Source organism: Rhinolophus ferrumequinum (genome assembly GCF_004115265.2).
Source record: "Rhinolophus ferrumequinum isolate MPI-CBG mRhiFer1 chromosome 15 unlocalized genomic scaffold, mRhiFer1_v1.p scaffold_54_arrow_ctg1_1, whole genome shotgun sequence".
Lineage (NCBI taxonomy): Eukaryota > Metazoa > Chordata > Mammalia > Chiroptera > Rhinolophidae > Rhinolophus > Rhinolophus ferrumequinum.
Window position 1 is genome coordinate 4,931,535 of NW_022680357.1, and position 141,513 is coordinate 5,073,047.

At 46.9% G+C, this 141,513-nt stretch overlaps 4 protein-coding genes and 1 pseudogene across 9 annotated transcripts; 2 read left to right on the forward strand and 3 right to left on the reverse strand.

Annotated features, from left to right (window-relative positions):
* Positions 1–1,452: 1,452 nt before the first annotated feature.
* On the reverse strand, positions 1,453–32,856 carry NLRC3 (NLR family CARD domain containing 3). 3 transcript variants are annotated; one of them, XM_033101381.1, is made up of 20 exons: positions 32,604–32,856; positions 22,486–22,582; positions 21,624–21,685; positions 21,150–21,351; positions 19,273–21,049; positions 18,206–18,292; positions 15,365–15,448; positions 14,835–14,918; positions 13,317–13,400; positions 11,941–12,024; positions 11,269–11,352; positions 10,522–10,605; positions 10,050–10,133; positions 9,360–9,443; positions 8,786–8,869; positions 6,624–6,707; positions 6,127–6,210; positions 5,374–5,457; positions 4,856–4,939; positions 1,453–4,538 (listed from the first exon to the last, which is right to left on the reverse strand). In XM_033101381.1, the coding sequence occupies exons 4-20, from the start codon at positions 21,325–21,327 to the stop codon at positions 4,448–4,450; spliced, it is 3,225 nt and encodes a 1,074-aa protein (XP_032957272.1). In that variant the 5' UTR covers positions 21,328–21,351; positions 21,624–21,685; positions 22,486–22,582; positions 32,604–32,856; the 3' UTR covers positions 1,453–4,447. The 3 variants fall into 3 exon arrangements, with proteins under 3 accessions (XP_032957272.1, XP_032957271.1, XP_032957269.1); XM_033101380.1 differs by lacking the exon at positions 21,624–21,685 and having other exon boundaries at positions 19,273–21,022; XM_033101378.1 differs by lacking the exon at positions 21,624–21,685.
* Positions 32,857–36,052: 3,196 nt separating this feature from the next.
* On the reverse strand, positions 36,053–58,084 carry SLX4 (SLX4 structure-specific endonuclease subunit). Of its 3 annotated transcripts, none has more exons than XM_033101377.1 (15): positions 58,022–58,084; positions 55,020–55,748; positions 53,268–53,492; positions 51,162–51,351; positions 50,089–50,325; positions 47,794–47,996; positions 47,348–47,664; positions 46,539–46,764; positions 45,993–46,081; positions 44,901–45,047; positions 43,946–44,115; positions 40,709–42,981; positions 38,584–38,683; positions 37,601–38,017; positions 36,053–37,161 (listed from the first exon to the last, which is right to left on the reverse strand). In XM_033101377.1, the coding sequence occupies exons 2-15, from the start codon at positions 55,363–55,365 to the stop codon at positions 36,762–36,764; spliced, it is 5,340 nt and encodes a 1,779-aa protein (XP_032957268.1). In that variant the 5' UTR covers positions 55,366–55,748; positions 58,022–58,084; the 3' UTR covers positions 36,053–36,761. The 3 variants fall into 3 exon arrangements, with proteins under 3 accessions (XP_032957268.1, XP_032957266.1, XP_032957267.1); XM_033101375.1 differs by having other exon boundaries at positions 54,972–55,748; XM_033101376.1 differs by lacking the exon at positions 58,022–58,084 and adding an exon at positions 57,643–57,955 and having other exon boundaries at positions 54,972–55,748.
* A 6,284-nt stretch (positions 58,085–64,368) lies between these two features.
* Positions 64,369–66,107, forward strand: LOC117019541 (eukaryotic translation initiation factor 4E-like; annotated as a pseudogene).
* Positions 66,108–95,638: 29,531 nt separating this feature from the next.
* On the forward strand, positions 95,639–99,156 carry DNASE1 (deoxyribonuclease 1). Of its 2 annotated transcripts, none has more exons than XM_033101386.1 (9): positions 95,639–95,943; positions 96,389–96,536; positions 96,851–96,939; positions 97,094–97,177; positions 97,468–97,583; positions 97,800–97,912; positions 97,994–98,148; positions 98,501–98,594; positions 98,807–99,156. In XM_033101386.1, the coding sequence occupies exons 2-9, from the start codon at positions 96,390–96,392 to the stop codon at positions 98,858–98,860; spliced, it is 852 nt and encodes a 283-aa protein (XP_032957277.1). In that variant the 5' UTR covers positions 95,639–95,943; position 96,389; the 3' UTR covers positions 98,861–99,156. The 2 variants fall into 2 exon arrangements, with proteins under 2 accessions (XP_032957277.1, XP_032957276.1); XM_033101385.1 differs by having other exon boundaries at positions 95,643–95,943; positions 98,501–98,597.
* On the reverse strand, positions 99,102–140,222 carry TRAP1 (TNF receptor associated protein 1). The gene is made up of 18 exons (XM_033101382.1): positions 140,079–140,222; positions 119,338–119,502; positions 118,369–118,451; positions 117,092–117,232; positions 114,373–114,444; positions 112,487–112,647; positions 112,262–112,371; positions 111,515–111,588; positions 110,467–110,622; positions 109,005–109,125; positions 108,303–108,372; positions 104,664–104,811; positions 102,648–102,833; positions 102,108–102,246; positions 101,636–101,721; positions 100,054–100,199; positions 99,558–99,630; positions 99,102–99,363 (listed from the first exon to the last, which is right to left on the reverse strand). The coding sequence occupies exons 1-18, from the start codon at positions 140,152–140,154 to the stop codon at positions 99,262–99,264; spliced, it is 2,109 nt and encodes a 702-aa protein (XP_032957273.1). The 5' UTR covers positions 140,155–140,222; the 3' UTR covers positions 99,102–99,261.
* Between the last annotated feature and the right edge of the window lie 1,291 nt (positions 140,223–141,513).

Sequence of the window (141,513 nt, forward strand, 5' to 3'; positions counted from 1 at the left end):
AGTAGTGTATTTTTGTCACTGTAATGGCTCCAGGAGTCAAATACGTGCAAGTGTTGTATGATGTGGTGTCATTTGGTTTTCGCCAAACAGCAGAGCAGACGCCGGCCCCAAAGAAAATTGTGTGATTAAGTCAATGAAAAACAAACATTGCTGACAGTTTCTTTTTACTGTGTAATCAAAGACTATTAAAATGCTTTAAAATATCTGTATTGACAGAAAACATAAAAGAAGTTTTTAAGTCCTCAAGTGTTATTGGTGGTAGCCATCAAGAACAAAGTCTAAGGACTTCCAGTTAGCTATCTGAAGAACTGGTTTCCATTTTAGTTGGGGTAAGAAGAAAAAATAAATGCAAGATCTCTTTCCTTCGCATTTTAAACTATAGTATGCGTGTCAAACTGAAGGGAAAGTGTGTCTCTTTAGGTTAGCAACGTGCTATATAAATATCACAGCTGTTAGATTGGCCCAGGGGAATCTCAGGTGCTAGAATCCAGGACTGGTTGAGTTGGAAGGGAACTAAGGTTCTACCTCCTACTCAGAACAAAAGTCCTTTAAATAAGGATGTGACTGGAGCAGGAAGACAAAGGTTTCAAGAAGAAACGTCATTAGGGAAAAATGGAACTGATGAAATAACCAACGTGTCTATGAGAAATAGTGTTTAGATTTTACACTTCTGTTGGACAGTTTGGAAAGAATTAAGCAATAGTGACATAGAAAGTTAAGTGAATTTAAAAAATAATGCAACTGTTATTTGTAGACAACAATTATATAGGAAGAAAATGGCTTAGCAATTATCAGGACTAATAAAGTTGTAAGATAAACACTAAATAATGATTTAACCAAAAAATCATGCTATAACTATGTTGGAAGGATGGAGAAACAAAAAGTGGGGATATAAGGTGATGTATGTAACAAATGCTATTTCCCATAATAGAAAGTCAATATATACTCTCTAAAATGGTAAAGCAAGAAATAGTGTATGTAGGATATTTAGTTTTGAGAGTAGGGATATTCAAAAAGGGGAGGAATGGGATGGGAGACTGCTGTTTTCCCTTGTAAGCCTATACTCTGGCTTTTTAAATTATGTATATTACTATGTTTGTTGCTTTGATGAATATGAATTTTTAAAATGATAAATATACAGACAGGAAAGAGGTAGGGCTGGAGATTTAGGTTTGAGAACATTTGCATATCAGATTCCTCAGGGGAGAACATGTGGGATGAGAAGAGAGCTAAGGGTGGAAACCTGAGTAACACCTGTGTCTGAGGGGAAAAGTCCACACAGGGCTAGAAGAAAGAGGCTGGGAAAGTATTTTTTCAAGTGACTATATTTTGTTTTAATAATTAGGAAAAAATATTTTCAATTTTTCAAAAAGTGTTGAAGAAGAGTGGTAAGGAGAAGGTAGGAGAACTGGAAGGTTGTAATGTTATGGAAGCCAAGGCAGGGGAGAATATCCAAGGAAGAGAGAGGTGAGCAAGTGCTAGATCCTTGTTGTAAATGAGGTGGAGTCAAGGAGGCCATTGACATTCGCAATTAGGAAATCTGTGGTGACCTTAGCCAGAAGTCAGACAGCAAGTGATGGGTTGAAAAGAGGTTGGAATTTGAAATCAACACAGTGAGTATTGAAGACTCTTCAGAAAAGTGGATAGTCACAAGTGAAAAGAGAGGGCAAAGAACATTTTGGAGGGGCAGAGGGCTTGCATTTATTTATTTATTTATGCAAGGAAAACATGCTTTTTAATTGAAGGGAACTAGGTCATAGAATGGGAGTGGTTGAATGACAGAGAAACTGATGAAGTAAAGTCTACATTAGGAGTCATTCTGCTTAAATTCATACTTCATATTGAAAACATGCATATCAGTTGGGTAGATGCTACTATTTAGGGTAAGAAGGATTTCACAATCTTTTATACCTGGATTTTTACAGTGTCTATTGTAGACAGTTTTCTTGACTTGGGCATCAGGTAGAGAAACCCAGAATAATGGAGCATTTCTTCAGAAGTTGAGCCAAAGTAGTCCTACAATAAAGAATTGGCTAATCTGGCTAACAAAGCTTAAAAGCAAGTTTTGAAAGGATTCAAATGTTTCTAAGTAATTGAGTCCTAGAATAAAGCTCAAGAATATTTTAAGGAATATAAAAATAGCACCCAGAAAGGTAAAATTCCCAATGTCTGGTATCCAATAAAAAATTATCAGGCATAATGAGAATAATCAAGAAACAGGCCAAAAAATGACCCAGAAATGATAGATGATAGAACTAGTAGAAAAGGACATTCAAACAGTTATAATTATATTCCATATATTGTAGATTGTAGAGGAAAGCATGAGCATATTAAGGAGAGCTATGAAAGATATAAAGAACGCCTCAAACAAAACTTCTAGAGATTAAAAAAATGAGATGAAACTATACAAACTGGGATTAGGAGCAGATCAAACACTGCAGGAGAAAGCATTACTGACCCTGAAGACAGCAATAGAAACTGTCCAATATGTAAAACCAGATAAATCCCCCTGTGCTGGCTATCAGTTTATTGCCTCAGCTCCAAATTCACCTTTTTGCCTGCTTTGTGATAATGGAGCTATTTCTTGTAATATCTCTTCTTTGTCAGCCAGCAAGATGTTAAGCCTGGTCAGTAGAGGGTGCTCGAGAGACTTTGGAGGAGGTAGGGGTTCCCCTTCCAGTTCTAGTGTGGCTTGCTCTCAAAGTCCCTGGAGAGCGCACTTTTTCGCTACTGCTTTGGGCCCTGAGGTTTCTCCAGTGGTAGGTTCTTACGTGACACAGCTTTCTCCAGCATTTGGCTACTGCAGCTCTTGTTCTGTTGAGTTCTCAACTCAGCCAGAAACAGTACAAACCAGAAGACAGTATAGCAACATCTATAAAGTACTGAAAGAAAAAACTTTCAATCTAGACTTCTATATCTAGCAAAAATATCTTTTAAAAAAGCTAATCCAATAAATACTATACAAGACTCATGTTCAAATGTCCCCAATTTCCAAATAATGTTCTTTATAACTGATTTTTGTCCCCTCTAGCCTTAATGTAGGATCCAAAGATCTTACATTAAGTTGTTACGTCTCCTTCAATTTAAAACAGTCCCCAGCCTTTTTTATTTTTCATGACATTTACATATTTGAAGAAGTCAGGCTAGTTTGTTTGTTTGTTTGTTTCAGAATGCCCCTCAATTTGGATGTTGTTGGATTAGATTCAGGTAAATCTTTTTGGCAAGAATACTGCATCAGTGATGTGTCCTTCTCAGTGCATCACATTGGGGCCCCTGATGTCCATTTGTCCCATTATTGGTGATGTTAAGTGTAATCACGTTGTTAAGGCAGCGTTTGTACAATTTCTCTAACGTATCTGTTTCCCCTTATAAACACCCTTTCTGGGATGATACTTTGAGACTGTGGGTATCTTCTTCCTCCATGGGCTTTTATCCATGTTTTAGCATCTATTGGTGATTCTTGCCTGAATACTCATTTTAAAGAAACATTTGGAACACCATTGCTTCCTCTTCGAATTTAAAAATAATATTTTACAATCTTCATAAGCATTTTCCTTGGTTACTTAGTTGATGAGAACTGTGGTGTCCATTTGGGATCTTTTTCCTTTCAACACAGACGTCTGAGGGAATTTTTGCCACACGGAAGCTCAGCTTGCTTGTCCTCAGAGGGAAGCTGTAGCCACAAAAGTAGTTTTGGAAGCCCAATATAGAATAGCACTACTAAGGCATTGACATTTAATGTGCTATCGATAACCAGTGTGGCAGACTCCAAATAACATGCCAGACATAATCCATGCCTAAAAGAGATTCTGTAATGGATAAAAGGCAGCAAAAACCTTGGAGAAGGTATTTTTTTTTGTCTCTATCTCCAGAATTCTATAATTATAAAGCCTTCATTTCTCTTCAAAAAATTCCCATAATTTTCCCATATATCTCGAAGGATCATACTCCTAAAACCTTTTCTTTTTGAGAAAAGAAATAGAGGTCCCCTCTGTCACCAATGCCAAATTGATATTCTTAATGGGCTGGAAGATGGCAACTCATTTCAGGGGGAAGGGGATGATTTTCAACAAGTGAGTGTAAAAAGGCAATAATAAAAAGAAAGTTGGGGTCACATGAAGACCTCAAGGTATGAGTAAACTCAGACGAGCTTCTTACTTGCTGAGCTTTAAGGTCTAAGTTCCTGGGTCCCTTGGTGGATGGCCTCTGTGTACCAGAGCAGAGTATCCATCTCTCCTCTGCCTGCACTGACCCTGGACCAGGAGAGGTGCTCATGACCTCCTTTGGCAGTACCTTTCCTGCCTCCTTGCAGGAGATCAGCTCACATGCAGGTCAGTGTCATTCCCAGACCACAGGAAGGCACCCTAGAAAATGGTCTTTTTGTTTGAAAGCTTCCAGCTGCGTCTCTGCCCATCTTCCTGCCTGGTCCACCAGGAAGTGGTTTGGTTCACATTTCAACAGTACATGAGGGAGCATTTGTCTTGATAGCCTCTGAGATCATCCTGGCACCAGATTCCCCAATGTGATTTCCCTGGAGACTAGAAGAGAAGAAGTAGGACAAGTTGAGAAATTGACTGAAGGGCTAGAGAGGCCTGCAGGATCTCTTTAGTAAAGAGTAGGTGGTCACTACATAAAATGCAGAACTCTGGATGGAACCTTTGTGCTTCTAGGATCCCTCCTATGGACAAGGCTCTGAATGGCTTCCTCTTATACCAGCTTTCCCCCCAGCGCAATGGAGGGGCCTGGGTGTCAGCTGGCTCAGAGAATTGGGCAGAAGGTAGGACCTGATCTGGGAGCAGTTCTAAGGGTGAGCGAGAGTGGTGGGAAAGAGCAGATACTTCTGAGTCCTACTCACTTGATATGCTGGAGACCATGGTTTCCAGACAGTGCGGTGGCAACACATATTGCCCCATCCATCCCCAAGGAATTTTCTTGAAGACTAGGCAGAGAAAAGATGGAGACACCACAGTGAACCATTTAGGACAGAATTCCAAACCCCTGGAAGCAGCACTGCATTTCATCATCTTGGGCAGCTCTGGAGCTGATATGTCCACTGGTGCCATAGCAACAGCGAGGTGGCGTTTAACCCTGAGACCAGAGTCTGCAGGGAGCCAGGTGGTTCTGTCCAAGTGGCATGCAGGGTGTAAGACCAAAAATGCAGATGTTAATTAACTTACCTCTGACTTACGCAAGGAAGAATGAACAAACCCATCTGCAGCTATATTGGGACTATAGTAACCAGAACAGTCTGAACTACTTCTATTCAGAAGGAAGCAGCTACAGAGGAAACTAAACGCATCTTATCCCATGGGGGAGGTTCCAGCAGAGAAGTCACCTGCTCTGAGGCACAGGTAGGTCCCTACAATCACTCACTTGATTCTTCGGAGACTTGAATTGACTTTCAGAGCATTTGCCAGGGCTTTGGCTCCGGCCACACCAATGGCGTTTCCTCTTAAGCTGTCAGGAAAGAGGAAACATAAGGCACGGTGACAGTGATACGTCTTCAGATGCATGTGGGCTACTGGGTAGAGGCTGCATGAACTCAGCAACCACGGGGTTAGGTTGCTCCTGCCTCACTCCCGGGCACAGAATGGACATCGGCTCTGGGGAGCAAGCAGGACATTGAGGAGGGGGTGAGCCGACCCAACCTGGGTGGTTGGTTGGGGCCTTCACGCTCCTTTTGCATTCCAAAGAAAGGAGAACTGCGTAGAGGAGACGCTTCTTCCAGCGGTCCCTGTGTGCTCGGCATCATAGAACTGCAGGGGTAGGGAGGACCTGGACGTCCCTGAGAGCCCCACAGAGCTTGAGGCCCCAAACTCTTGGATCTCAAAGACTTAGATACGTGGTCACTGACCGCCCCAGGGGACCCTAAAAGGCCTCAGGATGTGCGCAGCCGGGGCAAGACCAGGAAGAGCAGGTACTCAAGGAGAGGAGGACCGACCACAGTGACTCCCAGGGAGAAGGGTGAAGTGGGAATGGGGAAGCTGGGGCATGCTTGATCTAAGTGAAGCGATTTAAATGATTGTTTCATGTAAGTTGACATTTTTTCTCTCTTCCATATCCATTTTGAATCAACAGCTTGATTTGTTTGGGCAAGAGACTGTAGCCAGAGACTGAAATACTTACTCGAGAATCTCCAAGGTTCTGTTCACAGACAGGGCCTCTCCCAAGGCTTGGGCCCCTGGGGCTCCAATGGAGGCCACCTGGAGACTGTAAGAGAAGATGCTGTCACCACAGACAGGTTGTGCCTCTTTAGCCCTCACACCTGCCCCAGGCCCAGCGTCTGTCCATACTCGTCCTTCATTTTCACCACCCCTTGACTTAGGGCTGAAAGTGGCGAAATAGCACTGAAAATCGTTGGTCCTTGCTCTGTCCAAAGAATGCTGCATCTCCTGCCTGTACTGCTGCCTCAGACAAATCTGGGACTGTGGGCACAGGAAGTAGAGGTAGTCTCCTGGACAGTTGGGGAGAACACTCCCTGTATCCCCAATTCTAACTTTCTAGATGTTTCCTAATAAGGAAAATCAAATACACCTTCCTTGACGGGGAAACAGAAATGGGGTTTTCTATGAAAGGATGGTGAAGGGCTGGCTTCCTGTGCGGCCATGCACATCAGGACTTACTAGAGAGCAGTGAGGGCCGTGTTTGCCTTCAGCGCGTTGGCCACCGCACAGGCACCTTCGTCCCCGATGGCGTTCTCCTGCAAACTGAACACAGACAGTGACCCCGGGGCACATGGGGCACAGGGCCAGCTTCTAGCATGATGTGCTTAGCTGAGCTTGGACCTTCTATTTAATACAGACCACACACACCATAGACTAGACTCCCAGGGTCATCCTGTGTGGCCACTGCAGCCCCATGGCCTCCTTATCAACATGGAGAGGGGTCTGGAGTCTGGACCCCAGAGGCAAACAAGAAAAAGGAAGTGGAAGTACGGTCATCAAGGGTTTGGGACACAATAGGGGATGCTTTCCAAAGCCAACCAGAAAGCTAAATTGAAGCCCTTGATCCCCGGGCTATTGCTAGTCAGCGTTTTACATCTTTTCTTTTCCACATTGGAAGAAACAGCTGGCCCTGGAGCAGTAAATGATTAAGTAAGAGTTTAGTGCAAGTGGACTTGGGCGTGTTTAAGGGAGCAGTTTGCAGTACTGATGTTAACAGCACTGACTGTGTATTGTGCACTAGCAAGCCCCGTTCTTCCTACTGGGAACTTAGGCGTGGACACGTGGTGGATGAACAGTCACCAAAGGCCGTGTGCAGGCTGCAGGGAGGTCTCCCAGCCCGGGGTGGTCACAGGCTGCCCAGAAGAAATAGGTCTAAACCAAGACCTGAAGAATAAGAGACGGGAGAGAGGACCTAGCTCATCTAAGGAACCCAGTGAAATTGAGTCGTCTGGAGTACGAGACGAGGCTGAGGGGTACAAAGGAAGCAGATGTTTGGGGGCCCTAGAAGCCATGCTAAAGGTCGGCTTCCCTCTGCAGGCACTGAGCAGGCACTGAAATGTCTCAGCAGGACGGGGACAGATGCGTGTTTTGGAAAGATCTTGGGCAGCAGTATGAGAGGATGAACTGGGTGTGGAGGCTGCTGCAGTAATACAGGTGAGTGACGCTGGTGGCCTGGACAGTGGCCGTGGGGGTGGGACATTGGGAGGAGAATCGACAGCACTAGGAAATGAATTGACGGGACTTGGAAAAGAGGGAAGGCGATGTTTCTACTTTGCATAGTTGGTTGGCTGGTTCTATTCGTGAGATGGGGAACCAAGAACTGGGCTTATGGAGGAGATAAGTCAGGCAATTTGAAGTACCGTGAGACACCTAAGGTGCAGAGTGGACAGTGGACACATGGGTTTGGAGCTCAGCACAGAGGGCTGGGATACAGATGTGGGGCCATTGGGACTTTGAAGGCAGGAGAGGAGGAGTGCTTCCAGAAAAGAGATGTCATTCACGGGAAGGTGGCCTAGGACGAAACCCTGAGGAACACAGGAACTTCAGAGTCACAGGAACACAGTATTTCAGAGTCAAACAGAAGAACTAGCCAGTGATGGGACATCCTGGAAACAGGGAGAAGTAGTCAGCATCAAAAGCAGATGAGACTCAGAAGGTTCAACACAGTTACCGTTTGACCCAGCAATTCCGTTCCCAGATACACGAGACAACTAAAAGCTTACGTCCACGCGGAAACTTGTACGTTAATGTTTATGGCAGCATTATTCATAATAACCAAAAAGTGGAAACAATCCAAGTGTTCATCAAAAGATGAATGGATAAACAAACTGTTCTAGCCATACAGTGGAGTGTTCCTCAGTCATAAAAGGGATGAAGTACTGACACATACAACAATGTGAATGAACCTTGAAAACATACTAAACGAGAGACCTCAGTCACAAAAGACTACACATTGTGTGATTTCATTTATATGAAAAGTCAAGAAGAGGTAAATCCATGGAGACAGTAAATTGCTGGTTGCCAGGGGCAGGGGAGAATGAGGAGTGACTGCTGATGGGTCCGGGTTTCCTTTCAGGGTGATGGAAATGTTCTAAAATTGACTGTGGTGATGGTTGCGCAACTGACTACTAGAAACCAGTAAACTGTACACATTAAATAGGTAGATTATATCTCAATAAAGTTGTTGGTTTTTAAAAACAGATGAGGATGGAAACATGCCTGTGGCCTTAGGGAGAGGAGACCATGTGCTGAGGGCATGATCCCTGCACCTGGTGGGCCCCAAGCTTTCAGATTCCCCTGCACCCTGCCCTCCCCGTGGGCCCTGTGGAGGCCCCACTTACTCGAGGCTGGTCAGGCTCCTGTTGAATTGTAGTGCTTGTCCCAGGGCCTTGGCAGCACCGGCTTGGATGAAGTTCCACTGCAGGCTGGGCAGACACAGACCACATGACCGTGTCGCCCAGGGCAGAGCCCAGGAGGTCTTCGGGCTCCAGAAAGCGGGGGCTTCTCTCAGGAGAGTCTGACACTAGGGGATCAAGTCCCTGCAGGAAGGGTTCTGGCCACTGATGGGCCAAACTGCAACCCTCCTCAGGCTTAGTCCCAAGGGGTCAGCATTCACCCTCTGGTTAGGGGTGGGTGCAGGGACAGGCTCAATAAAGACTCCAGATGGCCCCTGAATGAAGCCTGTGACACGGAGGCACAGCCATGGGCACCCATTGGCCTCTCCGTGGATCATCCTCAGGAAGCAGAGCAGGGGACATGGCCAGTGGCCTCTGTTGGCGGCTGCCTGCAGCCTGCTAGAGGCCCCAGAGAACGTGGGGGTGCCTAAAGCTGGACTTGGTCTCCTGCGTTGGTGGTTTGGGTGTAGCCCTGCAGCTCTGCACAGGGGACGGGGTGGGTGGGGCCCCGAGGACTCACTGAAGGGATGTGAGGGTGTGGTTTTCTCTCACTGCCACTGCGATGGCCTGGGCGCCCTGGTCGTGGAGGAGGTTGGCTGTCAGGCTGGGAAGAGGGGAACAGGGGCAAGTGAGTAGGAGCTGGCAGTGAAGTCCCTTGTCCTTGCTCCCCGGGGAATCTAGACTGCTCCCCTTCAACCCAGGACTGCATCAGATCTGCTAGGATGGCCTAGCTCATGCTTATGGAGCACTTGCATGTACCAGGAGTGTGCCCTGGACTATTGTAACAAATCCTGATAACCGCATGGGGGTGGGCCCAGCCTCAGCTCAGTGGGGTTCCAGGATAGGTCACCCACCAGGAGGTGGCAGAGGTGCCCAGGGACTCACTCCTGACCCCTGTACTGTGCTGCCCCTCACAACATGGCCCCTTCCAAATGCTCAGCCTTCACCGTGGGATGGAGGGAGGGGGTCAGGCAGAGTCGTTGCTAGATTCATCCTTATGTAATTTATGACATGAGAGTGGGGAAATTGTGTCAGGGTTGCCACCAGGGGCCAGGTCTCCTGGCCACCCTCTCCTAGCCAGGTCCTTCTCTAGCCTTGTACAATGGCAAGGGTTCCAAGGGTCTGGCCCATCAGACTCTGTGCTGTGGGTGGGCGAGGCCCTGGGCATAAAGGAGCCTTAGAGAACATGGCCTGCCCCCGACTCACGTACTCCAGGTTCTTCAGGGTGCTGTTGGTGCAGAGAGCTCGAGCCAGATGCTGGGCCCCCTCTGAGCTGATGGAGTTTTCTCGCAGGCTGAGGAAAGAGAAGACCTTGAGCTGCTGACCAGTAGAATGAGGCCTCAGGGGACACAAGCCTAGGCGTTCACGCTTTTAGAACCAGAGAAATCTCAGGTGGGCCCTGGCCTTCCAGAACTGTGTGAGGGGCAGGCAGACATGCTTGGGTGCCTAAAGGGAGCGGCAGGACCGACGGCCACAGCTGCCCCTGCCCTCCCGAGAGTAGGAAGCGTGCAGGATGTCAGCTCTATAACCAAGCTGCTCAACCACAGGCCTTCCCCATAACCAGCCCACAGGGGTAGCTGTGGGCTTCCCAGCACCAGCCTTTCCTTCCCAGTCCCACGGTCCCTTTAGATTCCCTGGCTAAAGGGACACCTGGTTAGAGAGGGAGGCTGGGACTGACTCACTTGAGGCTGAGGAGGGTTTGGTTGGCCCAGAGGGCCCCCATCAGCGCTGCCACTCCTGCATCACTGATGGAATTGCTCTGCAGGCTGTGGACAGAGGAGAGGGTGTCCTTGGTGTGGCTGTCTCAGAATCCGAAGGGTGCCACTAGTCCAGTTGAAGCAAACAGGGAGTGGGGGATCCAAGAGGCAAGAGCCACTCCACATTTCACTTCTCATCATGCCTCTTTCCTCTCCCATCCCCCACATTCTAGCCCCTGCTAGGTCAAGGCAGGTGGGTCTAGCAACACCAGCCCCAAAGTTTATACTCTGCCTTAGTTTGGATGGCTCCAAATGGCCTTTGAGGGCGGTGTGCTGTGTCTGCAGCCCAGAGAAAGTGGCATGGTTGGGTCTCCCCAGTGTCGATTCGACCTTAAGGCCACTGCAGTTGACCCCCCTTTAGCTAACTGTACCAGCTTCTAAAGGGCACTCAGCATTTGTCACTCTGAAAACTCTAGAACCAACACCAACCCCTACTGTCCAGGAAAATGGAGCTGGTGGGATGGGACAAGTGGGGTAGGCATAGAGGGAGAGACACTGAGATCACAGTATACCCAGGGTTGGTGGTTGGTTTGGTTCTGGCAGGGAAGTGGCCCTGAATGACCGCCCTCCTCCAGGACCCGCCCACCTACTGGATGGGGAACCCAGGTGGGGCAGGGGGCGGAGTCATCCTCTGCCCACTGCCACTCCTGGAGGGTGGTCAGGCAGACTCACTCCAGGCTCTCCAGGCCCTGGTTCACCTTCAGGGCCTCGGCCAGGGCTTTGGCACCTCCATCGCCAATGCTGTTACTGGAGAACCTGTAAGAGATGGGACACGGGTGAGCTGACCTGGAGCAGCCAGGCAGGGTGGGGCCTGGGGATCTGGGTCCAGGGGAGGGCTGCTTGTTGTCTTAAGGGTGCCCAGTGCACAGTTCTGCTTGAGACTGGTTGGCCAGTGGCCTCTGCAAGTGACCACCTGCTCCTTATAAGAGATCAAGGTAGCAAAGTCCTTGGCTCCCTGGCAGGAGGCAGGGGGCAGGGGGCGGGCCAACCGTTTAGTAAGAGGTATTTGTGACACTTTTTGTGCAGGTGGCCAGGAAATGCTGTTTTCTTCTGACAGCTGGGAAGGCAGGATGTGAACCTGAGACAGTTGTGGCTCACTTAATCCTGGGACCTGGGGCTTCAGCTTCCTGAGCCAGTGCTTTGGAGTCCAAAGCCAGCTGTTCTGTACTCACACATTCATCCATCCACTCATCCGTTCACTCATCCACTAGTCCCTCCCTCCTTCCTCCCCTCGCTCCCCGCTTCCCTCCCTCTCTCTCCCTTCCTGTGTTCACAAATATTATGGTGGGCTGGACATTGTGTTAGACACCGAGAATACCAAGTTGGCCCTTCTGCGTTTCTCACATGAGCTCCTTCAGACTCCTGTTCTGCTTCAGAGCATTTGCCATCCGCTGGGTTCCCACTGGCCCAATGGTGTTCTTCTGCAGGCTGTGAGAGAGGAGCAGAGCTGGTCACAGCCACTCCCAGGCCAAGGACACTGATACAAGGTGAGAGGTCTGAGAGCTGAGTACCATCTCCATGTCACAGCCTGGGAGGAGGGTCCCCAGGAAAGGTTTGCAGATGATGCCAAGAGATTGACGTTACGTGAAGAGGGAGAGGCAAGGTGGCCAGGCCCCCCATTGTCAGAAGCTGGAAAGCAGTGACTAGCAGACACACAATACCCAGAAATCTCCTGAGTGGGGACTTCCACGTCCGAGTCCCACTGGCCCCTTACCCATACAACCCTCTCAATTCTCAACAGCCTACCTCCATGTAGACCAGCCAGCAGCCTGCCTCCCAACCCTTCGGTCTTCCTAGGACAGACCCTCCACTAAGGTTCTTCTTTAAAAGCTACTACTTCTCATACTAAACCTGGAGGAGGGGGTGTTGCGGGAGAACCCCTGTGCTCATCCTAGGAGGACAGGCAGGGCAGGCTCTCTTTTTCAGGAGGCTAAATACACTCTAAACAAAAGGGAATTTCCCCTGGTTCCAGAAAGGAAAGAGACCTCCCTCTCCCTTTTCTTAGAGTATTTCCTTGTTGGGATTGTAAATCCTTTCCCTGTCCCTTTGAGAAGTATGCAAATCTTTTTAAAAGCTAAATAAAAGACTCTTGCCTAGGCTTAGAGCCTAGGACTGTCTTTTGTAAGGGCCTTGGAACCATCTCTTTGAAATGTACGCATCAAAGAAGATAGCACAGCTTCCAAGTTGTAAGTGCCTGCTTGTCATGAAGATAAAAGGTTTTAACTTTCCTTTGGCTAAAGGCAATTAACAAACACAGATGGCTACCCCAACTACCAGGCTAATTTAGGACAAACTATGGATAACAAATGGTGCTGTCCAGTCCTCCTTCTTGAGGACAAGTTGTTTTTTATCTTGGGTTGTGTCCACTTGGCTATGGAAAAGGGTGTGATTTCTTTCTGTCTTTGCAATCTCATTGGTGATTGCCTATGATGCACGTTGCAGTCTAGTTGAATGTTTATTAAAGTAATAAAACTGTTTTGTTGTTCCGACATTTGTGGAGAGGATTTTCTGGATTAGCAGGAGGCTTTATTTTTAAGTATTTGCCCAACACCTGTTCTCTGGAAAAGCAATGGGCACCTAGTTTTCCAGGGGCCATCCAGATGGGTCAGAAAGCCTCAGGACTATGGCCCATCCATCCCTACTTGCAGGAAACAGACAGAGAGGCCCTTGGAGAAGGAGACGACAGGGGAGGCTCTCTGCTGGCCATCATGTCCACTCACTGCAGCACAGAGAGGGTCCGGTTGGCAGCCAAGGCCTCAGCCAAGGATCTGGCACCATCATCCCTGATTCTGTTGCTCTGGAGGCTGTGGAGACAAGGAAGAGGTGTAATGCTAAAGGGGCATAAAAAGACACTCAGTGGTGGCCTGAACCCCGACCACAGTGTCACCAATGCCCAAGGGAGACAGCACCTGACCTCAGTGAGAAGGGGCTTTGACACTACTTGCCCTCACTGCCCACCACACGGGAACTGGGGAACAGTTGGCCCTTCCCTCTGCTGCTTTGGCCTTAGGTTTCCCTTGAGGTCTCTAGGCACTTGCCTGCTGATTGGGGACAAGGTGCCCATAGTATCTGGATAATGATAGCTAGGTTGTCCTAATTACAGCTGAAAGCCACAGCACTCAAGAGTTAGTGAGGATGTGGAGAAATTGGAACCTTCTTCCACTGCTGGTGGGACTGTAAAATGGTGCAGCTGCAGCAGAAAACAGTCTGGTGGTTCCACAAAAGGTTAACATAGAATTACTGTGTTTCATTCCACTAATTTAAGCAAATTCCACTCCGAGGTATCTACCCAAAATAACTTAAAACATGTACTCAAATACTGTACACGAATGTGTATAGCCGCATTGCCAAGAGGTGGAAACAACCCAAATGTCCATTAGCTGATGAGTGGATAAACAAGTATGGTCTCGCCACACAATGGAATGTTATTCAATCATAAAATCGCATGAAGTACTAATACAGGCCACGTTGTGGATGAACCTTGAAAACACGATGTTAAGTGAAAGACGGACACAAAAGGAATTATTTCATGATTCATGTGAAATATCCAGAATAAGCAAATCCATAGAGACGGAAAGCAGATTTGGTGGTTGCTGAAGGGAGGGGACAATGGGAAGTCACTGCTAATCAGTACAGGGTCTCCTTTGAGGAGGATGAAACTAGATTTTGGAACTAGATGTGATAGTGGCACAGTTGTGAGTGTATTCTATGTCACTGAACTGAACACTCTGGAATGATGAATTGTGTGTGACTTTCACCTCAATAAAAATAAATGAAAAAACAAAACAACGCAATGAAGGTACACATTCAACGAAGAATGGATACAAACACTGGCCCCTCAAAGGAGCACAGCAAACCGCACCGAACCACAGGAATCTTCTGGAGGATGGGCTTTCAATGTCTTGGAAAACACCTCAGGTGAATGTTCTGACAACATGGCCTTGGGTATTTCTCATTCAATGGAAGACAAAAAGTTTTCCTCATCGATTATTTTGCCTTTCCACCTTTACGTACGTCCAGACCCCTTCTTCTCTATTCCCTCCTCAGATCATGAATACAAGCACAATGACCAGAGAGGACCTGGAACTTGGAAATTTGCTTAGGATACAAGATCCTGTAGTGACCACTGAGTGAGAGCTGGTATTTCATGGTCGCCATTTTGAATCACCTCCCACTCCATGGGTGGTACCTGAGGAGGTTTTTTGTTCCCTTTCCAGGGGGTAGCAGGTGACATGTACCTCAGAGAGGCCAGAGTACGGTTAATCTTCAGAGCATCTGCCAGCGCCTTGGCTCCTTGGGGTCCAATGGAGTTACTGCGGAGGCTGACGGAAGGAAGCGAGAGACAGAACCATTCTCTTTCATCCAATTTCCAGAGGAACAGAAGTTACACTGACTTTTAAATCTATGCTCCTTGAAAAGAATGTATCAGGGCTTAGGATTTCATGTTTGGTGAAACTGGGGCAGAGACCCTTATGTAGGCAAACAAGGAAGGAATTTCCAAAGGTGGCCTCGTGTGACTGGGAGAAGAAAGCAGGATCTGATGGACGAGTAGGCTTGGGCCAAGTGTGGAGAGGAGAATGATAACACCAGGTTCAGGACCAAAATTCTGGTGCTTCCTGGGTGAGTCCCAATAGCTGAGCAGGAACCATGACTTTGCTTGCTCAGCTGACTTTCCAACCCACGCAGGGGAGAATGTGGTCTAGGGAACGTCACAAGATGTCTCACAGCGCTCCCTATCCCAATGGTGAAAGATTGGTATTGTACTTACTCTAGAGCAGTCAGACTTCTGTTGACAAGGAGGGATCTGGCCAGAGCTTTGGCCCCTTTGTTGCTGATCTGGTTCTCAGCCAAGCTGCCCAAGGAGAAGGAGACGAGTGGTTGGTTATTGCAAGTAGAAATCTCATCACCTCAACTCCAGGCTCGTGATCCAAGCCCCTCAGCTTCACCAGCATCAGGGCCTGGACACAGGTGGAGATCAGGTGAGTCCTGGAACAGATTGCCAGGCCCAGGAGAGCTTCTGAGCCGGGCAAGGTAGGGCCAGAATGGGCAGACAGATCTTCACACTGGCAAAGGGTCCCAAGGAAAAGTTTCGCCAGAATCTAGCAAAACAGCCTGTACACAACACAGCAAAGAGGATGGGTAGTGACAGAAGTCTACCACGTGGACCCCAGCCAGTGGTGAGCTAGAAAGCTGGCTCTCAGGAAAAACCAAAATACAAAAACCCTAACGTGTAGCATTGGCCAATTTCTATGGTGTAAACACTCCTACCATGGACAATTTGAAGCACTCACAGTTTTCACAAATTCCTGAAAATTTAACAATCAGCTCTCATGAACTCATAGTTCTAGCACACTTCTGGTTCCAGCCCTCTCTCTAATGCAAGAAAGGAAAATGGTAGCGTTGTTACAGATCTAACTGTAAAGTAAAAAAGTACATCTGTAGCTGTCTTGAAAGGGCTATTCCAGGAATATACTGGTGGATCAATCTAATGTTGCTTCATGTACCCAATTTCAGAAATTGTAGCTGATGAGGTTCAATGTTTCTTAGACATTTAAAACTGTGGGGCAGCCCCACGGGATACAATTAGATTCCTCAGTGCTTTTCAAGCTGTGTTTTAAGGGCACCTACGGTTCCACAGAAAAGCTTCAGGAGCCATCAGGAGTCTAAGAGGGAGCCAAGTGCTTGGGCTCTGGGCCCACCCCCTCTTCTTTCAATCCCAGTAGCTTCCCCCTTTGTCTCTCTGACTTACTGGGATTCTGCCTGATATGCCACTTTAAAAAGGATCCTGCTGCTTTAAGTTTGAAGACCATTCATCCAGACCACCTTCTATATAGACCTTGTAGAGAGCCTCTGTCGACCCCCATCACCTCCAGGATTTTTACCTTTTATTAGTATTTCATGAGCCACGTATGTTTTGTGACGGATCCCTGGGGCATTTCAAACAGGCATGTGGCACTCAGGACCAGAGAGGTAAAGAAGAGCATGTCGCCATAGAGGAAATGTTTGGCTTTGTTCAGAAAAATTCCTGAGCACGATCTGATCTGACTCCTTTAAGCCAAACACTGGAAGTTGACAACTTTGCTGAAGGCTCCCATGAAGGCAAAATATTAATAATGAGAAGTTGTTATATCATGTTTCTTTCAAATGGATTGCATTTATATCTCTGGCTAACAAGGCAAAGGAAGTCTGCTAATAATAACCACCCTTATACAGTGCTTTCTTTGTGCCTGTGTCCTGTCCTAAGTATTTTCCTTGAATTAACTCATTGGGCTTCAAAAGTATTCTAGGAGGCAGTGTGCAGTAAAGGACAAACCTTGTCCCCCAGCTCCTGAGAAATGACCTTCAAGCTCTTGGAATGTCTTGCCGGATAAGAATGTCTCTGCTTACCTGGAGGCCTTGGGTTTTGCTGAATAGTTTATCTCACAGTGTGATTTATGTTGGGGACCTTGGGCCATGCAGTGTCAGCTTAACCTCTGGAGGGGCTAGAGAATAAGGTCAATATGCAGGAGGTCAGGCATGTCTTTGTGGCCGACCCCCAATAAAAACTCTGGACACCAAGGCTAGAGTAAGCTTCCCTGGTTGAAATGCTTCATGTGTGTTGTCAATGTCATCACTGGAAGAAGGAAGCGCAGTCTGTACGACTCCACTGGGAAGGGACAGCTGGAAGTTGGTGCCACTGGGAGGGGACAGCTGGACTCTGCTCCATGCACCTTTTCCCTTTACAGATTTTAATCTGTATTCTTTCAATGTAATGAACTGTAACTGTGGATATGACAGCTTTTTTGAGTCCTGTGAGTTCTAGTGAATCGTTAAACCTGAGGGTGGTCATAGTGACCCCTGAACTCACAGGTAGGTACTATTTTAACCTCATTTTTACCTTCCTTAGACACAGAGGTATCTGCACAAGGTCACACGGAGACTACCACTCTAACCAATGTCCTCAGTGACTGTTTTACTGCTGACTCATTCTTATATTTTCAAATAAAGATTATTTCAGAACTCAGAGCCTGTGAGAGGATGAAAAATTACTCTCTGGGTCCTGTTCTCCAGAGTCACCTCCGCAGTTCTCTGAACGCCACCCTCCGTTCATGGCATCATTTCAACTACAAACCAGGGCATTACTCAGAGGTGGAAATTATTACAGGAGAGATTTCCTAAGCACATAGAGCTGTTCTGCAGTCAGCATATAAACTTCTCGTCTGATTACATTAAAGGTGCAATGTTTACATTTTTTTAATTAAGAAAATTTAAATTGTATTTAAAGATGCAATCCTGTGCCCAGAATCTGCTTGAGGGCAAACTTTGAGAGGAGCTGAGAGAAAATTGGTCCTGGTACCATGTCAGTACATACAGTATTTGGAGAAGTGCTTCTATGTCTACCATAGCCTCTGACCCCTACCATATCTTTTCTCTCTTCTTACAGATGAGGTACCAGAGCCTCTGGAACTTTCTGGAATGGGCAGCAATAATCAGTCCCCATCCTGAGACAGATGCTTCAAAGATACCACTCCTTGAAAGCCCCACTGGCCAGTTGAGCAGAGAGGAGGATGGGAAAGGAGCCCCCAGACTACAAGAGGCAGGCAGCCTGGGTCTCCTGGGTCAACGCTACCTGATCCTCTGAATACGACAGTCCTTCCCGCTCAGCACGCTGCCCAGCAGCTCCATCATGGGGTCCTGGAACTGGTTGGCATCCAGCCTGGTCGGGAGAAACAGCAACAGTGAGTGGTACCACTGCCCACGGGAGGGATGAGACCTGTCATCAGGGCAGCAGAGCGGGCCCAGACTGGGGTCGTCTCCCTTTCCCTCTTCTCCATCCCAGTGCAGGTCTCGCTGTGCAGCTGAGCCAACACACCCACCGTGCTCAGAGCTTTCCTACAGAGGTGAACTGGGAGGCTCAGTAGCATAAGTCCTGGGGTTCTTACCCAGAGGGGTACCTGCCCAGTAACCCCACACACTGTGTGCATGTGTGGGACATCAGTTGCTAACTCTCCTCCTTCTGAGGACGTGGAAGCTGCTCTCAGGTCCTACGACCTTCCCCTTAGCCCCTGCTAGAGTCTAGAGCAGTGGGCAGAAGATGAGCTGAGGATGGAGTGAGTGGGGGTGGCTTCTGTCAGCACTGGGATGGTTCACAGGGTGTTATGGGTTGAACTGTGTCCTCCCAAAAGATATGCTGGCATTCTAACCCCCCAGTGCCTCAGGAATGGGACCTGATTTGCAAATAGGGTCGTGGCAGATGTAATTAGTTAAGATGAGCTCATGCTGAAGTGGGGTGGGCCTGTCATCAGTGTGACCGGTGTCCTCATAAGCAAGGAGAGCGCTATGTGAAGACAGACGCAGAGAAGATGGCCATGTGACCATGGAGGCAGATTGGAGTAATGATGGAAGCAGAGATTGGAGTGATGCTTCGATAAGCCAAGGATTGCTGGCAACATCACAAGTTAGAGAGGCAGGAAGGATCCTACCCTGGTGTCAGAGGGAGCACGGCCCTGCCCGCACCTTGATCTTGGACTCTGGATGCCAGACTGTGCGAGAATAAGTTTCTATTGTTTTAAGCAACCCAGGTTGGGGTCCTTTTTACAGCAGCCCCAGGACACTGACGCAGAGGGGCATGGTGGAGGGTAGGCACCTTCCAGGTCCTCTGCCCACGTACCCTGCACACCCCACTCTGGCACCCACCTGAGGCTCCGGCAGTACAGCAGCTGGGGCAGCAGGCTCTGGAGGACGCCCTGGCTGAGGCAGAGGGACAGGTTGGCTTCCTGGGCGCAGGCATCCGACACCTGCAGGAAGTAGGCCAGTGCAGCACGGTGCTGGGGGCCAGTCAGCCCAGCCAGGCCCCCACTCTCCATGGCCTCCTCCACACTGCGGGCCAGCTCCGTGTGCTGCAGCTCGTGCAGGCAGTGCAAGATGTTGACAGCCCGGGCGCTGACCGCCACGTCGGGGCGCAGGCAGCACTGCAGGAGCTCGGCCACCTGGGCCCGGGAGCCCTGATGCTCGCCTGGGGCCAGCAAGGAGCCAGCCAGCAGGGCATTGACCCGTGGAGACAAGAGGCCCGAGAGGAAGCGCAGGAACACATCCAGCCGCCCGTCCTCGGCCTGCATGGCCCTCTGGGCTGCGCTCCTGAAATGAGTGAGGAAGCCCAGCCGGGGCCAGGACATGCCGCCCTCAGTGAAGAGGTCGAAGATGGCCCTCTTGGACGCACTGTAGTAGTATAGGGCCGCCACGAACTCCTGCAGGGACAGGTGGGCGAAGCAATAGGCCACCGAGGAAACCAGGGTCTCCTCCCGCTGGAGGAAGCAGCTGCACAGAGCGCTCTGCAGCACAGCAAGGTCCACACCGAACGCCTTCAGGTCTGGCTCATAGAACACATACTTCTTCTTGACCAGCCCGTGGAACGCCAGCCGGCCCAGTGTCCCCACCATCTTGCGGCCGCCATGGGCCAGCTGCTCAATGCGAGGGCTCGTCTTGCCCTTCTCCTGGCCCTCGCCACCGAGGGCCATCCTGAAGTGCCAGGAGTAGAGTTCACACAGGGTCCTTGGAGGCCACAGCCCTGCATCCTGGGGCCCCCGCCTGTGGCGGCACAAGTGGCCCAGCACTGACCCCGCAAGCTGGCAGAAGGCTGGGACGGTGCACATCAGGTACAGGGACCTGTTGGCTTGTACCTGACTCAGGACCCAGCCCAAGAGGACTTGGTCCTCGGGGTACATCTGCTCCAAACACTCTTTGATCTCCTCTTCGTTAAAGCCCCGGATCTCAGTCATCCGGTCCACCAGGCCCCCTGGGATCTGGCCAGCCGTGCTGGGGCGGGAGGTGACCCAGACAGAAAGTTCTGGGAAGAGGTTGCCCCGGATGATGTTGGTAATCAGGTGATCCACCTGGATCTCCTTCTTGGGGTCGGTGCAGGCCACGGTGTTGGAGAAGTCCAGAGGCGTCTTACACTCATCCAGGCCGTCCAGGATAAGGAGGACTTTGGCCAGGGCTGCTGCTTCCATGCCGGACTCCCCGGCGTGCGGAAAGACAGAGCGGACGAGTCTGTCTGCAGACAGCTTCTCGTGGGTGTTGAGATCCCGGAAGGTCAAAGGCAGCACCAGTGAGAAGTCCTTGCCGACCTGCCCCCCAGCCCAGAGGCGGACAAAGTCCCTCACCAGGGTGGTCTTGCCCACACCGGCCACCCCAATGGTGATGGAGATTCGGGGTGGGATGGATACCCGAGATAGAGGCAGGAAGAGCCTGTCCAGGGCAATGGTCCTGGTGGAGTGCCAGCCCCCACGTGTGGCTTCCACCTGGGTGAAGTCGTGTTCCCTCAGCTGTAGGTCCGTCAGGCCTTCCACCAGCAGGAGGTTGGTCAGCCTGGATGAGGGGCCGCCTGACTCCAGGCTGCCTCCCACTTTGCTCAGCAGGGCATCTCGGTGCCTCTGTATCCTTGAGTCTATAGGACAGAGACCAGAGGGGAGGGCTGGGGAGGGTGGGGGAAGGGAAGGGGCAAAAAGATAGGGTTGGGGATCAAAGGGAGGGGAGGGGAGAGAGGACCCGGGAATAGCCCTCCATCTGCCTACCATTGCCATGAGGCCCCGGCGGGGTGTCTGGTGTCCTGTCGGGCGTTTGTGGGGCCTGGGAGCCCTGACTTCCTTTCCCGGCCAGCAGGTCCATGAGGGCTTTCACTTGCTCGGCTGGGGAGCCAGCACCATGGCCCTGGCCAGCCTCCCCACCCATCCGCACCTCCTGCTTCCTCATGGAGTCCAGGATCGCCACCAGGAGCTGTGAAGACAGGGCCTGTACCTCCTGCCTGCTGTTTCCCTGCCCAGGGGCCTGAGACAGGTAAGGAGCCTCCAGGGATTGGTGGGGATTCACCATTTGGGGACCTACCCTTCCTGTTCCCTCAGCTGGTGGCCCACAGTCAGGCCTCCAGGAAAGAGGTTGGAAAGGCTATTTTTCCTGGATGGTGAGAGCAGTCCCTAATGCCAGGGGCATTGCTCAGATGTAGGGAGAAGAACTGGAGCCCAGGCTCGAACCGGAGCTCTGCCATTTACTGGCTGTGTGACACTGGGCAGGCTGCCTGAGTTCTCTGAGCCGTAGTGTCCTCATTTGTAACCTGGAAAGGGTGATGCAGTTATGAGCAGGTCCATTCACAAGACAGGGGGAATGAAAGAAGCTAATCGGGAAAGGTTACGTACTGTTTGATTCCAATTCTATCACTCTGGAAAAGGCAAAACTATGAAGACAGAAAATGATCCGTGGTTGCCAGGGCTTTGGGGTGAGGGGAGAAGGATGAATCAGTGAAGCAGAGGAATTTTAGGGCCGTGAAGCTACTCTGTGTGACACTACAATGGTGGGTTCATGTCATACATTTATCCAAATACGTCGAATGTACAACATCAAGAGCGAATCCTAATGTAAACTGTGTACTCTGGGTGATAATGACGTGTCAATGTAGGTTCATCAATTGTAACAAATGTGCCACTCTGGGGGGGCTGTGCATAGTGTGCGGGGGTGCATGTGTGGGGGGAGAGGGCGCATATGTAAATCTCTACTCGATGTTTCTCAAATTTTCACTCAATTTTTCTGCTCTAACAACTAAAGTCTAGTAATTAAAACAGAAACGAGAATGGAGGAGTTGAAAGGGAGGGGAAAGTTGCTTCTCAGAGCAGTTGCACAGCTACATTTCTTACCCTGTTTTCCTGGGGCTCCTGACCCACAAGCAGCACTGTTCTCTTTGCCTCTTAGTGAAGAGCAAAGCCGTATCTCAGTCCCACCTGCTCACTTTCCTTTCCTCCCTGGGGACATGAGTGGATCCCATTGGCAAGGCCGGCTGCCTTCCTGGGTCTCCCTTCCTCAGCTAAGGTGGACACTTGAGGACCCCCAAGCACACTCCCAACTCACCCCTCTTCTCACCTGCTGCAGGCAGGATGTCTGGCCCATGCCAGCCCCTCCAGTTCCTAGGGCCTTAGGAACTCAGGGAGCAGGGGTTGGCCATCCCTCGTCCAGAGGTCTAGAAGAGAAAAACAAGACTTAGGGCTGAGCAGAAGTCACGTCTACTGCTTTGGGTGCAGCAGCTCATTGAACCAAATCCGACAATGCCATCCAGCCCAGTGTTTTCTGGGTCTCGATGTTATTTACTTAAAAGGGGTTCACTGGGTACATCCGCAAGGACCCAACACACTCCCTGACTGTGGATCTGCATTGGGGTTCCTGAGCATTTTAACTCAAGATGAACCTTTTCACCTGGAAAAATGCTCAAAGTAGCTCAGCAATGAGTAAAATAGCGTTTTCCAGCCATTCAGTTCATAGTGGTATTGGAAAGTTGAGTGCAATGAATTTGGGGTAGATGAACTTATCTGGGAACATTAGAAATAGGCCAGGGCAAGGCCACTCGTACTTTTTCAGAATCCTTCTGGGTGTTCTCAGTCTCTTCTAAATGTCAAAACTAAGGGGGCAAAAACAGATGGGGTTTTGATTGAAGTCATGTTAGTGTGGGTATTATTAAGGTCTTCCTTTAAATCCTTTAGTAAAGCTGTGTGCTTCCTCATCTAAATTTTGACGATTTCTTATTTGTGTCTAGGTATTTTTAAATAGTTTGTGTTGTATGAATTTTGTTGGTATCAAAGATGACAGTTTTTGTGTATTTTATCTCAGGTCCCATCAACCTATTAAGCATTAACATTAGTTCTCATCATTTTTCAGTTCATTCTCTCTATGCTTTTGAATACAAACAATACAAACAATTTCATCTCTTTTCTAAAAGTATAACTCATATTTTGAGCAATTTTTCTACACTGGCCAGACCCACTGCTTCCCCCGAGTGCTGTTAAGTGACAGCACTTGTAGCAGGCATCCATGTCTTACTCCTGACTCTACCAGGAGTGGTTCCATCCAGCTCAAACATTAGGCCCGATATTTGTGACAGATTTCTAATTAGTTCTCTTCTCCTCTTGGAAAAGATTCCTCCAATTCCTCATTTCCTATTACCATTCAAATAACATTATATACTACTTATTGAAGGCTTACTGTGTTCCAGACATTCCGTTAAGCACTGTACTTATTTACTTCCTGTAAGAACTCTTATTACCATTGTCTCTCCCATTTTATAGGCGAGGATATTGAAGGTTAAATAACTTGCCCAAGGATCCACAACAGGGAAGCAGTTGAGTTGAGATAGAAACCAAAGCTTCACTGACACCAACACTGTGCTGTATAATCTACTGCATTTTATAGTATGTTTACACATTTAAAAAAATTAGACATGTCTGTTAAATTAGCAAATGACTTTTTAGCAATACTGATATCACATCATTTACTTCCATTCATTTATACAACCAGAAGATATTTACTGAGTGCCTGTTGTATGTTCCAGGCCCTGGGGATGTGAAGGTGAACAAGTTAGACAAAGTCCCCCTGTAAGTGTGGTGATGACAAAAATGACAATAAAGAAGAAAATAAATAAGCAAGGCAATTCTGATGGTGATTAGTGAATGAAATTAACAGTTTGAGTGATGGAGAGGATTGACGGTCTAGAGGGCAGAGGATATGTTAGTCACAGTGGCCAGGGAAGGCCTCTGTGAGAAAACTACATAAAAGCGGAGATCTGAAAGGTGAGAAAGAGCTAATCATGCAGGGAGCTAGGGGAACAGCAAGTGCAAATGCCCTATGTGTTAGAGGAACAGAAAAAGGCCAGAGTTTCTGGGGCAGAGTGAATGAGCAAGTAGGCTCACAAAGGGAGCCAAGGTCAGAGTGGGGTTGAGACCTGGTCACTGTCGTAAGGAGTTTAGATTTGTGGTGGGAAGCCACTGGCAGGAGTGACATGATCGATGTATATCACATCTCTCCTTTAATCTGTGAGCTACACTGATAGATATTTTAATATCAAACCAACCTTGCGTACTTGGATGCAATCTTCCATTTATAGTAATCTATATAGAACAGGGCGGGCTAGCACAAGAACAGATATATAAGTCAATAGAACATAATATAGAATCTAGTAACAAGTACATATATTATTTACATATGGAGAAGTTTGGTAATGTGACAAGAATAACATTTCAAATCAGTGGAAATGGTGTTGGGGCAATTGTCTAGCCTATGAAAAAAGTTTTTTGAGCTTTACTTCACATTGAACACAAAATTTAATTTCAGTTTGGATTAAAGAGTTAAAATTATAAATGCAAAACCAGAAAAGCACACTAAGAAAATATAAGAGGATATTTTAAGATATTCATTGTGCAATGGAGGCTTTTTAAAGCAAGATATAAAATCCAGGAGTCATAAAGGGGAGGAAGATAAACAGATTTGTCTTAATTTAATATTTCTAAGCATAATAATTACCATAAATAAAATAGAAAGAAAACCTCAAGTCAGTAGTCAACATTAGCAACATACATGAAAGAGCATTAATATCCTTAATATATAGAGAACTTTTACAAATCAATAAGAAATAAGTAAATACCAAATAGAATTATGGACAGATAATTATGGAAACAAAAATAGAAAAAAGGGCACAGATAATTCAAAGAAGTATAAATAACCAAGATACTGAAAATACACTCAACCTCACTAATGATTTAAAAAAAACAATAACAATGAACTATCATTTTTCATTTGTCTACTTGGCAAAGATTATAATGACGTAACAAGCTGCATTGGTGAGAATATGGGAGTAGTAAGAATCTTATAGTTGGTGGGAGTGAAAATTAGTACAATTTTGGATCATAATTTGTCATTAGCTATTGCCATCAAATATCTTTTGACTCAGAGGTTCCACTTCTTGGAATTTATCTTAAGTAATTGGATGTACAAAGATGTACGAATGTACAAAGACATGTCTACGAGGATGATCCTAAAACATTGTTTATAAGAACAAAAAATTGAAGGGGGAAAAACTAAATTTCTATCCAAAGAGGGTTGGTAAAATTATTATGGCCCAGTTATACAGTGAAAACCTATATGGCCATAAAAATAATAAGGTCAAACTGGAAAAATGTCCATAGTGCATTTTTGTCTCTTAATGTCATAAAAGTTTTCAGTGCTTTTTTGAGGTGTAATTTATATACAATAAAGTGTACCCATTTCAAGTATACCATTAGATTAGTTCTGACCAATGTTATACCTGTGTAACAACTACAACAAGCCAGACATTAAACATTTCATTTGCCATAAAAATGTTCCTTCATGTCCCTTTGTAGTCTATCCCACTCATCCCTATTGCCCTAAACCATTGGTCTGCCTTTTTTCACTATAGATTTCTTTTGCCTTTTCTAAAATTTCATATATATAGGATAATATAGGACTTACAATTGTTTTCACTTTTTAAAAATGGTGATAAAATATGACATAATTACCATCTTAACCATTTTTAGTATACAGTTTAGTAGTATTAAATATATTCACATTGTTGTATAATCATCACCACCGTCATCCCCATAGCTCTTTTCATCTTTTAAAACTGAAACTACACGTTAAACAATAACTCCCCATTCTCCCCTCCCCCAACCCCTGGCAACCACCGTTCTCCTTTGTCTTTATGATTTTGACTCATATAAATGGGATCATACAATATTTGTCCATTTATGTCATACAATATTTGTCCATTTATGTCTGGCCTCCTTCACGAAGCATGTTTTCAGGTTCCTCCATGCTATAACCTGTCAGAATTTCATTCACTTTTATGGCTGAATAATATACCTATATGCCACATGTTGCTTATCCAGTCACCTTTCAATGGATACTTGGGTCACTTTTATGTTTTAGCTTTTGTAAATAATGATGTTATGAACATGGGTGTACACACACCTCTTCAAGACTCTGCGTTTAATGTTTTGGGTATATACCCGGAAGTGGAATTGCTAAGTCATATAGTTATTCTATTTTTAAGTTTTTAAGGAACTTCCACACTGTTTTCCACAGCAGCTTTACCATTTTACATTACTACTAACAGTGCACAAACGTTCCATTTTCTTCTCACCAGTAGTTATTTTCTCTTTTTGAGAAAATAGTGGGTATGAGATGGTATCTCACTGTAGTCTTGATTTGCATTTCCCTAATGATTAGTGATGTTGAGCATCTTTTCATGTGCTTATTGGTCATTCATATATCTTCTTTGGAGAAATAGCTGTTCAAATTTGCCCATTTTTGAATCAGGTTGTTTGTTTGTTGTTGTTGTTTTTGTTTATTTGTTGTTGAGTTTTAGGAGTTCTTTATATTTTCTGGTTATTAATTCCTTATCAGATACAAGATTTGCAAGTATTTTTTTTCATCCTGTGGGTTGCCTTTGTATTCTGTGCATAATGTCTTTTGATGCATGAAATTGTTTAATTTTTATGAAGTCCAATTTATGTATTTTTCCTTTTGTTACCTGTGCTTTGGTTTCATATCCAAGAAATCATTGCCAAATCCAATGTTGTGAAACTTTGTCCTTTGTTTTCTTCTAAGAATTTTATTGTCTTAGGTTTTACATTTAGATTTTTTGTCCATTTTGAGTTAATTTTCACATACGGTGTTAGGTAAGGGTCCAAATTCGTTCTTTTTCATGTGGATATCCAATTTTCATGTACCATTTGTTGAAAAGACTGTCCTTTCCACATTGAATGGTCATGGCATCTTTGTAAAAAATCATTTGACTGTTTATGTGAGGGTTTCTTTCCAGGCTGTCTATTCTATTCAATTGGTCTATTTGTCTTTATGATGATACCACACTGTTTTGATTACTTTACTTTTGTAGTAAGTTTTGAAATTAATAAGTGTGAGTCCTCCAGTTTTGTTCCTCTTTTCAAGATTGTGTTGGCTATTCGAAGTGTCTTGAGATTCCACATGAATTTTAGGATAGGTTTTTCTACTTTTGCCAAAAAAAAAGTCATTGAGTTTTGATAGGGATTGCATTAAATCTGTATATAGCTTTGGGTAGTATTGACATTTTAACAATATGTTTTATCATGAAATGGTGTTCAATTTTGTCAAATGCTTTATCTGCATCAGTTCAGATGACTGTGGGTTTTTTCCCCTTTATTCTGTTGGTGTGATGTATTACATTGATCAGTTTTCCTGTTGAACTATCCTCGCATTCCAGGAATAAATTTCATTTGGTTTTTGTTGAGGATTTTTTTTAATTCAAGTTTATTTATGGCAACTTGATTTAATGAATGTCTGCTTTCATGGCAAAGAGATCTGGTTCCTTTAAAATGGAGCATCATGTTGGCATGTCCAATAGCATGGACTTGGTTTCCAACAGAGGTGGCTTTTGAGTTGTTGAGGATTTTTGTATCAATGTTCATAAGGGACATTGGTTTGTAGCTTTATTTTCTTGTAGTGTCTTTGTTTGGCTTTGTTATCAGGGTAATGCTGGCTTCAGAGAATGAGAAGTGTTCCTTCCTCTTCAATTTTTTGGAAAAGTTTGAGAAAAGTTGGGTCACTTTTATGTTTTAGCTTTTGTGACTAATGATGCTATGAACACAGATGTACAAATATCTGTTCAAGACTCTGCGTTTATTTCTTTTGGGTATATACCCAGGAGTGGAATTGCTAGGTCACATAGAGCTATAGGTATTGGCACAAGGGCAGACAAATAGACCAATACAATAGACTAAAGAGTCCAGAAACAGGCCCATGCATATATGATTTACAACAAGAGCTCCACTGCAATTCAGTGGGGGAAAAGGTAGTCTTTACATTAAATTGTGCTGGCTAGTGAGATACTCATATGGGAAAATGAACCTTGACCCCTATCTCACACCATACACAAAAATTAATTCAAGCTGGATCATAGATCTAAATGTGAATGCTAATACAGTCACACCTTTAGAAAAAATACAGGAGAACATCTTTATAAAGTTGGGCTAGGTAAAGATTAAATGGAACAGAAAGCACCCACCATGAAAGGAAAGAACAATATATTGGGATTCGTTAAAATTAGGAATGTCTGGCATTACAAAACAGTATTAAAAGGGTGAAAAAGCAAATCACTGACTAGAAGAAGATGTCCCAAACACATTTAAAAAAACCCCAAACACACAGTAAGAAACAGCCCAATTAAAAAATGGGCCAAAAACTTAAAGACATGTCACAAGAGCATATCATTAGTCACCAGAGAAATGCAAATTAAAATCACTGTAGAAAAATGGTAGTAATAAGGCTAAATATGCATATTTCTGTGACCCAGCAATTCTCCTCTGTTTATGTACCCAACAAAAATTAGTATTTATGTTCACCAAAACACAGAACCAGACTGTTTATAGCTGCTTTACTCATAATGTCCAAAAAAGTAGAAACAACCAATGTCCATCAACAATAGAATGGGATTTTTTTGGTATGTTTATACAATCAAATCCTATATAATAATAAAAAGGATAAACTACTGAGATACGCTTACTTAACACTATGGCCGACTCTACAAACATATTGAATGAAAGAAATCTGACACACTTTCATTCAGAGAGGACACACTCTGTGATCGCATTTATGGGGAATTTAAAGTCCAGGCCTAACCAATCTGAAATGATAGAAGTCAAAATAGGGGTTATCCTTGGGGACGGTTCTGACCACCTTGGGGACGGGGACATGAAGGAGAATTCTAGGGTGCTGAAAACTTTTTTATACATTGATCTGGATGGTATACACACAGGTGTATACACAAATAAAAATTCATTGACCTCACTTTATCTGTACATTATAACTCAATTTTTTAAAAAACTTCTATTTATTTAAATATGTTTTTTGAGGACCCATCAGCTCTAGATCAAGTAGTTGTTTCAATCTAGTTGTGCAGGGTGCAGCTCACAGTGGCCCACGTTGGGATTGAACCGGCAACCTCATAGTTAAGAGCACTGCACTCTAACCAACTGAGCTAACCGGCCACCCCTATGACTCAGTTTTTAAAAAGTTATGCTAGGAGCTATTTAAAATTTCAAATATACGTAAACCAAGATGAAGCAATGCTACCGTGGCCTCTTAGTACCACTAGGGCCTCAGTCCTGCTCTTGGGTTGGGTGCTGTCAGGGATGGCCCGGGGGTGGACACAGCCTCCTGTTATTGAATGGCCAGGTGACAACTGTGACGCTGCTGGGGGTGAGGTGGTGGCCAGAAGTATGAGGGGACCACGTTACAGAAGGGCCAAGCTCAGTGCTTCTCAGTTCTGGCAGTACATTGTCTGGAGAACTATTTTTTTAATTTAATTTTTTATTGTAATAAAATATGCATAACATAAAATTTACCATTTTAACCTTCTTTTTAGTGTGCAATTCAGTGGCATTAAGTACATTTATAGTGTTGTGCAATCATCACCACCATCTACCTCCAGAAGTTTTTTTACCCTCCCAAATGGTTTCCTCCACTCATTATACACTAACCCTCCATGCCCCCTTCCCGGCCCCTGCCACTCATCATTATACTTTCTGTATGAATTTGACTACTCTGGGGACCTCACAGAAGTGGAATCATAAAGTATTTGTCCTTTTGCATCTGGCCTCTTTCACTGAGTGTGTTTTCCAGGTTCATCTGTGTTGTAACCTGTATCAGAATTTCATTATTTTCTAAGGCTAACTAATATTCCATTTTATGGCTAGACCACATTTTGTTTAGTCATTCATCTGTCTGTGGACACTTGGATTGTTTCCACCTCTTGGCTCTTGTGAATAATGTTTCTAGGAACATGGGTGTACAAATATCTGTTCAAATTCCTGCTTTCGGATCTTTTGGGTATATATACTCAGAAGTGGAATTGCTGGGTCATACGGGCATTTTGTGGAGCACTGTTTTTTAAAAGCCATTGCTCTTAGCCCAACCACCAAGAGATTTCACTGGTCGGGGGTAGGACCTCAACATGGATATATTTTAAAGCTATCCAGGGTATTCTAATGAGCGGCCAGAGTTGAGACTCACTGGACCAGAGAGACGCTGGGAAGGTGACAAAGGAGGGACAATAGCAGGCAGGAGCGAGGGAGGAGGAAAAGGCAGGGCCTGTGTGAGCCTGAGGAGGTGGGGGAAGTGAGCTAGCTATCCTCCACCCCACCCCGCGCCTCTGTGGTCCCACTGGCCTCTCCATGTTGGGGGTCAACACTCCCTCCTCATCAGACACCCATCTTTCTTACCCTGCTGACCTCAGGCTGAGGGTTGCCGGATTTAGCAAAGTAAGATACCGGACACCCAGTGATATTTGAATTTCAGATAAATAACAAATAATTCTTTTAGTATAAGTATAGCCCATGTAATACTTGAGACATGCTTTTTGAAAAACCTCATTGTTTATCTGAAATTCAGATTTAACAGGATACCCTGCATTTTATCTGGCACCCCTACTCAGGGCCCACTCAGATAAGACCCCCTCTCCCCAACTGGGCCTTCACCGTTAGGCACCTTGTCTCAGGAAGGACAGAGGAGGAAACCCCAGCAGGTGGGCCAGGAAGTAACCCACTCCCATGACCTCCAGGACAGCGTCAGAGGCTGATGACGGGGTATCCCCAATGGGGTGGCTCCCTGGCCACCTGTGAACAGGCCCTGCATTCAACCCCAGATGCCACCTCTACAGGATGGAACCTACCACAGGCCTCTGAGTGGGGTGAGTGGTCTGGTGGCCACACATGCCACCAGAGACAGTCAGACCCTGCCCCATGCAGACAGCCTCTAGTAAAAGCAACAGGAGCACTGTGAGCCCAGCTTGAAGAGGAGAAGACTGAGGGCCGGTGGGCCAGAGGTCTGCAGTGTGCAGGAGGGCTGCGCTGGAGTGGGCAAGGCCAGACGGACAATTGGGGACCACTCCCGCGTCCCTTGAGCAGGGCTTCCCCCCTCCCATGCGTGCCCCGGAGCTTCATCCTTGGAGCAGGGCGCAGCTAAGGACCTTGCTCTCTGGTGTTGGTGTCTGTCAGGTTCCACCCCTCAGGCTGGACAACTGGGCTTCTGCCTCATCCCTGAGAAGATTCAGGTCCCGATGTACTTGTTGTCTGTGCCAGTGAGTCCCATCTTGTCCTATGTGTCTCCCCCAGGGGTCTCAGCCCTAGTCTTCTGCTTGGCCTGTGCTCAGACCCTGGCCTCTGCTCTGCCCACCTGCGCTGGATGACTATAGGGCCCCACAGCGCTGGCCCACCGCCTGGGGTGCCCGTATCTCAGGCCACAGCTTCTTGGCTGCTCCTCTCTCCCAACCAGAGACCAAATAGCCTTTCCCAGAAGAGGGAGGAAGTGGTGCCTACACCGCAGTACATGGCCCTCCTAACTACACTGGCCCCTGGAGCCCTAGTGGGAGCATGGGGACAGGCTCAACCCTGGGGAGCCCGGTGTCCCTGGGGCAAAGGAGTGGGCACCCAGAGCTGGCCACAGGGTGACCTGTGATGGCCAAGAGTGTGCCCCTGGGCTTGGGAAAAGTATGTGCCCCCATTGAAGGGACCGGGAGGAACCCCAGAGCCCCAGGAGCCTAGCTGTAGGGGGACTCCATAGCCAAAGCCACCGCTGGCCCAGCTCAGGGGCACCTCTTCTGAGAAGGCCTTTGTGGTTCCTGTTCTTCTCAGAATGATGAGCCTCATTTCCATCCAAGGGTGCGGCTAGGAGAGGCCCCTCGGGGCTGCTCACCTGACAGGAGGGCTGCATTAGGGAGCAGGCGTTGAAGGCTGGACCCCACCCCACCTGCTCTGCCTCCCTTGGCCTTCAGGACCTAGGGCAGGTCTGCTATTGTCACCTCCATGTTACAGGGGAAGCAGGCGCAGGAATGTACTGAGGTCTGACGATTTCAAGTGTAACCATTGGGCTGCACTGCTCAGCACTGCTTCTGCCAGCCTGCAGTACTTTCCAGCTACTTCCTGCGCCTCCTGTCCTGTCACTGGTACCTGGGGAGCTGGGCTGTGTCCCCTTGGCAGTCCTTGGGCACATTTGTTTATTCCATACTGTGAACTAGTTCTGCCCAGCAGCTCTTGGCACTCATGGAGTTACCCCAATCACCCCTCCCTAGAGCAGGTCAGCCTCAAGAATCCTGGTTCTTCCTGCCAGCCGTCTCCTCTCCCTCCCCCGTCCTGCACTGCGGCAGCCTGGACTCCACTTACCTCCTGGGCCTTGTTGCCTCAAGAATTCCAAGACTGGGGGGCTGGGAAGTCTCCATCCCAGCGCTCCTGGGCTCAGCCCTGCTCCAGTATACAGAGGCTGGTGGGTATGTCCTGGGTGTCTCTGTGGCCAGTTGGCGGGGCCCCAAACCCTCAGGATCTGGCCAGGGCAGGAGTGAAGCCTTGTCTGAAGGGAGCAGGAGGCACTGACCGCGCAGGGCAGTTCCCGCAGCCCCCGAGCCCACCGGTTGTCACTTGTCACGGCAGCTGGGGCTCCTCACCTCTTCCTGTGCCGGCTCCACCTCAACCCTCCTTCCTGTCTGATTTCAAAAACCAACAGCCTCTCAGACAAATCGATGGGCCGCAGCTGCCTTACCAGCTCTCGGGCTTTGTCACTGCCCCATAAATCAGACAGGCAGGGGGTGCCACCAGGGTCTTCATTCGAGGCCCCAACACCCCTGCAGACCTGATGCTCAGGAGAAAGGGGTCCAATCAAAGCCACAAAGGAGAACAGATTCGCCATCAGCAGATCTTTGCCTTTTCAGGGGTGGTAGGGAAAGCAGCTGAACACTGGGGACGTTCAGTGACTTGCCCGAGGCCACACAGAGGGAAGCTGATTTCACCGGGGCTGGACCTGTGTCCTCCCACTTCCAAGTCGCACACTGTGATATGCTGTGACCCTTGTCACCATTTCTAAACCCCTTACTTTCATTCTTTCTAGCAGTCAAGAGGCACCTTTGACCCAGCTATACCCCACAATATCTTCCTGTGAGTCAGGGGCCCACAAAGGCATGTCAGCTGCACCCTGAAACAGCAGAATGTGGCAGTTCGCTCAGGCCCCTGGAGTTGGATTTCAGCACGTGGACTGCACTGACAGGGTAGGTGTGAGGTGAAAGGACATGGCCCAGAGTGAAAGTTACAATAGAGAAAAAGTACAGGACATCTTCCGGTGACAGGGAGCAAGCCACTTAATGTGGGGCCACTGAGAGAAGCAGGTGACAAGGTAGGAGCCAAGTGACAGGGGCCTCAATTTTCCTCAGCAAGCAAGTGGGAGCTAGTGATGGTTGTAGAACAGGAGAGTAGTGGGTTTGGATGCACGAGCAACTTGTGTATAAGGGGAGGTTGGAGGGGGTAGGTGCTTGTACTGGCCTCTTCTAAGAGCTGTGTGTGGGTGATGGAGGGGAGGGGAGGGGACCGAGGTGGCAGATTAGAAGTGTTCCATGTGATGACATCCTTCGGTGCTCCCTTCCCCACCTCTCTTCCATCAGTGCATTCTGCGCACCCAGTAACTTGCCAGGTGCTGGGGGACACATGGTGGCTGCCCTCGGGAAGTCTGCTGAGGCTCCAGACAGGCAGAGCGCAGACTGGTGGCTGCAGTCTTAGCCGCAAGGTGCAGAGAAGGCCTCCACAAAGGCATCTGAAACCAGGGCCGCCCACAGGATGTTAGAAACTGCAGGGGCCTGTGGGGGGTGGCAAGGGGGAGTACCTGTCACATGAAAGAGGCCAGGAGCCTGCTGTGCTCCTCCTTCCACAGCTCAGAGTAGATGGATTCTGAGCAGAAGAGGAAATAGCCTCCTCCATGGGGATCTCAGGGAACATTCTGGAGCCAGCACTTCTCTGCCAACACCTTTCCTCCCACCTCAAAGGGACAGGGACGGTCCATCACCAGACAGGGCTGGTGCATAGGCTCCCCCTGCCTGCTCCTCTGTGAGAAGGTGGGGGGCTTGCTCCTGACTCCCCTGAGCGTATTTGTATGTTTGGGGCAGATTCTGTCCTGGTTGTTCTCACTCTGGGGCTTTCTGTCCACCCAGAGTTGTGGTCAGCCTGACCAGTGGTGGCCTTGGTCTTTCCCAACTCAGCGACAGCCGGAGGCTTCATGCACGCAGGCCCCTGGGGGCCCCCTTGCCTGGGCCCTGCGTGAGCTGGACTGTGGTTCTCTTTTGATTGCCTTGAGTGACCGTGCCAGGCAATGGCCGTGCCACAGGAAGTAGGACAGGTCCGGGAGGTTTGTCACATCACAGCAAAGTGTGGGTGTTGCAATTTTTGCTGATTAGTGAACATTCTGCTACTTCAGGCTCAGCATACTTTCTTCTTGTACTAAGTCCCCTTTACGGCAGGGCAGAGCTTCTGGAAGGGAACCCCTGGGTCCACAGTCCACCATGAGGCTCATTGCTGGTCTGGCTCCTCGAGCCTCGCTGTAGGTGCTGGGAGAGGGTGATTCTTGCCACCATTTTCCTTTTCAACCAATCAGCTGGCTCTAATTTCCCATTTCCTGAGTCAGGTCTAATTTCCATGGAAGTATCAAGGTTCTGTCCCTGGATACAACCCATTCTCTGGTTGTGGTAGTTTCTTTACTGAAGTGGCTGGTTTTTAACCCCATTTCCTGCTCTGCAAAGGCTCCGGGCTGGAGCCCTGGCCAGGCCCACTGCTGGCCGCTGCTAGCTCCTGGGGCCATGCTGCACAGACCCCACTGGCCTGTGGCTTCTCACCTGTTTTCACCCCTCCCCAAACATGTCCTTATCAACCTGGAGTTGGTAACGTATTGTGAGTCTGGGATGCCTTCCAGGAGCGAGAGCTCCCAGGCCTCCCCCAGGGGAGCGCACTCCAAGCTCATGGCCGGATCCATGGGCTCCACCATGAGACAGTGAAGCCTGGTAAGGCGCCCGCCTCCTCCTACCTCCTAACTCCATCTCACTTCTGATTGTAGGGGAGGGAGAGCCCTTCACGTAAGAAACATGTGGTACCTTCTCAAACAGGCCAGACTCCGTTTTGAGTTTGATCAAAGCAGCATCTACCATTAGCTGTGTGACCTGAGCCCTGGTGTCCCTCTAATCAGCAGCCCCGGGCAGCGTGTGCAGGGAGGGCCGCGTCCTTTCCACCTGGTCATGAACCAGGACGCAATACATGTTCAAGGAATCCCATTTCACCTCCCCGAATGCTGAGCACCTGAGGCCTAGCTTACAAACCCCTTCTCCAGGAAGCGGTCCCTTCGGGCCACTTGAGCACTGGCCCTCACATCGGGCACAGGACAGGCCAGAGTCTGTCTCCTCCACTAGATGACCAGAGGACCAACTTGTTTCTGAACTCTCTCCCAGGGCCCTGCACACAGGCCAGAGCTTAAGATTCAGTGGGTCTGGCGGCCTGAGCCTCCACCTGTGACAAAGCCCAGGGGGCGCTGCTGAGCCTTGGGCCTTCTTTGAGCATCACGGGTTTGAGCTCCGCGCTCTTAATGTGGGTGTACGGAGAGACAATTGTGTGCATGAAAGGACATGGAGAACCAACGCGAAATGAGGGGCCAGCAGACCTGGGTTACCCCTGGAGGTGAAGAACAGACACAGGGCCTTCTGCAGACATACGTGGGGGGCAGCGGGGTGCTGTGGATGAAGCTCACAGCTCGCTTCCCTTGTTCTTTTTCTAGAGGGGAGAATAGGGCAAGTTTTCATAAAGCCTTTTTGTTTTTATTGCACATCATATAAAATGGACTGCACTGTATTTAAAACAGACAAGACATTCACAAGGATACAGAGACCCAAACTCTTCTTCTTTTCTGGGTCTCACCTGTGCTCCACACCGCTCCTGAGGCTGGAGGCAGCTTTAACACACACCAACCGAACCAGGTCACAAAGAACATGCTTGTTTGGGGGGCTTCAGAGCTGTGCTCGGCCCTTCTGCTCTGTCCAGTTTAGAGACTCCTGGTGACAGTCACAGGTGTCTGGGCAGGATGGCTGGGCCAGCAGAGGACTTGGGGCACGGCAGTGCGGGAGGCCTGTGGACACCCGGTTTGCTGGTGGAGGCTGGGATTACAGCACGAATGCTGAGAAGACAGGCAAAGCAGGCGGGACCTGGTCCTCCATCTCAGGACACGGACAACGCAACTGATGGATGGAGAGCGCGAAAGAATCAGGCCTCACCTGGGCCAGCTGGTGGTCGCCCATGCCCTTCTCAAACACACACTGGCCTAGCGGGGCTACAGGGAAACAAACTGTGGGCACCGACAGAGGGAGGAGGCCGGGGCCCTAAATCCAGTGGGTAACATGCCCTGAATACCACTCCAGGAAGCGGAGTGGAGAGGAGGCTGACCCACGCTACTGCAGTCATCTTCACGGGGCGCGGATATGGTCCCGAGGCCCGAAGCGCCTGTGGAGACCTGGCTGCTGACCCTCACAGGCTGCTGACGGCCATCGGTGGAGAGTGGGGGATGGGCTGTCTGGCTCTGCCCCCCTTTTTCTTGCCCACAGGCTGCCGCCTCTTCCTCTCAAGCTTCTCCTTCCGGGCCGCGGCCGTGGTGAAGGTGATGCAGTGGGCATCTAGGAAATCTAGCAGCTTCCCTGTGGCCATGCGGATGCCCTGCTGCTTCAGCTCAGCCTGCAGCTCCGCCAACTCAAAGGGCTGGTAGAGCAGGACCTTGCGGTAGAGAGCTGGTGTCGAGCGGATGTAGCGCCGCACTGCCTCCTCCGTGGCTCCTGCCTGGACGGCTGCCTGCGAAGTACTGACCCCCTCCTCACCCTCCTCATCTTCTCCTGCAGACTCAAAGGCCACTCCAAACTCACAGGAAGAAGAACTAGAAAGAAGCAGACGACATTTTGCGATACCCCTTCCCTCCAGCCCCCAAGACCAAGAGCCTCTCTGAAGGAAGGAGTGGAGTGTTTCTATGTCCCCTGAGGAGCCTGGCATATGGTATGGATGACCCCCCAGTGCTGTGTCCCTGGCATTCTTGCTGCTGGCCTGAGTAGGATCTTGTCCTCAGCCAGATACTTCCATCACCAGCAGCTGGCCCCCGTCGAGGGCACGTACTGTGGGTTGAGGACACGGGAGCTCCAAAGGTCTGCTCAGGAGGTGCCCAGGGACTGCCCTTTAATCCCGTCTGCGCTTCCTGTAGTTCAAACCCAGAGGCAACTGGGGTTTCTGAACATTGGCCATTATGCCTCACTGCGCCAACTCTTGGACCCACTGGTAAGAGGACCTATGAAGCCACTTGCCCTGTCCTGCCACCTGGTTACCTTTGTGAGCTAAAGGAGCTGTCACTGCCGTCCGCAGAGGTGGCTGTGGGTTTCTGGGAGGCTGGGAGCTGGGGTTCACCTTCAGGGCCTAGGGGCACCTCTTCAGCTGGTGACGTGCTCAGCGGGGGGATGCTTCCACCTGGCTGCTGCTTTTGATGCCGGGGGGCCTTGGTCTTAGCAGGTCCCTTGGCCCTTTTGGGAATGGGGTTAGAAGTGGCCTCCAGCCTGGCACATCCAGCTGCCCTTGAGGCCTTAGAGGTCTTGGTGGCATGGGTCTGGTTGCAAGGAGCCTCCAGGGGCACTTGTGAGGACTGGCTCTCGTCCTCAGAGTCTGAGTCCAGCGTCTGGTGAGTGTACTGGAATATCTCCTTCAGTTTCAGGACCATCTGGCGTTTAGGCAGAGGGCGGACCCCAAACCTGAATGGGGAAACAGGTGAACTTCAGCAAAGAGCAAATAATTATCAACAAATTAATGGCTTTGTGTAACTGAAATCTTAAATGCCTGGTTTTTACGAGCATACAAAGATGAGTGTCTGTCTTGCATGCCAATTGAGCTTACTCTGAAGAATATTCCAGAAGGGCTATTCTCCGTGTTCTGAGCTATAGTGGTGGCAATGACTTCACCAGGCCCAAGGTAAAGAGCAACATTCATTGGGATGTGATAGTTTTGATGTTCTTTTCAAAATCAAATCTCCTTACTTAGACTGCTAGGGCCCATCTCCATCCACGTGGCACATGGAGACCTGTCACCTGATGGGTAACCGGAGGAGTCTCATTTCTTAGCTTCTCGAGGCCTGGGTAATTTAGGGAACAGCACGAAGAGAGCCGGCAGGCATGCACCTCCCCTTCCCCCAGTGGCCCCCACCACCAGAGCCCGGGGTGGGGCTCATGGAGGGTCCTTCTGCTGTCAGCCTCACTGAGCTGTGGTCACTCACAGGATGAAGGGGAGCACGAATAAGCAAGCATTCAAAAACACCACCAACCTATCCAATTCCTTCTTCAGTACCGGGGTCTCCATGATGGAATACCGTGGCATTGGTGTTATGGGCACTTTCGGGGGCAAGTTCTTCCTCCGATTAGCACCTTCCGGGTGGAACAGAGAAACACGTTTCAGCACAAGGGACCTGGGATAACCTCTTCTGACCATTAGTGTCACTAAGAGAAATACTGCACTTGAAGAAAGCCCAGGCTCCGTGTGCTTGAGGAGAGCAGTGACATCCATCCCTTCACTGTCTGTCTCTGCATCGTGTTTTCCTGTCGGAAAGCGTCACCAGCACGATAAGGGCCACGACAGCCTTATCGTGCGGTGCGGGTGCTGTATGAACGGGCCAGAAGCAGATGAGTGGTTGCCACAGGCTGGGGTGACAGGGCAATGGCAGTGACTACTAATGGGTACGGGACTTATTTGGGGGGTAATGAAAATGTTCTGGAATTAGATAGTGGTGATGCATGCAGAACACTGAGTATACTCAAGACCACTGAATTGTACATTTTAAAGGGTGAATTTTATGGTATGTGAATAATGCCTCAATAAAGTTGTTATTTTTAAAAAAGAAATCAGTATTTTGAAGACAAGTGGGACAATAAGGAACAGATAGACTTTGGTTCTTATCCTTTTTATGAGCCTTGAGCCCTTTGAAACACCCATGAAAACAATAGGCTCTGTCTCCTGAAAAATGCACAAAATCCTGTATATAATTTCAGAGTATATCACCCCTTGAAGCCTGTCTCAGATGCTGACTAAGGTCCCCTACTCTAAAGTCTCCTGCAGCAGTTCTCACGGCACCACCTGGGAACCAGTTAGAAATGCAAATTCTCGGTCGCACCCCACACCTCCTGAAGCAGAAGCTCTGGCCACATGTGCTTTAAGAAGCTCTCCAGGCGACTCTGGTGCTCACTCAAGACTGAGCGCACCAGTCGATGATGCCCAGTTGGCCTAGGATTTTAAGAGGAAATGAAACGCCGGGTGGCAGGCAGATGCTCAGCCCGTCCGCTCTGCTTTCCTGTTGCCCGGCCCTGCTCAGTGCCACCCTGCCCCTCCTGGCTCCTCCTGGATCTGCCCAGCTGGGGAGAGGGGGCAGCACTTGGAGGGGCCGACACTGGGTGCTTTGAGTCTCCCCTGGCACTGAAATGAGCTGGGATGTGGCTTCCTCCTCTGAAGCCATCAGGAAGGACTGAGGCCCACAGCAGGCCTCCCATACTTGCCCCTATTAGTTTTGCCCTGTTGTTTTCATTAAATTGAGATGAAAGTCACAGTATAAAGTTTTAAAGTGAATCATTCAGTGGCATTTAGTATATTCATAATATTGTACTACCACCACCTCTAATTGCTAAACATGTTCATCCCCCAAAGGAAATTCTGTGCCCAGCAAGCAGTCATTCCCCATTCTCCCCTCTGCCCCTAGCAACCACCAATCTGTTTTCTATCTCTATGGATTTGCCAGTCCTGGACATTTCATATAATTGGAATCATATATGCAGTCTTTTGTGTCTGGCTTCTCACTTAACATTATGTTTTCAGGGTTCACCTATGTTGGAGCATGTGTCAGTGCTTCCTTCCTTTTTATGACTAAACAATATTCCATTGTATGGGAGGACTACGTACAATGGAATCAGCTGATAGACATTTGGGTTGTTTCTGCCTCTGGGCTGTTGTGCATAGAGCTGCTGTGAACATTTGTGAACGCAGGTCTGTTTGAGTCCTGATTTTAATTCTTTTGGATGTATACGAAAGAGTGGAACTGCTGGGTCATAATGGCAATTCTGTGTGTAACTTTTTGAGGAACTGCACTTGCCCTGAGGTGTGTGTCTTGTTGTTTCCTGGAGGTGCTGGTTCAGTATTCTGGAGTGGGGTCCAGAGGCAGGGATTTCTAACAAGTGCCCAGGTGAGCCGTAGGGTCCAGGCACGTTTAGGACGCCCCGACTTACTGGCTAAGAAATGTATGTTGGACAGGAAGCCCAATCTCTCTGACTGTGGGGAGGGGTCTGTAAGGCAAGGAAGGGGCTTGCCACAGTCGGCAGGCTGTCAGCATCACCACCCCGTGTTGTCATTACTGATTCCCCCCCAGCCCTTCGTGTAAAAGACAGACAACCCTCTCCACTACTCACTTGGCTTCTCTAACCCTTCTGTTTTCTGAGCTCGATCAGCACTTGGTGTCTGGGTCAGAGGAAGAACCTCTGGAGACTTCTGTTCTTCTCCATCCCAATCGTCCCACAGAGCTAAATTCAAGAAGCTCAGCCCGCTGCTCCCAGGGGAGCCAGTCCTAGGGGATTTCTCTTGACACTTCCTTCGGCCCCCCGGGCAGCTTCCTCGGATGGGGGTGGTGCCCAGGAGTGTGGGGGAGTGGCAGTCACCACTGCCTGGAGCCTCCCCCACCCTCCCGCCCGGGCTGCTGGTGCTCAGGGGGCCAGTCCACTCGAGGTTCACATGGTCAATTGGAATTGGTGAGAGGGGCTCAACATGCCAGCAGCAGTCGTCAGCTGGAATGGGGGGGTTGCTGTCCAGCAGAGGGGTGCCGCTCACCCGAGGGGAGGCCACCTCCTGCTCATCGTCACTGTCTTCCACCTCCACCACTTCACTCGCTGTGGCCTGATTCGGCAGGCTTGACCTAGGTGGCGAGTGCTCCTGGAACTGCCTGCTGAAACCAGCAAGGCCTCCTGAGGCTGGACAGGGAGCCGGGAGAGAAAAGTGCTTGTGGTGCCTGGGGCGGGGACTGGTTGGGCTCCTGTAGGTCTGCCTTCTGCTGTCAGGGCTTCCAGGAGCACTAGGGCCTAGGCACGACGATGATGTCTGGGGCACGATTACCGAAAACTTGCTCGCAGCGTCGGCTCCATCCTTGTTTTCTAATGGGGCTCTGGGCTTGAGCTGAGCCATATGATCCACTGAAGCCCTGGGCCTGAGGCCCGTGATTTGGGTCTGCGATGACGAGTCTCGGCTTCTGCTGGCCAGCGGGGTGGCAGGCACCAGCCAGGAGGTGTCTGTGGTGCTGTCCTCATAGGGGCTGCCCACAGGGTCAAAGAACCGCCCGGGGGTCCCTCTGTCCCCCACAGAGCCCCGGTTCCCCGATGAACCCCCTTCCTCCTGCTGCAGCGTAGCCTCTCTTCTTGGTGAGCTTTGGGAAGGTTCCTGATCTGCATCGATGTCAATGATGGAGAACAGCTCAGAGGATGTGGGGCTAACTTCTTGAACTTTTCCTTCTTCCGGGGGACCATTAAAAACTGACTTTATTTTGGTTTGTTCTAGCTCCATCTCTTCATCTGAATCCAATAAAAGGATAACCTCATCTTCTCTGTTCACAGTAGATGGAGAATTCTGAGATCTGGAGCTCTGATGGCCAGGTTTTGCTTGGGTTAGGTCAATGGATGGAGACTTCTCTGGGGAGAGCAGGATCCCTTTATTTTTGCATTCTAACATGGAACCACATTCTTTGCCTTTCTGGCAGCCTGGATCGTTAAGTAGGGCGAGAAGGCTCCGGCCCCTCTTCCGCTTCGATGGTGAGTCCTGGGAGGCCAGCCTGGAAGCTCCGCCCTGCGACTGGGGCATTGGTGGGGAGGAGCCACTTGTGCGATAAGGGCGAGGGTGTGGTCGGCGGGGGCTCCTGCCTGGAGGGGGCTGTGATGGGAAGAAGCATGGGTGTAATATGGGTGCCTGCCGGGGAGTGGGGGCACGGGAACTCTCCACGTCCCTTTCCCCGACAGTGCCGTTGCCTTCCTTGGGATCACTTGTTATTTGGGATGGTTCAGGGTGTCCTCCTGGAGTTGATGCAAAGGGCTGTTTTTCATCATCACCAACTGAGTACAAAAAGGGGCCTTCCTTTCTCTCTGCCCGGCTGCCCTGAGGAAGGCTAGAGCTGGAATGATCCAATGCTTCCTTTGGCACCTCTGCTTCCTCCTCCCCGTCTGAACACTGGCCTTCGAGTGGCAGGAGCACGGATTGTCTCGCAGTTTTCCATTTGGCTGGGGCCTCATCTCTTCCCTGCCCACATGATTCCATCTGTTCTGTGTTTTCCGACTGTTCTGGAACCTGGATGCTTGCTAGGATTCGCCCAGAACCTCGACCCTCCCCCACAAGCTGGTCAGTTTCTTCCTTGATCTCTGGAGCTCTTTCCTCCTGCAGCAGCTTTCTCTGAGTAGCTGCGAATTCATAAATTTCTTCCATTTCTGCTTCATTGACTTTTTCTCTGTCTTCTTGATGGCCCTCGGATTTCAACAAGGCCTCTGCTTCCTCTTCTTCACCTACCCACACTGACCTCAAGAGTTCTTGGAAATTCTCCGCTCTGCTTTCACAATCCTCGTCTTCCTTCTCCTTCCATCGGTCACTCTCTGAATCCATCATAACCGGGGCTTGTTCGCACAGGTGAACAAGCTCACTCACACCAAACCTGCAAAGGAAACACCGTGCATCATCAGCAGCCTGCACAGGAAGCAGCTGGCTGCCCCCAGAGCAGGCGAGGACAGGAGCGGAAGTCTTCCCGGGGAGGCCTGCCCTCCTCCCTGCTCTCCTGCAATAAGGGAGCCCATGCTCATACCCCAGCCACTCAGTTCTAGAAAAAGAGACTCGTGACCCTTTCAGGCTGGGCTCACTAACTCCACTGCACAAACATGAAGGGTGCATCCGGCTGGGCTGAAGGTAACAAATGGGGTGCTGCACAACTGCGGAGCACGTGCTTCCTTGAAAGGTACCCAGAGCAATGCAGACCAGAACTGTGACGGGTCAGTGCAGGCCAGTGGGTGCAACAGCCTGCCACCTGCCTGAAGGCTCCATGGTCTGATTGGTACATTTAAAACCCCGGAGGCTGCGCTGGTTCTTTCCCAAGAATGCATCTGAGGGGTGACGTGGACTTGGAGGAACGAGGTTTTATCCCAGAGGCCCTCACGCCCTGGCAGGAGGTAGAACCCGTTTTTCTGCTGAGCTACCTGCCACCTCTCCTGAGATACCAGTGTGGACAAGCTGGGAGGTGCAGATTCATGAGAGATGGACTAAGCCCTCTGTCCACTCTGTTTTCTAGGACTTGGGAAAGGACTGCCATTGTTCGGCCTCAGTGGTGGAATAATCGAGGAGCGGCAGTGTTGGGGGGAGCTGAGGCTGAGGACCACCCTCTTAATCACGCCCAGGGAGCTAAAAGCCAGGTGACTCAGCAGAAGCCTCCTCAAGCAGCACTCAGCTCTCATGCAAGAGTCCAGACTTCCTATAAAAATGCTTTGTCCAAGGAGACCACTGGGCATAAACTTGGGATTAAAAGGTACAGGAAGGACTCGGCCCTGGCTCTCCCATGAGCCTTCAACCTGGTAATCCTTGGCAGTTAATGTCAAAGCCATGAAGTAATTGGAAAGAACTGTCTGGACCTGCGGGCCAGGGAACTCAGGTCAGGGGCCGGCTGCGGAGGCAGGCCAGTGTCCGCGGTGTAGAGATAATGCAGGAACGCACAGGTGGCCTCGGTGCTCACGTCACTCAGCAGGACGCGCTGTGTTCTCAGATCGCCATCTTCTACAGCAAAGAAGCCTTCACTGTTTACCTGAGGGTGAAATAAAGTACAGGAGGTTTATCGACTGGACAGTCATGACTTGGGGCGAAGCAGATGGTCTGGGGGTGTCCTGTGAGTCTCTCACCAACAGCCTCAGGCCCAGGACGAGCATGAGCCTATGTCGCTCTATTTTATTGGCCAAGATTTCTGCAGTTTTCAAAATCAAATCAGGGATATGTGTTCAAGAATCCAGTTAGTTCCCTCTTGACAGACACATCAAGGCATTAGAACTTTCTGAGAGAGACTGATAGCAGTTTCCTGGATTCCTGTGACATGTTGTTCAAATCAAACACATGTCAGCACAGAAATGTCTGTTAGCAGCTCAACTTTAAAGAGGTCGATTATAAGACTTTATAATTATGCAAACAGAAGAAAAAGAACCAATTTTGGGGGGGAGGATTTTTATTCAATGGAACAAGAAATCTGATTATTTCCCAGTCCTGAGGGCATCTCCTCATACTGCTTCCTAACCTCAAACGTGTCGTCTCCATGGGAGCGTAACCTTATGGCAACAGAGAGGAAAAACCGTTTAGGGCAGTGAGAGGAGAGCAGGGAGGGAGATGGCTGAGCGCATGGGATGAGCAGGAGTGGGGGGGCTCAGGAGCAGGGAGCTAAGGGGACAGGAAGAGGGAGAGTCTGGGCAGAGAGTGAAGAGGTAGAGAGAGAAAAGGAGGGAGAGGAAGGCAGAGGGGAGAGGGAGGAACAAGGACAGGACACGGAGGCTCGAGGAGGATGGACGGTTCCACGGAGGAGCAGCTGGTTCACTGGGTACTTACATACTGCATGAGAAGTGGGCATCTGGCATAAAGCACGAACTTGTGGGCATAGAGCACCCGCCCGCTGTCCATCTGAAACTGGACATCACTCAGGTGTGGGTTATTGACCATGGCACTGAAGTCAGCAACCAGCAAACCGAGGGAGAGCTGAAACAGGAGAGCAGCCATGTCCCCTCTGTCGCTCGCCTCTAACTGCACAAGTTCTGAGACGGCGCTAGGGTGGCCAGGCGGGACCCTTGCGCTCCTCTCCACAGGGTTCCTACCATGAGTTCCACCTTTAAGTTTCCTTAAGTCACTGAGTGACACGAAACAGCAAAACACTAGCTTCTTAAATTCTCTATCACACTGAGTTCCCAGGCGTAAAATGGGAGGGACCAGCAAGTGGACAGGTATGGTGGTTCTAATAAAGATGGAGCTACAGCAGCGGCAGCTTCTGAGCGCTGTGTGTCAGGCCTAGTATTTCACACACACCGTTGTACGGCCCTGTGAGGAAACACCAGCCTGATGTAACAGATGAAGACTCCCTCCCTACCCCCCCGTCCAAGTGGTTTAGGGACCCGGGTAAGAGGAACTCTAAGTCCCTTCTGACTGTGTGCCATGGTCACCAGGAGACCTCGGTGTGATACTGATAGACTGATGGGGTGACGTCCACTCTAAGGGAAACCAACTTCTCACCCAATTCATCACCAACACGGAATATGAACTTTAGGGGGAGGCTAGCCCAGCACCTGCACGTCGGAGGGCACAGTGAGTCCTGAATGAATGAATGAATGAATGAAACTTTAAGAAACCAGTACACAGAGCAGTCAGCTGGAGGAGGTAAACTCACAGAATAGTGGTGGTCCCTCTGGGCTCCCAAGCAACTGAGATACCCTCCGAGTTCAATGACAAAAGGGACAAAGCCTCTTGACAGAGCCCCAAGAGGGGCACAGGAGGCTCCTGTGGGCTCTTGCCTGGCTCAGCTCAAATGCTATCAAGGGGACCAGTGGACATGTGCAAGGGCATAGAGGTCAGTGGTGAGCTGACCATACTGAATGGCCAAGACCGCAGAGCCAGGGCGGGGCCCGGCCACATGGAGAGCCCCGTCCTCACCGAAGCCTTGTCGCCCCTCTCCAGGTGCTGCTGCTCAGATGGCAGGACAAACCCCGTCAGTGGAAGGCCGCTGGACGAGAGATCCATCCCTGAGAGGAAGATTCACAGGTTAAAAGAACATCACCTCCCAGCAATGTCAGCCTCCAGAGAAAGAGCAACTGTGGGCTGAGCTGACCCCAGAGCTGCCTCGGATGGAGGTACTTGTTCTCAGGGACTTCTTCAGTGAAAGCGATGCCCAAAAACCACTTTTACCGCCACCCCCTCTCAACAGAGAGGGACACAGGCGAATAGTGAAATAGAGTGGGCCACCTATCACTTGCTCACCTATCGCTGTCCTTGGTTAAAGCTGAAGGAAAATGGTGATAGACTTACCCATGTCACATTCACCTTTGAGGGAAAAATGAAAGCACTGCAGAAACTAAGCATTTTTCTCCTTTGGGGATGAGCCCAGGAACCTCAGATCTCAGCTGCTACCATGGCCTCAGTCACAGGGAGGGGAGGGCCCACAGGGCAGGGCTGGCCTCGGTGTCCCATCCAGTGTCTCACCTTCGGTCCCTTCCAAGCTGGCCGGGCCACCACTGCAGGGCCACGGGCTGGCACTCAGCCCCTCTCCTGCCAGGTCCATGAGGTCCTGCAGGGCCTGGTGCTCCCTCTGGCTGGCGGAGGGCGATGGGTTCCTGGGGCCAGCACTGTGGAGGGCAGGTGGCGTGTGCACGCGCAGCTGTGGCTGGTCTGGTGGCACTGGTGGCAGCGTGGGCTCCTGTGTGACACCCTGAAAGAAGTTGGCAGCTAAAGTGACCATGTGGCTGCTGCAGCAGCCATCACACAGTAGGTTCCTGAGGGTGCCAGCCACAGCCCAGAGCAACCCTGAGAAGCTTTTCTCCATCACTGTCAGCAGGCTTCTCTGTCACAGTGAAGGCCATGCCTGTGGCATCCACATCTACGGAAAGGTCCCTAGGGGCCCCGTGCTCCTAATGTTGTCTAAATGGCCTTAAGCAAGTGAGTACTGACTCCAGGGCCGCCTGCATCAGGCTCGTCTGGTTACTGGGCCCCTTCCCAGGCAGGTTATGCCAGCCCTCCTGGGGGAGGAGCCTGGGACCCTGAATTTTAAATAAATTCTCCGGAACACAGTCCATTTGGGAACCAGTGGTCCTCCCTGTTCTTACCAGGAGAGCCATCTAGTCACTGCAAAGAGAAACGCGCTATGGCTGACACCCCTAGGCTTCCTCCCCTCCCTTCCCATCCCCTTCTTCTTGAACTTTCTGTCCGCCAGCTGTTGATTCCCAGTTCTGTCATCCTGGAGCTGCCACCCCCTCTCGAGAGCCCACCCGGGTGCGCCGGAAGGAAGGGCACACCTTGGTGAGCTGCTGGGGCATCATGGGAGGTACCAGGCTTGGTGTGTAGAAGGATTCCAGAGGCCAGGCCCCAGTCAGGGCACTGCCCTCCCACAGAAAGTTCTGCTTCCCTTCGGGCAGTCGCAGACACCTGCTGGCCTTTTCCAGCCCTTCCTTTAAAAGTCTGCTCGCAGGAAGGGGTGGTGTGCTGGACAACTCCACTTCCTCTGCAAAGAGCTGGGCCACGCGATCCTCAATCTGTCTTTCTGTGGTCTTCGAGTCCTGGACTAACAACTGGGGTGGGGAAATGGGTGCTTTCTTCTTGCGACTCTTCTTTTCTAGAGAGAAACAGAAGTGACACAGTGAATAACGGAGTTGTCCACGCACCTTGATACCTAGCGGTAACCTTCAGCCAGAGGCAGCTCAGTCAGGCTCCCCCTGGGACCACCACTTGTGGTCACACATACCTGTTCCCAGTCTTGTCCTCTCAGAAAAAGCATTTCCCAGTCGGAGCACCGCAGGCACAGCCTTCTGCTCCATCTCGGACCGGGAGAGAGCCATGGCCACCAGCAGGTCCTCAGACGGCACCTCAGGCTCGTTGACCTTCCGTCTCTTCTGTGGCTCCTTCTTGATGGGGGCTCCCTTCCGCTTCAGACTGCCAGTGTGACTGCTGAAGTTTAAAAGGCAAACAGAAAGGTTACTGATGGCCAGAGGTACGAGCACTTCCTTTTCCGAGGTGCTCCCCACTGGACCAGAGTGGGCTGGACCCTTCTCCTCTGAGGGAGGAAAGGGATAAATGTGGACCCGTCAGACAGAAGCACCAGGTGCTTCAGGTGTTCACTGCTCATTCCATGCCTCAGGTAAGCTCAGCCATCCTGGGCCAAAAGTTCAGTGTGGTCCAGACACAGGAAGGTCTGTGTCCTTCCATGTGACACTGTCCATCAGGTTCTCGCTGGATATATAATGCCGTCAGCGGTACCTGCTCACCCGAGGTGTGGCCAGACCCTTCTGGTGGAGTCAGCACTCGATGGTTCCGACTCGGCATCCTGGATTACACCAACTTCTGCCCATCTATACTTCAGATGCCCCTTAGGCGGTCCTGGCCACACTGGCCACAAAAGGATCCCTTCTGTGCACAGGGGCCACAGGGCAGCACCTCTGCCCAAGGCCTGAAGGAAAGGCCTCCCGGCTTGGGCCGCCAACGTGCTCAGCCAGCGTGGAGGCCAACGTGCAGTAACACATATGGCTTGGAGGAGAGTTACTGAAATATTTTCTGGCTGGACAGAACCTAGACTGCCTGCTGACTCCCAACAGGCTGGACAAGTAGCAGGAGGATAAAGGTAAGAAAGAAACTGAGGGCAAACCCAGGATCACCTTCCCTGCAGTTGTAGGCTATTCTGGAAGCACCTCTGGCTTTCATAAAAGCTGGTGCTCTCCACTGGGCCAACAGTGGCTCCAGAATCTCAGGTATCACCTCAGAAGATCTAAGTGAGCCCCAATTCAGTTCCAGCTTCCTGGGAGTCTGCCATGATAACCACAGCCTCCAAGAAAGAAAGGAGCCACCCCAATATGCTGGGCCCAGCAGGCAGGGCCAGGGCCCAGGTGAAAGCAGGTGAAGGGTATAGGGGTGTAGGAGTAAGTGGGGTACATGTGTCCTAGCCAGGGAGTCCTGATTACCCCAGAGTTCCAAACGCCCCAGCACTGGCGTTAGGGCAGATGAGGCTCAAAGTCTCAATGAGGGTGACCATTTGTAGCTTTCTACTCTAACAACCTTCTAGAAAGACCCTCACACATCTTGTTTCACTTCTTTAAAAAGCAGGAGGTATTTAAAAAGCAGATATGTTTTATCTGAATAGCTAGTTTCAGTGTGGTCCCGCTAAAAGGCAAGCAATGGCTTAGGTAACATCTATTCTCAGCCTTAAGGCTTCTGAGTATCCGCTTCTAGTGCTGATGTGCTGACAAACAGACAGGCCCACCAGAGAAGAGTCAGCCTCTGCCCTCCTCATCTCAGCACCGGCCCCGCTCAGATGCCCAGCACTGTGTGCAAGGCAGTGGCCGGGACACACAAACCGCCCATTGGCCTTCCCTTTGCTCTTGACAGCTGTCTGAGGATAGAATTCCCAAGCCCACGCTGCCTGTGTTTCCTGGAACGCTGGGGTCTACTCTGGTGTCCACAGGGCAGGGGCGACGGGGAGCAAACTTGACCCTCCACCACCTGTGTGCCTGTGGCATGCAGGCTGAAAACTTGTTTCATCAGCCAGGTCTCCTATTTGAACACTTACGCTTTTAATTCATACAAATTAAGAAAAGAAAAGCCTGTGGTTCTGTCTCACCAACTCTTTGAACTATGCTGAGTAACCTTATATTAACAGTATGAAAATCAGACTACAGTGAGTGGAAGTCAGGCTGTACCACACATGAAATGGATGTGGTAAAGTGAATTAGCGAATTCTTAGCTGCTCTAGAGGGCACTGACATGCAGGATCCTGAGAATGGAAAACGCTCAGGAAGAACCTTGAGGAAACCAGTTCAACTGGTCCTTTTGTTTCCACAGACACACCCACACTCTCATGGACCATTTCAAAGCCTTCGAGGGTGTAGAATTTGTCCCCTCCTCAATCCCTGTGGAGACTGACTTACCACCCCTCATGTTTCATTTCCAGAATCAAAGAGGGTTCTGTTGTCCTCCAGCACCACATACGGCCTTTTATAAAAAAAGCAAATCAGAGTACTTTGATTTTCTTCCTTTTCATTTGACTCACCTCGATGCCAATGCGGGGGCCGGGGCTGGGGCCAGCGTGCTGCACGTCCCCTCAAGCTGAGCTGTCTGCAGCCGCACGGCCTGGAGCAGGAGCTGGGGGCCAACCTCCATCTTCACTGCACATTGTTTCAAGTGACTGATTCTACTCTTTAGGGTGAGAAATGGCTTGCCACAAATTGGGCATTCAGGGATCTGAGGCGCGGAAGGTCTCAGTGCCTTTTCAGCCTCATCCAAGCATCTGGAGGAAAACAGTATACAGGAGAACCACCCTCCACGGTAATGTGGACCGAAGCAAACATGATCCACATCTACATGACATGTTGTGGGCCAAAGCTTGTGCCCCCAAAGCCAGTCCCTCCACACCGTATAGTCAGCCTCCAGACAGGGAATTTAGGAATCTGTTAAACCAGGTGGCTGAAGAAAAGAGGATTGATGAAACACTGGGTCACCATATGATCCAGCAATTCCATTCCTAAGTATATACCCAAAAGAACTGAAAACACTCCAACAAACACATGAAATGCATGTTCACAGCAGCTCTATTCACAATACCCCAAGGGTGGAAACAATGCAAATCAAATGTCCATCAATGGATGAGTGGATAAACAAATGTGGTCTATCCATACAAGGGAATGTTACTGAGCCATAAAAAAGAATGAAGCACAGGCTGCAACGTGGATGAACCTTGAAAACACTATGCTAAGTGAAGGAAGCTAGACACAAAAGGCCACATATTGTGTGATTCCATTTATGTCCAGAATAGGCAAATCCATAGACAGAAAGCAGATTAATGGTTGCCAGGGGCTGGGGAAGGGGTATGGGGAGTGAGTGCAAGTTTTATTTTGGGGATGATGAAAATGTTCTAAAATTGAATTAGAGTGAATTGTTCACTCTAAATGGGTGAATTATGTCGATAATGCTGTTTTTAAAAAAAAGCAAGAACAGGTTGACAACAACACGGTATTGTCATGTTAAGGTACCTCAAGATTCCCACTATAGCCATAGGGGCCCCTAGATCTGGTCACACCCACGGAAAAGCTGACCACAGAGAGGTTACGGCTGAGTTGCTCCTACCGGTTCACGTGCTGCTCCCTTCGTGTCACATTCATAGCCGAGAGGTTCTTTTGACAGATCTGGCAGAAGAACAATCCTTTTTCCTCCACGCTATTGTCAAGTGCAGATGCTCCTTCCTGCCCAAACTCCTGCTGTAGGGCCAAGGCCACTGCAGCATCACTCTCTGTGGCCGGGAGCCAGGGTCCAGCCCCTGTGGAGAGGCAAAAGATCCATGAGGCTCATCTCAGGCCTCTGCGTGTCTGTCAGAACTCGCAGAGCACGGACCCCGAGGGGAGTGTGAAGAAACCAGACCTGGCACCATCCAGTGAAACTGTGTACTAAACGGGGCCCTGGGAACAGTACTTCTCAGACTTCAATATGTGTAACAATCACCTGGAGGCCTGGTAAAATGAAGGTTCACATTCTGGAGACCTAGGTGGAGCCTGAGGTCCTGCACTTCTAACAACTCCCAGGTCAGGCCGATACTGATGGTCCAGGACCACTCTGAGTAGCAAGGTCCTAGAGAACTTGCCTTTCGTTTTTCCCGTTGCTGCTAAAATCGGCTGCCTCGGGCATGCCAGGTTACAAGGCTCCTATTCCAACAAATCTAGGTTTTCTCTTCCAAGCTCAACCTTTCCTACTGCTGTGACCTTTGATGCCCATCCTAGAAGAACCAGGTCACAGTGAAATGCCTGGAGATGGCTCCCAGGGTGGCCATGCCCACCGCTGTGGCCCTGTCACATCTGATACTGCTGGAGCAGACTCTCAGTGATTATGAGGGATATGCCCTGAGAGCTTCATAAATCTCTTAAATATTCCTATGGCCTATCACTCTTTCCACCAAAGCCAGAAAAGCATCCCGCGTTATTTTGGTGCCCTATATTTTTTTGACAAAGCAATAGTTTCTCTTGCCTGAGCATTACTGGGTATGATGTGAAGATATATGGAAGGAACCGAGTCATATGTAGGGGAAGTGCTAGGCTCATGTACTGGCTGAACGACTCCTCTTTACCCCTTGGGTGCTCAAGGACAGAGGCCACGGTAGATGTCACATCACTATCCATGGTCCTTATGGGTAGCCTGAGACGACTCAGTGCTCCTAAGGTGAAATCTGCAAATGTAACACCAAGAGACTACATGGTCATTAGCAGTAGGTCTGTCAATACAGTTTCTTCCTGTTTCGTTTCCTTTTATATATTTTCGTCAGAGATGAGGATTCATATTGTTTATGGGATAAAGAGTGGAACCACCCAACATTATGTGTCTCCTGGGATGGTGCAATACGCAGGGCACAGCACCTGCAAAACGCTGTTGCCAAACTGTTCACCCTGGGGCCAACAGACCTCTAGCTCACTGAGTGTAACGTAACAGGGGCTGCAGGAAGGGGTTAAATGGCACCATGAAGAAATAAGCAAATCCAGAAAGTAGGAAATTTTAAAAGTCAGTTATCCTAGACTCTTCAAAAAGTATCATTAAACAACAACAACAAAACGACAAAGAGACTGTTCTAGAGTTTAGACCTTAAGAGACTACTGAGCCCTATGCCATATGCAGTGTGTAAATTTATAGTTCTGACAAATCCTCATGCAGAAAAAAAGAAACTGGCTATAAAAGCTATCCTTGGGACAACTGGGGAAATTTGAATATGAACTGGATACCAGGCAATATTATGGAATTAGGTGTGATAATGACCGGTGTTGTGATTCTGTAGGAGAATCAAGTAGTAAAGTGTCATGATGTCTATAATTTACTTTCAATTGGTACAGAAGAAGCGTGTGTGTTTATAGAGACATAAAAAACATATGGCAAAATGTTAACAATTGTCAATTCTAGGTTGAGGATATAGGGATTTCATTGTAATACATTCTTTTGACTGTTCTGTATGGGAAAATTTCATAGTAAAATGTAAATATTAAAAAAAAGAGGAAGAGGTATCTTGTCATAGAAACTAAGCGAAAAATGCCCCAAGGGACCCTTCGTTCTCCAGCTAGATACAATGATGTGGCAAAGGTAGGCCAGTCAGAGCCCGCCCTCAGCAGAAATGCAATGAAGGCTGGTTCCTTCCTGCCTCCCTTCCTCCTGAGTTAGAACTTATTCCTGCTGGGAAGACAGAACACTCCATCATACCGTTCCCTGCTGTCATCGCCTCTCCAGGGCCCTTTGGGACATTTTCTTCAAGTGCAGCCTGGAGGGGGCACCCTTCTGAAGCGTGTTTCAAACGCTCGGGGTCTGCTCTCTTGAACTGCTGCATTCGCTGTAGGACCAGCTCGGCTGCCCGGGGTTTGGAGGGACTTGGCACCATCGCAGTCAGACAGGAAGGAGGCAGCTGGGAGTTGCTGCTGGGGGCAGCCTCTGGCAAGGAAGAAAATATTCACAGGCTCTGTTCTAGCTGGAGAAACAAAAGACTCTTGCACCAGATACAGGTTAGATTCAAGTTTCAATGGGGCCTTTACCACCTAGTTTAGGTTTAACTCTCAAGTGTGAATAGGACTGATTGTCTCTTGGTAATGTCACTGTGGTAACATACGTGTCCTAAACATCTATGACAGGGGGGGGTGGGGGTCACTGCTAATGAGCACAGGCTGTATTTTTGGGGTGATAAAAATGTTCTAAAATTAGGTGGGGCTGATGGTTGCACAACTCTGAACATACTAAAACCACTGAACTATATACATTAAAAGGGTGACTTTTATAGAATACGAATGATCCCTCTGTAAAGCTGTTATTAAAGAAGTACTAATGACAAACATTTCTGTCTTTCTAGGTCAGAAGTTCTCCTTTAACTTGGTGTCCGCAGATGGCCTCCAGCGGGGATCCACCAGTCCTTGAAGATGTATGTCAATTTCGCAGGTGTGTATGGGGGTGTGCAGTTTTCTGGGGGAATCATTCATAGCTTTCACTAGACTCTCAAAGAGGGAGCATGAAAGACCAAAAACGTTTCAGCAACGTTATTGAAGTCTTACGACAGTGTCTGTGAGCTATCTTTACCACCACACCACTGAGAGGTCATGCTGACCACACTAGGTAAAAAATATTATTTAAGATCAGGAAGTGAAGGTGAGAAAAATTTAGAAACAGAACTCAGGGGCCCAAAGATCTTGTGCTGTGTTATTATACATGCAAGGTTGGTTTTCAGCTCTGCATAAAGACTGTGCTAAGCATATGGTTCAGTACATCAAGGGCAGCAGGGTAAGAAAGCTGCTCTAAACAAACGAACCAACAACAAAAAAATAAATAAAAAATAAAAAGTATTTGGAGGAGAAAGGAAGGACCTGAAAGTTCTCCTGAGACTTAAACTCGTATGGCACCCACTTTGGAATGAATTTGAGAAAATGAGAGCAGCATTATTTTCATGTTCATGTAAGTGATGTCAACTACATAACGTAAACATTAATAAGAAACTGAAAGAGCAGAGGGCCTCAAACAGAATCATGGAAAATGCACCGGGGTTAGATTTTTTGACTGTTGTTTAAAACAGGAGTCAGCATTGGGGAGAATCACTGCATAAATTATATAAATGTCTAACCACTATGCTGTACACCTGAAACTAATATAAAATAATACTGAATGTCGACTGTAACTGAAAAAAATAAATTTAAACAAACAAACAAACAAACAAACAAACCAGGAGTCGGCAAACTATGGTCCTCAGGCTGGCCACCTGTTTCTGTAAGTGAAGTTTTGTTGAAACACAGCCCATTAGCTTACATATTGTTTAGGGAGTTGAGGACTTGCGACAGAGACTACGTGGCCTATAAAGGCAAAAAAAACATACTACCTGGCCTTTTTCAGAAAGTTTTTCGACCCCTGGTTCAAAATAGTACCAATCACCTCGGTTTTCCTCTCTGGAAGTTCTGGCAGTATTTCTGGCTGGGTTACCTGTCTGGGTGCTCCGTGCACTCTCCTGGAGCACAGTAGAAGCAAGCACACTTTGTTCTCCATTCTCAGGGGGAGCTGGTTCACTCTCCTGCCACTTGGGTGCCCCTTGCTTTTTAGTCCTTGGGGCCTGGCTGCCAGATCGAGTTTTCCTCTCCCTGGGGCCGTGAAGGGTTTTGCTCTTTGTAGCAGCTGGTTTGGTCCTTTTCAGTTTGTTTGCTATCTGAGAGCTGTTTGAGGTCTTTTGTGTCTTCTTTTCCGCCAACACTTCCTTGGTGCCATTCTTTTTCACCCTTTGGAAAAAACTGGCACAGAGTTCCTTAAAATCATCATCTGACTCATCCATCATCTGAGCAGTTTTAAGGCTTTCTTGAAACTGGTCTTCAGAAGAGTGAGGGTTGATCCGGGAACCCGAGAATGAGCCTAGTCGGGCCTCATTCAGACTCACAGCTTCATTAGGGTTCCTCTCTACTTCTCACTGAGATACCTGGAGAGTTTGCACAATTGAGCAACAAGTACTATTTTCCCTTCTATAAGGATTTAAAAAGTCTTTCTTCAAATTGAACCTGTGTTAAATAGCATGTTTAAAGCTTCCCGCTGTTAAAGTTCACATCTGAGAGGTGTTGTTGTCCAATAGATGCCTCTGAGATAGAATACATATGAACTTGGTGCTCAGGTTATTCTCCAAGATCTGCATGGCAATAAAGCACGCTTGGTTCATTTAATTCACATCTGTGGAAAACCAAAAGCATCTAAGTGTAATTAGACAGATATTGTCATTTTATGCCATTTCTTCCAGGAAGGTACAAGAGCATGTGGAGTATGGGAGTAACAATACCCCTGTCAAATACTCAGGTACTAACACAGACTAACACAGACCCATCATCCTATAGCACATCACAATGCAACCGGGGGGTGGTGTCTAGAAACCTGCAAAGCTTGTTCTTTCACAGCAGAACTGTTTTATGGAAACAAGCACTTGATAACAAAATCTTAAACTCCTTTGTTACAAAATTTTTGAACTAGAATGGGCTTATGTTCATTGGGTATAACCAGATGGCTTCACCTCTGTGTGTACACATCCACACGCCCTTTCACGTTAGGAATTCAATTTTCTTTAGTGAAGGTCAGAATTGGAGCCAGAATTTAAAATCAGGTCTAGTGACTCCAAGATCTTCATTCTTTTTTTTGGTAGTGTGCTCTTCTTTATCTTCAAAATTTTGGAAGAGTATTGTTTTTGCTGAAATCTGGGGAATGAATCCCATAAAGGGCAGTCACCATAGAAATATGATGATTCTCAAATCCAGAAAAACTATCTCTTAGCTATTAGAAGCTCTATCACTTTATCAACAGGCGATGTAATGAGAGAGAGAGAGAGAGAGAGAGAGAGAGAGAGAGAGAGAGAGAGACAGAGACAGAGAGAGAGAAAAAATGCCTTTGAACTCGCAGGAGAGAGGAACAAACAAAAGATAGGAACACAGGAAGCTGATTCTTCATTGATACAATCAATATTCCAAATAAAAAAAAGGCCACTTTCTCCATCCTCTCACCCCAGCAAGAGCTCTCCAAACTCAGGTGACTATAATGCTGCCCAAATGCAAAGGTTGGGCGTTACAGGCGTCATTATTTACATCAGCACAGTTTAGTGGTTTTCAAAAATAAAAATTGAATAACCCAATGGCAGAAAGTTCATTTCAAATACAATAATGCAATCTCCACTGTCCAAGTAATCTGATTACTTATCTACTCTTCCAGAGCTGGGCAGACACACATACCTACAATCTACTTTGCATGGCTGGCTCATTCACATCTTCCACGTCAGCTCCTTAGAGAAGCTTCCCCTCGTCTTTTGTCTAAATAGACCTTCTCTACCCCTATTATTTTCTTCCATCAGTTTTCACAATGGCATTTAGCACAGGTTATAATCATATATAATAGATAACATTTATTGAATGCTTACTGTATGCCAGGCATCAGTCCAATTGCTTTACAAGTCTAACTCATTTAATCCTTACAACAATCCTATTTGGTAGAATCTACTGTCATCCCTTCTTTACAGCAAGGAATCAAGCACAAGAATGAGGAATTGGCTCAAGTTCATACAGCTTTTGAAGTGGTGGGGGTGAGATCAAATCCAGGCAGTGGGGATCCAGGGCATCACCTCTTTATATTTTTATTCATTATTTGTTACCTGTCTCCTACTAAGCTCAAAACTTCAGGAAGGCACAGACTCATCTATTTTACTTCGTATTCTTTGGCTGATAGACGCCTGACTTGTAAAAAGTGCTCGACAATTATTTGTTGACTTAATTAACTGCAAAGATACAATCGGAGCAAAGAGAAAGTGGTGGTGGGAGAGAAGGCTTCAGGGAGAAGCAGAGATCAGTGTCCGAGCACCTGGAACGTCACACTAACCAAACTGAATTTTATCCTGTTGGATGTGGGAAGCTAGAGCAAATTCCATCCGCCACACTACCCTGTCTCCACATCTCTGTTATTATTAGTCTTAAAACAGTCTATCTCATATACGTGCTCAATTAGTATTTGTTGAAGGAAGTAACGGGTCCTAGGAGACCGCAAGTTTCCAGAGGGCGGGAGACTTGTGCCTGCTCAGCGTTGTACCTACCGCAGCGCCGGGCTCACAGCAGAGGCGGAATGAATGAATGGGCAGGTGAGGCGCGGACCCTCCCTCTCCCCTCAACCTGGTGACACACGGGAAATGGTCAGAGGGCTCAACCTAGGGAAGGGCTGCCAAGGACTCTGATGGCGAATTCCGATCGCCACACTGACCCCCAGGCAGTGACTCCGTAGGTGTCCGGATCCCCCCGCTTCTCCTCCCTTCAGGCGGCCCCGGCCTTCTCCACCCAAACTCGGCTCCTGCCTCTACACCGCGGCTGGAGGCAGGCAAAAAAGGTGATTCTCCCTTCGGAGAGAGAGAAAGGCCAGTGGTGGCTGGACCTCCTCCCGGGTGCAGACTCCTAGCCCCAAAGCCCAGCTCCTCCTACCTCCGGCGCCGCCGCGGCACCGTCTCTACCGAGACCCTCGCGCCTGCGCCTGCGCCGGCCGGCTCCCGCCCCCCGCGGAGAATTGTGTGTGCGCAGGTGCAGAGCGGTCGGGGAGGCTCGCTTCCCATACTCCTCCGCGGCCTGAGCGCGCCATGAAGAGCATTTCCGGAGGGCGTGAGGCGGGGCGAGGCGAGGCGAGGCGAGGCGGAGCTTGGCGTCCCAGGGTCTTGTGGCTGTTGGTCTAGGTGGTGGCGGTGGCTGCTGCTGCGGCGGCGCCCGGCAAAGTCTAGTAAATGTTGAAGAAGAGTCGGGGTGAGTTCAGGGCACCGCCGCAGGTTTAAGTTGAAGTTTGGGTCCACCACGGTTCACACGGCCAATGGTTGCGAATTCAATGGCGGCCCTTATACCGCAACTGCCTGAAGAGCCCAAGACCAAACGGAGAGAGGGGCGTTTAGAGATAGACCAAAGGCGACCCGACCGGGCGGGAGAGCTTCCTTCCCGGGGGTAGCGAGCAGGTGGTGGCCTGCAGGTGGGGAGGCATTAGCTAGAGGGTCATCCCCTCTAGCTAACGCGTGCGGAGGCCGAGGTGATACCCAGGGTCTCCAGCTTGGTTGGAGGGGTTCGCCACAGGCTGAAATCGGAGAGAGTTTATAAATCATACTAAGGTTTGAACTTCAACCTGGGGTCATTGGGAACCACTGAAGATTTTGTTTTTAAAGGACGTTCTAGTTGCATTGGAAAAATGGATCTGAGGTTAAGACGGGGGCGCCCTTTAAGAGGCAGCAATAATCTAGGTGAGAAATGAGGATGGCCTGAATTTAGGAGTTGGAGTGGAGAAAATGGAGAAATAGTAAGACGTTTGAATTGTTGTGACCTAATTATTCGTTACAATTTGTAGTAGTCTGGCCTGAGCACCTGAGTGGAATGTGGTCCCAAGCACTGGAAAATGGAATACAGGACGAGTAGGTTTGGAGGGAAGACACAGGTTTTTTTTTAAAAAAAAGATGTAATTAACATATAACGTTCACCCCTTTAAAGTGTATGATTCAGCCATTTTTAGTACATTCACAAGGCTGTGCAACCATCATCACTAATTCCAGAATATTTTATAACCCCAGATAATAATTTTGGTACCGGTTAGCAGTCACTCCCCATTCCCCCTTGACAATCACTGATGTACTTTCTGTTTCTATGGATTTGCCTATTCTGTACATTTTATATAAGTGGATTTATACAATATGTGGCCTCTTCGGTCTGGCTTTTTTAAGGGTCATCCATGTAGCTTGAATGGATTAATTTAATGGCTGAATAATATTCCCTTGTATGGATATACCACGTTTGTTTATTTATTTATCAGTTGATGGACATTTGGGCTGTTTTGCTTTTTTCTATTATAAACAATGCTGTGAACATTCATATACAAGTTTTGTGTTTTTATTTCTCTTGGATATATAACTAGGAGTGTAATTGCTGGGTCATACTACATTTAGTTCTGAGTAGGGAGTGTCAAATGCTAATAGCACTTCCAAGATCTTTTTCTGTATGAAGGAGTTTAGGAATTGTAACATGGTTTTGGAAACCTAAGTTAGTTTGTAATATGGTTTCCAGTTGGATCAGTTAAGTAGACAGCACAAGAGCGGTAGGCAGCACAGAGGCATGGGTGGGGTGGGGTGTCTCATTTGTACTGGCAGATTTTTACTTTATAGAGGTGAGTGGGTGACAGCACAGAGAGGCCCATGTCATTGAAAGAAAAAAATTATTACATTTCTAGAGGGAAGAGGGCATGCCACACCACACGGAAGGTTTTGGTCAGGAGGCAGAAGCAGGAATGAGGAGAAAGCTTAGGTCGGAACCTTTATTCCATAAGAAAGGCAAGGCAGGGCAGGGTAAGCCTTTAAAGATTGGCTAGTTTGAATAATTCTGGCAAGCTCTGGGCTGCAGGAGTGGTCTCTAGTTGCCTGGCACAATGTTGGCTTGGATTGTGAGAGTTAAAGGTGATTGCTTTGCATATGAGAGGCCGCTTCCAAGTAAGATGGTTACTATCCTTAGAATTAGCCCTGGGAGGGGCAGTCTCCTCACCAGCAAGATTTTAAAGATGTCAAAACATCATAAGATACAGAAAATTTTTTAAAAAAATTAATGCACAGGGACATGGCTAGGACGATGGGAAAGACAGTTGTAAAGGTGGCGCTTATTTTTCTTCAGTCAGATTGAAAATGAAGGGCCTGAGTACAGTTTAGGACTTAAATCTCTTGGAGGCCCAAGGAAGACATCCCCTCCCCGCCATCTGGCCATACAGTAGTATTCTTTTAAGCAAAATGAGTTAGCTGAAGTGTAGTCTACAGAAGGGAGAGTACCTTAAACCTTGGATTCTCAACTGAATTACCTGTGGAAAATTTAAACAGGAAATGTTTGAACCTTAGACCTGCTGAATAAATCTTGGGTAGAGTTTCCGATCTGTGTCTTTTGAAAGTTTCACAGAAAATGGTGATGTCCTCTACGTTAGAGACTGATAGTCACTACGTTTAACCAGTGCCTACTGAGCAAATCTTGTAGGCTAAATTCAAAAGAGATTCCAAAAGCTGGGTGAGGGGTGACTGGGATTTAGTTAGACATGATTCCTCCCTTTAAGAAAGTTCTGGAGCAGCTTTCTCTTTGGCCCAAAGTGGCCCATGGGAGCCTCCTTGACCTGGACCTTACTGTGATTCATTTCCAGCAGAAGCTCTGAGGTTCACACTCGACGCTGGCATTAGGCAGGAGTCACCCAATGTTACTAAGATCAGGGACAGTGTCCAGAAACAATGTTATGAGGTCCACGTTACTTCAATGGGAATACTGCATGTTCCCTGCCAGCATTTGTGGCAGAACTGTACTCCCTGCCAAAGCACTTAAGCCAGGGACATGAAGAAAGGAACATTTAATATATTAAAAGGATTGTCCTGTATTTGATAAACTTTGCAGTGTTTATCAGAAAGAGAAAAAGGATGCAGAAGTGTGTGGAAAATGATGACAACACATTCCCAGTAGAGGTTCTGTTTTCCAAGCCCATAGGAGTAGATCATTTTGGGGTCCAGGGGAAACAGGCAGAGGTTGAATATACTGATTATCACTTCCTAACCCTCCTGGAATATTTCCTTTTTGGACTTTTGGCATCTTCCATTGAGTTAATGTTTTAAACAGTCCTGTGCAAGAAGTGAAAGGCCCTTGTCCCAGGTCTGTGGTTTGGTTATAAATCAGAAAACTAAAACCTGCCCAGCTCCCTCTCATTTATCTTGGCAGGGACTGGGGAGAGGGCAGGTTGAACAAGGGAAGAGTTGTCCGTCTTCCCAGTGCTTTGGTCATAAAAACTTCTATTTACTGTTGTATAATCCTGTTTCCTACACTACCAGAATTGTGAAATCAGGAGGGGAAATAACTATTTTACATGTCAAAGTGTGCAGAAGTCATTCTAGGTTATGCTGCGTTTCTGTCTATCTACCACTGCCACCTTTTGTATCATATGGTTCTATTAATTTTGCTAGATGAGTCTAAGGGGAAACTCCAAGCAGATATGCTGGCCTCAACTGCAAAGCGGCATTTTCCCTAAGAATAATGGCACTCAAAAAGTTTTTTTTCTTTAAATTAAAGTTTGTTGGGGTGCCAATTGTTAGTAAAGTTACATAGATTTCAGGTAAGCACTCAAAATTTTGATGTTAAAATTAAGTCATCTTCCATTTAATATTATTAGGATGGCAGTACTCCCCCAAGTGGTCTACAGATTGAGTTTAATCCCTGTCAAAATCCCAATAGCCGTTTTTTGCAAAAATGAAAAAACAGTGACCTTAAAATTCATATGGAATTGCAAGGGACCATAAATAGCCAAAAGAATCTTGAAAAAGAACAAAGTTAGAGGCTGCATACTTCTGATTTCAAAACTTACTACAAAGCTGCAGTAATCTATGGGACTAGAAGTCAGGGTAGTGCTTGCTTTGGGAAGGGCTGGTAGGGAGGACATGGAGACTTTTGAGAGCTCCTGATATTTTGCTTTTGAAAATCTCAGGGGGTAGTTATGTGGGTATGTTTGCTTTATGAAAACTCTTTGAATCGTACATTTGTGATTGGTGTACTTTTTTGGTAAGAATGTTATATATACTTCAATAATGAGCCTTTTTTTTTTTAAGATTCCTTTTATTGGGGGAGGGGAACAGGTCTTTTTTGGGGAACAGTGTGTACTTCCAGGATTTTTTCCAAGTCAAGTTGTTGTCCTTTCAGTCGTAGTTGTGGAGGGTGCTGTTCAGCTCCAGGTCCAGTTGCCGTTGCTAGTTGCAGGGGGCACGGCCCACCATCCCTTGCGGGAGTCGAACCGGCAACCTTGTGGTTGAGAGGACGCGCTCCAACCGACTGAGCCATCTGGCTCTGGCCCATGTGGGAATCAAACCGGCAGCATTAGGAGCACAGAGCTCCAACCGCCTAAGCACCGGGCCGGCCCAATAATAAGCTTTTTAAAAGTAGGGGAGAAGATGAGTGAAGTCCCTTTAAAAGTTCTTGAATCTTTTTCACCCTTCTCTTATGAAAATGACAGAATTCCACATACCTTGCACTTACGTGTGGGATAGGTTTGGCATGTCAGAATTACATTATTCTGGTTTTCCTTGGTTTGCCAGAGAGGTTGTCAACTAGATCTTTCTATTGCAGTTATTCATTATGCAATATTTGATATATCAAAAAGTATAATGCACTTTTTAGGAACTGTTTTATGGAAACAAGCACTTGATAACAAAATCTTAAACTCCTTTGCTACAAAATTTTTGAACTAGAATGGGCTTGTGTTTATTGGGTATAACCAGATGGCTTCACCTCTGTGTGTACACATCCACACGCCCTTTCACGTTAGGAATTCAATTTTCTTTAGTGAAGATCAGAATTGGAGTCAGAATTTAAAATCAGGTCTAGTGACTCCAAGATCTTCATTCTTTTTTTGGTAGTGTGTTCTTCTTTATCTTCAAAATTTCTGTCTCAAAGCCTTTCTGGAACAAGGGATGGCATAAGTAGTCATTCCAACTTATGAGGTGCAGGTTTTCCAACAGGTTGAGAATTACAGGATAGTTTTCAGTAAGTAGAAAAGCCAGACTTTTTTCTTCCTGTAGTTTTCCTAGTTTTACCTTTATATCTGTCTTTATATTTTTTTATTCTAAGGTACTAATATGGAAGTATATGTAGGACTTGACAGATACAAAGGTAAAGAAGCTGTTTATTTTTTTAAAATGCAAACAAACAATTTACATAAAGGGAAATAAAGTCAGTAAATGACATGGAAAATCTTTGATATGAAAAATTCATACTTGAGCCACATCCGTATGCCATTTTATAACTATTTAAGTAGTAAAAGTTTTAAAAGGTTACAGCATTTAATGTTAATAATGTAAAATGGTGTGGAGGCTTGACCCTTTTTTGAGGGGGGTAAAGCACGTAAAAAATGCTCAACATCATTAGTCATTAGAAAAATGCAAATCAAAACTACAATGAAATACCACTTCAGATCCACTAAGACAGCCATTTAAAACAAAAACAAAAAACAAACAAACAAAAAAACCCAAACCCCCAAAACAGAAAATCAATGTTGGCAAGGATGTGGAGAAATTGGAACCCTCATCCATTACTAGAGTTGCTGATGGTGTACGTGTTGTGGAATCAGTGTGGAGCTTCTTCAACAGGTTAAACATAGAATTACCATATAACCCAGTAATTCTGTTCCTAGGTATTTGCTGAAAAGAATTGAAAAAAAAGGTGTTCAAACAAAAACTTGTACTCCTGCTCCCAATAGCCAGACGGTAGAAATAACCCAAGTGCCCATCAGTCGATGGATGGATAAACAAAATGTGGTATATATAATGGAATACATGTTATAATATATGTTTGCTTCTTTTTAATGATTATATTAAGGGGCTTATTAGTTTTAAACGTTTACCAGGTTCCATTACTGCCCCACTAATTTATTGAGTAGGCAGATTGGTTATAAATATAAGGAAATTTTATGAGTATTGCTTTCCTTTCAACAAGTTGACATTTCATACTTACCACATCATGTCACATTTATTTAGTCATATCATTTATCACATCATTTAGTCACATTCATATGATTGAGTAACAAACATTTTCAGAGTTGAAAAGCTCCATATAGTTGGTAAAGGAACCTTTTAATTTTGAACCTGAACTGGGCCAAAATAAATATACAATTTTACCTCTAGGAAGAAAAGAACATTTATGAATTGCGTCCTAGGCACCTTCTTTGGCCTTTTCCATCCATTGTCTCCCTTAATCCTCTGAACATTTCTATGAGATAAACACTGTACTCATTTGGATCTAAGATGGCGACTGTGGAACCGGAAACCACCCCTACTCCTAATCCCCCGCCTCCAGAAGGAGAGAAAACAGTCTAATCAGGAGGTTGCTAACCCGCAACACTATATTAAACATCCTTTACAGGACAGATGGGTACTCTGGTTTTTTAAAAATGATAAAAGCAAAACTTGGCAAGCAAACCTTCGGCTGATCACAGAGTTTGATACTGTTGAAGACTTTTGGGCTCTGTACAGCCATATCCAGTTGTCTAGTAATTTAATGCCTGGCTGTGACTGCTCACTTTTTTTTTTTTTTTTTAAAGATTTTATCGGGGAAGGGGAACAGGACTTTATTGGGGAACAGTGTGTACTTCCAGGCCTTTTTTCCAAGTCAAGTTGTTGTCCTTTCAATCTTAGTTGTGGAGGGTGCCGTTCAGCTTCAAGTTGTTGTCCTTTCAGTCTTAGTTGTGGAGGGTGCAGCTCAGCTCCAGGTCCAGTTGCCGTTGCTAGTTGCAGGGGGCGCAGCCCACCATCCCTTGTGGGAGTCGAATCGGCAACCTTGTGGTTGAGAGGACGCGCTCCAAATAACTGAGCCATTTGGGAGGCAGCTCAGCTCAAGGTGCCGTGTTCAATCTTAGTTGCAGGGGGCAGAGCCCACCATTCCTTGCGGGACTCGAGGAATTGAACTGGCAACCTTGTGGTTGAGAGCCCACTGGCCCATGTACCGGCAGCCTTCGGAGTTAGGAGCACGGAGCTCTAACCGCCTGAGCCACCGGGCCGGTCCAGACTACTCACTTTTTAAGGATGGTATTGAACCTACTTGGGAAGATGAGAAAAACGAATGAGGAGGACGATGGCTAATTACATTGAATAAACAGCAGAGACGAAGTGACCTCGATCGCTTTTGGCTAGAGACACTGCTGTGCCTTATTGGAGAATCTTTTGATGAGTACAGTGATGATGTATGTGGAGCTGTTGTTAATATTAGAACTAAAGGTGATAAGATAGCAATATAGACTACTGAGTGTGAAAAGAGAGAAGCTGTTACACATAGGGAAGGTATACCAGGAAAGATTAGGACTTCCTCCAAAGATAGTAATTGGTTATCAGTCCCACGCAGACACAGCTACTAAGAGCGGCTCCACCACTAAAAATGGGTTTGTTGTTTAAGAAGACACCTTCTGAGTATTCTCATAGGAGACTGCGTCAAGCAATCGAGATTTGGGAGCTGAATCAAAGCGTCTTCAAAAGCAGAGTGGACTGCGTTTAAATTTGATTTCCATCTAAATGTTGCTAAGATATAAGAGAAGTCTCATTCGCCTTTGTCTTGTAGTTCTGTGTTCATTTTTTAAAAAATTTTGGCTAGAGTGTCTACTTTCCCAATCAAAGAATTACCGTACACATCATCCCCAGGATCCATAAATGTGTTCCTGGCCCACTCTGTAATAGCTTAGTAGAATTACCATTACAAACACATTTTACTCATCCACAATATTAAAAAAGAACCTGCATTCTATACCTTACAGGAAAAGAATTCTGTTTAAGTTCCATTGTATGCAGGAGCATATTTTGCTGGTTTGAAAGAGTATAATAATACAGTTTTCTAGCAATTTTCTTTGTTTCTTTTTACAGCATTGTCTTTGCTGTACTCTTGCTGATGGCTGCTAGATTTTAATTTATTTGTTTCCCTACTTGATACCATTAGTGATTCTGATTTCAGTTTTTCATTTGTTTGCTTTTGTTTTATTCCTCATGTAACATTGGTGAAGGATCCAGGAATATGACACAAAGGTGGAATAAATAATTTTGTGCAAAACAAAACAAAACATTGTACTCATTTATAAATGAGTAATTTGGCCAGGTCACAAAGCTAATAAAGCAGACCCAGGACTCAGCCCAGATCTGTCTAAGTACAAATTGATTGTCTCACCAAATTATCTTCCGTCCCCAAATCCCAAGTGTTCACATTTTGGGGATTGGCTACCACTATGTCTTTTCTTTTAATAGGACCTCTAGTCCATTGACCTAGTCCTTCTCCTCCACATCCGTACGCAGCTTGTAGGCCATCATGCCTGTAATATTCCTAATAGTACCCTACCGTAGCCCCTTTACTTTAATCTTGTCCACTAAAAAAAGAATAATATGCCTTTTAAGGCTCTTCATGCTTCGCGCAATCCCTTTATTTTCCTCATAATGTATCTGCTGAAGGATTTTAGCAGATTGATTTGTAGCATTTTCCACCGTTTGTGTTTTGCTTATTATCATATTTGTATAGTTTGATGTGTTCCTCTTTACTCAATAATTCCTGCAAATTTACATCTGGATCCAGAGGCTTTATCAGGCTAGGATTTAATCCCTTTGGTAAGACTATATAGATAGTGTTCTATTCGCATATCAGGAGGCGTATAATTTCTGGTTTTTAGTCTTTTTTTCAACAATAGCACTCAGTAATGCTCAGTGCCTAGGTCTCTCGCTTATTTGGATATTGCATAATGGTGATATTCTAATTAATTTGTTTTCATATATTAGCTGGAATAATTTTATAAGGTCAGCCTTCCCCTTATCTACTATTAAGTTACCCTGTGGTATAGTTCATATAGGAAAGGCAGAATAAATCTTTGATTCTTTCCTTTATCCATAATGAATTGGTTCTCTGTCATCCCCAGGTGACAGGTTAGTTTTGTTTTTAAAATGTCATTATCGACTGATATATTTAAATTGTTTAATGGTTTTTAATTCATTGAAGTTACTATCCTTATTGGGCAACTGTGGGAAAATGACTAAATTGTATAGGGAAGCTACAGGAAGATAAGAATTCTTTTTAACAAGGTCTGTTTGTATAGAATTCTTTCAGTCTCAACTTGTAGTCCTTCATAATAAGAATGTACTTTTCACTTTTCTGGTATAGAGAGGACATCTCATGTGGGAATTTCATCTGCTTTTGCGGAAAAGGAGAAAGATCAGAATGTTTTTCTTGTATTTGATGTTTTCAGGTGCCTTTAACTGAAAAGAGTCGATATGCCAATGCTGCTTATTTTGGAATGGCACGTTCTGAACTCTTTCACTGGTACGTCAAGATGTTTCGAACTCATCTTACACATTTTCTGCCCCCACATTTGGAATCAGCTATTTCTCTAAGAAACCTTGGTTTCTTTTAGTGGGATATGGTATTTCAAAATCATAGTCTTGGTGCTAAGAATGTTCTTTGGTTCTGTGTTGGCCATTGTTCCCAGGCCTTTTCAGTGATCACAGCTAGGAAGTGTGTGTGTATACATTTAAGATAAAATACTTTGTGAGTTCATACAATTTCTATTTAAGTTCAGGGTCTTACTTAACTACTTCTATATGACATATATATCTCCTTTATTCCATATCAAGAAGCCTGATTTTCAAGGACATGGGAGGATAGAAAGAAAATATTCCAGTGTTACTCATTGGTTTTATCCCACATTACACATATAGCAGTCTATATTTAAATGCTGTCACAACTGGTTGTGATTATTGAAAACATTTTAAAAAGTTGTGCATATGCTAGTTCCAGTCTCCTCTCCCTTTTTAAAAAAATTATGTACTGCATCTACATTGTGAGATCATGTAGCCATTACTAGTATTATCTCTTTCTTTTAACCGTCATTTATTCTTAGGTTTACAAGTAACTATGTTTAACTCATCATCAGTTCTTTTTTTTTTTTTAAAGGGGAACAGGACTTTATTGGGGAACAGTGTGTACTTCCAGGACTTTTTTCCAAGTCAAGTTGTTGTCCTTTCAATCTTAGTTGTGGAGGGTGCCGTTCAGCTTCAAGTTGTTGTCCTTTCAGTCTTAGTTGCGGAGGGCGCAGCTCAGCTCCAAGTCCAGTTGCCGTTGTTAGTTGCAGGGGATGCAGCCCACCCTCCCTTGGGGGAGACGAACTGGCAACGTTGTGGTTGAGAGGATGTGCTCCAACTGAGCCATCTGGGAGCTCAGCGGCAGCTCAGCTCAAGGTGCCGTGTTCAATCTTAATTGCAGGGGGCGCTGCCCACCATCCCTTGTGGGACTTGAGAAGTTGAACCGGCAGCCTTGTGGTTGAGAGCCCACTGGCCCATGTGGGAATCGCCTTTGTAGTTAGGAGCACGGAGCTCCAAACGCCTGAGCCACTGGGCCAGCCCATCATCAGTTCTTTACATTGATGTTTTCTAGTCACTCTAGCTCATTCTTTAGTATATTCTTTATTTAGAACTCATGAGAACAATATTCCCTGAGTTCTTGCTTGTTGGTAACAGTCAGTGCCCTATATACTTGAAGGTCGTCAGTTTTGCTGGATAGAAAATCCTTGGTTCACATTTTTTTCCCTGTCTTGAATCTATGACTCCATTTTCTTGTGGCACAAAGTGTCGCTGTCAAAAAGTTTGATGAAAATTAATTATTTAAAATATATAGATAATTTCTTTTCCTTTTGAATCACATGCTCATTTTAGTTTTTAGCATTTATTCTAGTTCTAGCTTTGGTTTTCTTCTCCAGAAATTCCATCATCTGTATGTTGTATCTTCTTTGCTATCTTCCACATTTGTTACTTTCTCTCAGATTATTTTTATTGTTCTTTATTTTTGTTTTTTCTTGAAATCTTCCTTTTTTACTTGCCATTTCTCTTAAAGTAGTATTTAAGTGTTTATTTGCTCTCATGTTCCTTCTACTTCAGTGTTCAATCCGAAATGATTTTTTTCTTTCATTTCTAATTCTTAAATTGTTAAATTTCTGAATTTTAAAAGTTCTGAGTTATAATGTTCTTTCATGTCTTATATAATAATGTTTTTAAGCTTGTTTTTAAATAGTACATTACAGTTTTGCAGTTTTGATTTTTTTTGGAGCATGTCTTCCTGACAGGCTTTTATTGTTTGTAGGGATGTTATTTTGCTCTGTTTTCTTTTTTTTTAGTAGTAGCATTATATAGAATTTCACCTAATGATACGTTTCTGTTGCTCATTTTTGTGTGTGTGAATTTCATTTTCCTGAACTGTTAGAAAACTTGGTTCAGATAGCTTTTCTATCTTTTTCAGAGCTCCTTCTGTTGTGTTCATGTAGTGTTAAAATATGGGACTTGCTTTGTGAGATTTCCAACTGTTTCCCTGTCCCACTTTTATCTGGACCCTCTCTTTTCTTCATCTTTGTTGTCTCTCTCCTGCTCAATTTTTATTCTGTTGCCAGCAGTTTCTTCTCAGTGGGGGGTTGGACAGAAGCCCTGGTGGATCAAGGTTGAGGTGTCATAAGGGCTAGACGCCTCCAGAGGTTTCTGCTGGCCCCTTGTACATACTTGCTATTTGAGTAGGCAGAATCCTTCCCAGTTTCAGTAGAACTGCCCTCAAAATGGCTTTTAAGTGAATACCTGTTGGTTATTTGAACTTTCATCTCTGGTCTGTGAAGACACCCTGTTCTCCCTGTATATTCTCTCACGTAGGCACTGATAGCACTCAAGTGTTATGGTTATAAACCTACCACCTTCATTGTCCACCTATATTTTAGGGGTACAAAATAAATCTGTCTATATTTTTGTGTCTTTTGGGAGCCTTGCAGATGTTTTGTCATCTAGTTTTGTTGTAAATGTTATTTGAGCGTTTGATTTAGAGATGTATTTGCTCTCTTATGTGGGACTTTATCCGGACTTTATGCTGCCACTACAGTTATGTTTAAAGCCCGTGTATTGACCTTTAAATACACTGTTGATTCACATTGCACATACAATTTTTTAAAAAAATGTTTGAGTCTGTGTTCACTGAGTTTGTCTGTAGCTTTTTTGGAGGGGAGGGGCTGTTTATTAATAATGTTGATTTCAGAGTCATAACTTTGTAGAATTCTTTGATTTTTTTTATCATTTCTATACTCTGGATCAGCTTATATAATGTGAGAATAATTTGTTCCTTGAAGGTTTCATGGAACTTTCTCATTAAAACCATCTCAGTTTGATGCCTCTTTTAGAGTAGATCTTTAACCTTTTTTTGCTTTTTCTATATAGTAATTGGTGTATTTAGCATTTCTAAACCTTCTTGGAGCAGTTAGTATTCACCTCCACCAGCCAATAATCGGGCTTCCTCTCTGTTCAGATCGTCTCACACTGCTCCTTCGTCCTCCAGAGTGAAATCTGATTCTCTTTACTCTATGCAATCTGCTCGCAGAATTCCCATCATTACTTGTCTTTGCATTCACTGCATTTAAATACTGTTTTTGACTTTCCCCTAAATACATTTAGCTGTGACTTGATGTAATAGAAATGATTACTCATTTTTAAATGCGTTTATTTCCCTAACTGCAGGTCTTGTGGGAGTGTAGAACTTGCTTTGTACAGAGCCTGGCATTATCTATAGTTTGTTGCTTCATAAATACCTTGGGGTGATGATACAGAGTGATGAGAGTGTGTGGTCCAGGGGAGCAGGGGAGGGAACAGTTCCCCAGAGACTTCCTGCTCAGTGGTCATCAAGCGGAGCCTCCTGCTGCGCCCTCTGTGATAATGATGAGTGGCTGCGTGCCTGGGCTGGCTGGGTATGGGCCCAGGCTAGTGCCTGGCCTCAGTTCTGCCCTCAGTCTGTGTAGGTGGCTCTTAGCTGTGTGTGTTTTTATTCTGTTATAAACAACACTGCAGTGAACATCTTTACATCTGCTTCCTTGCACTCATGGGCCCGTGGAATTGTTACCCATGTATGGACTGTTGCCCACTTGCCCAGAGAACAGAGCTAGAGGACCCGGGAGGCTCAGCTTCTAGCCTTGCTTCTTGAAAGGGACCTGGTAGTGAGCGATAAATATTCAAAAGTGGAAGAGTAAATGTGAGCCCTGTCCTGCTGTTATCTCTGACAGCGTAACTACAGCGAATTCAGGGCCTATAGATGCAACGTATTTGAATTTGGAAAAGTCCCAGTATTCTCACCTCCCCATACGTTTTGATACCTAGAGGTCGAGATCAAGATGTCCTCTGTCACCCTTCCCCCCAACACCTAGAGGAATGGACCCCCTTGAGAAGAAATGTAGTGTCTCCCAGTATCCCAGTATCCTGGAGTGCTGAAATGAATTTTTACCACTGATGTCTTCTGCAAGATTCTCCAGTTCTGCCCCCAGTGACGTCTGAAGCTGTGGTCATAGGACAGAATCATCTGCCACTGGGGGGTATGGCTAGGTGCCCCCTGTAAGACTACAGCAGGTGGTAGTGACTATTTTTGTGACACCAGTTGGGCTAATCAGGGTCCCTATTAAGTATAACACAGAAGACAGAAAGGGGGAAAGAGCAGATGAGAAGGGAAACAAAGGAGCCCCAAAGAGAAGTGTGATTTAGGGGTAGTGGGGGTGCCACAGTCAGTGATGGCTTTGGCTGTCCCCCTGTGGTACCTGGGCCACAGGAAACAATTCCGGATGTGGCACTCTTCACCTGAAACTTGTGCTCTGTGCATTTGCTCCATTAAATGGCAATAAGGATAAACATGCCCTTTAACTGAATGTACCAGGTGAGTTGTCAGCAGGCTAATTACAGTGCTTGTAGATCAAAGAAGGCTCTTTCACCAGAGCTGTCACTTTGGTTTGTTAAGGCTTCTGTTTGTGCTCAGTCTGAAGCTGTCCCTTAGGCACACCGAACAGGGCAGAGGGTAACTGAACAGTCAAAAAATGTGTAAGGTATTTGTCAGCTGTGTTTAGTTGATCTTTCACTGAGGACAGTTTTTGTAACAAATGATTTAAAGAAAAGAAGGTGTTTTTCTTTGTTGAGACCAACAGGTGTTCACTGAACCCCTATGTGTGTGAAAAGGTTGAGTGATCTGGCTTACGGAAGTCCTTTTCCTATTTTTAAATTGGGTGGTTTTTGTTTTTTTTTATTGAGTTGTAGGAGTTCTTTATATATTCTGAATACCAGACCCTAATCAGATAAATGATTTTCAGATATTTTCTCCCATTCTGTGGGTTGTCTTTTCACTTTCTTGATGAACAAAGTTTTAAATTTTGAAGTCCAGTTTATATTTTCTTTTGTTGGTGATTTTGGTTGCATATCCAAGATTCATGAACAAATCCAGTGTTGTGCAGCTTTTTCCTTATGTTTGCTTTTAAGAGTTTTTTAGTTAGCTCTTTATGTTTAGGTCTTTGTCCATTTTAAGTTAATTTTTGTTATAAAATGTGGCAAGGGTCACTTCATTCTTTTGCATGTGGATATCTAGAAATCAGGAAAGATACCTATTTTCCCAGTACTATTTGTTGAAAAGACTGTCCTTTTCCCGTTAAATGGTCTTGGCACTATTGTTGAAAATCATTTGACCATATATACAGGGGTTTATTTCTGGGCTGATACTCCACTGGTCTGTATGTATGTCCCCCCCCTTTTTTTTTTAACAGAATGGTGTGCTATTTTTTATTTTTAAAAAAGGCTAGTTCATGTGTATGTGCGTATATTTACACACACATAAACATACGAGAAAAAGGGAGAGGATGAGGAAGAGAGAAAAAAGAGAGAAAAATAGAAAGATACACAAGTTAATAGCTAACATTCCATAGTTGTGGAATTCAGAATATGGGTATGTTTTCCTTTCTTTTTTTTTCTCCTTTGTTTCTCTTTTCCAATTTTATGCAATAATTGTGTTTGTTTTGTATTAAAAACACTCATGATAACCTTTTTTTTTTTAACTAAACTTTTTTTTTAATTGTTTTTTACTGGGGAATGTTGGGGGACAATGTGTTTCTCCAGGGCCCATCAGCTCCAAGTCGTCCTTCAGTCTAGCTGTGGAGGGCGCTGCTCAGCTCCAAGTCCAGTTGCCGTTTTCAATCTTTAGTTGCAGGGGGTGCAGCCCACCATCCCATGCGGGAATTGAACCGGCAACCTTGTTGAGAGCTTGCGCTCCAACCAACTGAGCCATCCGGCTGAAACTCGTAATAACCTTCATAAAAACAGTTGGTAGTCTTTAGAGGTACTTTCCAGAGTTTAAATTTTATGATCTAAGTGACTCAGTTTTTTAAAAATTGTATGACTAAGTTTTAAAAAAAATTGTATTAAAATATAGTTGGCATACAATACAATATAATAATAGTTTCAGGTGTACAAAATAGTGATTTGACATTTATATATCTTATGATGTGGTCACCACACTAAGTCTAGTAACCATCTGTCATGTTGTAAAGTTTTCACACTATTATTGACTGTATGTTTATGTCTACGCTAGTATCACACTCTTTTGATCACTGTAGCTTTGTAATCACATTTCAAAACCACATTTTGAAATCAGGAAATATGTGACCTACAACTTTGTTCTTATTTTTCAAGATTGTTTTTGATACTTGGGGTTCTCTTGAGATTCCATATGAATTTTAAGATAGGTTTTCTATTTCTGTAAAAAAAATCATGGAGATTTTGGTAGAAATTGCATGAATTTGTAGATAGTTTTGGGTAATAGTGACATTTTAACAATATTAAGTCTTCCAGTTAATGAACATGAGATATGTTACCATTTATTTATGTTTTCTTTAATTCCTTTCAGCACAACATGTACTATTCAGTGTATTAAGTCTTTCACCTCCTTGGTTAAGTTTATTCCCAAGTATTTTAATCTACTATAAATGGAATTGTTTTCTTCATTTCCGTTGAGGTTAGATCTCTATTGTTTTTCTATTCTCTATTTATCTGTATTATTTATTGTTTCCTTCTTCCTGCTACCTTTGGGTTTAGTTTGCTTTTCTTCCTTTTTATCCTTAAGGTGTAAAGTTAGGCTACCCACTTGAGATCTTTCTTTTTTAATGTAAACATTTACAGCTATAAATATCCGTCAACACTGCTTTTGCTGCATCCCAAAGTTTTGGTATGTTATCTTTTAATTTTCATTTTCCTCAAGGTATTTTCTAACTGTCCTGATTTTTTTTGACCCATTAGTTGTTTGAGTGCATGTTGTTTATCATTTGTGGATTTTCCAGTTTTCTTCTGTCTTTGATTTCTAGTTTAATTCTATTGTTATTGGTAAAGATACTTTCTGTTACAGTCATGTGCCACTTCACAGTGGGGATGAGAAATGCATTGTTAGGCCATTTTGTCATTGTTTGAACCTCATAGAGTGCACTTACACTGACCTAGATGGGGTAGCCTACTACACACCTAGGCTATCTGGCATAGCCTACTGCTCCTATGCTACAAGCCTGTACAGCATGTTACTGTACAAAACACCATGAGATTAAATCAAACTCAAGAGAAAATCATGCAAGAAATAAGTCTGAGACGTATGAGCCTGCTGCTGGCGTACATTTTTTTATAAGTAGAAAGAGTACACTCTAAAATAATGATAAAATGTAGTAAATACATAAACCAATAACAGTCTTTATTAATGTCAAATATTATGTACTGTACATAATTGTATGTGCTGTATTTTTATATAACTGTCAGCTCAGCAGGTTTATTTACACAAGCACTACCGCAAACATGTGAGTAATATTGTGCTATGACTGTATGATGGCTATGATGTCCCTAAGCAATAAGAATTTTTCAGCTCCATTATAATCTTATGAGACCACCGTTGTACGTGTAGTCCATCGATGACCGAAATGTCGTTACGCAGCACCTGGCTGTATTTCAATCTTTTTATATTGATTAAGACTTCTCTGGTCTAACATATGTTCTGTCCTGGAGAATGCTCCATGTACACTTGAGAAAAATATGTATTCTGCTGTTGTTGAGTGGTGTGTTCTGCATATGCCTGGTGTATATAGGTCCAGTTGAACTATAGTGTTATTCCAGTAGTCTGTTTCCTTATTGAGCTTCTGTCTAGTTGTTCTGTCCTTTATTGAAAGGAGAGTATTGAAATCTCCTGCTGTTATTCCAGACCTGTCTGTTTTTCCCTTCAATTCTCTGAATGCTGGCTTCATATATTTAGGAGCTCTGATGTTTGGTGCATAATATTTATAATTGTTATTATCTTCTTGATGAAGTGATCCATTTATCATCGTTTCATTTCCTTCTTTGTCTCTTGTAATGTGTTTTTTTTACTTAAAGTCTATCCTGTCTGATATTAGTAGAGCCACTCCAGCAATCTTTTATTTACTATTTGCGTGGAATATCTTTTTCTGTCATTTCATTTTCAAGCTATTTGTGACTTTAGATCTAAAGTTCGTTTCTTGTTGACAACATATACTTGGCATGTGGTTGGTTTTTTGTTTTGTTTTTTAATCCATTCTGCCAATCTGTGTCTTTTGATTGGGAAAATTAATCCACTTACATTTAACATAATTACCAATAAGGACTTTTGCGTTTTGTCATTTGTTTTTCTGGGTGTCTTATAGCTTCCTTGTTTCTTAATGCCTTGCTTATTGCCTTCTTTTGTGTTTAGTTGATTTTTGGTAGTGACATTTTGATTCCTGTGTCACACCTTTTGTGTATATTCTCTATATTTTCTTTGTGGTTACCATGGAGATTACAAATAGCATCCTAAAGTTTAACAATCTAAATTGTACTGAAATCAACTCAATGTCAGTAACATACAAAAACTCTACTTCTATTATAGCTCTGTCCATTTCCCACTTTATTGATGTCACATTACATATGTACACATTGTGTACCCACTAACATAGATTTATAATTATTTTTATGTATGTGTCTTTTAAATTCTGTAGAATATAAGAAGTGGAGTTACAAACTAAAATTACAATAATAGTTGGTGTTTACATTTACCTTTTCCTTTAGGTTTATGTGTGTGTTACATGCTGTTGAGTCAGCTCTGACTCCTGGCGATTCTGTGAATATGTGACGTCCACAGTGTTCTGTCCTCAGCAGCCCTGCTTAGCTCCTGTAGATTCGTGTCTATGGCTTTTATGGAGTTAATCCATCTCATATTTGATCTTCCTCTTTTCCTGCCGCCTTCTATCTTCTGTCTTCAAATAGCTGAAAGTTACTGTCTAGCATACTTTCAACCTGAAGGACTTCTTTTAGCATTTCTTTCAGGGCAGGTCTATATAACCTGAGCTTCTGTTTATTTGGGAATGTTTTAATTTCTCCCTCATTTTTGAAGGACAGTTTTGCCAGATACAGAATTCTCAGCTGTCAAGTTTCTGTATCTCTCAGCACGGTAATATATCATCACACTGCTCTGGCCTCCGAGGTTTCTGTTGAGAAATCAGCTGATAATCTTAATGAAGATCTCTTGTACGTAACGGGTCACTTCTCTCTTGGTGCTTCCAAGATTTACTGTATTTGTCAACAGGTTGATGATACCGTGGGTCTTAATGTGGTCTCTTGAGTGTAACCTACTCAAGATTCATTGAGTTTCTTGGATTTGTATTGATGTCTTTCACTGGGAAGATTTCAGCAATTATTGCAAATTAGGTATTTGAAAAAACATCTACCTCTCCATATCCTTGCAGACTGGATGAATGCCTGGAAGTCCTTCACTGATTTGTGGACTTGCTCTGAGCCTAGGAATTAGCTCTAGGTGAAAGGTTATGATCTCCTCTGGTCTTTTCCGAGGATGTGTTTTGCCTGGGTCTAGGTGTGGCTTTTTCAATTCTTTTATATACAAGGTCTGACAATGAAGTTTGCAAACTTGTTGCAATGATGTTGCTAACCTTTTTTGATATCAGAGGGATTATTCATTATGAATTTGTACCAACTGGACAGTTAACCAAGTTTCTATTTGGAAGTGCTGAAAAAGCTGTGTGAAAAAGTTAGACGACATGAACTTGTCACCAGTTCATGGCTCTTGCATCACGACAACGCACCAGCTCACACCGCACTGTCTGTGAGGGAGGATTTAGCCAGTAAACAAAAAACTGTTTGGAACACCCTCCCTACTCACCTGATCTGGCCCCCAATGACTTCTTTCTTTACCTGAAGATAAAGGAAATACTGAAAGGAAGACATTTTGATGATATTGAGGACATCAAGGGTAATATGTCATCAGCTCTGATGGCCATTCCAGGAAAAGAGTTCCAAAATTGCTTTGAAGGGTGGACTAGGTGCTGGCATCGGTGCATAGCTTCCCAAGGGGAGTACATCGAAGGTGACCATAGTGATATTCAGCAATGAGGTATGTAGCACTTTTTCTAGGATGAATTCACAAACTTAACTGTCTGACCCTCATACATAGCTGTTTTCGAAAGTCAATTAACCTCCAAGAGTCTCTTCTCCATGTTCTCTTGTGGCCTTAGATTATCTATTGTATATTTCCACTTATAAGCTCTTGTTCCAGGCTGCTGAGAGTCTTTGTTATCCCTGTAGCTTTCACGATTAGTGCCTGCTGCCTTCTCTGCCTGAGATCCATGTTAGTTGGGACAGAGGTTAGTCCTTCACACAGCCCCGAGACTGGTTAGAACAGTGCAAATAAGGTCTGCTCTACTCCGTCTGGTTAAGGGAGGGAACTGAGCTTCTGCCTCCTCTAGACCAAGACAATGCCATGCTAGGGAGGGTTGGCATTAATTGGGTATCCCCTTGGCTGCACTAGAGGTTTGTTTTTAAGATCTCCCGAAAGGTTAATTCCACCAGTTTCTGGTTGTTTTTCGTTGTCTCCATGGGAGCAAGGGTTTGGAGCTTCCTAGTTATCCATTTTGCTGTCACACCTTAAATGTAGGGTTTTTGTAGATGGTCTGTTATCATGTTGAGGAAGTTCTTCTCTATTCCTAGTTTGCTGAGTTGGTTTTTTATAAAAATATTAAATGGATGTTGAATTTTATGAAATGCTTTTTCTGCATCTATTAGTATGATAATGATGTTTTTTCTTTGGCCTGTTAATGTGATGATTTATGATTGTTGAATTTTGAACCAGCCCTTCATACCTGGAATAAATTTCCACTTGGTTGTGATATATAATTATTTTTATACATTGTTTGGATTCAAATTGTTTATATTTTGTTGAGGATTTCTGTATGTATATTCATGAGAGATATTAGTCTGGTTTTCCTATTTTGCAATGTCTTTGTCTGGTTTTGGTATTAAGGTAATGCTGGCCTCGCAGAATGAGCCAGGAAGTATTCTCTCTGCTTCTGTCTTCTGAAAGAGAGTATATAGAATTGGTATAACATCTTAAATTTTTGGTAGAATTCACCAATTAACACATCTGGGTCTGGTGCTTTCTGTTTGGGAAAGCTATTGTTGATTCAGTTTCTTTAGTAGGTTTATGCCTACTCAGATTAACTGTTTCTGCTTGTGTAAGTTTTGGTCCGTTGTGTTTTCAAGGAATTGGTCCATTTCCTCTGTTATCTAATTTATAGGCATAGAGTTATTCACAGTATTACTTTATTCTCCTTTTAATGTCCACAGGATCTGTAGTCATGGCCTGTCTTTCACTTTGGATATTAGTAATAAAGTGTTCTCTCTCTTGTCTTGGTTAGCCTGGCTAGAGGTTTTTCAATTTTATTGATCTTTCCAAAGAACCAGCTTTTGGTTTCTTGATTTACTCTATTGATTTTCTGTTTTCAATTTCATTGATTTCTGCTCTGACTTATTTTCTTCTGTTTACTTTAGAATTAATTTGCTCTTTCTATTAATAGTTTCCTAAAATGGAAAGTTAAATTATTGATTTTAGATTTTTGGTTTTTTTTTTAAATAATGCATTCACTGCTATAAATTTTCCTTTAAGCACTGTTTTTGATGTATTTCATAAATTTTGATAAATTATATTTTCATTTAGTTAAAAAATATTTCTTAGTTTCTCTTGAGATTTTTTCTTTGATGTTTGTGTTATTTGGAAGTGTGTTGTTTAAGCTTCAAGTATTTGGGGATTCTCCAGTTATTTTTGTTACTAATTTCTGGTTTAATTCTTTTGTGGATTCTGAGCGTATAGTGCATGATTTCTGTTATTTAAAATTTGTTGGTTTTTTTTTTTTATGGCCTAGAATGTGATCTATCTTAGTGAATGTTCCATGTGAGCTTGAGAAGAATGTGTATTCTGTTGTTGTATGAAGTAGTCTATAGATGTCTATTATATCCAGTTGATTGTTGGTGATATTGAATTCAGCTATGTCTTTACTGATTTTCTGTCTGTTGGATCTGTCATTTCTGATAGAGGGGTGTTGAAGTCTGCAACTATAATAATGGATTCATCTGTCTCTCCTTGCAGTTCTGTTAGTTTTTTTTGCCTTATGTATTTTGAAGTTTTGTTGTTAGGTGCATACACATTAAGGATTATTATCTTTTCTTGAAGAACTGACCCCTTTATCATTATGTAATGCCCCTCTTTATTCCTGATAATTTTCACTGCCTGAAATCTGCTCGGCCTGAAATAAATACAGCTACTCTACCTTTCTTTTGATTAGCGTTAAGATGTGCTTTGGAATTTTTTGAACACTAGACATGATGCACTGAGTAAAAAGAACTGAGGAAAGTAGGCGTTTACTGTGAGGTTTTAAATTTGTCTAGTTAGGAGTTAGGCTGTGTTTACCCTTTGCTGTAGCTATAGGTGTCCGAGTTCAATTTTCCTCTGGTGTCTGTGTTTTTGTCTCCTCTGTTGTCTTTGGGATTTCCTAGAGATGTCTTAAATAAGGTCTGAGGAGTGCAGTTTTTTCTGTTGTATTCTCCTTTTGTTAGACAGGAGCCCTATTGATGTGGTAAGGAGAAGTGTTTCATCGTTCTGTGACGAGGTCTTAGTCCTTTAGTGAACCTGTGCCCCTGGCCTGTGACCTTCACAAGTGCTTTTCTGTTTGGGTTTTTCCTCCTTACGTGAAACAGGAAGGCAGAGGAGGCTAGAGTTGGGCATTTCCTCTTCTCCAGGTTAGTTAGGTTCTGGTAAAACCTGAATAAGTTAGGCTCTAGTAAAAGTTTCCCTTGAGGACAGGCCTTATTAAGAACAGAATACTCTGGGCATATCTCAAAATGGCTACTTTTCTCCTTCCTCTCCCAGAAGTACAAGTGTGTTTTTTTTTTATTCACTGTGAGATCCTGGAAGTAAAACTCACAAAAGTGTGTGGGTCCCCCTAAGAATAGGCCCTCCTGAAGTTTTATTAACTCTTTTTATTAAACTTGTCCACATTGAACCTCCATCAATTATACTTTGATCTTTGCTGCCCTGGTTTCTTTCCTGGGCATCTGCTTCAGTAAGCTATGATTCTCTGTATCTTCCTGTCTTTTTCTCCAGTTGTTTGGGCTGTTTTGTCCTGTGACCTCAATTCTCTGGTGGATCTAAAAAGAGTTGTTTTCAGTCCTGGTGTCTGAGTGATTCCCAGGGCCCAGCAAAGGGACCAAGTTTCCAGGGCCCTGAAGACAAGGGGTAACACTCCAAAATATGGACTCATTTTCCACTCCACCTTCATTAGCCGAGCAGCTGCCAAGAACAAAGGCCGCATCTCCCGATACCTGGCAAACAAATGCAGTATTGCCTCACGAATTGATTGCTTTTCTGAGGTGCCCACAAGTGTCTTTGGGGAGAAGCTTCGAGAACAAGTTGAGGAACGGCTGTCCTTCTATGAGACTGGAGATATTCCACGAAAGAATCTGGAGGTCATGAAGGAGGCAATGGTTCAGGCTGAGGAAGCGGCTGCCGAGATTACTAGGAAGCTGGTGAAACAGGAGAAAAAACGCTTGAAGAAGGAAAAGAAACGGTTGGCTGCAATTGCCCTCGCATCTTCAGAAAATAGTAGTACGCCGGAGGAGTGTGAGGAGACAAGTGAAAGACCCAAAAAGAAAAAAAAGAAAAAGTTCCAGGAGGTTCCTCAGGAAAATGGAATGGAAGACCCACCTGTCTCTTTACCCAAACCCAAGAAAAAAAAATCTTTTTCCAGGGAGGAGCTGGTTAGTAGTGATCTTGAGGAAACAGGTGGCAGTGGACGTCTTTCCAAGAAAAAGAAATCTTTCCCCAAAGAGGAATCAGTTATTGACCCTGAAGAGGCAGGAAATAGGAGTGTCCCCAAGAAAAAGAGGAAATTCTCTTCCAAAGAGGACCCCCTCAGCAGTGGACCTGAAGAGACTGCTGGCACCAAGCACAGCAGCTCCAAGAAAAAGAAAAAGCTCCAAAAGCTGGCCTAGGAAGATTAGAATGGACACTAGTACACTGTTGGGGTATAACCCTAACCCATAGTGACACATCCCGACCCATTCCCGACAATAAAAACAAATTCACAAAAGTAAAATAAATAAATAAATAAATAAATAGAAAGAGTTGTTTTTCAGTTTGTTCACCTTTTTTCTTATTGTCAAAGTGGAAGTGATAACTCCCAAGCTCCTTACATGCCAGACTGGAAAACGAAAGTCCTCTGCCTTTCTTTTTTTCATTTTCTCTTTCTTTTTCTTCCTCTCTCCCTCTTTGTCTCCTTTCTCTTTCTCGCTCCCTCCCTTCCTCGCTCTTCTCTTCTCCCTCCATCCTCTCTCCCTCCCTCCCTTTCTTTAAAAAAATATTAAAATATAGTTGTCGTACAATATTATGTTAGTTTCAGGTGTGCAGCATAGTGTTTTTAAATTTATATACCTTATGATGTGATGGCTACAGTAAGTCTAACCATCTGTCACCATGCAAAGTTATTACGATATTATTGACATATTCTCTATGCGTGCATTACATCCCCTTGGCTTATTTATTTTATAACTGGAAGTCTGTACCTCTTATTTACCTTCACCTTTTTCATCCATCCCCTCACCCTCTCCCCTCTGGCAACCTCAGTTTGTTCTCTGTATATGTGTGTCTGTTTCTGTTTTATTTTGTTTTGTTTGTTTTGGTTTTCTTAGATTCCACATGTAAGTGAAATCATAAGGTATATGTCTTTCTCTGTCTGACTTATTTCACTTAGCATAATACCCTCTAGGTCCATTCATGTCACACATGGCAAGATTTCATCCTTTTTATTGCTGAATAATATTCCATTACACACACAAACACACACACACACACACACATCTTTATCTATTCCTCTATTGATGGACACCTAGATAGCTTCCATATCTTGGCTATTGTAAATAATTCTGCAGTGCAGATATAGGTGCATAGATCTTTTCAAATTAGTGTTTTTGTTTTCTTCAGGTACGTACCCAGAAGTGGAATGAAAAGAATTCCAGTTGATACCTTTTTTCTTTTTTTTTTAATTTCACTACTCTAATAACGTCATTCCATTGTCCTTTGGCTTAAAGCAGACGTCTCTTATCATTCTCACTTTTAGTTACCTCTACATAATATGCTTTTTTAAAGCCTGGCTGCTTTTGAGATTTTTTTTCTTTAACACTAGTTTTCAATAACTTGATTTGATGAGGTGCCTTGGTGTTTTCCTGAGGTTTATTCTCCTTGGGTTTTATTGAGCCTCTTGGCTCTGTGAGTGTATAGCTTTCACTATATTTCGGAGATTTTTGCTTATTATTTTTTCAGATGTTGTTTCTGTTTCCTTCTCGCTTTTCTTGTTCTGGGACTCCAGTTCTGTACACATTGGACTGCTTAGTTTAGTAGCTGATGCTTTTTTTCTCTGTGCTTTATTTGAGTGGTTTCATTTGCTATGTCTTTGAACTCTGATCTTTTCTTTTTCAACATTTATCTGATATTATTCCCATACTGTATATTTTTTCATTTCAGATATTGTTTTTACTTTCTCTAGAAGTTCTATCTGGGTCTTTTTATATGTTCTGTTTATCTCCTCATCAAGTTTATGTTTCCTTTTACCTTCCTGAATATATTAAGTAAGCATATTTATAATATTTGTTTTATTTTCCTTGTCTGCTTGTTCCTTTATCTCTGTCATTTTTAGGTCAGTTTCTATTGATCGATTTTTCCTATGGTCATAGGTCATACTTTCTCTTTTTTGCATGCCTGATACAGTAGTTATCAATCCACCCTTTATTGCCTGCTCGTTATACTGGAACATTTCTCCATTGCCAGCTAACCTGATGTTAATCTTTGTCAGTGGAGGGTTTTGGAGGAGAATGGGCCTTTTTTCCTGGTTCTGCGTGCTTCGCTTATTCCTGTTCTGTGACGTAGGCCGGCATGTGGGACTCACAGGGGCTCTCAGCCCCAGTAAGTTTCCGTGGCACCTTCTCAGGCGGCTTCCTGGCTGCAAATTCAGCAGCACTCCCACAGATGCCAGCAGTGAGGTTCTTTATATATTTGGAAGGGGGTGGGCACTGCCAGGAAAGTTCCACGGGAACCCCAGCTAGCCTCCGGGAGCTTTTTGGTGAGCTCCTCAACACCTCCACCCTGTTGGCTTTCCAGATAATTTTGTTGGCACCTTTGCAGGTGGTTGTCAGCCCTCAGCCTTGGCCTGCGACAGGCCAGTGATCGTCACATCCAGTGGGCTGTGACCACCATCTCCCAGCTCAGAATCCTTCCCATGGGTTCTTCCCTTCAGCCTCGGACGTTCTGTAGAGTTCTCCTTTGTTTCCTTTTAGATAATTCCCTATAAGTAGTTAATAGTTCTTTATACTAAACTTCCCTTGTTTAAAATACCATGTGGTTTTTGTCTTCTGGCTGGATCCTGACTGATAGACCTGGCCATTTTCTTATGGGATACTGGACATTGGGAATTTGCATTGTTGGTTGTTGGGTTTTGTATAATAATATGCAGTTGGACAATTAAGTTCGCGAACTCATCCTAGAAAAAGTGCTACACACCTCATTGCTGAATATCACTACGGTCACCTTTGAAGTACTCCCCTTGGGAAGCTATGCACTGACACCAGTGCCTAGTCCACCCTTCAAAGCAATGTTGGAACTCTTTCTGGAATGGCCATCAGAGCTGTCGTTGTATTAGCCTTTATGTCCTGAATGTCATCAGAATGTCTTCCTTTCAATATTTCCTTTATCTTCGAGTAAAGAAAGAAGTCATTGGGGGCCAGATCAGGTGAGTAGGGAGGGTGTTCCAGTACAGTTATTTGTTTACTGGCTAGAAACCCCCTCGCAGACAGTGCCGTGTGAGGTGGTGCGTTGTCGTGATGAAAGAGCCATGAATTGTTGGTGTAAAGTTCAGGAAGTCTAACTTTCATGCAGCCTTTTCAGCACTTCCAAATAGTAAACTTGGTTCACTGTTTGTCCAGTTGGTACAAATTCATAAGGACTAATCCCTCTGATATCACAAATGGTTAGCAACATCGCTGCAACGAGTCCGCGAACCTAATGGTCAGAACCCGTACCCCTTCAATGGTGTTCATCTTGGTCTGGCACACGGTTAAGTTCCTTGGCCTCAGGCTTGCTTCTGAGCTTTGTGGGTCCAGAGCTGCCTTGGGTGCACTGCTAATTTAGCCTCATTACTGAGAGTGATGCCCTTGGGAGGATTCTACCCAATACCCTGTGAATTCGGAGGTCTTTCCATGTGGCTTGTGGGAGCACGAAATATTCCCATCCCTGTGTGAGCTCTGGGGATTATTCTGTCTGCTCCTTCCCAGGGATTCTTGCCCCGGCCTCCTCGCATAGTTTCTCTCACACAGGTACAGACCTGTCCTCAGCTGAAGCCTTGAGGGGACCCCCTGCAGATCCTGGGGCTCTGCTGCCTGTGCAGTCCTGTCCTCCAACCCTGCCCCACACATGCCAGCTGCCTGGGCCTCCATGACCTTCTAACTCTCCTCCTTCAGGGAGATGGCTGGGTCTGTCTGGGTGTCCCCTCCCTGCACTGTAGCCTGGAAAGCGCCTCGGCAGCAGCTGGTACAGTCATAGGACTCAGGCTCTCGGGTTCCCTTCTCTTGGGGATCACTGTCCCGCACTGTTGTCCAGACACTGAAAACCATCGCGTCATCTCCTTGCCAGTTTCCCCATTGTTCAGGGATCCCTTTTCCTCTGTCTAGAATAAGTGCATAAAGGTAAACACACGAATGGACCAGCCTGGCAGGAGTTTGATGAAGCTTCAGAACAGGTGGTGCCCTCTGTCTAAGCTGATGTTAACACTCCCTCTTTTCTTCTTTTATTAACCAGTCACGGCGTGAATGGGAACGGCAAGATGGCGCAGGCTGTGAGGCAGTGACGTGGTGGCAGCCTGGTGTTGCCCCCCGACCCCAGCAAGCTCATGTTCCACCAGCTTCTGTGGCTGTGTCACTGGGGGCCTGAGGGACTTGCGAGGATCAGCGCCTCCTCACAGGAGCCCAAGTGGGAGAGAAGCTGATCACCTGTGACCTGGCACAGGCAGAGCCCCGCCCTGCCTGCAAGGCTTACCATGACCCCAGCAGGCTTCAGAAGACGGAGCCGGACCAGCGAGGCCACCTCCCTCTGGCCACTCTGCCTTGGTCAGAGGACCAGGTGGGAAGGCGCTGGGCTGGACTCATCCTGGCTTCCTGCGGCCACCTCTGCTCCTACCTGAGGCCCTGTCCCGGATGCAGCTGGGTTGAGGTGGCTGGTGGTGGCCAGTGCTGCCCTGCTACCCTGTGCCTGGTGCGGGCTCTGACCCCGCACTGGCAGCTGTGCCTCCACATGGGCCGCCGGGACGGAGTCCAAGAAGCCAGCCTTGGAAGGTAAGTGGAGTGTTTTCTAAACTGGTGTAAAAGGGAGGTGAGAACCCGTGCTGCTTCCCAGAGTCCAGAGACCGTAATTCCCCAGGAGGCTGAAGTCTCTGCAGCTGCCTTTCCTGGTCTCCTGGGGCACCTTCTTATTCCCACAGCTGGGACTCTATGCACCATAGGCCCCTCCCTGCGGCAGTGCCCAGGCCTGTGGGTGGAGAATGGAGACAGGGTCCCTGTGTCTGCCCACAATCGGGGCCCAGCACAGGCAGGCCCTCTGGGGAGCCCCCTCGGCTGGGGCAGAACAAGCGCAGCATCCGTCACTGACTGCAGGCCTGACGAGGTGGCTGTCGGGAGGACAGTTAGGGGGAGGCTGAGGCACTGGGAGAGAATGCTTCAGCGGAGCCACTCTCCTCATACACCTGCGCTCTCCACAGGCTCTTACTGCACACGTCCCCACCCCCAACAAGAGATGTCAGCTGTCGGAACATTACAGTCCATGACATCCCGTGGTGGTGCAGGGAGAAGCACCCAGTGGGGCTTGGGGACTAATGTCCTCCCCACTGGCAAGCCATGTCACCTCTGTGTCCTGTACTCTGAGGTGTCAAGATGCTCAAAGAAAGGAAGGTGAGCAGAGGGTGGGGACTGGTAGACGTGGTGACCAGCGCACGTGGGGCCGGCAGTGAGACCAGCCTTCCCCAGCTGGCCCATCCAGGAAGGAGTAGGCGGAGTTGGAAAAGAAGCTTTGGACTTAGGCGTGAAGCTCTGTGGTGAGAGCTGTGGGGCAGCACCATCGCACCGGTGTCGGCCCCAGGGCCATTTGCCCCGTGAAGGTCCTACTGGGCTCGAGCACGCGCAGCGCCCTTCTCTTCATGGAGCTCAGCCCACACCAGCTGCTCTCCTCAGCCTTCTCCTGGGACCTCCATGACAGGGCAGAGTGGTTCTGGGCTCTGCTGTCGGGCCAGCCCTTTGCCCACAGGGAACCTCCATCCACTGCTGTCAGGAGCTGCAACGTGGTGCCCCATTGTCACCCTTGGTTATGTGCCTCTGTCCCACCAGGATTTGGGATGTGGAGGCTCAGGAGCCTGGCCCAGTGACAGAAGCCTGACCGTTCTTCACTCATTCAGCAGAGGGCCACGTCAGCCCCCCTGTGTGAGATCTCCCACTTCAGTGGGGACAATGGTACCGTGAAGAAGGTAGGGAGCATCTAGTGCTGCTGTGCTGTCAAGAAGACCCCTGTCTGATGTTCATCCTTTCATTCAGTAAGTGCTTGGTCAGGCTCCATGAGCCCCCGCTCTCAGGGGACTTACATCCAGTGGGATGACACCTATTGTAACACTGTGTGTTAGACTGGTGGTGATTGGTGGTAAGAAAAAAATAGGATGAAGAAGATAGAGTGGTGACAAAATGTGGTACTTTAGGATGCTATGGTGGGGTGACGTGGGCAGAAGCTGGAGTGAAGGAGGGACAAGCATGCGTCCATCTGGAGACAGAATGCTCAGGTAGGGGACCCGCGCCAAAGGCCCGAGGCAGGACCCCGTTTGGGAAACATGGTTGAAATGTCATTGGGAAATATACTATAGTGTCTGAGTTAAGCCCCACGGCCGGTCCTGGGCAGGAATCACGCCAGATACTTGCAGTTCTTGTCAGAAACCAGCATGGCCTGTCTGGCCAAGGGGGCAGAAAGGATGCAGCCCTGGTACTGGCTGTCCGCAGGCCCCAAGGCTCCTTCTCCAGGAGCGAGGTAACTGGCTCGAGCTGAGGACGGACGCTCCTGTTCTCTGAGGAGCTGTAGGCTGAACTAGAATATAGAACTGCCAGGTCCTGGTACTGTGCATCTTCACTTTTTGGACTGGGCTGATGAGGATAAGCACACAGAAGTCTTCAGTCCTGATTGTCCACGTGGCCTATGCTAGTTGGACCAGCTTGCCTAGTTACCAACCCATGTCCTTTCCAACTTGCTGTTTCGAAGCTCATTCCAGGTAATGAAAACAGACTGCTTCTGGCCCTGGAGTAGCTTGCCGTAGACCAGTGCCTGCCAGGACTCGAGGAACTGGCCCTAATTCAGGAGGTTTCAGCCTGAAGATCTGCAGTCACTCCAGCAGCCATGACTCAGAGGAGAGCTTGAGGAGGTGAGCCCTACTTCCTGTACTGACTTTTCCCCTTGGGGCAGGGCACAGGTGGCTGCTAAGAGGCAGAGAAGCCAGAGTAGCTCCATACAGTTTTGCAGGGCTGGGGAGATCCAGTTGGGGGTTTGGGCCTACTGAGGCATCAGGACCTGAGGGCTAAGATTCCTCGGAGGAAGGAGGCCAGAGAAATGAAGCTGACCTTCAGCAGCAGTTTTTGTCTTGGGGCATATAAAGACTGCAGACGAGCTCAGTGTCAGCTGAGTACCCCGCTGGCCTGTGCCGGCCTGCCCCTGTGCTGCCCACCTGGAGGGCAGCACCATCCCAGTTCTCCACCATTCTGTCATACACAGTGCCTAATAAGAGTCAAGGTACTAGGCGTGCTGAGAAACAGGACTGGGGGGGGAAGGTGATAGACCCACCCGAGGTTAAGACATGGAGTCATCAGACCTGGACTACAAAATAATCAATTAGTGTATTAAAGAAAATAGATAAGACGGAGAGTTTCACAGAAAATTCATAAAATATTGAATGAAAATTCTAAAACAGAAAAGTACAGTAATTGAAATTTAAAATTCAGTAGGTGGATTAATAACAGCAGTTAGAGACAGCTGAAGAGAGGATTAGTGACCTGGAAGCTAGGTCGATAGCAAATATCCGTGCAAACACCAGTGCGACCAGCTGGCACTGTGCACTGAGCTTCCTTGTCATGGACCCCCAGGGCCCTGCTCGCCTCTTTGTAGACTCTCAGCCTTGGGTGGCAGGAGGTGCTGGTAAGAAGGCTTTTGTGCTGGGGCTTGGGAATTTAGAGAACGTTTTCCACTGCGACCTTGTTGGAAGCATTAGTGGCACATTGGGAGTCCAGACAGCAGAGTTGTGTGACTAGCGAAATCTTGACGGGCCTTGGGTTCATCAGGAGCACAAGTATGTTTGTCTCGTGGGCTCAAGCGAAAGGTGCTGAAGCCTCCAACTTACACCTGAGAAAACGCCTTTTTTAAACAGTCATCTTTTCACTTGTTTCTTTCCAGAAGTAGCATGGAGGGGCAGGAGGATTGGGGAGCCAAAGGAGGCTCGTCTGATTTGCAGCGGGGGTGCATACGCGATTGTTCAGTGGGACTGAACAACATGTACTGTGGGACTCGAGTGTTGCCTGTTCTGCCGACGTGATGGGCGCGCGCATGGCCGGGGTGAGGCAGCAGGGGCGGCGGCTGGCTGAGCGTGACAGTGAAGCTGTCAGGATTGTAGTAACTCAGACGTCTGTTCTGAGGGATTTTCCATCCTGGGTTAATGGTTTCTTTATAATGAACAGAAATCAATTCATGAGAGATGGTGAGCTGGGGCTGGGTCAGTGTGCTGAGTGGAGAGAGAACTGCTGACCCGCACAGGTTGATTGACATGGATTAAAGCAGTGTCGCGGCACAGACATCAGCCCTTTCTCTGCAATAAAGGAATGAAGCCCTTTTGCCCTCTAAAATGCTCTCCACGGGGGTCAGCAAACACCTCCCGAGGGGAGAGGAGGAATCCTGGGTGGAGCCTGGCTGGAGGGAGGCGTGCCCGTGGGGCCACAGCAGCTGTGGGCTCCTTGGAGCTTCTGGTCAGCTCAATCTGAGTGCCCAGAGGCTGCTTGGATGCCCTGCGGCGTCCCCTGTGCTTCAGGAGGCGGTGTGGAGTTCTCAGGAGGGTCCAGGAGGAAGGGACGTTCTCTCATGCAGCCAGGAGGGCTGCCCACGGAGGCAGGGCGCAGGAGGTAAGCGTGGAGTCCCACTGCATTCAGCTTTTGCCTGTGGAGCGCCCCCTGTGTTCCAGGCACTGTTTTAGGTTTGGGGCAGTGTCCTGGATGAGATGGCAAGGTCGCTGCTCCCGTGGGGTGGTGTTCCAGTCCAGAGGTGGGCTTTGAAATGAGTTTAAACAACTAGCAGCAAACGCTTTGAAATAAAGGAAGGATCATGAAAAAATGACACATGTGGCTGGGGAGCATGTGGATGGGGAGAGAACAACCTCCCTGAGGTGACATTTGAGCTGAAATGAGAATGATAAGGTGGCCCTCTGACCTCCTGGCAGAGCGGAGTGCCTGAGCTAGAATCACATAGATCTTGGTAGGCACCGGCTTTCATCTTAACGACAATGAGAAACCGATGACAGATTTTAAAAAGGGGAATAATGTGATCTGATTCCACGTTCACAGACTTGCTGGCTGACCAGTGGGAGGCTTTGCGTATGCTAAGGGGCAGACCAGTGTGATGGCTGCAGAACCAGGGGGCGTGCAGACTCGGGTGCATTTGGGGCAGGGCTGAGGGAAAGCAGGGACCCAGGTGAGTATTGGGTATCAGCATCTGGATGGAGGCAGAGGGGTTGCACCCGGGACTCAGTCTGAAGTCTGGTTCCACTTCGGCAAGTTTACGAAGCTTATTGGAGTCTAGTGGAGACGTTCCGGCCGCAGCTAGAATCGGGGACGAGGCCCCACCGCAGGCGTGTTTCCTGAGCAGGTGGAAAACCACTGGCCCTCGGGACTTGACAGCTGATCACTGTCCATAAACCCACACTTTCTGACAATTTGAAATCCTTCTTTGTTACCCTCCACATCCAGTTTGCCACGAATTCCTGTCCTAAGGCCACAGCTCTCTCCCTATCTTGTCATTCCTTCTGCTTCTCACAGTGACCAGAGGCTTTTTTAACATGCAAACCTAGGCATTTAAAATATTTTGAAGGGGTGGCCGGTTAGCTCAGTTGGTTATTGCAGGTGCTGATACCAAGGTTGCCGGTTCCATCCCTTCATGGGCCACGGTGAGTTGCACCCTCCTTAAAAAAAATTTTTTTTTGAGTAATTTCATTTTTAATGTTAACTTTTTATTGCCTCATTTTTTGTTTGTTTTTTTTGTTTGTTTGTTTTTTAAAAAAAGATTTTATTGGGGAAGGGGAACAGGACTTTATTGGGGAACAGTGTGTACTTCTGGGATTTTTTCCAAGTCAAGTTGTTGTCCTTTCAATCTTAGTTGTGCAGGGTGCAGCTCAGCTCCAGGTCCAGTTGCCATTGTTAGTTGAAGGGGGCGCAGCCCACCATCCCTTGCGGGAGCCGAGGAGTCGAACCAGCAACCTGTGGTTGACAGCCCGCACTCCAACCAGCTGAGCCATCTGGCCACCCAGGAGCTCAGCGGCAGCTCATTGACTTCATCCTGGTTGTGGAGGGCGCAGCTTGCTGGCCCATGTGGGAATCGAACCGGCAGCTCTATTGCCCAGAGCTCGCACTCTAACCAACTGAGCCACCCGTCCGCCTCTATTACCTGATTTTTGAATGATGCATTGTATTCAGTTGTGTGGCTTGCAAAATTTTTGATTTATAGAATTTAATAAAATTAATCACGGAAAATTTCAGCATATTCCAAAGTAGAGACTAGTATAAGGAGCCTCTTGTACCCACCACCCAGCTTTGGGCCAACATTGTGAAGCAAATCCCAGATGTCATATTATTTCATTCTTAAATATTTCAGTGTGATAATGAAATGTAAAGATCATTCAAAGCATAATCATAATAGCATTATCAAACCTAAAAATCTAATAATTTCATTAGTTACTAGTGTTCTAATTTCCCTGATTGCCTCTTAAATGGTTTGTTAAGCAAAGGTTTGCTTAAATGGTTAAAGAATGTATTGTTTCATAGGACCCTGACGAGGATCGCATATTGCACTCAGTGATACAGCTCGGCTTTCTTTTTAATCTAAATTCCTCCTCACTCTTTTTTCTTGAAATTGATTGGTGAGACCATCCTTTGTCCTGTCTAGATTGTGCTCTGTCCCTATAATGCTGGTGACCCATGAGCCTCTGTCCTTTGTTGTGCTTTAAGTCGGTATTTAGGTAGAGGTTTGGTCAGATTCAAGATGGTCTTGGTAGGCTTCTTCCTAAGTGCTTTGTGTTCTCTGGTTCAGAGGCTGGTGGTTTTTTGTGAGTTAGTAGCCACTGATCAGTGCCTAGGTTAGGGGTTGCAAATTGCAGCCTCAAATTCTAGCAGTCCTTCTTTGCTCAGATGGAATACTAACACATGAAGAGAAATTTCCTCTCAGCGGTACCATTTACACAGGAAAAGCACGGTAGGTTCTTAGTTCTTTGACTTTGTTTGCCAGTTTGCAGAATAAGAAGCTGGCTCCCTTGCATCTCCCAAAGGTGACTAATGAATTTTTTACATCAATATGACTCATGAATTTAAACACAATTGAGATGTTTACTGTAATTCATAGCATTAGTAGTTTGTAGGCTTGAAAATTTGTGACAAGATAGTGTGCTGTAGATGATGAAGGCCAGAAAATAAGGTATAAAAGGTCTATCAGTACAGTAAGATGTATAATCTAGAAACTCCTTATGTATGCTAGATCCAAAGGCTCCCAAACATTCTCAGTTCAGAGCACCTCTACTTAAGTTTCAGTAATTATTTTAGGGGACCCCTAGGCCAAAAGAAATACCTAACAGTTCCATTTATTACGTAAGTCCAAACAACTTAGTATTTATGTTCTAGCAACTTAGTAGACATGCGGAAAATACATGTAAATGTAAAGAAAAAACATTTCTGTTTAATTTTTAAGTAACCACAATTACTTACAAATGGAATGTGTACCTCTCTGGTGTTAAATCTTGGAATCAGATTGGACACTGTCACCATTGTTGCTTGTTCCACATTGATTTCACACAGTAATTGCTTTTTCAATAACTGTCAGAAACCTAGATTTGCAGACATGAAATCACAGAAAGGGATGTAACATGCAAGATACAATGTTGAAACTTTGAAGTGTCCAAAAATGTTGAGAATAACTGTTCTCCCAAAAAGTGCTGGAGCTCATTGTGGGGCCAGGGGTGCTTCGGTGCACAGTTTGGGAACCAGAGCTCTGTGCTTTTCCTTTTGGATCCATGGACGTTCTCTCCCCAGGCCACATGACACCCCACAGCCCTTAGGGACAGGTTATGAGGTCTTGTGGCACTTGGTATCAGATAAAGCTCAACAGCCTGCATGCATCAGGTTTCCTTTGAAGCCTTTTGTTCCCAGCCTTAGTGCTAAGAGGACTTTTTCTTTATCCTTTGATTTCAGCCATATCGGAGCTCAAGACTGGCTCCGACTCTGCTTCCCCTTCCTGCATCTGGAGCACGTTTAGTTTAACCAAAGAGGCTGGCCGACTCGGAGGGTTAATGTAAAAATAGCTTACCATGATCAGAGAAAGTGGTCTGCTGTCAGTGCCCATTTTCCCACTGAACTGACTTTGAAAGATGCCAGAAGTGCTGGGCTTCCTTCCCTTGCCTTGCACCCCTTCTGCGTCTCCATTGTGGGACCTGGCAGAGGAGGCATGTACCCGACTCCCTACTATTGATGTTGGGCTTGGCCCTGTCACTTGCTAAGACCAAGAGAATGTGGGAAGAAACAGCATTGTACAAACTCCAAGCCTAGGTGTCTGGAGGCATCGTCTGTTTCTCTTTACCTCCATGGAAGTTTTCACCTTCCATCATGTTAGAAGAGGTAGCTGCAGCCCCTCTACCTGGCCCCAGAGGAGGACCAGGGAGCAGAGCTCACCTGTGGGCCTGGAAGCAAAAGAAAAATTGCATATTTTGTGCACATTACATTTGGAGGTGCTGCTGATTGCATAGCAAAGCCAACTCATACAAATGGAAAAGAAGTCCATGAGGGAAAGGTAAGAGTGATGGAAATACACCATCTGAGAGCGCTACTGTTCTTAGGGGTAGATTTTTCAGGACATGTGAAATGACTCTTCTGTGGAATGTTTTATCCATTGATCCTTAAGACAAGCCTAAGAGGAAAGCAGTGATGGTTTTATCCCCTTTTAATAGATGAAGGTACGGAGTGGTGGAAGGCGCAGTGGATGAGCCTGGTCCAGGCCCCAAATCCCTTAGTCGTGGGCCAGGCTCTTCCCCAGGCCATGCTGCCTCTCATGCATGCCCAGCTCTGAGGGCATCCAACATGGCAACAGAGCTTGGCACATTGTAGCAGTGGGGCTGCAGTCGGGCCTTTCTTCTGGAGGTTTGGGGAGGAAGGGCAGCGACTGGCAGAGAGCTCCCCAGAGTACAAAGGTCAGTGTTTGGTTGAGAGGAGGGCAGACGCCTGCATCCCATGTGCTGACAACTGCAGGGGGCCAGGCATCTGCAGTGAGCGCCATGGCTGTGCCATCTGTGGTCGGCATCCCGTGTCTGGCCAGAAGCTGTACCAGGGGCTTCCCTCTAGATTTGCTCACGTGCTTTCCTTGAAAGGTCTGGCAAGTGTGTCTAGGGGAAAAAACCCCATGGAAGACAGGGATCTAGGCTGAAGGTCTTGCTTCGTAGTTGGGGGTCTGGATTTTGACATGCTCGAAGCTATCCCAGCTTCCGGGACTGAAAACGAGAGACTCAGCAATCAATCCTTTGCAGAAGGCTGTGATGGGCTCCTGGCAGCTTGAGGACTAGGCCACCTGATTCCGTCTTACAGATGCCATATCAAGGGCCACGTGAGCTGGTTGGTATTCATGCTGACAGCCACAGCCATCCGTCAGCTTGTTTTCATTACTTCGGGGGTTCTGGTCGTGAAGTTGGTTTACCTAATGAACTGTGTTTAATCCCCTCTGCATCCTCCTGCGCCCTGACCAGCTGGCCTGATCTGTGGCACGTTCGTGACTTTGACTTTGGTCCCTGGTGATTCTTCCCTCCAGCTTGCCTTGCTCCCAGACCTCCAGGCCCTGGCCTCCCTGCACCCACCTTCACACCACAAGACTCTTCCATCCCAGGGAGGGACCGGGCCCTTCCCACATGGGGCGGAGCCCGTTGGATACGGTGTGGGCCGAGTGATGGCTCCTCAAAAGATACCACGTCCTAATTCCTGGGACCTGTGAATGTTAACTTACATGGCAAAAACGGACTTTGCAGATGTGATTAAGGATCTTGAGACGGGGAAACGGTCCTGGATTACGGGGAGGACTTTAAATTCAGTCACCTGTGTCTGTATGAGGGCAGAGGGAGAACTGACACACAGAGACGGCCATGTGGACATGGAGGCAGAAGTCGGAGCGAAGCGGCCACAAGCCGAGAACCCCAGGAGCTGAAGAGGCAGGAAGGACCCTCCCCTAGGGCCTCTGGACGGAGTGCGACCCTGTAACACTTTGATTTCAGCCCACTGGAACAGATTTTGGACTCTGCCCTCTAAAACTGCTGGAGAATAAATTTCTGTCGTTTTAAGCCACTAAGTTTTTGGTGACTTATTTACAGCAGCCACAGGAAATGAATACTAATGAGAAAGTCAAAGATTCCAAAAAGAAAGGACTGGACCAGGACCTGTCATGGACCCTCAGCTGCTGCCTGACAGTGTCCTTGTGACTCGGTCACTCAGGTCACCTGTGCCTGGAACGCACAGGCTCTCATCTGCCTCAAGAAGGCTCCCTACTGTCCTGCTGGTAACCGAGGTGGGTCCTCCAGTCCCCGCCCATTCCTGGCACCCAAGCCCTGCAGCCCCCAATGCTGCATGCACTCCATAAAGAACCCCAACTTCTAGCCAAGTTGCCCACAGCCCCCCCCCCCCCCCGCTGATGGATTAAGCAACAGGTGTTGGGGTTAGTGAAAGACCTGGTGTGGTCCTGGGCCACAAAGCAGCCACCATGGGCTCCGTCTGCAACATGCTATGTGGGTTGTCTGGCCTTGGCTACTGGCTCCAAGGTCATGGCACATCCTGCAGATGGGACGGCAGCCAGGGCCCTGCCCTCCAGCACACACCTGCTCCCCATCCCTGGGAGAACACCATTTGTGAAGGACACACAGGCCTGTGGCCCTATTATTAGATTTTTTAAAACCAAGTGCAAATATTATCAGGTGCCCTTTTTATAGCAGCCAGAACCTGTTGAAATAAACACATGCCAACCACTCACCTGTGTGGAAAAGCAACACAGGCAGCATAATTGTTCTGCGTCCTCTAGGTGATGCCCAGGGAAAGGTCATAGCCGCCTTAAACCTTTAAAACCCTAGGCGGGACGAGCATTCCGTGTCGGAGTTCAGAGCTGCAGCAACCCTGCATGGGCCTTTCAGCCGTGCTTAATAGAATTCCCTTTGTAATTTAGTTTTTCTTTTCTCAAAGCTTCAAAGGAAGAAAACTGATATCAAAGAATATCAACTCCAGGTTCTTAGCAGAATTCCCAGTGTCTTTGCAGAAGTCACATTTCAGGTGAGTGCGTCTGGTGCCCCAAGAGCTGTGACTTGTGGCCCGTTGGAGGGTGGGCACCAAGTCCGAAGGTCCAGCGGGGTCCCTCTGGGTGACTGTGGCCAAGCTGGCAAGAGCCTGACCAGTCCTTGCTGGGTGGGTGCCTGCAATAGGGAAGGCAGTGAGCCACTGTCCCACCACCAGTGCCAGGGGCCTCCTCAAGCTCGCAACCCTCACAGGGGCTTGTCTTCTGGTGGGTAGAGGGGTGAGAAATTGTGGGGTCCCTTCCTTGGTGCTGGTGTCTGGCTCTCTGGATGCTGATGAGAGCGGAGGCTCAGCCTGGCTGCTCAGCACGGCCCAGAGACAGTTAACTCAGCCATGGGCTCTACCAGCTCCAACCGGCTGGACTCGGAAGACGGGGCACTGTCTCTGCTATCCCAGACGCACAATGCAAATGTCCCTCCTCCAGAATGAAGGGTACCAGGCTGATGGGGGCGCTGCTTACCCTGGCTGGTGTGCTGAATGTGGCCCTGTCCCTGAGAATAGCAGCATTCAACATCCAGACTTTCGGGGAGACCAAGATGTCCAATGCCACCCTCTCCAACTACATTGTGCAGGTAGATCCAGGCCAGCCTGTCCCCAAGGAACCCCAGGGAGGGGGTGGTCTAATAGGCCCTGGGAACACTGGGTCAGCGGTCAGTCCTGAGTGTGCTCAGACTCCCAGAACTCTGTTCTCAGCCACCCAGTTAACTCAGTGGGACAGGGCCCTTGTCACTGCCGTGGCCGACAGCATCAGGCTGCAGGCAAACTGATGTGCTAGTTCCCTGGGCAACAGCAGCTCGGCTCTTGCAGGGCCCTGGAGCAGGCAGGGCCCGGGCACCTCAGTCTCTACCCAGCCGCCCGCTCAGCACTGCCGTGGCTCCTTCCGTAGATCCTGATTCGCTACGACATTGTCGTGATCCAGGAGGTCCGAGACAGCCACCTGACGGCCGTGGGGAAGCTGCTGGACAGACTCAATCAGTGGGTGACAGTGGCAGGGGTTTGGGGAGGCTTGTGGGGATGGTGATCATCCCTTCAGGACACGGTGCCACTTCGGCTAGGCCCCCGGGACACTGAGTGGGCAGCAGGACGTTCCCGGTGGGTCCCCTGACTGGAACATGTTTCCTCAATCCAGGGATGACCCCAACACCTATGAGTATGTGGTCAGCGAGCCGCTGGGCCGCAGCAGCTACAAGGAGCGCTACCTCTTTCTGTTCAGGTAAAGCCCAGTCACCGAGATGGGCCATCTCTTACGAGGGCGCCGGCAGAAGGGTGTGTGTGTGTGTGGTGGTGGTGTGTGTCCCCGGCCCCCTCCTCCAGGTGTAGGGGCAGCTGCTGCACCTCAAGGTCTCACTGCCCAGGCAGAGGCAGGAGGACGTGGGCGGGCGCTCCGGGCTGGTGTGTCTGTGTGATGTCCGAGCTCAGACCGGCCCCGCCTGCAGCAGCAGGCGCGTGTAGCGGTGAGGCAGCACCGCCAGCCCAGGTTCACCACCCTCTGGTCTCCCGCAGACCTGACCAGGTGTCTGTGCTGGACCACTACCAGTATGACGACGGCTGCGAGCCCTGCGGGAACGACACCTTTAGCCGAGAGCCAGCCATTGTCAAGTTCTCCTCACCGTTTACCCGTGAGTGCTGGGCAGGAGCAGGCGGTGGGGACCACAACACATGCTGCCCCCACCACCCCAAGTGCTTTGGACTTTTGTTGAAGTTACTTAGGAAAACGTCCACCCCCTGGGGACTGTCTTGTGTCCTCTGCCCCAGCAACAAACACAAGACTGAGCTGGGCTGACACACAGCCCAGGCCTGCCCCCCAACCTGGCTTAGCACAACCTTCTCTGCAGAGGTCAAGGAGTTTGCCATCGTCCCCCTGCACGCGTCCCCGCTGGATGCAGTGGCTGAGATCGACTCTCTCTACGACGTATATGAGGATGTCCGGCAGAAGTGGGACATGGAGGTGAGCCCCCCGGCTACATTGTGGATTGGCTTCGGGGGCCCCTGTTCTGTCCCTGGGCCAACCGGCTGTGTCTCCCGGTAGGACATCATGTTGATGGGTGATTTCAATGCTGGCTGCAGCTACGTGACCTCTTCGCACTGGTCGTCCATCCGCCTGCGCACGAGCCCTGCCTTCCAGTGGCTGATTCCTGACACCGCCGATACCACGGTGACATCCACGTACTGTGCCTATGACAGGTGAGCAGGGTCTGCAGACCCAGGGTAGGGATGGGGGAACCTCCATGAACAGCCATGACTTGTCTAGGCCCAGCTTCAACAATGGGTCCCAAGACCTTCAGGATACACTCACCCTCCCGAGATTTAGTCCACTCGGGAAATGGGGAAACACATTTAGGGATAACTTGGTGCTGGTTCTCTGAACAGTCTCAGTATACAGGTCACGCAGACCCGAGTCTGGCCAGTCCCGGGCCCAGGGGGCCCCTTCTCTGGGCAGTGACACCCAGGGCCAGACAGGAGCTGGGGAACGTGCTGGGATCTGAGGTTTAGGGTACACGGAGCTAAGGGGACCTTGTCATGTCTGGTGCTGCAGGATCGTGGTTGCTGGGACTCTGCTCCAACAGGCCATCGTTCCCGACTCAGCTGTTCCCTTTGACTTCCAAGCTGCATATGGACTGAGCATCCAGGTTGTACGTGATTAGCTAAGGGGACTGGGGCGCAGGGGTGGAGTGATCTGAACCCACGGGACTTCACTACTTTATTCGTTGACTTGAAAGAGCCACTTGTCCATGGCAGCCGCTTCCCAGGCAGATGTGACAGAGCGCAGTGCCTGGGTGTAAGAGCTGGTCAGCTCGACCTGGCCCTCGGCGTACTGCTCACTGCATGTTTCTCTCCACAGGCCCAAGCCATCAGCGACCATTACCCGGTGGAGGTGAGGCTGAAGAGAGCCTGATGAGCGGTTCCCGGGGCCCTGGCTGGTGACCTCTAGCATGTGGCTGCTCCTGTTGTCACATTTAGGTTATGGGAACAGAGTTTAGGAAACCAGTGCCGAGTTCCCTGAGCACAGGGCCAGTACCCCCGCCCCCATGAGCTTGAGGAAGGGGACACAAGGCAGGCTTTTTCTTGTTGTGCCTGCTTCCATTACAAGCATGACGCTGTGTCCTACCTTATAAATCTGCACAAAAAGCTTAACATTTAGATTAAGAAATACCTTTTAATTTAAATAAAGCTCAAAAGGTGGTATTGTCATTGGTGGCATCCAGTCATTCCTTCCTGCTCTCTGGCACCTCTTCCCACCGCAGAGGCACAGCGTCCCGTGGTCACGCCCCCGGGACCACGGCGCAGCCCCTGCCATCAGCGTCGCTCCAGGGCCTTGACAAGCAGGTGGTTCAGGCGGCCCACCATGGCTCGGGGGTCATCCACCAGCCCTGCTGTGATCATGGCGTTCTCATAGATCTGCAAGGCAGAGGGTCACTTCTTTACTGGGAGGGAGGCCCCATCCTAGTTCCAACTCGGGGACATTTTAACAGAAGAATGAACAGGTTTTTAGAGGAACCTGTGCTGTCCCACCTCAAAGGAAGACGCAGGCTTGCACAACAGGCAGCCTGGCGCCTCTGTTCTTGCTGTCAGCCTCTCTCCAGGAGACTCACCTGATCGATGAGCAGCTGGGCCAGCTCGGGCTCAGTCTCTCGCAGCTGACTGAGCTTTTTGATCAGTGTGTGCCTGCAACAGAAACCCCCCGACGTTAGCTCAGAGCTGTGCATCTAGCACAAGGGCCTCCAACTTCTGAGCTGTGGAAAGTTATCAGGACATTCAAAAAACTGTGATAGGACAGTCCAATATGAGAAAAGAAGGCACATAAAAATTAGAAAGACACTATAAATGGTCACTGACAGATAATGATCATATACCCAGAAAACCCAATAGCTTTGATATTAGAAAATGCAGCAAGTGCCAACATTAAAATAAACCAAATACTACTAAAAGAAAATATATGAACCCACGTGTGTTTGTTCTTAGCGAAGTAGACCATAATTAAAGGTGAAATTTTCCCTCAATCCATACATTTAATATGATTACACTAAATCTTGAATTTTATACCTAAACCATCTGATGGAAAGGCTCGCCGCGGGGCGGCAGCCGTACCTGGGGTTGATCTCCAGCGTGGGCTGTAAGAGCTGAGCTCGCTCCTCCTGGGTCTTAGCCAGCTGCTGCATGCGTAGGAAGTGCCGTGCCGCCCCCATCTCCAGCACCGTGATCATGGCAGGGTGGGTGTCCAGTCGAAGAGTCACCTGTAAGCAAGACCGGGGACCTGGGCTGAGGGAGTCCTGAGCAGGTGTGAAGCCCCCCCCAGACGACAAGGGAGAACACAGGTCTCCAGGGACGAGCCCACCCCCAGTCACCCACTAACCTGAACCGCTGCCTCGCACCAACTTCCTGCAACAGCATCCTGCTTGGGGACGACTCCTATCCCCCAAAGCCACCAGTTCCTAATGTGTCAGCTACAGTCCAAGGTCTATGTTGCCAGGTGTCATCTGCCCCTCTCTCCTCCACGGGCCACTGCCCCGTCCTACAGGGACCATCTGAGGCCCGCAGGCCGGTCGGCAGTCCCTTCCCTGAACCCCGCCCTTCCTGACTGCCCCAGCCTCCTGCAGCAGCCCTCACGCTCACACCTGTGGTCCCTCTGCCTGACTTCCTCAGCGGTCACAACACCTTCCTGGGGCAGGCCCACCTTCCCCTCCGCCCACCCACGGGCTTGGGGCCTCAGTCACACCAGCGATTCTACTGGGCCTGCTGGGCCCACACACGCCCTTCCTGTGGTACCGAGAAGAACCTAAGCTGCAACTCAAACCCCAGCTCCAGGACGTTCTAGTTGCGTGATCTGGGGACGTGCTGTCTCCTCTCCTCTCCTCCATAGGATGGGGATAATTCTACCTCCCTCATCGCGCCCAAGGCTTACATGAGTCCCCATTGTAAAGCACCGCACAGGGAATGTGTCACACACAAGTCCCAGCTGCACACCTTGGTTCTCGATGCTCCCTGCCAGGAGCCCCTCTTTTGACCTGTGTCCACCCCTCATCCCCCCGAGTCCCGCTGTGACCTCCAGTAAAGCCACCTGGGTCCGCCCTCCTCTGCTCTTAGCCACATGCATCCTGCATACCTGCCTGTCCCTTAGGGCCACTCCTGGACTGTCCCTGAGCCAGTAACCCTACAATGGACAACTGTTCTCTGGAGGCTGACCTGGACCGGTTGGTTCCTAGCTCTGAAGCCCCCCCACCATCCCCAAGAACCCAAGCTAGACCATAAGCTCCCCAAGGGTTGGGGTGGAACCCCTTATGTCCTGGGCCACCACAGCTCCTCTGGAGCCTGGACCAGAACAACTCTGGGGTGGCCATGTGGGGACCTCTCTTCTCTGCTTTTATCTGCTCACCAGGCCCTTGGCTGCTCACCTTTCCCTTTCTTGGTTCCTACCTGCTCTACAAAGTGGAGGAAACGGGCCAGCTGAGCCCACCTGTCCTGCCCCAGCAACACCCCTGGTCACAGTGGCCGCACACATCTAAGCATACACACAAAAGCAGCAGCGACAAGCCTGGCCTGATTGCCCCCACGTACCACGGCATCAACCGCCAGTGGGAGAACTCCCACCGAGCCAGCAACTCAGAGCCAACTGGCTGGCCAGCTATGTGGTTACTGGAGCCATGGGGGTCGGGGGTGGCCTTCTGCTCACCTTCACGTTGGTGACACGTGACCCTAGTGCATTTCTCATCCAGGCCATCAGGTCCTCTGCCTCTTTCTCTGACAGGCGGTCATCAGCTTGAGGAGAAAAGTAAGTGAGCTCAGAGGCAGTTCACAACTCCCATCTCATTCCCACTGCGGGGCTTGAAATGTCACTGTCACAATGCCAAGTTTCCAGCAGGCTCCTCCCACCCCACCCCCAGGCCTCTGGCACAAAAGACAGAAGCCATTAAAGATGCTTTCCACCTAAAATTCAGATAAAATTGGGCCTCAGAAGGGCACTTTTGGTTGCCCCGAGGCCCATATAATTTTTACTTTAAAAAGACACTCGAAAACCCCTATAAACCCACGTTGCAGGAAAGAGGCCCTGCCGCAAACAGTGGCAGCCCCGGGCCATCCCGGCCTCACCTGCGTCCTCAGGCCGCCACCCACACCTGTGCCCAGAGAGAAGGGAAAGAACCGACCTGGGGACCCATCCTCGAACTTCTCCTCTTTGTAGTGATCAATGACGATGTCTGTTTCCACAGAAATCAGCTTCTTCTTGTCAAACTCACGCAGATGGAGCAAGGTCAGCTCATCAAACTGCTCGTAGCAGAAGAGAACCTGCGAAGGCCCAAAAACGTCGGTCAGGCCTGCAGAAGACTCCGCCCATGACAGACGGTCACGGAGGTGAAGGCTGCGGGCTGGGCCCTGAGTCCTGGAAGAGCCGCATGGGATGCTGGGGCTTCCTGGGCCTTGTAGGTGACGCGGGTTACCTGGTGGTGCTGAGGGAGGCTCTGCTTATGCCTTAGCAGAGGAACAACGGCTCTGCTTACAGGGAAACCCATTACCTCCTACAGAGACACACAAACTACTCCCTGCTTGGCTCTCCCAGGTCCAGGCCTTGGGCACATTCAGCCGTTTTCCACTAAGCAGAGACCCTCCGTCAGGACTCAGAGCCTGCCGTGTCCTCTAACTTGGCCCCCACAGCCCGCTGGGGCTGGCCCGTCCCGTCGCTCACCCACCTCCATGTTTTTCTGCTTCATGGCCTCGTAGTAGGGTGAGTGCTCAGCCAGGTGCCGGTTGGGGGTGCACAGGTAGTAGATGTTACGAGTGCCGGCCTGCATGCGGCTGGCGTAGTCCATGAGACTGGTCAGCTGCCCGGCGGGCAGGGCCGAGGACTCGTATCGCAGCAGCTTCGCAATATCCTCCTGCAGACAGACAAAGGTCCTGGCTCTGAAAGCCTCCAGAGCAGCTGAACACAGACTGGGGAGCATATGGCCAGAGGGAGGAGAGGCTCTGCTGGCCTCACACCCGGCGGGTGGGCCCACCGTGTTCTACAGCCGGGAGGCTCCCCGGAGGCCTGGCTCCGCCTCCAGGCCACGGGACTCTCGTGGTGCCCAGCAGGTCCCACATCAAACGTGCAGGGCGTCTCAGAGAGCACCTTCCACCCCGTGTGGCCCAGGGCCTCATGGAGCAGGGCTTCCTGGGCAAGCTGTGAGCCCCAGGAGTGGCCAGACCCTCTCTGAGGCAGAGACCGGTCCTGGACTCAGTGCCCTCCCTTGGTCCCTAGTCACAGTGGGCTCGTGGACAGGTGTCAAGTCCACATTTCCCAGCATCCTCCAACAAGGTGCCAGTCCTGGCCAATGGGGTGCAAGTGAAGGCTGTGTGTGCAACTTGGAGAACAGGCCCTTAAAGGAGGGGCCTGCCCTTCCCATCAGCTGAAACGCTCTGCGACTGCTACAGCCGTCCTGACTGCTGGTGGCAGCTGCCTGGTGAGGACAGACGAGCACCAAGACGCCAGGGGCCTCGGTCCCTGACGCCACCCGTCTGGACGTGACCTGAGACATAAACTCTGCCTCCTCGACGCCATCGATTCATCAACAAGCACAGCACAGACAAGCGGTGGGGACACGGGAGGGGTGGGCGCACCCAGAGGGCTAGGTCCAGATGAGAGAGTGACGGGATGGAGATGACAGGTGGACAGAAGGCGGACAGAGAGGGCAAAAACAAGGATGTGGGACCCACCTGGCGAGTCTTCCTGACCCAGACCCTCAGCTTGTGCTCACGTCCCAGTTATGGTCCCCATTACCAAATAGGAACACACTGAGTTTACTATTAGAAAGGCCTTAGAAAAGCCTCTGGCATGAGGTGAACACCACCTAAGTGCTGTTAAGCAGAACTAGGATCAATGAGTATGAGGGGCCAGGTTACCGGGCCTGTGCCTGCAGCAGTGTGAGTCTGTCTGCCAACCACCAGCAGTGGGGGTGGGGGCCCGGGAAGAGGCAGGCTGGGAGCCTCCGCACGCACGGCGCCCTGGTCCCAACGGCTGAAGAACCCCTGGGGACCCCTCCTTCCTTGTTACTGTTCTGGAGCAAAAGATGAAACCCTGGCACCGAGACTGACTGCTTAATGGGACAGATGTCTTTTTGGGTGATGAAAATGTTTTGGAACTAGACAGAGGTGGTGGGCGCACAACTTGTGAATGTACTAAATACCCCTGAATTATGCAGTTTAATAGGGCGAATTTTATGGGATGTGAATTATGTTGTGATTTAAAAATGGCCAAAAAATGTTTATGGGACTATCATATTGTTTTTAAGTAATGCTGCACAATGAACTGAACTCCGGCCCCAGCGGCACCGTGTCAAAGGACTTCCACCAGTCATACAATGAACATGCCCTGACTACACACAGCTGTACCTGCCTGCTCCCACCACTGTGCTCCCCTGAGCCCCCTGAACCCTTGTGGGAGGAGACAGAGCGCGCGCTCCTTCCTTCCAGCCTCAGGCAAGGGGATGATGGGAGAGGATACTCATGTGGGACAAAGGGTGAGAAGGATCCCGAAGGCAGTGCTGGGCCTGCTTGGCCCCCAGCAGACGTCCAGGGGCCGTAGGCAGCATTTACTGACCCCCAGGCAGTAGTGGCTGGGGTGCCCGGTTAGGCCACTGGTTACGTACCAGGAAGCTCAAGTTTCTGGATTCCACCAGCTTCTACAGCCCAAGGCAACCCACAGAAAGGCCCAGAAACCCAGACCCTACCTTGACTTCCTGCTCAGCAGTGGTCACAATTCCCTCCCTCATGAACAAGCCGTAGTCTTCAAAAAACTTGGCATATTTCTCAGAGTCTTTTTTACTCTGGTCAATGAAGAATTTTATTAGCCTCTGCTGTAGAACGTCCCGGAGTTTCCTACAGAACAGAAATGCATTTATCATGAACAAGCAACTTTTATGAAACATTATACTAATGGCCAAAAAGATATGAAAAAATGTTCAGCTCCACCAACAATCAAAGAAATGAGAATAACACACCATTTTGGCCAAATTAAAAAAGAAGCATAAACATCAAATACACACACACACACACACACACACATACATACACATTCACACACACATATACTATATAACATATATAGTATATCTATTCTGTTACATGTTATATATTATATACATGTATTATATGTGTTATATATACATAAAATATATATATAGTCATGGGAGATGGAGTACAACAGGGAATATAGTCAATGGAATTGTAACAGCTATATTCAGTGTCAGAGGGGTAGTAGATTGGGGGGGTTATCACTTTGTGAGGGGTGTAAATGTCTATTACATTGTTTCGTACACCTGAAACTAAAGAAAAAAAATTTATTTAAAAAAAAAAAGTAAAATATGAAGCAAAAGAAGGGTGACCCTTGGCAAACACTAGGTAGGAAGACATGCGCCCCCTAGAGGCAGGAATTCGAAGCGACAGCCCTTTGTGGAGGACAACTAAGAACCCGTCCTGGATGGTTCTAACAGTAGAGGTTACACCCTGGGAAATACCATGAGACACCAAGACTTCCCGACCAGGAGTTTCACTGCAGCACATCAAACGGAAGACAATCATGAACCACCTCAATGCTCAACAGGAGAGAATAGGTTGAAATGAAACATGGAAAACTGCACAGCCATTAAAAATCACATCCTCTAACGACCCTTAATGACATGAGGAAGTATCCTGTGTCGAAAGAAAACGACAACAATCCCAATATGGATAAATTACCATGTACGGATAGTGCATATACATGAAAGACTACATATACTTTCTGTACATTGTCGTTTTTCATAATTGGAGTCAATACTGTATACACAATATACACACTAACGGGTTTATACTGGACACTGCACACTACAAATCTACAAAATTGGGATTTTGTGGATCAGGGTGTTGACTTTAGCATTAAATTCTGAGCAACCTGGAATCCTTTCGTGGTGCATACAGATACCAAGTCACCCCAGTGTATACCTTAAATAGCTTACAATTTTATGTCAATTGTACCTCCTTTAAAGTTGAAATTTTAAAAAGTTAATAAAAAATTATGTTCAATGTAAAAAGTAAAAAGAACCATTTGAAAATTTTGAGCAACCTTATTAGTGGGATTAGGAGTATTCTTATTTCCTTAATGTTTTGCCTTTCCTTTAAAAAATCAAATTACCATGTATTTCCTTAATAATGCAGGGTAGGGGAGCAATACTGTTTAGCATTTATTTAAGCTTTCCTCTCCCACTCCCGTCCTGATGACTGACCTTTCAGCCATGGGGGGAATGGGACAGGGCCGCACCCGCAGGGGCCACAGCAGCCCCAGGAGGGCGTCCCCGTGGGTCTGGGATGTGGGAGCCTAGTGGGGGCGTCCAGGCTGAGGGTAGCAGGCAGCCCATGTGTGGAGTCAGAGCCCCAGTGGGTAAAGGGGGGACCCACGTGGCAGGAGGGCAGTGCTGACGGCAAGCTGGTTACATGGAGGGGGGCTGGTCAAAGGTAACACTGGAAGGATACTGAGGCCGATTTCTCATGGTCAGAGGGAGCAAATGCGGAAGGGGCCAGAATAGGAAGTCTGGTGGTGCTGGGTAGTACTGGGTGATCTCAGCGGATACAGAAACAGGTGTGGATGCAGGTGCACGCACGTGCTCACATTGCCCTGCTCTGTCCCCTCAGAGGGCCTGGGAGAAGTGACAGTCCAGCAGCGATGGCATTATGCACCCAGACCGTGGCTTAATACCACTCACTATTCACAGGAAGCCCGGCTCCTTGGAGGAATGAATAATTCCAGGGCTAGGAAATGACACAAGCAAAACACAAGTGAGCCTGAAAGACCTTGTGCCAGAAGTGGAGCCTGATGGGGACATGTCAGAGGGCTCAGAAGTCAGCCTGAGGGGGCACCCACTGGCTAAATCGGGGACAGTTCGGCAATCAATCAATCAATCGTGACAGTAACCACTGAATAAAACAGGAAATCAGTTCATACAAATTATAGATATTAAAAAATAACACATAAATGGACACACTGAAAATTTGACAAAGCAACACGCATTCACATAGCCACAAAATATCACCCCACATATGATGTGCTAATTACAAGGTGAAGAGTGCATCCACACAGAGAAGGCTGGCAGACACCCCCTTCATCAAGTGTCAATGTGCAAGTCACAGTCACAGGACACTTAAATGCAGGCCCCCCTGACAGGATGTCGTCATTTTGTGCTATTCGGCCCCTAAGCACGAGGAAATGTCAGAAAACCCAAACCAAGGGACAGACTACAAAGTCACTTAGCCTGGGACTTTCAAAAGCATCCAGGTCATGAAAGGCAGAAAAAGACTCAAACTCGGCCGGCCTGAAGCGGGCTAGAGAGACAGCGAAAGGCACGTGTGACTCTGGCCTGGCCCCTCTTGCTCCAAACAACGTGACGGCACAAGTGATGTCATTTGGAGACAGTGGTGGTGTTACACCAGTCATCTCCCTGAGTGGAGGCTGCACTGCAGCCGGGGGACAATGTCCTCGTTTGTCACAAATCTACCCGAAGATATTTGGGGAAGATGGGGCGTCATGCAGACAACTTCCTCACAAAGGGTTCAGAGAGAAAAAAGTACACTGTACACATTTCCACCGTTTTTATGAATGTATGATGCTTTCAAACACTTCATTTACGGCTCTTTCCTCATCAAGACGAGTCTCAGACAGACAATCTAGTCCTTAAAAGCCACAGGCAGCAATGAAGTGGCGGGACACACCCTGCCTGGTCTCGGTGTTGGGGACAGAACGTATGCCTGCGGTCAGAAAACGGGGGGGCAAGTACAGGTTCACTCAGTGATTGGCGGGACCTCTCTGTAACTCGGTTTCCGCAGCCATCACATGGGGACTTCGTGGTCCCCACCTCAGAGGACTCCGAGGGCTGTATATGAAGGCTCAGAAAATGTCTGGGTGAGAACAAACACGCGGTCACGGGAACTACTGCTACAATCAAGACTGGAACACGAGAGCCGCAGCCAGCTCAGCCCACAGGGGTCCCAAGAGCGACATCTCCCAGAGGGTCTGGTGCCCGGCCCTTGCCTCCTTCACACTGTCAGTGACCTTCCGGGACCAACGTCAGACGTTACCCTTGCTCTGTGGCTGTCCTTCACCTTGCCCACCCCAGACAGCATGCCTGGGCTCTCATCTGTGCTCACCCTGGGGTCGGGTGGCAGAGGCTGGCCAAGGGAGGAAACACATCCCAGCACCGGCAATAATGTTCCTCAGTGGGTCAGTCCCCAAGGACTATTTATAAAAATGTGCAGCAAAAGCCCATGTGACCTGCACGCATCCGCCAAGCTCACTGCAGGTCTCAGCAGGTGCCCACGCCCCTCCCTGCCCGGCGGCTTACCTGATCAGAGCACTCTCCTGGAGGAGCTCCCGGCTGAGATTCAGGGGGATATCCTCACTGTCTACCACACCTTAGTGAGACACAGGCCGTCAGGACCCCGCAGAGCCCTCTGCTTCCCTCCAGGGTTCCAATCTCCCTCGCAGCCCACATGACATCAAACCACACGAGGGTCCGAGGGAAGGACAGAGGGAAGAGACTCAGCGGGACATCACTGCCCCCACCCCTGCAGGTCCTGACGTCCTAGAATCTACGCAGACAGCCTAGGTCAGGGCACGTGATCAGAAGAAAAGCAGGTTAAGGCCACGAGCCTTTGCCAGGGAAGCATCTAAGATTTCAGCATCCGTCTGACACTCTGCAAACCACTTCCTGGATTTTATGTCATGGGTATCTTGCACTTTAGTGTGCTATGACGAATGCAAAGGTTTACATGCTGAGTTCTTTATTAAACTGTCATCTCACTCAAATGCAAGGCAATTCTTTTATATCTTTAAACACTAGAAGAACTCAATGCAAACATGTCCATCTGACCCCCTCCCCGAAAATCAAGCAAGGCCAGTGTCTGGGGGGCTCTGTGACCCCCAGCCGGGGCTGCTCCCCTGACCCTACACTAATGCAGTCCGGCACCCGGCCACCCGTAGGGAGCCCCCCCATCTGGGGCTACGGGCCTTCAGCCCACATGCGGAGCACGGCGTCGCCCAGTACCTCGAATGAAGCGCAGCCATTTGGGCAGCACGTCGGTGGCCTTGGTCTGGATGAGAACTTTGCGGCTGTAGAGCGAGACGCTGGAGCTCAGCTCCCGGCTCACATCAAACATGGATGGTTTCTGGAGATGAGGAAACAGCAGTGTCAGAACCCATAGAACCTACCAGGTCACGGGGGAGCCCTGGGGAGAACTCTGAGAACCACCCTTCCCAACGCTGGGCCTGGACTGGGAGTTATGGGGTGGACGTGCGGTGCTCCAGAGGCAGAGGGGCCAGGCCAGGAGACCACCCATGTCTGTTGTTTAGAAGCCCAGGGAGGATCCCACACAATGGCTTTCAGGGGGGCCTGCGCTGGGCAGTTGCTGCCCTGCCCAATCCACTCCCCCTGAAAAAGGAATACTTGCATGAACAGAACCAAACCTGCTAGGGGTCAGGGGTCGGCCAACTATAACCCACAGGCCAAATCTGGCTCGTCACCTGGTTTGTGTAACCTAGGATGGCTTTTCCATTGTTAAATGGTTGGAAAAAAGCAAAAGGACATTTCATGGTATGTGAAACGTAAATTCGTGTCTACAGCATCCTGGACCACAGCTCCGCTCATCGGTTTGGTGAGGCCCGCGGTGCTTTCGTGCCACAGCGGCAGAGCTCCGGGGCTGTGCGTGGCCGGCGCAGCCCAAAGCAGCCCGTCTGGCCTCCACACGGACGCCTGCCGATCCCTGCTCCAAACCATGCTCTCAACCTGCAGTTTGCACCCGTATCACACTGGGACCTTGCTCAATAGGAAACTGATTCAGGAGGTCCTGGGGGCCAACATTCTGCCTTCCTAACAAGTTCCGGGCGACACGGGTGCCGCCGGTGTGCAGTGCACAGTGACGAGGTGGAGAACAGCCCTTTCCAAGGCAGGTCACGGGAGGGGCGCTAAGAGGCTCCAGTCAGATGAAGCCAGGAGGCTTGGTCCAGGCCTGAGCAGGTCTCTCTGTTGCAGACTTCGTCAGAGCCTTCAGTGAGTTGCCGTGAGGCGGGAAGTCTTGGGGGTGGGAGGAACGGAAGTACGAGAGCGCACAACTCATCTGAGCATCGCAGAACCCCACCCCACTGCAGGGCTTGGGAACGCGCTTGCTGGAGACAGAGGCTGCTCCAGGGACCCTCCCTGCAGGCACTGTGAGCCAGCACCCCGTTTACAAAAGCCCAGGCCTGCACGGCCCAACATCTCTGCTCCCCGCAAAGACGCCCTGCAAAAACACTCCCTGCCTTAAAACTCTGCGCTCACCCACCCAGAGGCATAGGTTTTTCTTTCACTATGATGCTGCCAACTTCCGTTTTGTGATGTTTGTGCTAAACTGTCACCACTGTCACCATTCGGGGAAAGTGCCTCTGGTGATGGAAAATGTACCCGCTCAGGGAGCTGCAGACGAGCCCGCAGCCCCTGCTCCCTGAGGGCGGCTGGTGGGGCCTGTGCTCACCATTTCCGGCACATAGAAGATGCTGCGGATGTTGAGAGGGGCATCTGTCTTGTAGTGCAGGGTGTAGCGGGGCTTGTCATGGGCCTGCGCAATGTAGCGGTAGAACTCCTCGTGTTGCCACTCGCCCACGTCCTTTGGGTCCATCATCCAGACGGCCTGGAAATGGAGATCCACGAGGCATGTTATGTTTCAGTCGCAGCCCCCCAGCCACACCTGGAGTTGAGCTGCTGGCCTTGTGGCGCCTGGGTGCTGGTGGGCTGGGGACTGGCTTCCTGGGACAGACTAGGGCGGTGGCCTAAAGCACAAGCCTCCAGTCCCACCAGCTCCAGTGCTGGGGGAAGGGGTATCCCAGAACAGATAGGGGTGGGGGTCACGGAGAGCCACACAAGGGCTCTGAGAATAAGTGCCTCCTCCCAGTGAAGTGTCCAAAAGGGCCAACCGGCAGGCAGCATCTGGACGAGCCCACAAGACATCACGAATACTGGAGATCGATGGGCAAAGGGATAAAGAAACAGGGTCCACCCTTCGATGGACTATCATTCAGCCATAAAAAGGAAGGGAGCACTGATACGTGCTACACATGGTGCACCTTGAAGGCACTGTTGTACGAGGCCGGACACAGAGGCCACGCTGGTGTGAAAGGTCCAGAAGTGGCCAATCCATAGAGACAGGAAGTAGAGACTGTGGTTGCCAGGGTTGCGGGGAGGGAAACTGGGGCGTGACAGCTGATGGGGAGTTTCTTTCTGGAGTAATGAAAATGTTACAGAATTAACTATGGTGATGGGTGCCTGAGTGTGAATACACTAAAGACCACTGACCTGTACACTGTAAAAGGTGAACCGTGTGGTGTGTGTGTTACAGCTGGTGTATGCGGGTGGGGTGTGGAGGGGCGGGGCCCTGCCTGCACCACTCTCTCGCCTCTCCACAAAGAACAGCTCGGCCTGGGATTTCGATACTGTCGGCCAGCCCCACGTCTGCCCACGCAGCCCTGCAACGCATCAGCTGGCCTCCATGGCTGCCCGAGCCTGCGGGCCATGGGGGGTCTCACCTGCAAGGTATTAATGCGCTTTCCATTAAGGTACAAGGGGAAGCTGACGAAGTTACTGTACTTTGTCACCACGTCTGGAAGAAGAAAAACAACGATGACTATAGGAAGCTTCTGGAGACTTGTCAATGTCATGCCCATGTCACAGGTGGGAAGCCAGCACACAGCAGGGGCATATCCTGCCTGCACGCACTGAGCAAAACTGAACTAGAAGCAGATGTCGCAAGGACCAGGCCACCATGAGACCATGTCATATTCTTAGTGACATAAATATGGTTTTATGAGCTAACAGTGAATCCTGGAAGGCACTTGGCACCTTCGATAAGCATTTAATAAAACATGGGCAGAAAAAACCACCATGCAGAAGCACCCGCTCTGGTTCTCGATGAAGCCTGGGCTCAGGCAGGCCAGTGGGGGGTAGAGGGGACGGCGACATCTGACAACAAAGGCAGGGTGATGAAAGGCCTGTGTATGACCCCCAGGTGAAGAAGACAAAGCACTGCCCAAAGGGATGAAGAGAGAACAAAGCTGACTTTGTCGACAGTCTAGAGGCTACACCTCAGCTCCTGGTTCCACACGAGCCAGGAGGGATTCTGTTCCTGTTGGGCCTGGGCAGCCAGCCCCGGGAAGCTCCCCCAGGGTCCCCCAGCTCTGTCCCTGGGTCCCCAGCACACTCCCAACCTCATGGAATCTCCTAAAACATGCCAGCAGGAGGTGTCTGGCTGACCTGGTATCACGGGCCACACTCACCTCGAACCCGAGCCTCGCTGGCGAACTCTCTGCAGTCTGACTTGAGGTGCATGATGATTTTGGTTCCAGTTCGAACTCCTGAGGCTTCAGCGATTTCAAACGCCCCGGACCTAAGACACACGGGAGAGGGAAAGTTGGCTGCACACATCACTGGTGACAAATCCTATACGGCCCCGGGCAGGGACACGCTCCATGTGTGTGACGTGGGGGCTCACACTTACTCACCCATCTGAAAGCCACTGGTAACCAGGGCTGCCCGGGCCGGCAGAGCGGGAATAGACCTCGACTCGGTCAGCCACCATGAAAGCCGAGTAGAAACCCACTCCAAACTGGCCGATGATCTTGCTGCTGGCCTCCGCCTGGTTCTGCAGCGCATCCAGAAAGGCCTGCAGGGCAAAGGCTGGTCACATGGAGGGCGTCCCTTCCCCAGAGAGAACTGCCATTTGTGACTCCCTGTGTGTGTTCCTCTAGAACAGGCTAAGATCGCATTCAATCCCCAAGACAACCGCACTACTTTCCCACCCCGTTTTCCGCAGAGAACAACGGTACAGAGCGGTAAGGTGATTTGCCAAAGACCCCAGCTGGGCAGCGGGGGGCCTGGGTCTGTATGTGACTCATAGGCCCGTAACCCTGCCTGTGGGCTGTGGGCTTTCGGGTCAAACACTGCGGTGTGAGGAGGCGGCAGTGTGAATCCCCGCGTCCTCCCTACGGGAGGAGCGGGTGGCAGCTTCTCTGCTGGGATGGACCCTGAGGCTCAATTCGTGAAGGGAGGAGACACCTAAATGTGTCTTTTGGGTGTTGCCTAGACTGTAAGCGTCGTAGGAGTGGTACATACCAAGCGCACGCTTTGCAGAGTATCACACGGTAGTTAAGTATTACAACTCATGTTAGCAAAGGTCCTGAGATTAAAGGTCAAGTAAAATGAACCCGTTCTTTGCTATGAACACTGTCTGACAGAATGTTCTGTCTGACGGAATGTTCCGCAATGATGGAAATGTCCTATATGGTCCAATATGGTCGCTGCTGACCTCATTTAGCTACCGAGCACTTGAACCACATGTGGCTAGTGCTACTGCGGAATTAAATTTTAAATTGTATTTAACTTTAATTAATTTAAATTCGAACAGTCACATGTAGCTAGTGGCTACTGTATGAGACAGCACAGACTTTCCTTGATAAAAACATAACAAAAAATGTAATGGGAAGAAAAAGCAACAGTTTCTAAAAGTAGAAAGTTCTGGGAATCGCTTTGGACCAACAATTAGATGATTTTCAAGCACTTGGTGCAAATTGCCATTTTAGGCACCAGGTGGGCCCACAGAAACAAACAAAAAGCATTTATTTGGTCACCAAGGAGAGGCACAAAGGCAGTCGAGGGCCACCAGCCTTAGTCTCGGGCTGGCACAGGTGCTGTGGACACTCTGACCACCACTTGCCTCCCCTACGAGGCTTCCAGTCACACCAGCAACTACCCCCCAAAGGCTCCTGCCTCCATAGAGGAGTTCTGAAGAACCATGGGGCAAACTGTGTTGTCCAAGGGGAAGAAGGACATTTCTGCTGACACTTTCTTTTTCTTTTTTTTAATATATATATATTTTTAAATTTATTGGGGTGACAATTGTCAGCAAAATTACATAGATTTCAGGTGTACAATTCTGTACTGCATCGTCTATAAATCCCATTGTGTGTTCACCACCCGGAGTCAGTTCTCCTTCCATCACCATATATTTGATCCGCTGACACTTTCTGCCTCAAGCCTACGCAGCGCAAACAATCTCTGAGAAATGATTTGGAGAAAAGCACCAGGAGGCAGAAGGACATATTCCAGACTCAGACTGATGGACTTTGAACCTAGGCTCGGCCAATTTCCAGCACTGGGCAAAGTACTTATTTCAGCCTTTTAATCTATAAAGTAATAGAAACTTCCTCAGAGGTCCCCGTGACATACAGTGACATCATGTCCCACGGTGTTCCCAGAGCGCCAACACAGAGCTCGCACCTGACAACATTCCTACTGAAGTTGACGTCCAGAGTGCCAGGACCCACCACCCTCTCCAATAGGAAGGAGCTGCTTTTCCAGGAGAGGGAGAGAGGGGTAGTGGGGGGCTTACCTTTGACCCCGACCTGGCGATTGTTCCCAGGTTGGACACCAACTCTTCCTGTGTCATCCCGATGCCAGTGTCCTGAGGAGAGAGACACACTAAGCGCCAAAGCACCAGCACCTAGGGAGGTGGCACGAGGTGTACGGACAGCCCTGGGGTGCAAGTGGCATTAATTACATTTGCCAGGCAGGGCCCAGCAAGTAATGCCACGTGGTTGTCAGAAAAGACTTATTCTGCTCACATCAGCCAGGCCTCACTGGAGAAAACCTCACTAGAGGACAGACATATAAACCAAAGAGACAAAACTGATCGAGAAATAGAGCTGCACAGACAGTGTCACTTGACTTTTGACAAAGGTTCCAAGATAATTCAATGCGGAAAGGAAAAATAAATGCTACTGAAACACTGGCTAGCCACAGGCAAAAAAAAACAAATCTCAACCCTGACCTTACACACAAATGAATCACAGACTCAAATGGAAGAGCTAAGACTATAACATTTCTAGAAGAAAATACAGGAGAAAATCTTTATCACTTTGGAATAAGAAGAGATTTCTTAGGTCACTAAAAGCATGAAGCATTGAAGAAAAAAGTGATAAACTAGATTTTATAAAAATAAAAACCTTTTGCTTCTCAAAAGCTACCCTTAATAAAATAAAAAGGCAAGAAAATATTTGCAAAATGTATTTCTGATGTAGGACTAACATCTACAATATATGAAGAACTTTTACAACTCAGTAAAGATGAGCAACCTGATTAAAAATAAGCAAAAAAACCTGAACAGACATTTCAAAGAAGATATACAAATGGCAAATAAATACATGAAAAGATGCTCAATAGCATTAATATTAGAGAAATGCAAATTAAAACCACAGTGAGATGCCCTCTGCAACAGCTAAAATTAAAAAGACTGGCAATAACAAGTGCTGGCCTGAACGTGGAACAACTGGACTTCTCATACACTGCCAGCAGGAATGCAAAATGGGACACCCACTTTGGAAAAATTTGGCAGTTTTTTATAAAGTTAAAGACTCACCTTACGACCCAGCAATTCCACTCCTAATTTACCCAAGAGACATGAAAACAGAAGTCCACACAAAGACTTCAACGCAAATGTTCACAGCAGCTTTATTGCTAACATCCCCCAACTGGAAACAACCCAAATGCTCATCACACATCCACCCAGTGGAATACTGCTCCACGATAGAAAGGAACAAACGACTGATACATGCAACAGTGTGGACTTACCTCAAAGCATTACACTAAGTGAAAGAAATCAGACAGAAAAGACTACCTCCTGTGTAATTCTGTTTCTATCCTAGAAAATACAAAACCATAGCGACACAAAGCAGATCTGTGGTTACTGGGAGTAGAGAAGGGGGGTTCATGACACCGTGATGGTCTGAGTGGCTACAGCAAAGTGTACACTAGTCAACACTCACTGAATTGTACTCTTGAACTTGGAGAATTTTACTGGATGTAAATCAACCTCAATAAAGTTTATTAAAACAACAACAAAGAAACGCACACATATACACAGACCAGAGAATTAGTGCACAAGTGAGCACAAGAGACGCCCTGAGCAGGTAAACCAGTGGACTTGGTGGAGGGAGGAAGCCCGAACGAAAAATACCCACTCAGAACCCCACTGAGGCAAACCCTGCCACCCCCACAGAGAGGCACACCCCACACTTCTACCCATGACCCTAGGAGGACAGGCCCTGAAGCAGCTGTCTCGGGGACGTAATGTCCCCCTCCAGCCACTGTGATGAATGAAGCCCCTTTGCCTTTCTCACTTTCCGACCGTAACATTTTCTACAGGTTACAACAGCAAGCAACAGTATTACTTTGTCTAAAGCAAAACTGTTCACCTGAACTGCAGGCTAAGAGTAAAAATGGTACCACAGATATTTAATCACAGGGAAATATGCATTACAAGGAGAAAGTACAGTGGAAAAATATGAAGAGTACCTTAAAAAACTTAAAGTTTAAAAACGTTTAGATATATAAATAAATGCATCAACACAAAAAACATAGATGAACAGATGCTAAAATGTTAACAGTAGTTATCTTGGAGGGATGTGGTGATTTTAAATTTTCTTTTCTACTTATTTGTATTTTCCAAATTTTCTATATTGACCAAGTATTTTCATAGTATATTAAAACAAAAGTTATTATTTTTTTAATTGGGGAATATTGAGGAACAATGTGTTTCTCCAGGGCCCATCAGCTCCAAGTAGTTGTCTTTCAATCTAGTTGTGGAGGGCGCAGCTCAGCTCCAAGTCCAGTCGCCGTTTTCAATCTTTAGTCGCAGGGGGCGCAGTCACCATCCCATGTGGGAATTGAACCGGCAACCTTGTTGTTGAGAGCTCCTGCTCTAACCAACTGAGCCATCCAGCCGCCCCTCTGGAAGCTCAATCTAGTTGTGGAGGGTGCAGCTCACTGACCCATGTGGGAATCGAACCGGCAACCCTATTGTTGGGAGCTCAAGCTCTAACCAACTGAGCAACCCGGCCACTCCTAAAACAAGAGTTATTATAACAGTAAAGATGGTCAGCACGTCATTTGGAGCCTAGAGACGTAACAAAACAGCAGGTCCATCTCCTCTGTCCCAGCGTATGGAGAGGGCTGCTGCCCACGGGCCCTGCCTGGTCACCTCTGTGACTAGTGCTGACACCAGCACGAGAGGCAGGGATGCGTCCTTCCCGTCAGGACACAGGAGGAGGTACCTGGATAGTGATGGTGCCTTTCTCAGCATCGGTCTGCAAGTGAATCTCCATTTCTGGCAGCGTTTGGCCTTCAGACACCAGCTTGTGACGCAGTTTTTCCAAGGCGTCACTGGCATTGGAAATCAGCTCCCGTATAAACACCTACATAAATGGAAATAAGATGCTAACACTGTGGGATCTGTTTGGTTAGCAGCATTTGCAGCAACTGCTAAAAGTCAGGGGAGAATTTTTAACCATAAAGACTTTCCACTCTACTGAAAGGCAGTTTCTCCAGGGCAGGTCACGGAATGGCTCAAGGCGATCACTTCTCCCTGACATGCTTTGTGTAGTAAACGCTGACTCTACTGTTCCCTCCCTAAAAATCAAGCCTGAAGTTAGGTGTCAATCTGTTAAGTAAAACTCAAACTTTAAAAAGAACACTGTGAGAAACTACTTCTTTCCCAACTCTTACAAAATATTTCCCAAACGTCTCTTTCTCCTACTCCATGAAAAAAGACTCTCTGGCTTCTTTTAGTCTGTGGAATCATCAAAAACCAGACCTACCCTGTTCAGGAGGAAAAAAGGCCATGGGCGCATTTACCTGCCAGTGTCTGAAAACACCTTTACCTCAAATAGGCCTTCCACTTACAGTGAGACCCGCACACAGGTAGGTGAGGGGAGGAAGTGGGCTGATCTGACCCCGAGGGAACAAGAAGCTGGCTGTCAGAGGGATACGTGAATATAGTAATATTAAATGGTACCTGGAAATATTTCCTGAAAAGTCCCTTTTAACTTTGGAATTTGGTGCTTGCATTCTAGCAATAATGAGCACAGAAACGATGGCTCATTTGTTCTCTACTTGTTCCACAGCCGTCACCCCCCGATGAATTTTCATCTCCTCCAGGAGGTCCCTGGTAGCCCCTCCCTGCTCTACTCCAGAGGGCATGGGGACCTTCCTCCTCCAGCCTGACACCCACTAGACTATGGGTGGTTATGCCCCCATAGAAAGGAACCTCAAAAGCGTCCCTGCACCAGTGTCTGGGGACTTTAAAATTACCAGCAAAATTCATGAATTCCCAGCGTCAATCTGGCTCAAAGAATCATCTGGATATATTTATCTAGGAAACCCAAATAGATTTCGGTGAAAATACTCTTGCTGGTAGCTGAGCTCAGGACCTGCCCAAATGCGATGCGTTTTCACAGCTGACATACTACCTGGCGTTTCCCCAGAACGGTATCAGAACAGTTTTGCCAAAAGAAACCCTGCTGGTGCTGGGAGTGATTAATAGGTACCGCACCTCTTTCTCCGAGTACAAGGAACGGGCAACAATGTCCAGAAGCTTCTTTGTCTCCGCCTGGAACTCATGTTTGGAAACGGAACCTAGTAATGAATCACAGACACAACCAATAAATTTCTATTTTCGTGCAAGACGTTAGGTAACATTCAAAAAAAGTTTAAGGTAATGAGTTTTAAACATTTTTCAAAGGAGTGAACAAAAAAGAAAGAAACCAACTCTCTGGGGCTCTCAGGCAGGAGGTTTAGGAGCAAAACAAACCCAGTGGTTCCCCTCTCTCTCCACAGAGAGGGGTGAAGGGGAGCACAGCTCTCACCCACCTCTGGCCAACGAGGCCACACGCCTGGGTTCTGGGAGCCTCACAGGACTGCGGAGGCCGGCACCTCCCAAAGTGTCCAGTCCTGAGAATCAAGCTGGTTCCAACACCCAGAAGCTGGATTCGACTCCTTAGAACAGTGGTTTCTAAATTGATTACTTAGAAAGCAAAACAACAAGAAAACCTCACTCTCTACTTAACCTAAAACATCACAGAATCTATCCTCGTCTCATTTGAAAGCCAAAACTGTACCCACTTTGGGACTGGCTCGAGACTGCTTCTCTCTACTTCTTAGGAATGAAAGGACAACTATAGCGTGCGCTCCCGCGTTGGCAGGGCCAATGCTGAGTTTCCGTCCGCTTCCATGATTATTAGCAGATGTGCTATGAATCACCACTTAGAAGGTGGCCCGCCGCGAACTCACTGGTGACCAGCAGAGGGGGCAAGACACACCAGGCTGGAAGTCAGAAGTTCCTTGCGAAGACGGAAGCGCAGGATACGTTCATTGTTTTGGGAAACACTCCCTCCAACTGAGACCTTCCTGAGTCTGAAGTGAGCGGATGGCTCCATCAATCATTGCTTCTACCTCAAAAACCTGCCCTGGAGAGGCAGCCACAGCTAAGCCTTCCCAGACAGCAGCGCGGCTGAGCACGCACCCTGCACGGTCTCCGTGCTGCTGATGATGGAGTGCAGGGACCCCTCCTCGCGGTTCTCAGCAGCTTGTGAGCTGAATGGCCGTCCAATGAGGAAGCTCGAAGCCAGGTTTCTCCTGGGGCTTCTGGACTGGACTGGGGCCCTCCAAAGACATAGAGCTGGCTTTCCTGAAAAGACAAACATGCACAAAGGAGAGTTACCAGAAAAAGAATACCCAAATTTGTTCATTCACAAACATATTTGGTAAAATCCTCACATATGTCCAATACTAAGAAAGTATCAGAACTCAGAGGCAAAGCCGCAGGGCCACGTGATGCCACTCCCCATGGTGAGATCTTGTATAAACCCCCCAAAACTCAAACATCCCTCACCCCGCAATGCTCACCGTCCCCACAGGAGCCTGAATAACAATAGCCCAGCCTAACTTACTGTGTAACTGCCATGAAAAAAAAAATGGAGGAAAAAATGTCCCCCTGAAAAGGATCCAAATTTTTAAATATTAATATTCTGTCTCATCATCTTCTAAAGAATCTTTGTTGATTCTTTTTCTTCCTTTTTCTGTCCCAAACTCAGTTTTGTAAAACTGGTGTAAAAACCGAAAACCAGCAAGTGATCTCTTCTCCCTGTGACCAGGAAGGGGACTCACAGTCTCTCACATTTGTTTTCTGTTACCTGCTCAGCAGAGAGGACCCAGGAACCACTGCGAGGGAAGACAGGAAATCTGTCCATTTGACACTGCTGCCTGCAGCATGGCTGACAGACCCATCCTCTGCCTTCACGTGCTACAAACACATGCAGAACCTCCCCTGCACCCGGCAGGAACCAACCTCTCCTAGCAGCCCCTCAGGACAGTGGCACGCACCGACTCCAGACCGCCAGCCCGGGGACCGGCCTCGATCAGTACGTGCTTCACGCCCGATGCTTTCGAGGATACAGGTCAGACATGCAAGCCCCTCCGCGTGCAAGTCTAGACGTCACTGAACTGTGCTTGTCTGGTATGGACTACACATGTGGAACAGACAGAAAGGAGTGATTCAGGATGCCCAGAAATAACCTGATGGCTTTAAAACTCAGCAGAGTGACTTGTACATGCTCACGAGGTGTAAAAACTTGCCTTTTCTTTAAGCGTACCCTGCATTTATAAATAACATGACGTTAGCCTTTACCTCTAGGCAGAATACCTTAAAAACATCTATCCCAACTCAGAAAACACTCAATGTCCAAACAGTCTAAAGACTTAATTCTCTGCCTAACTGCAGTGTTCACTTTATCCATACAGCTAAAAACAAAGAAACAAAACCAGGGTATTTCTTCCGGTATTTAGAGGGTTGGGCTAACTGCACCAGGCCAGGGGTGCTGACGCCCCTGTGCTCCCAGCTGGCCCCCGCCGCAAGGAGACCGTAGGCGAGCTCCCACGTGGCCTTCCCACTGGGGACAGCGCTCAGACACATCTGGAGACATGCGCAGGTTCTCTGCCAAAGGTGGGGCCCTGGGCGTTAAAGTACTTTCGAGATCAGGGACAGATCAGGGACGAAAGCAATGAGCGGGATAAAGGAGAGATGTTTGAGGGAAGTCAGACCCAGGTTCACCTCAGAATGAGATCTAGATGCGAGCTCTACAAAGAACAGTGCGACTCCAGGCGAACTGACAGGAGGGTGAGGGTCTGAGCCACCAGAACGAGGAGGACGGAGTCCTGCAGGAGAGAGATGAGCACCACGGCAGTCACGGGCTGGCCGGGTTCTGCCATCTCCACGTGAGCAGCCAGCACAAATGCTGGAAGAACCTCAGACAGTCTTTCATCTCCTCCTCCTCCTGGCACATGCCACCCCGCTACCACACGAATGGACAGAGGTGCGGCCTTCTGCGGTCCTCCTCCAGCAGCGACACGCACGAAGCACTTCCACGGTCCCTGCCCCACCTCCAGCCACGTGGTCCTCCCGTGGACGCCTGCACACCTTCGAGCTTAGTCTCCTGAAGCTCTATTCTCTCTGGTCCATCCCTGAAATTCCTACATATTCTTCTGACACCAATTCATTTTATTTCCCCAATTTTGGAGAACTTATTCCTGAACGTAGCCTCGTCGCTGAACTCTAAATGCTTCAGGGGGTATTCCAGACTCTCCACCAAACCACCCCCCCAAACCATGGGAAACCTACCCCAGCCCAACACCCCTCATGCCCCTTGTATAGTCACCAAAACTGGGGTGCCATCACCCCTGTCTCCCTAAGCCATCAAGCTTGGTCTTGTCACATAGGGAGTGCTTCCTAAATTCCTGTTCACACCCCCCCAGAACATTAGACAACACATTACACCCTCAAGAAGAGATGCTGAGTTTCCTCATTGGTGAATTTTATTCGGAGTAATCTGCTCCTGGTCCACTCCATTTGCATAAAAGCAGCAGAATTTACTGAACTGGTCCTTTACCTCACTTCCTGTCCCACCGTGTTCTGCTAACAGAGTCCTTTCCTTGCCATCTGCCGTTTGGTCCCTCAGAAAAGAACAGGTTGCATTCCTCCATTGCCCCTCTCAACTAAAAAAAAACATCTCTACCCCGAAAGAAACCAGAAATCATGTGAAATCAAAAATTCAGAGGCTAACGGCTCAGTATTTTGAGACCCCCATAAACTACCTGTTCTAAACCCCCAGATGACAGCGGGGTATGTGCTTGATTTATGGCCGCTATACTTTTCCTATTCCCAGTCTTGCACATATAAATATTTTAATCAAGAACGCATCATAGAGGTCATTCCAAATCATACAGAGCTGCTTATTCTTTTTAACAAACACGTAATATTCCACTATAATAGAAAAGTATTCAACTAGTGCTCAATCGATGTTTAAACTGCGCCCAGTCTTGGGCTGTTAAAAATAATGCTCCAAGGAGCTAGAGAGTTATCTACTGTATGCTATCCTTCATGGAAGACAGACGGAATCCAGGAAAATATCTATGTTTCTGCTCATCTGCAAAAGAAACACAGGAAGGATAAGCCAGAAACGAAGGAGATCATGTCTTCGTTTCCTGGGGCTGCTGTCACCAAGTCCCACAATCCGGGTGGATGAAAACAACAGATTTATTCTCACGGTGGTGGGGCCAGAAGGCCGAGATCAAGGTGTTGGAAGGGCTGACTCCTCCTGGCTGTGGCAGAGTCCGGCCATGCCTCTCCCCAGCTCCTGGTGTTGCCGGCTATCCTTGATGTTCCTTGGCTCGGTCCAATCTCTGCCTCTGTCATCACATAGTCTTCTCTTTCCTGTGCATGTATCCTCTGTATCCAAATTTCCCTCTTCTTACACGGACATCAGTTATCATGGATTTGGGGCTCACGTGAACACAGTATGACTTCATCTTAACTGACCACACCTGCAAAGACCCTATTCCAAATGAGATCACATTCACAGTAATTCTAGAAGTTAGGACCTGAACGGATCTTTTTGGGGCACATGATTCAAACATTAGAAGCTGGTTGCTTACAAGGAGTGTGTTAGTTTCCCGTGGCTGCTCGGCAAAGCACCACAGACTGGGCAGCTTAAACAACAGAACTGTATCATCTCACAGTTCTGAGGCGAGAAGTCCAAAAGCAAAGTGTTGGCAGGGCTGGTTCCTTCTGAGGCTGCGAGCCAGAATCTGTCAGCCTCTCTCGCTGCTTCTGAAGCCTCAGGTGTTCCTTGGCTTGTGGGTGGCCCTCTTCTCCCTGTGTCTTCACCTCGTCTTCTATTTCTGTCTATCTCTGTGTCCAAATTTCCCCTTTTTATGAGGACAGTCACACTGGATTAGGGTCCACCCTAAAGACCTCATCTCAACTTGATTATCTGCAAAGGCCCTATTTCCAAATAAGGTCACATTCGCAGGTCTGCGGATTATGACTTGAAGATCTTTTTTTGGGGGGGCACAATTTAACCCATACGGGTGTGTGGAGACAGGATGGAAAGAATAAGGGACTGGGAACTGGGGGGCAGAGCTGAGGGGAATGGGACGTTTCCAAGGATACCTTTCTGCGGATGTCTGACTCTCATAACCACGGTAATGGTTCACATACCTAAAAACTAAATAATTAAGAGCAACCAGGTGTGTGGGGAACAGCAAATGAAACACAAACAGTAACAAACGTGCAAAGCTGCATCACGAGCCACCTAACCACCCTGGAAGAAGAATTAGCCTAAGGAAGTCCAGAACATAATATTCTGACTGTATATTGTGAAGCTAACCTCCAAAGGGAATGCATACAAGTTCTGCAGTGGAATTGTCAGCAATCCTGAAACGGCTCTAGGACATACTAAGATCAAGTCCCTGGGAATCCTGGGTCAGGAGAAAAGAGTTACAAATAAGGAGAAGGGAGGCCGAGAGGAGCCGTGTAACTGGAGGCAACTGGAGGCATCAGTGTGAACTCATGATTCTTCAAATACACACAAATCGAATGTACAAGTCCGAGATGTCGAGGTCCATGTGTGTGTGTGTGTGCACATACATGTATGTCCCTAGGCCTGTCCACTGACAGGCCCAGAGGCGGCGACACCCTGGTAGCCCTGAGCACACCTGGCACCAAAGAGAACGACAGTTTCAAAACTGCCCACTTGAAAGTCCCATGTCCCCAGAAGCACTTTCGTCCTGGGCAAACCGGGGTGGGTGGTCACCTTCCCTGGCACCACTTGGTCCGTAAACACCGTTCTCCAATGAAAGGAACCAGGGCCGCTGGAGAACACACACTTGGGGTGTCAGAAAGTGATGAAGGACTCAGGAATGACGGGGCACGCCAAGAGGACACAGGCTGCACCCGGAAGGTGCTCCCGACGGCAAAATCTAGGGCAAGCTGAGCAACAAAATACTAAAGTAATGGACTGTAAACCGACGAATACAACAAACATTTATGAGTCCACAGTTAAATAAATAATAAATAAATGGAGGGAGAAAGGACCTCTTCCTTACAGAATTGCAATTAATAAATGATAAGGAATGACGGAAACAGACAATCACCGTAATAGTTGTGATAGGTATAAATTGTTGATGGATGTTTAAACATCCACCAGAAACAGAATATTTGCATAATCTCAAAGCATCCCCCACAAGACACTTACTGACTTTAAAGCAAAAAACAGACGTTTACTATAGAGAAAGTGGCAGATACCCCGTACCTAAGTCAATACCCTGCAACTCCTGGTGTGGTGAGAGGGCACGGCCTCCCTTCCGTCGCGTTGCCAAAAATGTATCTCCAGCTAATCATAAGAAAACATCAGACAAACCCAAATGGAGGGACCTCCTATAAAATGAACTGGCCACAACAAAAATGAAACAAAAAAACTGGCCGGTACTATTCAAAGGCATCAGGATCCAAGACAAACACAGACTAAGGAAGCTCACAGACTGGAGGAGACACAGTTGTGCAATGTAGGACCCTGGACCAGAGAAAGGACCTCGGCAGGGATACTGGCGAAATCCAACTCAGATCAGCAGATCCCCTAATAGTATTGTATCGGTGTTATCTCAGTTGTCAATAGTTGTACCATGGTTATGTAAGATATCGTTAGGGGAACCCTGGTGAAGGGGAGGAGTACTATTTCTGTCACATTCTCTGTAAAGTATGAAGTTATTTCAAAATAAAATGTTTCAAAATAAAAAAAGTATGCTTTAAGGACATTCTTGTACATGTGCCATTTCATTTATGCACAAGTATACATCTCGGCACACATCTAGAAGTGGAATCACCAGGTCCAAGGTTACGTCCAGTTTAAACTGGGGTCGATGCTGCCACGTCGCCCTGCAGAGGACGGACCAGTTCACATTCCCACCGGCAACACCTGAATGTGGCACCACCCCACACTCCTGCCAATACAGTGTTGTTATGAGACTTTTGAATCTTAGTCTATCAGTCAGGCAAAAATTTCACCGTAGTTTTCATTTACATTTCTCTTATTATGAGCAATATTGAGCATCTATCCATATTTTTAAAATATTTCTTTTTGTCAATGGACTGTTGATATCCTCTGATCATCATTCTACTATATTTTCCATCTTTTTCTTGATTTGTTAGAGCTCTTTATATATTTTAAAGAAAATTAGTCTTGTCTATAAAGCCTTTCCTCACTCCAAGATTAAACCAGTCTCCCGTGTTTTATTTTTCCTATTCCTTTTGTTTTATCCCCCACTTAGTACTCAGTATTGTTTATAATGGGAGTATTGTAAGTCCTCATAGTTTGGCAAAGGGAAAAAATAAGCAATCTATATTTCCAATCAGGACTCCAAGACTTTCCAACATAATTGCAAGATTATATTAGTCAAGAGCACCTAATTAAGAGCAGATGTGATTTCAGGTTAACTGAACTTTCTACAATGACTTTAAGAATAAACCAATAATGCAATAAATCTGCCTGAACCAGATACAAACACACTCTCTGCACAGTATCTGTCTTCATGTTTCCTCTACATCCTATGGGGAAACCACAAACCTCAGTGTCAGGCTACAATGTCTCAGTGTTAATCTATTTGGTGGTTTGGGGTCACACAAAATGGGAAGCACCAGTAATTCAAATTTCACAACACACACACACACCAGAACTCATGCTCTTTCCTGTACCTGCAACCACATCCCATCTTTCACCTGAACTGCTTCAGGACCCAGCGTGAGGCCCTATCTTCCATCCGCATCCCGTCCCGAGTTCACAATAATCTCTCCCTACTATGAATTCAGAGCACTTCTTTTCTGTGCTGCTCATTTAAAGCTTCTGCTACAATCCAGCTTGTGGCATTTCTTCTATTAACTTTTTTTGTTAATGTATAACTTACGTTACCAAATTAACAAGCTTAATATCAAATTTTTTGAAGGCAAGAACATCCACATTTCTTGGGATGCCAAAGAATCTAGTGGGGAAGCAGCTCTTTTTATAATCATGAAACTTTTTATCAGCATAAACATCACTATGCTCACGCAGAAAAACACTCCATCAGCCAACAGATGGCGTTAGTGGTCCTACAAGGCCATTTTAACAAGTGGCAATTAAAAGTGCAACTGCCTACAGGGGGCAAATGAGTCAAAACACAGTGGGTACTTTTGCTTTTTTTTTTTAAATCATCCATCTTTCCCATATATCAGCCATAGTTCTGTCTATGGTTTTGTTTCATAATTGCATCTTAAGTTATGTGCTTTAGATACAGACATGTTAAGCTGAGAGAAATACATTGATTATTTTTCTGGAATTAAATATAATCAGACAATCTCCCATTTTACCATAGATGATATATGAGTAAGAACTATTTCACTTTTGTCTTACCTCCACTACACAGAGGGGCTACTTCCTGTATGGCTGAGGTGTAACCTACCAGGCAAACCTCCTGTGGATAACAACTACGAACTCAGGAACAACAAAAAAGACTACCTGGAGGCTCTAGAGGATCAACAAAAGCAGCAGATTCTGGAGGAGAGTCCACACTGGGAAGGAGGAAACAGAGCAGAATGAATGCAGGTTCAATGAAGGGTGGCTGAAACGCCAAGAGAAAACATACACAATGTGCCTGAAGAACCAGAGAGATTGGGGTAACCATAGAAGCTGAAAAGTGAGGGGGGAACCCCAGAAAGCAGAGAGACAGAGGAAGGGGGACCAAATTCTGTGAATAAATTGTTTTAAATCTCTGGCTGCTGGCCTGAACCATGCACGTGTGGGGCAAACTGCATACAGTCCAGCTAAGGATAAAAGAATTCAACTGCTACCTAAGAGAAGTGTTTGCAGTCAGGGTTCAACCAGGTTAATAGCCCACTTAAAAACAACTCTTCAGAGAAATAAAACAGAATCCAGAGACTCTACAAGGTAACAATGACGAGGATGCAATAAAAAGTTACCAGACATACAGAGAAATAGAAAAATGTGATGCCTGCTTAAGAGAAGTGTCAATCAACGGACACTGGTGCCAAGAAGATCCAGATGTTGGAATCACAAGACAAAGATTTTAAAACAGCCGTTATAACAATACTATATGACATAAAGTATGCTCAAAATGAAAAAGATGGGAAATCTCAGAGACATAAACTATAATAGAAGAACCAAATGGAAATTCTAAAAATAAAAATGATAATATCTATGAAATTTTAAAATTAACTGGAAGGCTTAGTAACCAAATGAAGACATCAGAGAAAAGTCTGTGAACTTGAAAATAGATCAACAGAAATTATTCAATGTGAAACAGAGAAAAAAAGATTAAATATAAATAAACAGGGTCTCAGGTATATGTGAAACAATAGAAAAAAGGTTAACATACATGTAACTGGAGTCCCAGGAGAGGAGAAACAGAATAGAGCAGAAAAATATTTGAAGAAACAAACATCTCCCCAAAGTTGGGCAAAGACATAAATTTACAGATTCAAAAAAGCTCAATGAACCACCCACTAGCACGGTAATTTCAAAGAAAAACACCAAGCACATCACAGTCTAACTGCTGAAAACCTAATAAAAAGAGAAAATCTTGGAAGCAGCCAGTGAGAACAACCCCATTACATGCATGGAAGAACAATACTTTGAATTACAGCTAACATTTCAGCAGAAATAATGGAGGCTGGAAGACAATGGTACAATATCTATAGTCTTAAATAGTAAACTTGCACTAAAAGAAATGCTACAGTTCAGGCTAAATGGAAATGATATCAGACAAAAACTTGGATCTTCAAGAAGGAATGTAGAGCATCAGAAATGGTAACCCACTAAATATAAAAGTATTTTTCTCTTAATTTCTTTAAAAAATATGACAGCTTAAAGCAAAAATTAAAACACTGTCTTGTGAGTTTCTAACATGTACACCATGCATAAGACAACTACCATAAAAGATGGGGTGGAAGGTGAAAATGCATCTATATAGTTTTAAGGTTTTTTACATTTTATACTAAGTATTATAATACTAATTCTAACCGGACTATTAAAAGTTAAGGCTGAACATTGCATTCACCAGAGTAACCACTTAAAAATGATGTAAAGAGATGTAGCTAAAAAAAACATTAAACTGAAATTGTACTCTAAAAATATGTACTTGATCCAAAAGAAAGAAAGGAAGAAGAGATAGGAAAAAAAACAAGGGGGGACAAATAATAAATGGCAAATTAAAATCAATGACCTAAGTTTTCAACATAGAAAAAAGAAGTACAAAGTCTACCCAAAGAAAGTAGAAGAGAGGACATAACAAAGACATCAATGAAATAGAAAATGAATAGACAATGGGAAAATTAACAACACCACAGATGATTCTTGAAAAAGATCAACAAAACTGATAACCCCTCACCAGGGCCGGCCCGGTGGCTCAGGCAGTGGGAGCTCCGTGCTCCAACTCCAAAGGCTCCCGGTTCGATTCCCACATGGGCCAGTGGGCTCTTAACCACAAGGTTGCTGGTTGGACTGCCACAAGGGATGGTGGGCTGCGCCCCCTGCAACTAGCAATGGCAACTGGACCTGGAGCTGAGCTGCGCCCTCCACAACTAAGACTGAAAGGACAACAACTTGAAGCTGAACGGCACCCTCCACAGCTAAGATTGAAAGGACAACTTGACTGGAGAAAAGTCCTGGAAGTACACACTGTTCCCCAATGAAGTCCTGTTTCCCTTCCCCAATAAAATCTTTAAGAAACAAACAAACAAACAAAATAATACCCCTAAACAGACTAAGGAAGCACAGTGAGAACACCAATTACCAACAACATCAGGAATGAATGTGGGGATCTCATTACCAATTCCACAGACATTAGAAGGATAGTAAGGAAACATTATGAACAAATTTATGCCAAGAAAGTTGACAACTTAGATGAAATGGACAAAATCCTCGAAAAAAATAAAATCTAACCAGAGTGACAGAAGATGAAACAGAAATTCTGAATTGCTTCGTAACCAATAAAGAAACTGAATTTGTTTTCAAAAATATTTCCACAAATAAAATTCTAGACCCAGAATTTTTACTGTGAATTCTATCAAACATCTGAGGAAGAAACAACACTAATCTTACACAAACTCTTTCACGAAAGTAGAAAAAAGAAGGAGTATTTCCCTACAAGTTTTATGAGGACAGCACAGCCCTAGTATCAAAACCTGACGACGACGACATTACATACACACTAAAAATAATAGACTCATCTCCCTCATGAACACAGACATGGAAGTCCTGAATAAAATATTAGCAAATCAAATCCAGCAATATGTAAAAATGATACTGTATCATGACCAAGCAAGTTTACCTCAGAGATGCAAGGCTAGTTTAGCACTAGACAATCAATCAAATAATTTACTAGACAACGAAACAATGCACTCACTAATGGGCTTGGAAGGAAGGAGGACGAGGACGGGTACTACAGCAAACTGTAGAGGGCAGGCTCATCCGTGGGAGGCAGCAGCTGCCACCACACTCTAGGAGATCGTCGCCATTGTCAAACGCAGGCCAAGACGCTCAGAACTTTTAATTTTTTATAGGAAATAAGAAACTCAAATATTTACGTAAAGTTTGACTTCAAATGTTTGCAATTACTTTTTTACATGTTTGTAACAAACAAAATTTGTTTATAACCAGAATTAGCCTGTGGTTGCTAGTTTGCAACTCTTTTCTAATCTGGAAAATGATGCCCATGAGAAAGTTTACCAGCAAAGAGAAAAAGCGTAAAGCTTCAAAGAAGAGGCTACGCTCCTGTCTGGTAGAAATGCATCAGAGAACAACTTTTATAGAAAAGCAGATGATCTTTATGATCTTAGGGTAAACAGACGTTAGCAAACTTTTTCTGTGAAGGGTAGACAGTAAATATTTTAGGCTGTTCGAGCCCTGCGGTCTCTCTTGCAGCTGCTCAGCTCTGCCATGTGACAGGAAAGCGGTCACAGATGACATGTAAAAGAACAGGCATTTCTACATCCCAATAAAACTTTATTCACAGAAACAGGCCATGAGCCTGATTTGACCCACGGGCCTCAGTTTGCAGAACCTTGGGGTAAACCACTAAAGATTGGTATATTTGACTAAATTAAAATTAACAACTTCTGTTTATCAAACAAACAAAAAAACTGATATCAAGACGAGAGTAAAATGGTGAGCCACAAACTGGGGGAACATATTTCCAACAATTATTAATTACTGACAAAGGATTAACTGATAAAAGATTAGCACCCATAAAGAACATATATGTAAGAAATGGTCAATCAATCCAGAAGAAAAATGGAGGCAAAAGACATGAAAAGCATTTCACAGAAAATGAAACAAATGACAAATAAACAATGAAAAAAAGATGTTCAATTTCACTAGTAATCCATTAAAATGCAATTAAAATCACAAGTGAAACATTGTTTTGTAACCATGAAATTGACAAACATTTAAAACATCTGGAAATCTCAAGTGTGACGCAGACGTGGTGCCGTGGGAACTCTCACACAGACCTGGTGGAACGTGAATCAGGACCCACGCTGAAAAAGTCACGTTGTGCGCTGAAAACGCATACCCTGAACCCAGCAATGCCACTCCTACTCACATAATCTGGAGAAATGCCTGCATCTTGAGGCAGGATGCCTGCACAGTGACGTTCACAGCTGCCTCATTTACAAAAACCCCACAGCAGAAAGAACCCAAAAGTAGTATATTCATTCAATGGGATATTAGAGAACAATGACATGGATGAATCTTAGTTTCATCGAACTGCACATGGAGTCCGTGTACTTTCTGATGTATATCTTATAATCAAACATACACAGACACAAGGTACCATTTAATGCTCACCAGACTTGCAAAGATCAAAAAGTCTGAGAATACCAAGCACTGGATGTGAGTGTGGAGTGAAAGGGACTTTCATTGTCTGCTGGTGGATTATACAATGTTACAATTCTTCTTGGAAAATAGTTTTGCATTATTTAATACACTGGAACATACCAAAGGATCCAACAATTCCACTTAGGTATATGTCAGGAATTATAAAGAAATGAATGCATATTAACATAGCAGAATAAGCAGGAAAAACTAATGAACTACACTATTAGCATGGAGAAAGCTAAGAAAACATAATGACCCAAGAAAGCAAAGTCCCACCAGAATACATACAATTTCAATAAAGTGTGTGTGTGTGTGTGTGTGTGTGTGTATACATATGTACAGAAATATAAAGAAAAGCAAGGGAATAAGAACCAGAAAATTCAGGTCAGCGGTGACCTCTGGGAGAGAGAAGGGGATGCATCACGGAGGACGGCCTAGGCAATGGGTATTCATTTTACGCTTCTTTTCAAAACTGCACATACATATTATATGCATTCCTTTTTAGATAGAAAGGAGGAGGAATGGAAGAAAAGAAAGCTTGGGGGCAGGAGTAGGAGACTGGCCACAAGTTTCAGCCCGAGTCACTTTAAACTTGCAAACAGAGATGTACACACAGCCTCTCAGAACTTCGCCTGAATAAGCAGAGGAGCTCCCCGTGGTGCTGCCTGGGTGGGGGGTGGGGGTGGGGGGCTGGATCTCCTCACAGGCCACCTGGAGTGGTATGTAAATCCAAGCTGGAGCCAGGCCTGCAGGTATGAAGTGAAGGCAGCTGCTTCAACAGGGCAGGGCCTGGCAGGCCCAGCCCAACTCAATCAATACCCCCTGAGCTTGGGCCCCCTCTTTGGCACTGTGCTCCAGTTCACACCAATTCATCCTCACCAGCTCAGATGAAGTGAGATGCCAACAGAACTGCACAGAATTCCTTTCAGGAGCAATTTTCCGACAGTACTTCTGTAAACTGCTCACGGCAGCAGGAGACAGCCTGAGCCCAGTGGAAGCCGACTGGGCCAAATCAGTCAAGATTACAAAATGCGTGTAACCCTCTAATCTGGCAATTCTATTTGGGGACTTCATGCTACGGGTACACCTCAACCTGTACTGAAAGACATGAAAGGCCGTACACTGTAACATCATAACACTGTATGTAACAACAAACGCCTGGAAACCACCTAAATGTCCCTCTACAGACAACTGCTTGCCTCCCAACTAGCAATTACTACTACTATGTGGCTACTAAAAAAAAAAAAAATCAAAAAACGAAGAAACTCTCTGTGCTAATAAAGCAAGCTCTCCAAGATCTAGTAAATAAAGAACAGAATACAGAAAAACGTATGTGCTTGTGGAAGATATACACTCATCTCTCTACTTACTGTGTTCAAGTAAACACTGACAGGACATACAAGCAACTAATAGTCGTGACAACCTATAAGGGTGGGGGTGGAGGAGAGGGGTACTGCGCTGAGAGCAAGACTTCTCAATGGATACCTTTTTAGGCAAATAAATACTTAATTACTCAAAACAATAATTAAACTCTAAAAACAAAGTGGCTGTCACCAAAGGGCTAGCCCCTTCCACCGTCAATGTTGGGTCACATGAAGGCCCAAACAGACCAGATGAGGATCCAGTGCAGGGGTTTCTCAGGGGTCAGGGGTTAATGACCTGGCTGGGGGTCACCAGTAGAGGATTAGTAAATAAATTACATATATATAATGGAATGCTCTGACACATAGACAGGAAGGTGAATGTGTGTGTACACATACACGTAAATTATTCTCATAAGCCAAGCATATCTCTGTGAGAACACCCAAGAAACTGGCAAAGGGCGCTGCCACCAGAAAGAGAACTGCTGTCTGGGGGGTAGCAGTGAGCGACAGGTGCTTCTCACAGCATACACCTTTGTGGCTTCTGAATTTCATGCTATGTATTATCAAAAACCTATTTACAAAATAACTTATTTGTAAAAATTGGCCAATTACAAAACACACTAAAAAAACGTACTGTGGACATAAAACACGTTTGCAAAGGGATATAAAAAGTTTGGGTAAATGTCCTTGAAGAGTAAATATTTAAAGATGTCAATTCTCTAATTTAGTCTGTATTTTTTTACATGATCCCAACAAAAACTCAAACGGGATTTTTTTTTGACCTATGCAAGCTAATTCTAAAATTCATATGGAAAAATAAGTGTGCATAAATAACCAAGAATTTTTTGCAAAACGTGAGGAAATACTATTATCAAATATTAAGGCACATTAATTTAAAGTTACAGTATTAAAATTAATTTCCTCCCTCGCTTATTAAAACAAAACAAATTCCAGAGAGACTTTAAAAGAGAAAATAAAAGCTAAAAGTACTAGAATGGGCAGTGGCCAGTTAGCTCAGTTGGTTAGAGCGTGGTGTTAATAACACCAAGGTTGCCAGTTCCATCCCTGCATGGGCTACTGTGAGCTGCACCCTCCTTAAATAAACAGATAGATAAATAAGCAAAAATCCTTAAAAAAAAAAAGTAGAATAAAACATGAGATATTTTAAAACCGGCTTTACTGAGTTATAATTCATGTGGAGTGTACAAGTCAATGGTTTTTAGTATGTGTACGAAGTCGTGTAGCCATCACCAATATCTAATTCCAGAACATTTTTATCACCTAGAGAAAACCCCCACACCCATTAGAAGTCACTCCCCATCCTCCCTACCCCTCAGCTCCTGGCAATTATTTTCTGTCTCTATGGATTTGTCTGTTCTGAACATTTCGCATGGTCTTTTGTGTCTGGCTTCTTTCACTGAATGTAACGTTTTCCAGGTGCATCCACAATGTACCACTTATCATGCCTCACTCCTTTTCATGGCTGGATAATAGTCCATGATCTGGAGAGACCACATGATGTTCACCCATCCATCAGTTGATGGACAACTGGATTGTTTGCACTTTTTGGCTATTATGAATAATGCTGCTATAAATACTGGTGTACAAGTTTCTGTGTGGACACATGTTTTAAATTCTCTTGTATATATACTTAGGAATGTAAGTGCTGGGTCAAATGGTAACTCTATGCTTAACCGTCTGAGGAACTGCCAGGCTGTTTTGCAAAGTGCCGTCATTGTACATTCCTGCCAGCATTGTATGGGGGTCCGATTTCTCCACATCCTTGCCAACATTTGTTATTGCCCATACTTTTGATGACAGCCACCCAAGTGGGTGTGAAGTGGTGTCTCACTGTGGTTTTGCGCTGCTTTTCCCTATCGAACAGCTAATGATGCTGATAACCTTGACATCTTTTTCTTTAATGCTTTAAGATTAAGGAAACTCCTTCTAAAGACACATAACCCAAGAACCATAAATCTATGGACCATATAAAAATTCAAGTAAACAGATCTTCAAAAGTTCTCATCACAAGAAAAAAAAAGTGCAACTATGTGAGGTGATGGATGTTAAACTTACTGTGGTGATCATTTTGCAATACGTACAAATATTAAATCATTATGCTATATACCTGAAGTTAATAATGTTATACATCAGTTATATCTCAATCAAAAATTTAAATTTAAACAATAACCATACTATCAAAAAAAATTAGTCAATATGTAAACACACTAGGAAAAATTTGAAACGTGACAGAGGGCTAAGTTTCTTTAATATAGCAAGATCGCTTACACATCTGTAAGAAAAAGGCACAAGAGAAAAATGGCAGTTCACAAAAAGGACAAACATAAATGGCTTTGAATCATACACAAAGATGCTTTACTACATTCATATAACTAAGGAAACACGTTTGAAAACAAGGTAGCATTTTCACTATCAGACTGACAAAGGTTTAATGCAGCCTTTAGCTTTTCCCCCCAGAACACTTCCAATCATTTTACCATAGTTTTATGCTTATAAGCATGAAATTCTCTGCTTTTCAGGAAGTCTTCTTGGACAGTTCCATCATTCTCTCAATGTTTACTAGAGACCACAGGTTAGCTATTTCATTCACATCTGAAATTTGTGCAAACATTTTGTTTCTTAAGTTCTGTAATTACTTCAGGTAAGATGTGTTTTAAGTATATCAATACTCTAGACAGAAAGCTCTTCACTTTCCGCTTATGTATCAAGTAAAGATTTGTATCCCCCCAAAAAAGCTCTAAGTTCTTACCTCTGGCATTCTCAAACATTTTCACTGTTTCTTAAACTGCACTATGTTTCAGGGCCTGTTCTAATCATTCTGTACCAAGCTATACTTGTCTTATACTCTATCAAGAAACATCAACTCCTTTAATACAAAGAAAACAAAACAAAAAACAAAAGGAGACGGGCACCTCTATAAAGTAAAAAATAGTACACAAAATCCACACCCCGACTTTTTTTCATACAAGCCTGTCCCCACTCACAATCCTTCTCTTTTTAAAAATGTGCGGCTAACAAGTTTTATCATCCAGTTTGCCAGTCTACGTTGGAAAACGGAGAAGAGGAGGGAACACGTCCCCAGGGAAACCTGGCAAGCAAAAAGAGAGTAAAGGAGGCAAAAAGACAAATACTCAAGATGCAATTTCCACTCACGATGCAATTTCAAGAGTCATCATATCCCCGGAGGTCTGTCTATTACCACTGAGGACCGTAATTAACATTCATAATATTGACCCTGGAAGCATCAAAGAAAGGTGCAGCGATATTCCATTTTAGAAAGGCTTCTAATCATGATGGTTAAAATGAAATGTTTTCCTACTTTAAAAGTAAGCTCCAGGGGCAGCCGCTTAGCTCAGTTGGTTAGAGCAGGGGTGCTCTTTTAACAAGGTTGCTAGTTCGATCCCCACATGGGCCACTGTGAGCTGCGTCCTCCACAACTAGATTGAAACAACTACTTGACTTAGAGCTGATAGGTCCTGGAAAAACACACTTAAATAGTTTAAAAACCAAACAAAAAAGTAAGCGCCATGCGAAATTCACGCGGGCATTCCTTTGCCTGTAAATGCCAGAACACTGACGTGTGCGAACTACAACGGCAATGCAATTTCTTCATTTCTCCTCCATCGTGCCAGCAGCTACCTGACACGTCCAGCTCCACCAAAAAGACTTCAATCTTTCTATTTGTTCTCAATATAATAGTATTGCTACAGAATCTGCTCTTTTTAAATAGGGCACTCATTTTGGCTATCTGAAAACTAATTTTTATATTCCAATCACATTTCTTGATTATATGGCTGCTAAATAACTGAGCCATTCTTTTAAAATTAGTTATTCCCATGTCTCAGTCCACACCTACTCAATTTACCTGATCTATGGCGATTCACCTGGTAAAAAGCAGGTGCAGATGAGGCCCCTGCATAGACACTGGTTCTCCAAGCTACACCTTTCATGGTCTGTAATTCCTAGTGGCTGTAGCAGAAATACTAGCCATATCAGAAATAAACCTCCTAAAATCTATCTTTACAAAATGGTACATAACTTCTTTGTGGAAGCTTATGAGGAAAAAGTGAGTCTTCCGTATGGAGACTGAGCAGGATGGTGTTTAAGAAAAATTCTAGCTAACTACAGAGAGGGCACCAAAAATGCAATTCAAGGAGAACATCCTCTGACTTTGAACCTAAAGCATTGCACTTGGAGTGTGAACTGGATACATTTTATCCATCCCGAATCAGTGCTGTGATCTGAGACAGCAAACACCACCACCAGCCTCAATGACTTCTCATTTGTGGAAATCACCTTTGCCCTGTTTACAACCTGGTGTTTGACAGGGGCGGGGAGAAAAATGTTTATTTTCCTACACTGTTTTCTTATCAACCTGTCTTTCCCCCCTCTTCCTTCAAACTTCATTCCCTCTCTTCTTGCCCAGCGGTAGAAAAACACTTGGAGATTTTTCTTTTGTCTTAGTTCTGGCCAACCACTCAGCTGTTAACTACTAAGGCCTTTGCTAATCTATTACCTGTGGGTGGTTCGACCTGCGCAGATGGCTCAGATAACTCAGCCCCTCTCCCTTCTCCCCTCTCCCCCACCACCAAGCATCTCATGCCCTCATGCTAAAGGCCCACCTTGTACCCTAAGCCCCAGCACCATGGTTTATACAGATGACAATGCCACTCAAAGTCTAAGCAGTTAAGGACTGAAGGCTGTATCATCAAATCCTATTAGCAGTATAAATAGCTGTCTCACAGATAACAGTGAAATCTCACCAGCAAGTGCTACTCCTCTCCTCCTCCCCAAAAAAGCCTGGGAATACCAGAAATTTGCCTGAATTCTTGTGAAGGCTGCAGCACAAGTTAAACAGTACCCCAAAGTGAGAGCAGAAGGAAGAAGCAAAATAAATCAATAAATGACTGAAAGTACTGAATGTGAGGTTTCGGCCAGCCAGGGTTCATTTTGGGAAATAAATTTGCAATGCTTGAATTTTCTTTAGAGGTGAATTCTCTTATAACCATATTCTTTTGCCCCCATTGTATATTTTCTTGGCTAAATTCACCCATCACTTGATCCATCCAAACTACTGTACCTTCACACTTATCCACGTAGCTGACAATGTCAAGGGCATGTGCAATACAGAAGGCTTCCAAGAACAGGTTCTGTATCTTAGATTCAGGCAAAAGAATGCTTGAACCACTGCAATAGAAGTTGCAGCAGAGGACACAGATTACTAAGGAAAAGAGATGAAAAAAACAGACAACAAAGTTTGGCTGGCCTGAAAACTGACATATGTTCACAACGGAAGTAACACTACGTGATACAAAGAATGAATTACAAATACACAATCAGAACATTTTAAAACATGAATAAGAGCAAAAAAAACTAAACCTCCAGCAAAAGGGAAAGAAAAAATCAAGTCAGTTACTACACAAACAAGAATCAAATGGATAATAATTGCTCATCTGTAATAAGGGTGCTAGCAGTATCATTACTCTTTGAAGGAAAATTATTTTGTCCTGGAATGCAATACCCAGCCAAACCACTATCCAAGTATGAGGGCAAAATAAAAATCTTTCTAGACATGGTGGGCTTAGAAAATTTACAACCTGCAGACTTTTTCTTCAAAACACACACAGGATATACTCTGATAAAACAATGCTTGAGCCCTTTCATCAAAAGATACAAGCAACAGTGACACAACTTAGTTGTCTTGCAGTCTGTGGTCATACAGAGTAGTCATGTAACTGTAACTTGACACATCCGCCAGCCAATAAGCAACAACGAGGGGACAGAACCTTAATTGCAGGACCCAGGAAGTTTCTAAAGTCGCGCATGTGCATTAGCTAAAGGAGCTGTCCTATAGTTAACTTTCTCATTATCATAGTAAAAAAAAAACACTCTCCTAGGCGGAGACCGAGTGTGCTAATGAGACATGCACAGCAGGAAGTAGCACGTGGGTACACTGCGCAGGCAGTGCAGGACCCGCTTCTACATACTTTGGGGGAGGGAAATGAGAAAGAGAAAGGAGTGGCCCTCAAGAGCGTATCAAATCTCGGTACCTGCCAACCTCCCGGAGCCACATCCATTCTCTTTCAGAGCGCGCTCCCTTCGTGCATCAAGCTTTCCTTTTAATAAACCTTTCTCTCCACAAAACCCTTTTGCCACTCCCTTGATTTCTATCCTGAGAGTGGCAAGGGCCCCTGTGCCGGTAACACTCTTATCCATTAGTCCATGTTATTTTTAAAAATCATGGTTAAAAACGACTACACCAAAATTTAAAACTCAGGTAACAGAAAAAGGAGTGAAAGATATGAAAAGTTAATTCACAGAAGATATACAAATGGCCATTAGACAAATGAAAACATTCTTAATGGTATCCATGCAAATGTAAATGAAACAAGAAATAGTGTATAAACCATGGTTTTGGAAAGAGGTAATAGCCAGTGTTGAAGAAGATACCTTGATACATAGGTCGAGTCTCATTCACTGCTAATGGGAACATGAAATGATAAAACCTTTTTGGACAGTCATTTGGCAATATCAGCCTAATATTTCAAATATGCACACGCTCTGAACCACCAATTCTAAAACTCGAATTCTCTAATTCTAAAGAAATATACATGTGCACAAATATTTAAATAGTCTCCCTTTCTACACAGCCTTGTGATAACCAGAAAAAAAAACCGTAAATAATCTTTATTATGTCCATTAACAGGACAATATAAGCAAATAAATGATGGTATATCCATAGTATAGAATACTGTGCAGCCACTGGAAAGCCGCAGACTGGTGCATACTGACGAAAAGATGTGTAAGCCAGGCTGGAAATTTTTTAAAAATTCTACAGCACAATGCATATATGGTTTAGGCCTTTTTACACAAAAATAGTCAGATACATCTATTTATATGTGTTAACTGTGCAGAGCCTGGACGAAAAGCCAACAGATTCACCCGTGGTTACTTCCGAGTGGACAGTGAGAACGCAGATTACTGTCCTTTTTTTCAACATTTCAGCACCTACCAACCCCAGGCCCAGGGGATATGACGGTTAACCACACAGGAGTCCACCGGCTGCACGAGTGCCCAGGGTGCCGGTTCTCGGTTTGATTCGTTGCAGTGCGTCATGTCGGGCGGAGTGGACTCTCAGGCTTGTGTCGAGTGAACGAGGGAACAAGTGGCTAATGCATTACACGTGTATAAAAACAACTTGGTGGCGAGGAGAAAGAAAAGCGCAACTAGGGACTCAAGTGATCACCCTGAAGTCGGTTGCGAGCGCACACGCACCCTCGGATTTCACTCCGCGAAACGGCCTTTGGCTCCAGGAGCGAGAAGCCCGCGACCCCTCCGCCTCACCCCAGGCCCAGGAGAACCCCTGTTGTAGTCACACACGCCGGGGTTCAACCGCGTTACCTCCTGGGAACACCCGGGCAGCGCGGAGCTAAGGCAGGTGGGACCAGGACGCACCGAGCGCTCGGCGTTCGCCGCGCGTTTGGCACGGAAATCTCACAGTCTCCCACGCCGCGCGAAGGGTGCCTTTCCCGCGTCTACCACAGAAGACGAAGTGGGCTCGGAGTCTCGGGGGGCCGCGCATACCCGCCCCCGCCCGCCGGTCAGGCCTCCCTCACCTCCCGAGGCGACAGCTAGCGCGGGCGCCCGCAGGCGACGTCCCCACAGCAGCAGCGCCCGCAGCTCGCGTGCCATGTCCTTCCTCCCGAGCGTCCAGCGCTTCCGCGCACGCCGGGGGCGAGGCCTCTCCCAGGCGCGGCGCAGTGACGTCACAGCGCGCGCCAGGCTGTCTGGTGCGCGGCCTGCGCCGGCGGGTGGGCGGGGCCTCCGTGGCACGCGTGGGACAGTCGTGCCCGGGGGCGGGACCTCCGTGACCTTCTGCCGCGTTGTCAAGGGCGACAGGCGGGCGCGAAGCCGCCCCAGACACTCCTTAGCCAGCTGGGCCTCGTTTTGTGCATCCCTAACAAGGGGCAGATGTTCGCATCTGTCCGGGAGGGTTTGAAAGTGCGGCTCCCGGGCAGAAACAATGTCTCTGGGGTCTTTATAAGCCCCCGGCCACCCGTCCAGACCGTTGGAAGTCAGCCTCTTCCAACCAAGGCAGGCCAAAGAGCTAAAAGGAGTGAAAGGCAGAACTTCAGGCTTGACTTGTCTACACCAACACGCGAATCTGGAGCCAACACCCACCAGCAAAACTGGGCCATTCATTTCATTTCTCTTGCCCTGCTGGAGGTAAGAGTCTAGTTGAGGATTCAGACCGACTCCCTTTCTCACAGAGGACCAAGCCAGGTATAATGCACATTCTCTGGCATCGCCTCAAGTGGGGTCCAGGCAGCTCCCCAGATGATTCTAAGGCAGAATCACTAAAGCCTCACTGCCACATTGTACTAAAACAGGGGCACTAGAGATTGTGACAGGAACTGCAAAATACAGGAACCAGGATAGTGTCCTCTTTGGGGCCTGGACATAGTTGGGGCATTGGAGGGGACATTGTCAGGCAATGCTTCCAGGTGGAAGTGGTCAAGGATGACCCCCACGTTACAGCCGTAAGCAACTGAGGAGGAGGAGGACGTAAAAGAGGTGGGCAAATTTGGATGGAAGAGCTCCTCCTAGAAGACTTTTCTGGGCTTTTACCTAGAAGACTCCAGCAGCCTCCTAACTAGCCATTCATTCTCGGCACACGGCTAGATCATACACTCCTCACTCAGGGCCTTCTAAGGGTTTCCCTGCACACTTATAATCAATTCCACACCCCTCTTGTGTTGGCCTTCAGGCCGTGCATAACCAGCCCCCTGCCTCTCTCCCTCCCTCACCACACTCCAGACACACTGAGCCTGTCCCAGGCACAGCCATTCCCAGGATGTCCCTTCAGCTACTCTGGGAGAATTGAGGGGTCTCAGCCTCACATTTCATTCGTTGTTCACTCCACTCAGAAAATCATCTCTTGTAAGAGGCAACACACTGCTCTATGGGGTGATAGATCTAGCTTGGGAAGCCTCTTTATTTCAAGAAGGGGAAGTGGTATTTAGCAAAGGGAAGAAGGAAGCCCACACTTCA

Coding starts and splice junctions, on each gene's coding strand:
- SLX4 (XM_033101375.1), bottom strand. CDS start 55,365: ATGATGGATGAGTCAGATGATGATTTTAAGGAACTCTGTGCCAGTTTT. Junction 53,493..54,971: donor TTCCAGAGAGGAAAACCGAG/GTGATTGGTACT, acceptor CTTCCTTGCCAG/AGGCTGCCCCCAGCAGCAAC. Junction 38,684..40,708: donor AGAAGGGTTAGAGAAGCCAA/GTGAGTAGTGGA, acceptor TCCACCCGGAAG/GTGCTAATCGGAGGAAGAAC.
- TRAP1 (XM_033101382.1), bottom strand. CDS start 140,154: ATGGCACGCGAGCTGCGGGCGCTGCTGCTGTGGGGACGTCGCCTGCGG. Junction 111,589..112,261: donor CAGCGAGGCTCGGGTTCGAG/GTGAGTGTGGCC, acceptor TTCTTCTTCCAG/ACGTGGTGACAAAGTACAGT. Junction 100,200..101,635: donor CACGTGTCACCAACGTGAAG/GTGAGCAGAAGG, acceptor TCTTGCTTACAG/GTGACTCTTCGACTGGACAC.
- DNASE1 (XM_033101385.1), top strand. CDS start 96,390: ATGAAGGGTACCAGGCTGATGGGGGCGCTGCTTACCCTGGCTGGTGTG. Junction 96,537..96,850: donor TCTCCAACTACATTGTGCAG/GTAGATCCAGGC, acceptor CTCCTTCCGTAG/ATCCTGATTCGCTACGACAT. Junction 97,913..97,993: donor GGCAGAAGTGGGACATGGAG/GTGAGCCCCCCG, acceptor GTCTCCCGGTAG/GACATCATGTTGATGGGTGA.
- NLRC3 (XM_033101378.1), bottom strand. CDS start 22,512: ATGGGCCAGACATCCTGCCTGCAGCAG. Junction 18,293..19,272: donor CTGTACTGCCGGAGCCTCAG/GTGGGTGCCAGA, acceptor TCTCCCGACCAG/GCTGGATGCCAACCAGTTCC. Junction 15,449..18,205: donor TGTCGTATTCAGAGGATCAG/GTAGCGTTGACC, acceptor CTCCTTGGGCAG/CTTGGCTGAGAACCAGATCA.